General features: G+C 32.6%; 1 protein-coding gene across 2 annotated transcripts; it reads right to left on the reverse strand.

Annotated features, from left to right (window-relative positions):
- Positions 1-24,668: 24,668 nt before the first annotated feature.
- On the reverse strand, positions 24,669-121,490 carry LOC106642049 (tetraspanin-33). 2 transcript variants are annotated; one of them, XM_089589203.1, is made up of 6 exons: positions 121,477-121,490; positions 116,460-116,538; positions 115,742-115,945; positions 25,915-26,088; positions 25,695-25,826; positions 24,669-25,598 (listed from the first exon to the last, which is right to left on the reverse strand). In XM_089589203.1, exons 1-6 carry the CDS (start codon positions 121,488-121,490, stop codon positions 25,362-25,364), a joined length of 840 nt encoding a protein of 279 aa, XP_089445329.1. In that variant the 3' UTR covers positions 24,669-25,361. The 2 variants fall into 2 exon arrangements, with proteins under 2 accessions (XP_089445329.1, XP_014212169.1); XM_014356683.2 differs by lacking the exon at positions 121,477-121,490 and having other exon boundaries at positions 24,672-25,598; positions 116,460-116,770.
- Between the last annotated feature and the right edge of the window lie 406 nt (positions 121,491-121,896).

A 121,896-nucleotide genomic window follows, 5' to 3' on the forward strand; every position in this document is an offset into this window, starting at 1 on the left:
CTGTTTAATGTATCACAGTTATAGTAATTTTGTAACTGATTATTAATAAAATCTAATTTTTTTTCCAGAACGTTTTTCTCTTTTGTAAGCTCCTGCATAAACAATTTTCTACCACTTCTCTTACCTTTTTTATTACTCGAAAAATTATTAGTTGGCGGTTTCATGAAATATTATTTTATAAACAATCGTGGGTATATAAGTAAAATCATGAATTAAATTAAACCTTTACTCAGTTTTTTAAGAATTCTTCTTCTACTAACACTATTACGTGCAAATATGTCTGTGTGTATGTATTTGTTATTTTGATAGACCGCTTTAAGTAGCAGATCTAGGGTAAAGAGTGTCCGCTATTTCAGCAGGACTAATGGGGATGAACCACTCTGGTTAGCAGATTCAGGGTAGGAAGAGAAAGACCGCTCTGGTTAGCAGATTCAGGGTAGGAACAGTGTATTTGTTCTGTCTTGTAAGCGTGTAGTATAAGGGGTCACTATTTTCTTATTTTTATATTATCATTTAAAACACATTATTATCTTATTACTTATTTATTTTTTTGTTATTTTAACGACAGTTAACTCTTATTTATTTTTCCGTTCATTTATTGATGTAGTATTATATTTATTATTTACTTTATTTATTTATTTATTTATTTATTTATTATTATTTTTTTTAGTTATAGCGAAATATCGCATATACCATGCTATCCGCAAAAGCACAGCATATACGCGTCCGCGCACAGTATACTATATGGGGTATTACACGTCATTCATTAACATGCTTCATTAAATGGTGTTTGGTGTTTCTTAAGAGAAAGATAGTAATAAGAGAATATATAATAAATAAACAAATAGCTAGAGACCATTAACCACACTCTACTACCAATTTTGTTAAATAACGTTTAATGTCATTTAAGTTTGTTTTCAGCTTCAAATCAAAAACTAAAAACTGTGGACTACAGTCTCATGCTTCTTCACAGGCTGCGGGACAGCAGATAGTCCAACTATTTGCTTGTTTAAGAAAAATTAAAAGGAAGGAAGAAGTAGAGTGTTGAATATAATATCCAGATTAACTTACCTTTCTTTCCGCTAATTATTAATTCAGATGACCTGCACTTCCTCTTCCGTCGATTCATAGTTATTTATTTTTATATTTATTTATTTGCTATTTATTATTTTATAATAATTAAAATTCTTTTTCCAATTAGTTTTATATCACTTTTTTTTATATTACTAGTATACATATATAATAAAACAGAAAAGAAAAAAAATAGATGGAACGTCTGGTTAATCTTATAAAATTAGTTATTACGTCTGCACTTGATGCGCGGCAGCGGGCTACTAACTAAAACGCCGCGCAAAGAAATGCACCTTACACGAAGTCTTAGTTAAACCTTCTCTGTCTTACTTGCTATGGGGCCGGTACTTGCTGACTTCATGTGTTTAGGCTTCATGGCTCGCTTCGGTTGTCACTTGACACTTACAAGAGCCACGAAGTTCATAGTCAGCTTTGTTAGGCGACGACTCTCGTTGAGTATGACTCTGTAAAGAGTCTTAAAATTTTTCATTGGGAATGAAATATAACAGGATAAAATAGAATAAAAATAAAAATTTATTAATTTACGCAAGTCGTCACCTAACAGTTGATATAATGAGTGATTATGGGAATTTTTTGTACATTCTTTCTTGCAGATGTTGTACCTCAATCTACATCAACGGGCGGAATGAGAAAATTATTCAAGCGAAAGAAAAAGATGGTAAAGAAACAAAAATTCCTAACCAAAAAAAAGTCAAAACGTTCTATCAAAATGGCTTGATAATCAAGTAAAAAATGCTTGTGTGGAAGATGCAGAAAGCAGTGATCGCAAGTCTCAGCCTATTAAAGCCAGAATAATGAAATCAGGCTGCGATGCTGAATGTGACATTTTATGCAGTAAAAAAATATTGGCAGATGACCGACAAAAGCTTTTGTTCCATTTTGAGATCGTTAAGATAAAAAGAAGTAGAGGGATTGTTTAAGCAGTTTGATAATATGCGAGGAATCCAAAATGGATGAGGAGTTACTAGAAGTTGCGCAAGTCATGGACAAGGCCGTGCCCAAAACGTAAAGGCAGTTTAGTTTAACCACTGTAAGGGAATTAATGCCCGTCTGTCAAAAAATGTTCCTAGAAAACTTAGGTGAGTTCATAACAGCGGTGAGTAAAATGTATAAATCAATATTATTGAGTCTCAAATAAGTTTATACGAGTTTCCGAGTTCATCAAACGAAATTCGTTTAACTCGTTCGAAACAAATTTTATTTTGTTCATCTTAACTAGTTTGAATTTTGATAGGTAATTTATGACAATGTTAGATCGAATTTGCAAATGGTATCAAAAAAAAAACAGTTTTTTTTTAATTTTAAATGTTTTGCATATAATAAATTACAACTAATTTGATTTCTCAAAATATATGAGACTATTAAAGTACGTTTTTAAAATGTATTTTTTTAAACTAATTTCTAATTACATATCACCGAAAAATTTTATAACTGTATTACAATGTAAGAATATCAAATTTATAAATTTAAGTATTTTGACTGACATACATTATACCAGATGGTTATAACAGCACAGGAGAAGACAAAATATGCCGGTGAAACTATAGTCGTAAATAAGGATTTGAGAGGAACGCACTTAAACCGCCCATTTTGGTACCATGAAGAACTAAAAAAAACAAGGTTCGCCAACACATAAATCGTTTTCCAAATACTGATAGTCTTTGTTGTCGCGAAGGAACTAATTAACAATATCTAGAAAAAGGCCTAAGTATTGTTGAAATATATAGGCTGTATGAAAAGGAAAAACGCGAAAAAGGCCAAATCACTGAAAGAATGATAATACATAAATCTATGTACTATTTAATTTTTCATAACAAACTTAACATTGCATTCTTTCAACCAAAAAAAGATAGATAAGTAAAACACTCATACGTATGAGTAAAAAATTACTATTTTATTATGGAAACATTTTCAATTCTTGCAATTTCTATGTTATATGGCATTTGAAAAAAAGTTAATTTAAAAAGTAAATAAAAATAAAGCAAAACAAATATATTGTTGACAGCAATAAAGTTATTTTTTGTACATTTGCTGATGCCATGAATCAAAATAAAAATGTTTTTTAGATAGTATAGAATGCGAACTGAATAGTAGAAGATATAATTATCTATAAGTATAATAAAAAAAAGTTAAGATAATAAGTTCGATCACGTGAGGCGTGTCTAACGTGATTAGTTTTTCAAATACGTAAATTTGAATGAGTATAAACAAAAAATTTTTTTGTGAGGATAAGATAAATGCACTAAGTACACAGGAATTATTCAGAAATTATATTTTTCACACGCTTAAGCAAAATAAAATTTCAAATTCTTTTACTATAATAAGATGAATTTAATAATACATTATTAATCCAATATACAAAAATAGAAATTATATTAATTAAAAAATGCTCATTAGCTACGAGCAATGCGAAGTTTTTAAAAATTTTATAAAAGAAGATGAAGAATAACAAAAAAACACCTACTCCATATGCATGAACACTAAAACTGAAGTGAAACGACTGATGTGTGCAGATAATTAGCGAGCCGTTGAAGATAAGTAGTACGTTCTGTTGTACTTATTTCGATGTGCAGAAAGTATTGACGACTCTGCGATCGCCGATGATGTACTATGTGTCTAAGATAGCAGTATGGAGCTCTATCGTTTTTAACTTGGCGCTACGTAGGTAATTCTTTTCTTTTGAATAAGATCATTGGAAATAGGGGTTCCAATGAAATCTCATCATCCGTTTCGTATTTTATCAAATCGAAAGCTGTAAATGGAAAAAAAAATTTTATTTTTTAAATAGACAATTGCTTTAGTCAAAACAGGAGCAACATATAATTGCTATGTATTTTAAAATTTCCAACGATCTCAACTTAAAAATAATGCATAGGTAAAGAAATGCAGTTTTAAAATTGAAAAGTTCTTAGTGTGCAACAGAGCTACATTTTTTTTTTTATAAAAAGAGATGGTATTACAAGGACATACTTTTTTTATCTGACATAAACATTTCTTTTAAGGTTCACGGAAGTCGGTCATACTCAAGCCGAAGGAGATAGCATGCACGCACTGATTGAGAAGTCACTTGGCCAAAAATCCGTTTTTACCCAGTCAGAGTGGGTCTAGCATATTATATCCAGTAAGAAAGATTTTTTCAAGATTTGAAAAAAGTGAATGTGATGAAAAAATGTCAACTATCTGGCAATAATTTAATTAAACTTAATAATGTTTACAACAAAAACATCTCACTTACAGAAAAGAAAAGGATTTTGAGTCCATGTTAACGAGACAGGCATCGTACCTACAGAAAGTCAGGTAGATTAAAAAAAAAAGTCCTTAGTAAATTTATAAAAATAGATGTGTTAAGAGTTTATGGCTAGTTTGTACCTTAGCGTTTATCTGGAGAAATTTTAACATGTACTTACAGAGCTAAATTCACTACAATGCACTTTTAGACAAAAAAAAAGATCTTAAATATACTACAAAAATGAGGCCTTCTTCCTCAAGAAATTATTGTTGTATAGAAACATACTAAATAAGTTGATTAATACAAAGAACAATTTATTCTACCAAATGTATATTTTAAAGTTTTTCTTACTTCCTTCCTGACATCTATGAAAGTGTTGTGTATTTAATATTAAAATTATTTAAGAATGAATTTTATTTGTTAAAAAAGCTGTATTTTCACGATTTTTGGTGATAACTACATTAAACTGTAATTTTTACCAAAATGTACCAGATTTCTTGTACCACTTAAAATCCAATATACCGAAATTTCCATTCAAAACTCGACTTTTTTACTATGAAAAATTAGTTCAAGGGATAAAATAATGAAAAAAATCAGCAGCAGTAGCAGCAGTAGTAGCTAGAGCGGTTCATTTCCATTAGTCCTGTTGAAATAGCGAACACTCTTTACCGTCGATCTGCTACTTAAAGCGATCTACCAAAATAAATACATGTACACAAACATATTCAAACTTAATATTGTTAGTTGTAGAAGAATTTTTAAAGATGGAGTAAGGATTTAACATAATCTAATAATTTCACTTATGTACAGAGAATTAATTAATTTATTTTCATAAAACAATATTAAATAAAAACCCCCAAAACATAATTTTGCGAGTAATAAAAAAATAAGAGAAGTGGTAAAAAATTGTTTGTGCAGGAGCATATAAGAGAGGAAAATGTCCTAGAAAAAAGATTGGAATTAATTAATGATCAAATACAAAATTGCTCTAATTTGTACAACTACTAAATCATCGGAAAATAAAATCAATAATTTTAAAGCAGAAATCAATAAACAGTTCTTCGTGGAAAGGGAACTCTCAAAATTAAAGAAATAAAAAGTCGGGAAATTTACTCATTATTCGAAACGTACTATAATTTTCCCGTGCCTTATTCATAATTCATAGGCACATAAATTGCGCGTTGCGTATACAGGACACTCATACGGTTGTATCAATATTATCCACCGTATTAGGTCGCAGCGCATATGTTTTTAGGGATGTATAACCGTAGTAAATTAAAAAAAAGAAGGTACAGACAACTATACTTCAGGAAAGCCAGTGTTGGGCCCATCGGGTTACTTTCAGATACCTATAGATATAGGCGTGCTTCCGTATACAGTATCAGAGGAAAACTCTTACTCTTAAATCAAGTTAGAGAAACTCTAGCTGTAGAATTGGAGTTGTTGTATGCGACGGACTGCACAGAGCAGTGAATATAGTTGTAGTGTGCAGCATTCGTATTCTGCCCGGTATTCAAGCACATACTTTTGGCTATAACAGACTATCAAGTATATGTACTTCCATACATCATACACGAAATCCACGGCATCCGCATATTTACACATAAGAAATTCATAGAAGACCCAGGCAGAGTAAACAAATAGAACCAAACACCTTGTATGAGCAAGCTTATGAGTACTGTATTGATAGTATACATACATTGTAGTTGGCATTACGGCGTCAGTGCCTGCATTGTCACATACTCACATAAATGCGCAAAAATACGTATGCTAATCAGTGGCCGAGAGTATAGTTATACAGCGGTAGTGTATTTGAGTGCACTAGAAGGCGAATACTTTCATCCAACGCAGAAAGAGAGTTTTAAATCACTCCCTATTTCATGATGGCGTAGCAATTTAGATATATAGCTACACATGCCATATTAGAAATCCCTGCGCCGTATACTCCCTTGCTTAAAGCAGAAGGTATCATACAAGCGCGCTTGATTACACTCTCTTACTTGAGTTTCTGGGCATACACATAGTACACTTATCGTTTCGTCAGCAGGCGTATACCTATAAAAATTAAAGCAAACTCAGTGCACATGAATGTGCCAAACGAAAATTCACATGAAACACACACACACACACACACGCACGCGCACACACACACACATATATTGAATTATGTCCTTATTACTTATGTCTTCTGCGATAAATGTCAAGAATTTAATAGAATATTTTTCAGAAACAAGTAAACAAAACAAAATAATAGTATGATAATTTTTTTTTATTACACACACAGATAGAATATCGGATAAAAATAAGTAGAAAAAAAAGAAAAAATGCACACAAAGCAAATATATACAACTGAGAAAATGGTCAATAAAACGATGATGCCGATATGACAGTAGCTGAAGCGTTGATGGAGTCCCTCAATGCCAACTTTTTATTTCAGCATGCAATTAAATCCATTGCTGTATTCGATGGGAAAAATATTCCACTCAAGGACTACATTCAAGATGTTAGGAACGGAGAAAGCTGGGTCAGAGATGACCAAAAAGATTTACATAGGAGAGCAGTATTGCAGAATCTACGAGGTGCCGCACGCACAAGCGTAAGCGGCCGAGATTCCGAAAACCTTGAGGCATTTATCACTTATTTTTAAAAAACATACAGGAGGAAAAACCGTTGCTTACTATCAAACTCAGCTGCAGTAAGTGTGCCAACAATAAGGCCAATCAGTGGGCGAATATTATGATTATGTAAACCTACTGCTGAGCGGTGCTGAAAAGGCTTTGATGGAAGATAAGGCTAATGCGTACAACGTGCATATGATGGCGCCAATAACAGACACGGTGCTAGACATGTTTATAAGAGGACTAGCACCTATGATAAGCCAGCAGGTAGATGCAAAAAAACCTTCCTCCTCAGCCAATGCCTTTGAGTATGCGTTGAGATTGGAGAGCCGAATGAGAGCGGGTATTGGAGGTGAGACGCGACTACTAGTGCTGAACATCCTACACAAAAACAAAAGAATTGACCAAAGTTAAAATTAAAACTTGTCCTATTTGACTTGTTCGAAAAAAAGAGCGCCAATTTAGCGCCATTTTACAATTTGAAAAAGCATCATGTGGCAATAACGCATACTAAAACTTGTCCTACGAGTATCACTTCGAGTAATCCCGGACAGACAATACCATGGACTACCTCGCAGTGATTTTAGAAATAATATAAATAACTTATATCAACAACTTAATAGGTATCCTGACCAGCAATTATCATCGCATTAAATAGGATAAGTTAATGAATACCAAATCAAAAATCAAAATCAAAATCCTAATAGACAATTTAATAACAATCTAAATTTTCGAGGAAATTTTAGAAACAATGGAAAAAGTCAATATCATGGAAATCAACAAAGTAGTAATAACTATGGACAAAACAGTTTTAATCGATGTAACAACGAGAATCCTAACAGTTATTATGCACAACAAAATTCAAATTTAATTCTAGACATAACCAATCTGGTCATCAAGGCCAGACAAATAATTATAATAGATACCCCTAAAATAATAATCATGGTAACTACAATAATTGCAACCAACAAAATTTTAATTCTTATTGTCAGAGTCAAAATTTTCAGAATTATCAACAGCCAAGAGACCATTATACAGGACCACAAAAAAATGAGTGGAAGGGTCCCTTTCAGCAACAATGCATTTCTTATGTATTTTGAGGCGCTGACTTCATTCCCATTGTCTAAATTGCTCTGTCACATCACAATTTTTAACACTTGTTGACATGGGGACTACTTTAATTACTGAGTTAAAAGCATTGCCACTTATGGACACGTTTTTCGTTAGTAAAAAAGAATTGTGATGTGATAGAGCAATTTAGACGATGGGAATGAAGTCAGCGCTTCAAAATACATAAGAAATGCATTGTTGCTGAAAGGGACCCTTCCACTTATTTTTTTTTGTGGTCCTGTGTTATTCACCACATGATTTAAACTCGCAGGTGGCTTACCCCCAACGTCGTACGGAGGTAAGCCCCCAACGTTTCAATTAGAACCAAACACCGAGTACTACATCTCAGGTGCTGAATTTTGTAACAGAATCGAAACTTTCCACATCGGTACGTGCCAAGGACTTGGCGTATACGACGAGCCTTCAAGCATAAGGTTGTCAGCCCCAGAAAGATAAAATCATTTTATCACACTCATGCTTAATAATGGTGGCGCCACAAACCTAATCGAATTAGACCAATTACACCCATATTCACGCGTAGAGACTAGTGAAATTATTATCGTATCCCCACCCAGTTTTAACTAAAGAACAACATATATAACTAAACAAGGAAAATCTACAATTTTTCATGTGATTCCTAACAATTTTTCTATCAAAGATGGCGGTCTATTAGGTCGAAACTTTTGTAAAGCACATGAACCAACTGAACTTTATGTCGAAATCAGAGAAAAACAAAAAATACCTAAATCATCTAAAACTAGACCTATCATGAAGACACAAAGTCTGATACTCCCATGCCATTCACCCCAAAAGTTGTAAATGGACTCATAAATCAATCGTAATTTAATACTTTTTTCCTTACAGGCTGCACGATGAGCCTAGACTACGAAATAACAATAAAGACTAGAGTCAACGTAAATCATCCTTTATATGAAGTTGTTGAACATTTAGAGAATAAAGGAAGCATCGAGGAAATGCACAAACTCTAAAATTTACATAGTTATACACATCGGACTATAACCACTATTTACAACAGTGATTCATTTTATAAAAAAAACCTGATGAAACATTAAAAAAGGAGAGAAATCTCAGACATTTCCTACTTTTAAAATGAAATCCACTTATTGTCAAGCAGACAGGATTTCTTCACCAACATCACCAAAAAGCGACAATGATGTTCCAAACATCGATCTAAAAAGACTTATATTTTTTTTACCGTAAGATATAGAAGAAACGAAGTGGAAAGAGATTTCTTTAACTATTTATCTCAATTTGGTATCCTAGAATATTCTTATGCCGTTAGAGACCGGCGGGGAAGATTATCCCAAGGATATGTGAAATACATGGATCCTGAGAGCGCTATTCTAGCATCACATAACGATGAACCCAAGTATCGCACGAGATACGCCGAACCAATTAAAAGGAGTGCAAAACACAAATTGAACAAGAAGTTGACTCACTCTTTATGTCAACAGAAAGTTGAAATAATGACATACTAAAGACATTACATGCAGAAGACAACGATGTACAAAAATTTCAGAAACAAAGTCAACCTTTGCCACAATCATCGATTTACGAAAAAAAATCAAAAGTAGCAGAAAATGAACCCAATAGTTGAATCCTACCATTCAACTAGCTACTTCCTCGAAAAAATACATCACTTAGTTCTGAGATTTTAATTTTAAGCTTTACAAAACCAATGTGCAAATTTATATTTAGTTAATTATTACCGCCACATATTCCTACAATATTGGTAGACACAAAAAAGTGTGATGTGACACAAGAAAAAAGTGAAATGAGCGATTTTCACTTTATAAATAGTGAATAAATGATTTTTTACTTTTTGAAATAGTGAAAATATCTTCCACCTTAAAAAATAGTTAATATTCACTTTTTTAAGAGTCAAGATCTCATTTCGTAAATACTGAAATTTTCAGTATTTCAAATTTAGAGAGTACGAATGCGATTCTTCGAGAAAATCTTAATTTCTCGTCAACGCAACTGGTTTACTATAAACGAAGCATAATGTGTGACTAATTTACTTTAGAGCTTCAATGGCTTAGTGCTTACCTTGCTAGCCTCCTAGCCGGAGATACTTGAGGGGTTGTGGGTTCGAATCCCGTCGAAAATTGTCGAGATTTTTTTCTCGGTCTTTTCCGATGGGATGAGTATCTAGGATGCCGAAATACTACTTATGCAAGTTTTAAAACGAGTAGTGGATTTTTCTGATGATGTCTAGACCTCCAGGGGTTTCCTTTTTGAAGAAAAGCCAACACCTGGCTAACCTATCAGCTAAAGTCACTGTTGGTTATAAAAAGGTTGGTACAGCGAGTTAGATGGTTTATTGGAAAATATATTTCCATTAAACTTGACGATAGCTGGGGTGTGACTGAAATAATCGCTGCACCCTGTAAATAGTACCCGGAAGGATGGATGACCGAATCGTCTGAGAGGAACTTTGCAAAAAGCCCGCACGAAAGACTCTTATGCGTAGGGAAACGGATGGCAATTACGGAATGACTGATATGCTTTAAATAAAAGATTTAGATAGTAACATGCTTTAGAAAAGAAACATAACAAATCGTGAAAGATCTCTCAATTACTATTTTGAGACTTCGAAAAAATGTTGTACTCCTAAAACTCCCTTTTTCCGTCATTTCAGCAGTTGTATTATAAACAGTACATTTTTTACAATTTATGCGCCTCAAACGAAGTAATTTTATGATGTACAGCTCATCAGCTAGCTTTAGCTGCAGTCTTTCGGTGCTTGTAGCGCAATAAAAAAAAAACAGCAGGAAATAAATGTATTGTAAGAAACTGCGTTGCAATATCAAACAGTGACAAAGCATATCTTTAAATGTATGTTTTCAAAAATTTCTCAATAATTAATTTCTCCGAACATTGAAAAAGAATGACGAAACTATCAGACTTTCGATTTTATTCAAGTATAACAAAAAATTATTGAGAAGCTAGTTATCAAGTACACGGAGGTAAATTTTGTACCACAGGTGTACGAGTGGTTGTGATGCTGAAGTTTAAAACATCACTAAACTCCTACAGTATGAGCGATGTGTGCCGTCTAACCCAAATTATGTACGCTTATAGTACAGCGTAACATTGAACGGTGCAAGTTTGAGAGGGGGGGGGCTGTCTGAGTTTATACGTTTGGACTCTGCGAGTCCAAACGCTTGAGCTCGCAATCATGAATGTAAGATATATCTGAATACATGATGCATACACCCATTCAACCACCTCATGTTTACACTTGAATTACAAAAATGTGTGTTTACATATATATATATATATATATATATATCTGCCTATAATATATAGTTATCTCGGTGGGGCATTCCACACAACCCCCATTCACCCCCCACAAAATAAGGTAAAAACCTGTCATTTTTCCCTTATTTTGACATATCGCAGTTTTTTCCAAAACCCCCCACTGCCCCCCACAGCCCCCCGCTCATTTGACCCCTCAACGCCCCCCACCGTCTGCCACACTTCTTTTGGAGACCGGGGATCATATCGTATTTATCGTATTTCTTGGACCTTGATGTGTATACAGACGTGTGCGTATCGTATGTGGATTAGTCTATTATTATTGATCTACTTCAATGTTAAAATACTTTAAGACAAAACTGTCTTATGGCCACAATTTATTTCATCGCCAAGATAAATTTAAAGTCATAATTGAGTTATAGGGGGTCATTGCGCAAAGCATCATTATTATTATATATTGAATTATAAAGTTAACTGTTGTATTATGTTAGTTAAATGTGTGGGTGATGTCAGTAGCAATCGTTCTTTTAAGCGTAAAGCAGCATATTTTTGCAAGCTTTATGATATAGCTTGATAACAATTGGAAACTTATAGTTCGTCTATTAAACACATATTTTGAAGTGATTAAAAATTTCGGATTGGAGCGAATTCAAATTGACGTTTACAGATATTGAGAAGTAGTTTACTACGGACAATAGTACTTTGCAGGGCATAAAAATTCATGACTCGAATAGATCTTTGAAGTTTACTGTGAATTGTAACGATAAGGCGATTGAGCTTTAAGAAGTACCAAAACGAAGTGAAAGTGGGCGTGAAGCACTATCGCCGTTGTTTAGGAAGTACTGAAAAACATAACTGTTATCATTTAAGTGCGTTGATTGTTAACTGCATTGACTGTTATTTAACATGTATTGAGTGAGTTTTTGGATTTCATCCCTGTTATGCAGAAATTTGTAGACTATATTTTAGAAAAATATAGTAGTCAGTTTAAAGTGAAATCGATTTTATAGCCCTAATAGCATAAAGTAAATTATAAGAGATATGAATTATACTAACTTAAAAATTGTGTATAAAAAACCGTGTCTATACATTCTGTGAAGCATTAATAGTTAATAAAAGAATATGGGTGCGATTTCGTATATAATTTTGCATCATTTTATAAAATGCATTTGTAGAACCTTTGAATTCGAAAATAAATTAATAAATGTGTTAACCCTTATTGGTATTGGAAGGAGAAGTTATCAGTGGTGGTGAATCCCCCCCCCCCGCATGCCTCACGTTTGCTCGTGTTACGTCGTGGCTGTTTGACGTGACTTTTGCGCGCAAGTATTTGAATGTAGCGTGCAGGGCGCGAACAGCTAATGTGTTTGTGTTTAGCAGTGTTTCAATGCAATTAAAATATTTTAAGTAATTTACCAGTACCTTTACGAATAATGGACGATTTCACGTCGATAGTTGTCCTGCGATGGCTGTATTTTTTCTTAGGTATTTCGTTGAATTTGTACGCAAGAAGAAAAGCTCAATTGAATAATTAGCGAAACTTGATTTTATTTAGTCACAAATATTACAAATATTGCAAAGGTAATAAAAACAGTTAGATGGATGCTTATAAATATGTCTCGCTAAATTAATACCAGCTACTTGCTTACTGGTCGGCTGCTTCTCTAGGAAAGAAGATGAGCCCGCAAGGCGCAGTCCTATTCAAACCCTAAATCGGAACAACAATCGGGGGTTGGACTGGGGTGAATCAAGGAGTTGAGATAAATTTAACATATTTCTGAAAAAATGGTGAAGCTGCAGGCCTAGATCACATGTTGAATTGGGTGGGGATGGAGTTAGGGAGCGGGAATTGTTGGTGAGCAGGCAACCGATCAATCTTGCGTTAGCATTAATCCATGGGTGCGGCTGCTAGGCAAGGGATGTCATATGGTATTTGTTACCGACGGTGAGTAGACGTTATTAGACGTGACGATCGTTATCGAAATCTTATATTAAGGGGATGAGGGTTCGTTCTGACAAGCTCAAGTGTTGCAACAATAACTAATGTGGTATCAAATCAATAATTAGCTTTGTATAATTTTTAAGTAATTAAAGGTTTACATTAATAGGTAACAATAAGATGCTTAGCTAGAGCTGTGCCAATACCCTCGCTACTTAATGTATCTGTCAAATTTTTTAGGTAAATTAATGATTGTATTTATAATAATTTCAGGAAATGTAAGATAGCGTCACAAGGTGCTTAGAACCATCTCTCTCATAATGGACAAAAAAGATTTTAAAAAATAATTAAGTGGATTAATGCGAATGACAAAAGAGACTTAAGAGCTTTTTCTTTCTCGAACGTGATGATAAAAACATTTCATTTACTTTTCCGTACTAGCACAAATTTTATTGTGCATTACGTATGCTAAAAATAATTAAAAACTAAAGCTTCACGCACTTTAAAGTATGCGACTCAAGGAGTTCAAATTGAATTCTTCAATAGCATTGTAATGTGATTGATGGTACTTAGTAGAAAATAACTTTTTGTTCTGACTAGAATCGTAGCTTCTAAAAATACCTTAAGTTATGTATTCAGAGACACTAAAACGACTGTTTATTTTTCAAATTTTGAAAAAATAAAATTTTAGTAGTGATGTATTAGTTGTAGATAAAAGTTGAAATATTTAATTTTTAAAATCAAAAATACTCAAGCACCCGTGATCAAACACAATCTTTTGGGGCTTACATTTAAACATAATTTCTAAATTGCTTCGTGTTTCATGAAAGAGACTGCTAGTCTGGATATTTATTTCATAATTTATAGATAGCGAAATTCTCGAGCGCCTAAAGGTTCATATCTAATGTCACGGACGTGGCTTGGTTCCAGTGATGCCAGATGGGACGTTATTCCCCTCAAAGTAGAGTTCAGCACTCTAGAGGCTCGCAAGCTATAGGCTGGCGTAAGTATAGTACAGCTCGAAAGAGTCTCTACCCCAGTTCCCCTACTCCTACTTTCCCTCTCTCTGTGCTATATATATGGTTAACCCAAGCCTGCTTCACAGCTTATATATAACATCCATACCTCCTCCACCGTAAAGCGCGGTAGCCGAGTGGGCTGCATAGTTTATGTTTTGACTGATCATACCTTCGAATCGCAGGTGCGATAATTTTTTTTTTCTTTTTCTTTTTTTTTTTTTTCTTTACGGTTACTACATTAAAATATTTATTACAATGAATTGATGGTTACGAAAATTGCGTCGACAATTAATTTTGAACGTATTAATTTATATTTACGTTTTACAAATTTCAGCCATAGTTACTGCCTACAAATGACTACAAAGCTTCCTGAATCATAAGGGTTGCTATAAATTCGAAATAAAAAACATTTGAAGCCCTTGATTATTAAAATCTGTCAAGGTGCATCTAAAATATATAATTATTATACAATTTAGTATTATTTAACTGGTTTTTCGTAACTACCTTAAATAATTAATGATGTATCTTTTTTTTAAAGGATTTTATTTATTGCAAGTAGGGTAACAATTTTTTTTACGTTTATTAAAAAGAAAAAAATTGAGTGCAGCGTTTAATTATGTGTTTACATTTTATAAAGCACGAATATAAATATTTGACAATGCATACCACAAATTGTCACAAAATAAAACACTTCTATAGGGTGAAAAATTAATTGTATTACCATAGCTACAAAATGTATTTGCCACTTTGCGTACTTAAAACAACTTTGTGCATGGGCAGAAAATGGGCTCACGGGCGAAAAATAGCACTTTACCTTCTCTGTAAAAAATACATGACTTCCACGCAAACTGGAGTAACGTACGTAGTAATATAGTAACGTAGGAATGTAGTAAAAAGAAAAAAAAAAATTACCGCACCTGCGATTCGATTGATCAGTCAAAACATAAACTGTGTAGCCCACTCGGCTACCGCGCTTTACGGTGGAGGAAGTATAGATGTTATATATAAGCTGTGAAGCGGGCTTGGGTTAACCATATATATAGCACAGAGAGAGGGAAAGTTGGAGTAGGGGAACTGGGGTAGAGACTCTTTCGAGCTGTACTATACTTGCGCCAGCCTATAGCTTGCGAGCCTCTAGAGTGCTGAACTCTACTTTGAGGGGAATACCGTCCCATCTGGCATCACTGCTTGGTTCAGTCAAACCAGCGCCCGTGTGTTGGCACACCGGCACGGCTGCGTAAAACTGACGACACCATAGCACTTCTGAGAGTGCAATTAATACAGTCGCGCCTGGCGGTGGTCGTGGCTGAGTGATCAGTATAAAGTTTTGCGAATCCTTAGTTGACAGGTTCAAGCTCCTGCTTCGCTTTTTTGGCGGAACATTTCACTATAATATTTCGACTCTTTAATCCATTTATTTAATAAATCGGAATTACCAGCTCCCCATCTACACGAGAATTCCCTAAGCTGTTCCGTAACACTAAATATTAATCTTATTGAATGATAAAATAAAAGCTCTTAGGCGCATTGGATGAAGTAATAAAACTGTATGTCTAACTGTTCATCTTACTGTTAAATATTATATAATCTCTTATGCATATCAACTGACATGAAAAAGGAGCTCTTTTTGTCATTTATCTTACCGTAACTAAATAAGAGAAGCTCTTGACCATCTAGAAATATAGAAAAACTTAAGCTTTATCACGTATCTTATTACTGATTATCAAAGTAAGTTCTTAAGCACCACGAAATACGTTAAAAATGGCGGTAATTCAACTATTTACATTATTAATAATTAATAAATGTTGCTTTTAACTATAATTACAATGAGTTACGCTGTTAAAAGCACTAAGTTCGAAGGTTCTACTTGAATTCATCAACAAGAGAACCTCTAAAGCACTTTGACGTACGTGGCAGAAGGTGTTTCTTACTACATTCATGTTTAATGTGATGTTATTAGCTCTTTTCATTCATTATAGCAACTATTATAGTGAATTGTAGTAGTAACAGTAACTATTAGAACTACAATAATATATCAAGCCATAAGTATGAAGATAATGTTTTTCGCTGGACATTGAGCCAACAAGTAATGTGTTTATGATAAGTTACATTTATTACTTGTAAACAAGAAAAAAAACAAAGAGGTTATAAAACTTGCTTTTCCAATAGTTTGTATAAATCCACGTAGCTCAAAAGAATGTTGCTCGATCTGAATGAAGTACAGTAATAAGAAGCTCTCCCAAGATTTAAAACATTAGTGTATACTTTGGACTTATATTACTTATTTCCTCCTTTAATATCAGTCACTCGGCAACTTAGCAGTGTTGAAGTATTATTTTCAAAACGTGAGTCAAAAACGTAAGAAAATTAAGAGAAAAGCGTTGCCCATACATAGTTAGTTGAATATAATAAAAGCAGTAAGTGAAGATAGAAAAAATGGTGATGTACTAAAATAATTAGGATTACCTTGCGCACCAGTGATAATTCCATCATATTTTTTAAAGATAAAAATTTTACAAGCATCACAAACCTTATAGTTACTTCAAAAACACAGATACTAAAGGTATTAACTTATCAAGATAATGATAATGTGCTATTAAGTTCAAACGACTAATAGCATTCAATGTACCGATTAGCGGCCCAAAATGAAGGGAAAAGGCAAACGATTTTGCTTAGTGCAGCAATTTGAAACAACGCCACCTGCAGGGGAAAAGTTGTCGATGCTAACTAACAAGAATACACAGAATCTCATGGGCAGTGATCTTTGACAAGCATTTATTTCAACAGTAATGTATATTTAACAACTGACATAATTTGTTTGGGTGTTGAGTATACTTTTAAGCCGAAAAATACCTATTAAATGGTACCTTTATAAAAAAAATATTTATTTTTCTTTGATGGTTTTATTTTGTAAGAAAGTATTGCGATTTTTCTTGAAAATAAGTTTATTTTGTGAAGTACTTTTAAGTCAGAAAATTAAAAAATAATATTTGTTATGCTCACTTATACATCATACCCACTTCATACTAGAAATTTATTTTTTTTCCATGAAATTAAAAAAAAAATATTATTTGCTAGTAATATGCTACTTGGGACTGAAAAATTTTAGTTGTTAAATATTAGTTATTGTTGAAATAAACACTTGTAATCCATCATTGTCTATCTGATGCTGTGTATTCTTGTTAGTTAGCATCAACATCATTTTCCCTGTAAGTGGCGTTGTTTCAAATTGCTGCACGAAGCGAATTACCTGATAATGTATTTACTTGCATCAATGGATGGCTTGTATCATTTAAATTATGTAGCAGAATAAAAATTTGTAAAGTGACACGAAAAACTCTATAATGTTGATGCAGTAATCATCGAAAAATTTGCAAAACTTTAGGATGATGTTTCATAAAAACAATAAAAACCAGTTTTATTTAATTTGATTTGATATAGAAAAATTCTTGTGTTGCTTCTCAAGTTGAGATCTCGTCAGTTTGAAGTGAATTAATAGATTATTATTTTATTTTAAAAGCATATACAACATCAGAAAAATATTTGGGCGACACAAATGGGTTGGTTGCAAAAGAGAAGTTCTAAAAATGATGATGAGGACGATAGGAAATAACAGTATAATCTTAATTCATTGTCTTAAGCTACATAACATATAAAAAACTTGGCTATTATTTGTTATTTTCGGATGATATTTATTATGTTATTTATAATGTGTTAGAAATCTTATAGGAAATAAAAATATTAATTCATCCAAACTAAAAAATACATGTCAGAACAACTTTTACTTTTCCAAAAAATATTTTAATAAATAGAATCTTATAGTAAAAAAATAATCAAATTGTTTCTTTAATTACTCCCTTAGTAATTATAACTGCATTTAGAATGAAGAGTTAGAAATATTCAAACAACTTTCTAGTATGAAATTATCAAATGCTTCGTTTCAAATGACTAGGATACAATACCGTAGTTTTTATAAAATAATCCAGTAACATTTATTTTTACTGATTTTTATTAAATTCCAGCTTTCTGTTGTCAATTTTTAACTAGTTAACAATATGATTGCATTTTACTGTGATTCAAATATTTTTAACTCTTTTAGATTTTACTCTCGGTGTCAGCGAAGATAAACTTTCGTGCAATCAGCACACGGACTCTTTATAACTCAATTATTTGGTGATTGCATTTCTCTTATCTATTTTTTTTTAGTATCCTCAACCGATGCGTGGTGCTATAGGGATAAAAATATAATTAGATTTGTTTTCTATGTAAATAAGTATTTTTTATTAAAACTTTATAAAACACAAGACTTACATCAAATGAAAATACAGTATGGCATAAATAAAATAATTGTACTTATACTTTTTTTTTCAATGATACAGGAATGCATGGAAATATTTTCTTAAGAAGAAAAGTTTTATTGTCTCACTTACGAATTATAAAATAGTAACAGTTTGGCATCAAAACACTGTACATTAAAAGAAGATTCTGTTTACTAAAGAGACTAACTTATAATAGATTGTATTCATTACGTTATTTCACATTTCCTAAATTTTATAATTCATACGTACTATTTATAAATTACAATAATAATATTTAAGGGAGTTTGTGCTACAATTACTTTTTTTAACAAATTTTACAAATTCGAATCGTTACATATTCTATATGAAACTTTAAAACCTGCCATTCTTTAAACTTTTAGAATTGTATTACAATTTTATTACATTTAGAAAATTGGGCAAAGCAAAGGTTGTTTAGGAAATTTGTGGTATAGAATTATGATGGTAGTATACGATTATTGGGAAAACTAATAACAGAGAGGGATGTTGGATGAATTCATTAAGCCCGTTGAGCGTATTATTAAAAAATATAAGAAATGCATTTTTTCAAGCACTTTAGGTTATAAACTTACGTTCATTTAAATGCTATCGCAAAATCGTAGAAATTATTTTGATGCTGCAGTTTAAGAAAAATATTTCCTGCTTATGTAGTTACGTTCAACAAATTTTGATATAATACATACAGTACTTTATATATGTTATTTTTCTTTATACATAAACTTTGTAAGCGTTTCCGGTTTAGTCTAAAGCATACTAATAAAATGTGGCAGTGTTATTCAGTTGTTAACAATAAATAACATAATAACGCATAACAAAAATATTAAGCTGAAATGTAATTATGATTTGTGTGAATTTGATATAAAATGTAGTCAAATAACTTTTTTCCATTGCCACATTAGTATTTATGTGCCTAAAGACATACATTTATGTAGTTATACTTGATATCATTATTTAGGATTATTTACTGTACCAATAAACGTTTTCTGATTTTTCAAATAGTAAAAAATGAAGTTTTTAAACCTCCTTGATCTAATTTTAAAAATATTTCAGAAATTCCATTTCAATTATACATGCATACTTAAAGTATTTATTAATAATCACATAACTTTTAGTTCTTTTTAAACATTATTAGTTCAAAGCCTAATTAGTTAAAATAAATAGAATGAATGAGTACTTATAATTATCGGTCTACGGCGAAATATTATTGAAAATTAAACAAAAAATTATTTAAACGCAAGCATTCTGAACAAAATCATCACATCACAACAAAGCATCACATCAGTGATGCTAACAACCAAAAGTTCTAGCACAAGCGCACAACGACTTTACTCTCTCTTTTTAACTAGGCAGGCAGTAGAGGGAGAGCTTCCTCTAAACGTAAGTCCCAATTACTCTAACAGCTTAAAGAAAATTTGATACTATACGGAGAGGTAGTCGCTTTTGGCTAACTCGAGAAGATTCTTTGCCCGTGTGACAAATCTGACTAATCAAGGTTCAAAAACTACCAGGAAAGTTCACCGTTTGATAAAAAAAATCTATTTCACTATTTTCTCAAGCCGTTATGGATAAGTTTTTTTATAGTTTAAAATTTGAAAATAATATATGCTATAAAAAATTTATACGGGTGATTCTACCGCAAGTGGCTCATTTCGTATCCAGGGTTCATACTACTACGTGAAACTTAAGCTGAATATTCTAATCATATGAAGTTATGTCAAAAGTGTTAAACTTTCTTGAAAAAAAACTTTCAAGCTGACATATTGACTCCTCAATAACATAGTCAAGAAAATATAGTCAAAATGCCACTCTCGTACCCTGTCCCAATCTCAATTTTGCACCTAAAAGTTCCTGCTAGGAAAAAAATGAGCTTCTTTACCATATCCTCGCACACACATTGTCAAGTATAGATGTTGTGTGTTACATTCATGCCATAATAACATTAATTTTTAATCTATAAGCTAGAGTTTTTATCAAATACTAAATATCCCACGATTTTCACTGAAATGTCGGTGATAACAGAAATTCCTTTAAAAACCACACTGCTGTAATTCGTAACACCTTTTAGTGATCCCTTTTTTAATCTCACATCATAACAAGACAAACGCACAAGCCAAAGGTGTCAAAAATTTCAATCTCTTTAATCAATACATATTTTCGCCATACTGCGCCGAAAGTAAAAACTTGTGAAAAATAGTATACGCACCATGTTCAGAGGTTAAGAAATGCGTTTAATTTTACGTTAATCACCGTCGGCTTCGTCTTGAGGGTTTATGTACATGAAATCTAAGACATTCTTAACCTCACTCACTAGGTGCATGCGTGTGTACAAAAATGTTGGTGCCTTCCTCCCCCCCCCCCCCCTAGACTAACACTCGATTACTCATATAGGCAAGGACAATTTTATTTCTTGTTTTATTTACTAAAGACAGATGTTTTGTAAGCGAAAAATCGTTGATATCAAGTCTACGAATCTCTAATGCTCGAAGTATCACTTCCGTACCTGTCACCTCCGTACCCGTAATGGTAAAAGTGCCTTTTTTTCTAGCTTTCGTGCATCAGAAATTTACAAAAAAAATTTTACAGTATTGTTGGGCTAAAACATGAGATACGTGTCTCTGCGTTTGGTCTAATTGGCCTTTTTTCATAAGATACATCGATGAATATTGATTCTATTTCTAACAATAATTAGTGAAGAAGTCAACTATTTTAGGTGGTCCAAAATAGGCTCAATGACTGCTGAAGCGGAGCTTTATCAATTTAATATTGCAGAATCGCCCACATATGGCATTTCACAAAACTGCAATGTTTTAAACGCCTTAACTTAGATTTTTTATACTGAACATTTAGAATTTATGGATCTTTTTTTTTTTAAGTTATGTGAGGTTCAAATTAGTTAGAAACTTTTTGGTCCGACTCTACGATCATTTTTTTAAAACCTACGTTTATACACATGCAACTTTTTTAAAAATTTCAAAACAGCGTTACCTTTTTTTCGGTTGTGGAGCCCTAAGTTGGAATTTTCCAACGAAATTTGGTTGTCACACATGCTCTCCAAATTTCTTTATGCACTCAGATCCTCTAATTGATAATTGTAATCTCTTTGAAATAAGGGGCGTTACAATAATGACCGCTTATTTTACCAAGAAAAATGCTCTTTATTTGTGATGACACTACAAATAGCCACATTCAAAGTAGGGGCTGAAAATAAAATTGACAGTGTGCTGGTACACTTTAGAATACGAAATGTTCAATTTCCAGTTTCTAAAAAAATTTATCACTTATTCAAATAAAATCATATGTGCTCACAGTTCGAAGGGTCTAAAGTAGGCTTCACAAATAAAAATTCCCGTACTATTAAAAAAATTTTTTTCAATATTGTTTGAACTAAAAAAAAAAAGGTTCTCGACACCTCAAAATAAAAAAAATCAACGTTTAGGCACCAGAAACCGTAAAGAATGAAATTTTTAAATGCTTCACGTTACGCTAATGACATTTTGGCCTATTTTTTCAATCGCAGGGGCACGAAAAAAAGTTTTTTTTTTACTTGATTTTCAATAAGTATTAAAAAAATTGGTTTAAGCCGTTAAAACAATGTTCCGACTCAAAATAATTTCATCCGTCGTTTTCAAAGATAGGTTTCATAGAATATCGTAGTTTTTATGAAATGACCCATATAAGAATAAAAAAATTATTATTATACAACTATAAACGACTTACATATTACTACACCATTTCACGGTGAGACTTTTTTAAAATTATTTTATTACAACTGTAATCCCTTCAAGTATAAAATTTTTCTCACGCTTTTGCGGAGCTATATAGTTTTTTATAATGCTATCAACAATGTAAGTTTTCTGTTTTTGTAAACAATTGATTTAACCAAACGAATAATCATAAAAAGAAAATATTTGAACGAAAATGAAAAAAATGTATACAACGAACGTTGTGCAATTGATTGGAACCATATGTGTAGCGTTACCTGAACTTATAATAAGATAACTTTTTTGTCAAGCTAGTTCTTCGACAATGATCAATAAAATTTATCACTTTTACTCTGTATCATTTGAAAATCATATATCAACAATTTAACGCATTGCATAATAAATCTGTCGTTTCTTTTAATATTATAATTTTGTACGTCGACTATTTACTAGTGGTGATAAAATAATTTTTTGCAATAGTGTGCGGAAAATAGGTGTTTTCCGCACACTTATTGCGAAAAAACTTGTACGCAACTCGTGCCGGACGATTTCCCGCACTCGTGTGATGGACTCGCACTCATGGCCGGTGACGGTAACTCGTGCTGTGCGATCACACTCGTAGTACGCACTCGTGTGCTTAACTGGCACTCGTTCCCGTCAACTCCGGCCACTCGTGCGAGTCAATCACGACTCGTGCGGGAAATCGTCTTTTCCGCACTTGTTACATAAATAACTATTTAAAAAAGTCTCACCGCAAAGTGGCGCAGGAACAGTATAAGTCGTTGGCAGTTGATTATTTATAATTTACTTATTCTTATAATGTATACTACTTATAGTATAGAATATTTTTAAATTGTGAATTATAAAAAACTTAACCATAACGGCTCGGAGTAAACAGTTAAGTATTTTTTTTGTATCAAATCGTGAACAAAGAAAGTCCATTATAATAATTAAACGTAAATAAAAATTAATCAAATTATTTAAAAAACACATGTATACAAAAAAAATTTTCCTCATAGTGTCTTCTACCTAGTATTAAATAGTCAAATTTGTCGCATGGGCAAAAGATCTGCTCCAGTTAGCCAAAAGCGACTACATCTCCGTTTAGTATTAGAATTGTATACAAACAGTATGGTAGAGTTAGTTTTACGGCCCATTAAATTCTGACTAGCTCGAAAAAATAGGGTAGTAGTTTTAATATGTTTTCATAAATTGGAACAGAATTTAACAAGTAGAAATGTCAGCAAAAGCCCCAAAAAAATGGCAAAATGGCCAAAACATGTTTTTCGCATCTAGAAGAAAACCGAAGAATTGTACATAAAAAAAATGTGCAGCCTTAAGATGAACAAAATGAGCCATGTTAAGTTCAGATCGGTTCAGTCGTTTTTTTGAAAATCGCTAAAAACTGCCATTTTAATCCATTTTTTCGAAATTCAATAACTTGCATTCTATACAATATTTAGAGCTAAAATCTTAACACAAGACATATTATATAGCCCTTATCCTACACACAAAATTTTAGCTTCATTGGTTCGAAACTTTTCGCGAACTGCAGCAAAAACCGAAAAAAGGTCCTTCCAAAAAATAGCCATAAAAAAGTTGTTAGCCAACATAGGTACCTTTTAAAGGTATTTCGCTTCGTCTATATTTACTCTACAAGTACCTAAAATGCCATTCATTTTTACTTATTAGAATTATATTAAAAATTGATTGCAAAAAAAGCACATTTCGTTTTGAACGCGCTAGAGGAAAAAATGCATGCCGAAATTGGGCGAGGCCTCTAGCGGCGGCTAGTCGAGCCACCGATTCCACTGACCGGGGAGCAAAAAGCCATTTTTTGCAACTAATTTGTAAGATACTTTTAATTCGTTAAAATGATTGGCACTGACAGAGTAAATATGGACGAAGCAAAATACGTTCGAAAAATGTACCTATGTTGGCTAACAACTTTTTTATGGCCATTTTTTGGAAGGACCTTTTTTCGGTTTTTGCTACGGTTCGCTAAAAGTTTCGAACCGATTAAGCTGAAATTTTGAGTGTATGATAAGGGCTATGATATATGTCTTGTGTAAAAATTTTAGCTCTAATTGTTGTATAGAATGCGAGTTATTGAATTTCGAAAAAATGGGTCAGAATGGCAGTTTTTTGCGATTTGCGAAAAAACGGCTGAACCGATCTGAACCCACTACGGCTCATTTTGTTCGTCTTAAAATTGCACATTTTTTTTATGTACAATTCTTTGGTTTTCTTCTAGACGCGAAAAACATGTTTTGGCCGTTTTTGCCTTTTTTTGGGGGGCTCTTGCTGACAATTCAACTTGTTAAAATTTGTTTCAATCTGTTATAATACATTGAAACTACTACCCTATTTTATTTTCAAGCTAGTCAGAATTTTGGAGATATTGTTATGATTTTTAGCTAATTCTACCACACTAAGACTATTAGAGTGGGCGGAGCCTGCTTCATCGAGGAGAAAGTGAAATCGTTGTGCGTTTGCGCGAGAAATCTTGGTTGACAGCATCAGGGCATCACATAATAATTTTATAGTAGTTGTTACTACCGTTTTTATTAATTTGCATCAACTTTCTAATCGATATAAAAAATACTCCGAAAGTCTAGTTTCAATAAGTATTGAATAGAAATACTAGAAGTGTCATAAAAATTGGCTCATGCCAATTTCATATTTCATTACATTTATAAATCAAGTACAATAAAATTGGTTTGTAAAAACAAGTACGAAGATAGTTAGTGTGTCGATCGTAATATTCGTTGACGAAATATTTTCATTTTTTATTAATTGGTGATTATTTAATCTGTCGCGAAATATGCTGATAAAAATGATTTTTAAAGTAGAGAATAAGTCTTATTAGTGACAGAATACAAAAAATGTATAGTGACATAGCAAAGAGCACGAGTAGGATCATTCTTGCATTTACACTAGCCTCAATTTCTTGATTGTGTAAACTTCGATTGCTGGCCACCTGTCTGCTATTGGAAGATGAAATTCGATAGCGATAGGAAGCCTGAGGTCAAGCTCAAGAATGCCATCTAGATTTTTGCAACTCTATCTGACCTTCTAAGGTTTTGGCTAGATAAATGACAAACAGTTGGCTCAAGGCGATTCCTAATGCAATTCCAGCAACTGTGTATAAATTACGCTCAGCCCAAGCTCTGATAATTTCTATACAACCACTCGTCCAAACTTTCTTACTGGCTTCTGATACGGGAGTTTTTTGCACCTCATTTCCACACATTTTATTGACCAGTCCACTCTAGAATGTTTCATATTATTAAAAATGTAAATTATTTTAGGGCTTATGATGTTTACATGATTAGACTTATCGATGCGTATAATTATGGTTACTAACTGCAATATTAGTAGCATTGATGCAACAGGAAAATGGAACACCACAACCTTCACTGCTAGGACTGGAACAGTTAAAATATTCATTTTTACCCCAATCTAAGTATCCTACTTGACTTAAGCCACAGCATTTGAACTAGAATGAATGAAAGAAACACAATTTATTAACTTTAATTAAGAAATTAATGAAAAAAAGGAATTATAACTGTAAGAATAAAAATTACCTCTTTTTGACCAAAGTCAATAAAGTTTTGCAAATCTGGATCTTCGCGATAGGTTTGAATTATCTTATCAGTAAAAGATTCTTCCAAAAGAGATTGCAGTGAATGAGGAAACACAAAGCCCACAACCGCCACACCCATCTCCAAAAGAAAGAAAATTAACAGGCACATTGAATACTGTAAAAAAATATAAATGTTAGGTTAATTTACATATTTTATCTTACTGATACATATTATGTATATTATATAGTTGAAATAAATAAAGAAGTAGTAAATATGCTACAGAACTTCAGTTAAAAGTATGTGCAAGACTGAGAATTTTCATTGAAAATGACCAAGTTTAATCCTATTTTCTGTTGCCTGCTACTATATATTTTTTTAACTTTGAAATGATGTGGGAAAAAGTTGTTTTTATTAAAATATAAGGTGCATTTAAGTTGAACAAAATGGGAGTTACGGTATAAAAACGTACGGCTCAGATCAGAGGTATGTGTATTTGACAGCAGGGTTATTATTTTATTTAATACACAAACGTATCCCACAGAGACAATTCTCTCGTTTTTGTGAAATTTTAAAATCATACTGAAACTGTTAATGATGATCACATGTTAATAATGATCATCACGACTTAAAATTCTTATTTTCATCTAATTTATTTTATTATATTACATTCACCATTTCTGTATTAAAAATTTTATAGTATATTTACAATCAGCAATCCTAAAGATTCTTATACGAATAAAATTAATTTATAAACTATCTAACAGTATTAATGAGAAAAATTCCACGAGTTTGAGGTTAGGAACATATTGCCGATTCGATTCATCATACACAATTGACGAGTGTTTATGTAATAACTCAGCAAGCATCATTTAGCTTTTAGAATTTCTTAGTTTACCATAAAGCACTTATTTATACAATTTGTTTGTATGTATTGTAACTTGGGGGAAGCCGAGAACCGACTCTAGGAGGCAGGCGCTACAGTAGATGGCCGAAAGGCTTGATTTCGTCGTCATGAACTCTAGAAGTTCAGCAATGTTCAGGCGTCTTGACGGACCAGGGTACGATCATTAACCTTACATTGGCGTCGTCACAAATGGTGGCACTGGTACTGGCAGGTTCTGTAGGACTATACGGCTAGTTAATACCAGTATATTACCTGCGTGGTACACGAGGGACATGGTGTGGGGTAACCACAAATAATTCGAAGGCATGCTACCGGGTGGAACGTGGCGAAGCACAATCAAGATTCGTTAGGGAATGCCATGGTGAGCGTGCCTCCTCCTGTTGATCTGAATAAGTTTACAAATGAAGCAAAGGTCAAGGCTCTTATGAGCGGCTCCATGAGATGTGTCACAGATTGGTGTGATGCGTGTATGTCGAAAGGATTCGCAAAAGTCATGAGTACGCGGAAGTGGCTGTTGCCGCGTACAGGAAAGCAAAGAAAACCTTAGTGAGGGCGATCAAGGTGAGTGAGAGCCGATGCTGGCACGAACTCATAGCTGAGCTGAACAGGGACACGTGGGACTTGGGCTACCAGATCGCGCTTGAAAGACTGCGCGGCTCAGACCCAATGGCGCCGACGGAGTGTTTCTTCTTAATGAGGGTGTTGTTATCTTGCCTCTTTTCGCAGCATCCTGAGAGGAAGTGCGGGGACATAAGTGTACGCCAAATTCATCTCTTTAGCCTTGATAAACTGATGACATCAGTTATAGGTAGAGGTCAGTGTTCTCGGAGACGCCGAGTTGCAGGGCCCTTGGTCTGGACGAGGTATCGTCCGAAGTTTTAAAGCTAATAGCTGCGGAGAAGCCACATCTTTTTCTGGACATGTTAAATGTGAGCCTGCACGTTAGACTGTTCAGTATGCACTGGAAGATCCAAAGACTCGTCCTTTTGGACAAGGGCTTTCACGGTTAATACTGAACATTGGGGGTCCACGAGAAGCCAAAATACGGCTCCTTGCGTCGGTTTTCAACTTAATACTATTATATGGTGTGGAGGTATGGGCAGATGCGCTAGCAAAACAGGACGTCTGAGAGCGCCTCACTTCAGTACAGCGCATCGGATCCCTTAGGATTGATTAAACGATGACGACGTGGCAATAGGAATGAGCCCAGGCTGGTGAGGATAGGTAGACGCACTGGGTAATACTGAACCTGCAACCATGGGAGGAGAGGGGACACGGAGAGGTTAATTACTACCGTACGCATATCCTCTCTGGGCATGGACAGTTTAATATTTATTTCTATCGCATGGCGGTAATAGCATTACCCAGATGCGCTTACTGCCCAGCATTAGATGATACCGTTGAAAATACGTGTTTTGAGTGCGAGAGATGGCATCGTGAGTGCTAGCAGCTGAAAAAGAGACTCAGATCGACATCCACTCCCGAAAACATTATTTTTAAGATGCTTCGCTCCAAAGAGGGGTGAAGAGCTGTAGATGGCTACATCGAGTCTATTGTCTGTCGTAAAAAAAAGGAACTAACCACCGCACAGAGTGTGGGGTCACCAAGTAGGCCATCTGAGGTGACAAGGTTTTGAGGGTAGCTAAAATTTAATGCAGACCCAGGCTGCACCAACAATTAGTACATTAACTTATCAGCTAGGGAAAGCATTAAGCATATAGTGGCATTTGCAAAAAGTGCAGCCTACAAAGAAGCGCTAGACAACGGGTGCCGGGTTATAATTACGAATGATAATTATGTGAAACATATAAAGTAAAATATATAGAAGAGATAAGTGTGGATATCCTTATTTAAGATTGCTCTTTGAGCTAACGGAAGACAGTCATTTTATATTTTCTTAATATAAAGTTAGTGTACTTGAACTCATTTAAGATATCATAAATAACAGTCAACCTATATAGTTTATCTGAAAAATTGTACTACAACGTCTGACAGCAGACTTGACTTTACAGATATCTGATTAAAAACTTACATTTGTGATTATTTATTTAGGCTTAATAGAATCATGTACCTCAAAAACTTTTAATCTATGTCCAGTGAGTGATCGCCCCGTTTGCGATAAGTTTAGGCCCGATTCTCCGTGGAATAAATCCTTCTACTTTTTAAATTACTCATTTACAGTCTTAAGTAGTTGCATAAACCAAGTTTGTCAATTACAGATAATGATGATCATAAACATTTTAGGGTTACATTGATATTTTTTTTTTTATTTTATCAAATAAAATGTCATATAAATTTATGAATAATAAGTGTACAACATTGCTTGTAAGCTCAAATTTTCTAATCAAAGCCTTAAAACTAACTAAGTACTTGTTAGAATCCTCAATAAGTCATATTAAAACTTTCTTTAAACAAGGCGAGCAAATAAATTCTTATATCTAGACTAAGTGATAGATTAAATGAAAAAAGCACCATTCGTAGTTAGAGAGTTCCAGAAAAAGTTATCATAGTTTTATAAGACTGCTCAGTTAACTAAAGATTCTGAAAAGTCACCAAAAAAGATTTTTTCAACATCCCTGCGGTAAAATCATGTTACAGCTCCTATTTCGAAGTAGAAATAAGCTCATTAATAACCTACAAAACATGCTCACAACTCTGAGCGTGTTACATCCGAACTTCTATAAGTGACGGGCGGAGCTCGTAGATTCGTTGGACAAACAAATAAATTTAATTTTTGTTCGTCAGGAACCAGCCATCGGCCCAAAGGCCTTATTTGCTTTTACTTACAGTATGCTTTTCTTTCCAATCGTTTACTCGACGTTGTGGTGTTAGGTTTCACCGAGCAATATGTATGGAGTGGTGTACGCCAAGCTGGTGTTGACCTACTGTTTGAGTTTATGTCTTATGTCATACGGTAGTAGCGTATCTTATTTGTTTTTTTTATCTAACGTCCTCGTAAATGTCTTTGTCATACGTTGTCTATTTAATTTTTCCTCGATATTCAATTTATTTATCAAGGTAAGAATTGTGTCAATGAATTAGAATATTGAATCTTGAAATGTTTTATATAATTTAGATATTGGGATATTTTTGATTTAAGAAAGTTATTTATTTAACAACCAAGTTATGTCTTATCTGATGATTTAATAAATTTAGAAAAACCGGAAATAGTTGTTTTTACAAATAGTATAAATAATAAAGTTTCAGATTCGCATTTACAATGTTTATACAATTTATAGTTTTTCTTGACTTAACTTACTTGTATGATCGTTGGTAAGCCGCTGCTTGCGTGCACGCAGTCACAAAATCCTACAAGATTGACCGCAACAATGATCCTAATCCTATACAAGAGGACTCGTAGCGACGACAATAATTAGGCTGCTGCTTTAAACGTCGGAACCCAAGTCGACGGTCCTTTCTTTCTTGTTCCTCCTTGATTTACTTTTTAGGTGAATTTACAGTGGCCTGGTTTGCTCGAGCTTTTCTTACACAGCTTAGTCATCGAACTAAGTCTTGCATTTGCTTGAAATACACGCTTCCAACACGTAGCTTAATCACCGAACTAAGTCTTACATCCTCTTAAAAGACGCAAAAGAACTCACTCTCCAACCTTTATAGTTACTTTGGAGCACTTGATGAAAGAGAAATGGCGAATATTGTTAAGTGCGAGGAGTTTTTATATTCTCGTATGTAAGGAGAACACGCCAGGTTGGGGATCCGAACGACCAGAGCTTAACCTAATTACTCTTGATTTTCACCAGCACAGTTGAGGTGCAATAAAGATACAGTAATTGATAATTATAACTGTTGATCTCTCAGATTTTATATTAAGTACAAGTTGCTGTCGAAATTGTGTATATTTCTTGGGTACATTCGCAGTAAAGAATGTTGAAATTGTTGATTAATCACATTATTTGGTGTACTTGTACGAATTGATTTTGTAAGATGAGCGTTTTATAACATTGTTTGAGGTTGCATGCATAGTTAGTGTGTGGAGAGAGAGCCCACATCGGTCCACCCATCACTGCTTAGGCGAACAACTTGTTATGTATCTATTGCTTATGTGCCACGAGCACTAAATTCGGGATGCAAAATTCGCAAGGTCTCTATCTATTGTAGGTCACACATTCGAGGTCACGCTATAATGGTTCTCGACTTCCCTATTAGTGTGTGTGCGCACGCACGCATACATGTTTTTGTTGTTTGCTGTTTATACGCTGTAAATTATTTAATAAATTTTTTATTTTTAACTTATTTGTATACATATCTCGTTTTTACTTGCGCTGCTACCTCCATTATATTTTTTTTCACCCCATATGAAAGCTTATTTTTACGCTGTATGTTTTCTTAATTATTTCATTTTGTTATTCATATTTTGAGGCACTTTCTTTTTAACGTATGTATACTGTTACTATGATAAAAAGAAATTTTTTTGCGTTGATTTGTTACGGTTGAATTTGAGTTTTTACTTAATTTTTTTTTTATTTTTTATGACGTCCTCTTTCTTCTTTATCGTATTATGTTATCGCTCCGGACTACTGTTACTGCTTTCTGAATATTGTTCAAGATGGTCGAGTCTTAGTGGTGAACTAAACCAATTGTCTTTTGTTTTTTTTATTAAACCTGCTCACCCAGCAGAACTATTGCTTCTTGTTGATTAGTTAACGTTTCCTACACTGGAAAGTCTTGAAACACTATGTTAATATGTCTCAGGTTACTCTTCTATATACAGAAAAATATAAGGGAGAGCAGGGCTGCAAAGAGTGGCACCTTTATAAGATTAATGTTCATGCATTTTTAAAATAAGAATTTTATAGAAATTTAATGAAAAAGGCCTTTACTATTATCCTCTGAGTTTTTAATGTCATAAAATAATGTTTTCTATTTATTTTATAATTTTTAAATGTAGTGTACTGAAAAAAGGTTTCCTTCATTTTTCAATGGCTTGAAGTAGGTCTAAAGTATTATATTTTGTAAACAAAAATAAGTCAATTTGGTAGCTTAGGTCCTTAACTTTCTCGTCCAACGATTTTTTTCATATTAAAGTTTATATAAGTACCACAATAAACAATATAAAATTGTATTAGAATAGGGCAGGCGTGGTACCTCAGGTAGGGCAGGCGTAGCACGGTGAAAAGCCATAAGGCTCGTAAGTCGGCTGCGTGGATCGTCTGCTGATTTTATACCCAATCTTATCAGTATGTAAACAATACAAGATGCTTTGAGTGCTGACTTGCAATTTTTAGTGATTTACGTAGTTGATTACACTTGGTAAATTCTATCAAGTATGTCTATAAAAATTATAAAATGTTGATAGATGACAGTTTTATAATATATGTGTATACATATGTATATACATAAATATATATGTACACACACATACATATATATACACATATACTAAATACATTGCGTAATTATATTTGTTTATTCGAAAAAATTAAAAAAAAGTATGTGAACTTTATTCTGTGTAATAGTCCACTAACAGAAAAAAATACAAAGGTGACTAATCTAAAAATTTTCAATTATTTTAATTTGTTAAAAATAACATTAGTTTTATCATGAAAATACTTACAACTAAACTATACAACTATACACTTAGCGCTTTATAACCACCGTGCTATGCGTACTATACTATATGCCATCTTGTGCCCTCCGTAGGGGTAAGTGGAGCAGATTTTAAACTTATTTTGAGCAATTTTTTGCCGTTGACAATGAACAAAACAAAAATTTTTTTTTTGTCTACTAATTTTAAAAAATTGCTTTCATTCATTTCTATTTTTTAAAAGTTGCATATTTATAGTCTCTGAATGCAATTTGCAACTAAAGTTAGGGTGCCATACCTGCCCTCCCTCCCTCCCGTACTTAAATCATTAAGTATTGTTAGAACTCTCTACTTTAGAAATCTAAATGGCCCTGCTGCCATCTGAAGGTCACGCTCGCTATACTACGCGTCTCATTACTTGTTATATTTAAATTATTGTTAATAGTATTTTGCTTTATGTTTCTTGATTGCCTATGAATGATCGCCTAAATTATGCTACCATGCAATCAGTTGTTTATTTTCTTCTCATCTGCTACTGGGTTTTAATAATAAATGCTTTTTTAATTTTGTCTGTATGAGTAACTCTTATTTTGCTTCCATGTTTTAGTTTGATGTTGTTATTTTTATAACTAATCACTGTCATTCCGTACGGATGGCTGCTCGAAAGCATATAATATTTCCCTTCCAAGTAAAGTCTTGTCTTTAACTTTTTATCATAATACTTAGATCAGTACTTTGCCAGCAGTTGATTCATGACTGTAATTGTTCTCAGCCACATCATTGTTTTATTAATTCTTCTAATTAAATACTCGTCATGTGTTTGTTCAGGCATTTTTTTCATGGAGCTTGACTAAGTTCTATGGAGATAACCAGTCTCGTAACTAAGTGCGTCATGTTGTACGCGAACGTCCATATTCCCAGATTCTTACTCCAATGGTCACTCTCCTTTCTGTACACCTTTATACATTATTTTAAAGTGTGGTGAACTCGTTGTACTGCGCCATTACTCTGTAGGAGAAAGGCTGTAGTGTCTATTTTTTATATTATAAAAAACCTCGCGAATTCTTCCAATAACTTATTTTCAGAATGTGCGACTTCATCGGAGGACATTCTTTCTGGTGCACCAAAGTATACTATTACTCTGTCCAAAATTTCCTTTGCTGTTCCCAAAGCCATCACTCTTTTTACTAGTACGAGGATTATATGTTTTTTAAGCTAATTTGGAATTAAAAATAGGCGGCTGTTGTTATATACTGACGGTTTGTTTATAGGACACAAATCAATTCATATTCTATCGAACGGTTTACTTGGGCTATCTGTTAAAATAAGCACTGATTTTGTTTTTAATCTCACTATCTTCTTCGAATGGAATGAATCACAACCCAACACAAACTGAGGCACATCCAGTCATATTTTCCTCCAGTTACAATCCCTGGAAATTTTATTGTAATTATGATGTATGCCTCTGTGGCCATCCACAGATGACTAGTAATATTTTTTTAGTACACTGAAGTACTGTGCCATTGGTGGGACTACTTAATTATTTAAGCATAAGGCTGTCAATATTTTAATGTGTGTATACATTTTTTCGAGCTGCTTTGCATAATAATCCTACTGTGCTGCACTAAATATTGCTAGGTTCCGTATTACACCCACTGGCTATTTTGCTAAATAAAATAAGCTGTTATAGTAATAGTATATACTTTTAGTATCCACCTTCAATCCTACACTGTCAATGTGTTCTTTCATTTAAAATTACATTACTGACACTTTTCTTGCCTTCAACAGAGTAAAATCTCCAATATTTTTATTTTTTCTGTTCATCGCTGCTGGATGGTTAGTTGCGTCCTGCATGCTTTATACGTACTAAGGCCTGGCATAGTTATTTTAACATTATCATAATCCATACTTTCAGCACTATAATCTGATTCCAAATTATTATTTAGTAGTTCCTTGCTTAAACCAACAGACTTGACTCATCCATTGGTTCCGGAGAGGGTGACGTTGGATTATTCCATTTCTCTAGAATTTGTTTTTTTTCTTATTCAAAATCTGATTCATCGATCGTCTTGTAATTGGTATTATTCTGTTGCATCATTTTCTTGTTGATCCATTATTTTCTGCTTAGTATTTGAAGATATATATTTCCTTTCTTGTATTTAAGGTCACCCTTTTTGCTTCTTGAGCTTTCTCACTGTCTTTACCACTTGTATTTTCAGGAAATTTATTATTTAGCTCATAGCGATTTTTTCCTTTTTCGAAGAACACTTAATAGCGTTCTAATTTATATAGTATGTGTTCAAACTCTACCCCCCCCCCATGTAATGTTGACACATCGAGGGACCATCTCTGTATATTGAGTGCCCTCAGATATTCTTTTTGAGTTTCTGAGAAAACACAAATAAACACTCTTTATACACTGACTCGTAGTCTTCACTTAAAATTTTTTAAGTGCTTTCTGGATCCAAGTAGTTTTGATATGCATCGAACTTACCAGGGTTTGCCTTAACTGCGTTGCTGTTAAATCAATTTGAACAACACAATTAGGCTTTAAAATAGGCACCTTTTCATAATTCCTTACTGCTGTTATCACTCAATGTACTAGGAGTTTCGTCGTGCTTCAAAGATAATTTCTCTCCTCAATCACCCTTTCATTAGTTGACTCTATTATTGTTGGTCTTACTTTCTAGTTTTTTTCGATTTTCTCCTTTACCTCCATATCTTCTCAATTTCCTTATTTTGTTGTTATTGTTTCACACAGTATTTTCACTTCTATTTTTCATCACCTATGCGTTGATCCTAACTCTGGGTTCGCTACTCACCTCTCTATTCCGTACGCCAACATAAACACGTGTTTTGAGTCTATCTGTCTTGCTCTCCAGCGTACTTGTAAGGTTGTTTGATCTTTTTGGACCTTGGCTTTTCTACTTTTGTTTCTTCTCTAGTTGTTCAATTTTAGGAACACTGAGTGCATATCTATACAGCCCTTTTTTTGCGGTTGGGCCACTTCGGATATTATTTAATAACCTTCAATTGCTTGTATTTCTATTATAGCTAACTGATATTGTTTCTTTGTTCTGCATGTTTGTTTTGGAAATATGGTATAAAACTCTGCTTTAATTCAGTTTAGTGAATCTAGCTTTCATTATCTTTTCTTTCTTATTTCAATGATTTAAATCTTATTTGTTGAGCTATGGCTTCGAAAGGCAAATTCGTTTTAAACTCTAATTATATAGATCTTTTTTATATGATCCGATTTTTTCTTGTTTGGTCCTTGCATCAAGGTTTCTAATCATAATTGTTATTTTCTACTTATTTCTTCCTTTTCTTCCAAATAATGTTCTTTCTTATATTTTTCTCGTCTGAAGAACCTGAATAACAATATATTTTCTCCTTTAATTAATCGTCAATTCATTTTCTTGATTTTTTTCAGATTTTAAATACTTGAGCCAAAGGGCCATCATACTTTAGCCTCTCTTCTTTTTCTTGTTCATCTGCCATTTGTCATAGTTTTGCATGTGATACTTCTGGGTTCTTTCTCTCTCTGTACTATTGGCTTATGAAAGAGTGAACATGTTTCAATGGTTCATAATCTGTTACTACTGTAAACTTCCTGCCACGTAAGTAAGACCTAAACTGCTCTTTTACAAACACCGATACTAGTAGTTCTTTATCGTAAGTTGGGTATTTGAGGTCAAAACTCTTTTGGCATCGTGAGGGGCTTTTCTTATCTATTTTTCCCTGACTGAGTCATACCAGTAACGTTATCCAATGGGTTCGTTGTTACGATAAAACGTCTACTTTAGTCCGGCACTGCCAATAAGGGTTCTGAGTGTAATGCGTCAACAAGTGTTTGAAGGCCTTTTCTTATTCTTCAACCTTCTTAAACTGTATATTTTTTTTTCATTAATGCAGATAGTGAACACGCCTTATTTGCGTAATTTTTTATGAATTTCCTGTAGTTTGATGAATACACAAAAACTGCATTTTTTGCATTAGTTGGAATCGAATATTTTCTTGTCATTTTGATCTTTTTTGGGCCAGTCCTAATCTCGCCATTTTCAACTAGATGACTAATAACTTTTGCTTCTTTCTTCAAAAATTCGCCCTTCTTTAGCCTCATAGTCATGTCTACCATCGTCAGTCTTTTACTGATTTTTTGAAGTGGTTTTTGTGCTCTTTGATGGTTATTGCGAACACTATGATACCGTTTATCTACACGTCAATCTCTTTTCCTTGTAAATCAGTTAGAGTGAGCGTTACGGCCCTCAAAAAGGTATTAGACAATTTCTAGCAGCCTATTGGTATAAGTTTTTACTATTGACGGACGTCAGGTTCTTAGAATGCTGTTTTGTGTGCGTCCTGTTCCCGAATTTTAATTTGGTAAAAACCGCTCTTGAAGTTGACTATTGTAATGTACTTAGCAGCCGTATGTCAGTTTAAAAGGGTTACGAGTAGCACCGTCCTACTATTATTTTATTCAACTCCTTAAATTCTGTAACAAGTCGCCAACTCTTCTCGACATTTCATCCCGGAGGTTCAGATACTATCCATATATTTTAATTATACAGTAAGATCAATATTTTAATCACGTCCAAATCTTTTCATTTTTGGATTTCTCTCTTAATGTTTTCTTTCACCGCGAGTGGGTATCTATATTTTTTTACTACGATTGGCTTATCTGTTAAGATCTTAATTTTGTGTTAAACCATGTATGGTTTTTAGTTTTCTCAGAATCTAAATCAAATTTTCTCACATGTTGCAATTTTTCTTCACTACAGCACATGGTGTCCACCAATGTCACTATTTTCTTACTTCTTTTGTCGACACTTTTTCAGTTGTCTTTTTTTTTGCAGATGTAAATTTCTTTGTTTTTATGAACACTTTTATGTTTTGGTCTATACATTCTTTGCCTTTTTTTTTTCGTTACATTCATTTTCTTCGAGTAAGCTTACAAATCTATTTTTTCTTGTCTGACACCGTCCTTTATATCACTTGTCATTTCTAATTCATTCTGTGTGTGTCACATTTTAAAATGCAAGTTTTTTTCTACAGTTCGATGTCGCACATATCTGACTTGTATATTTTTGTATTCTTCCCTGACCCTTGAATAAATAATCTGTCTGGATCTCGCTACTATCTCAAAATATTCTGCCTCCTTTCGTAAGATTTCTAGACCACCTGAATTTAATTGATTTTTTATTGCACTTATTTTACCATTGTGTTCTTTCAAAATGTGTGACTCCAATATTCTGCCTACTTCTATCAAAAAATCCTGCGGGACTGTGCACTTCATTCCGTAAATAATAGCATTTGTAGTTGCCTTCATTTCACGTTCCCTCAGATATATTCACCCTAGCATTTTTTTGAAATAACGTACTTAATTTAAATAATTTTCTTTTGGCAGCGAGATTTCATCCTCCATATATGTGTAGTAGGCCACTTTTATAAGTTGGAAATCAGTACTGTCTAATATTACTATTAGTGGTGTGCATCCTATTGCTGCTTTATTTATTAACATCGTTGGGGGATCCATCGGAAGACCCATCATTTTCTCTTCATTTGGCGACTTCTCTTTTTTCATATTTGATATTTCTACATTTACATCAACCTGTTTACACTCTACGATCTTGCACATAGTATTCTCTTTTCCATAAGACTCGATTTATATAGTTACTTACTACTATTTTTTGCGTCTTTTCGTTGAATGTGACCGCTTTTTTTTGATGCTTGAAGTTGGGGTATTGCTTTGAGCATCGTTATAAAAATCCAGCCACTACGAACAACGCAACCTTTTATGCCGTTTGTCAGCAGCTCTTTTTACTTACGTTTTCCTGTGCTTTTTGGTTCGTATCGCTCATTTCCTTTACTATAATCACCTTAGACGTTACATCCACAGTGATCCTTTTGTCCGTAGTAACTGTAATTTGGGTCGGCATGTACGTTATAGTCGTTTTCTTAATAAGCATGTCCTTTTTCTAAACCTCTTTCGTACCTACCTTGATTATTCTTTTTTGTGCTTCATTTTGCCAGCATTACTGTTGTTGCTTTAGTTCCACGCTTGCTCCTGCTTTGATTTTCATTCATGGGTAATTCTTTTACAAACGAACGGATTTCAAGGAATGTCTAAATTTAATCAAGGTGAAACTCCGTAATCATACAGGGGCTTGGGTACTCATATATATTATATTATAACCTCTTTTTATAATTTTTTTAACTGTTGTTGCAGTGCTTCTGCAACTTTTAGGTCCGTGTTTTGCAACCCCATTGTCCTATTCAAAAATATCTGTATTGTATCCAAGTTTGTTTCACTGTCTCGCCATATGCTTTCTACTTCATTCAAACTTTGGCTATAACTGTTTTTGCACCACTAATGGCCACATACTTTTGTAAGTTTTTCTAAGAACTCTTCTACTGACTCGTATTGAGTCATCCTGTTGCTTAAATGAGCGGTTACATGACCTAATGTTTAATTCCCCTCTCCTATTCTTTCTGATAATTTGTGCATTTATTCAGGCAAGCATCATGTCTCTAGTTTCCTTACCCCGTCTAACCTGTTTATCTTATCTTTGCGCTCTGTAATTGGCACATCTTCTATCCCCTTACCCATTATTTAATGTGTCTCAGAGCTCACAGCTCTCTGCAACCTTTTTTCTCCTTTATTTCTATTGTATGATTTTCTTTTGTCTAATCTAATCCTAATCTTTCTTTACATTCTTTTCTTTTTCACTTATATATATATATATATATATACTAGTGGGGCTTCCCCCTCTGCGCGCATTGCACGCCAACCCCCCAATACGCTATCCCGAAATAAGAACTGTGCGATTTTATATAACTACTTCATTTTATTTATTAAATTATGAGCCCTGTGGGCCAAGTAAAGTGCCAAGCTGCGGCCAAGGTAGGCGGCATGACAGCCAAGCTTAGCCCCAGTTTACGTCCACTTTTAATTTCCATTCCAGAGTAGGTCTTGTACTCTTATGGCATGGGGGGCGCTACTACAACGAGATTCGTTTATCCATGTCACAAGCAAGTTTTACTGAGAACGTCGTTTGTATACTTGCGAATCTTACGATTGGAACAAGCAGTCTATCTTTACTTTTTCACGATACTCACAACTGCAACATGCTAATGGCTACAGACTATATATGTAGTATTAGGAAGTGTGGTATTTAGTATTTTACTTATTTAAATAAATTTTCACATTTCGTTGAACCCATGGTTTTTCCATTACTGTTTTCACTTAGTGATTTAGGATGGAGTACTAATTATTTTTCAAAATGTTTAGATAAAAATACAAATGTCACTCTTTTACAATACTACTTATATAGATTATCCTTCAGAACCGACGATAAAAATTTCAGTCCTTTATTAAATACAGGAAGGTTGACACAACCATTTTTTATACACGCATACATAATGATAGAGCATAATCGTTTGAATTATTTGAGAAAGAATCAAAATACCATGTCACCTGTTTAAAATAAGGATTTTGTCTATTTCTATTTTCAGAAAGAAAAACTCGCAGTTTTACTCTTTTAAGACGAAAAATTCAGGCATTTCGGCTTTTCCCTTTTTTTTTATCAGAGTAATTCTACGTTTTCACTCGTTTGAAAAGAGGAATTCCAAGTTTCCTGTTTTCAAAATAGTAATTTCGGCTTTTTAGAACGAAGTTCTTAATTGCGAGTTAAGATGAGATCTTTACTTCCAGCGTATGAAGAAGGTTGTTCCAATTTTTTTCTTAATTTTCTTAGCAATCCCATCTCTAAAAATTTTATATTTAAGAGATGAAATTTTTAATCCATATTTATCTATTAAAGTACTAGGTCATTAATGATATTGATATTATGAGTATTCAGATTTTAAAGATTTTATACTTGATTCTTTTATAATTTCTAATATTAAAAATTTTAATTTTCGATTATTAGATGTCGATAATTTATTAGCAGTACCAATAAATTTAAATTTACGATTTATAATTAGATCAATAAAAGTTATCCATTCATTCACAGTTTTAACTTAAGAAATAAAAGTTGATGCTATCCCAGGACGATCAAATCAAATTAGAATAAATTTTAATCGACCAGGATTATTTTATGGACAATGTTCTGAAATTTGTTGAGTTAGCCATAGATTTATACCTATTGTATTAGAATTTAATACATTTAAAAATTTTATAAATTGAATTTATACTAATTAGTATTTATTTGAAGTAATGTTCATTATTTATGATTTAAAAAATCATTACTTCAAAGTTAAAATACCAAATGAATAAAAGTTTAGTAAATTTGTAACATAAATTTGTCAAATTTAAATAATTAATTTATTCAATCATTTTCAATACCTCAAATAAGGCCCATAATACGATTATCATTAAATTTATATTTTTCAATTTTATTTACCATAATAATAATAATAATTTTTTTTATTAAAAAATTAAATTTTATTAGGAAAAAAAAATATTATTTTAAGATTATTTTTTAAGAAAATGATTAACAATTTATTTTCAATTTTCGATCCTTCTTTATCTATAAATTACTCAATAAATTGATTTAGAAGAATTTACATTTTTTTTATTTATACCAATAATTTATTGATTTATTCCTTTAGAAATGAATTAAATTCAAATCGATATTATCAATATTTAAATTTTAAAATATTACTAAATAAAAAATTAAATTTTATAAATTTGTTAATTTTGATTAGATGATTTTTAATAATTTTATTAAATAATTTTATAACGATATTTCCTTATATTTTCACTAGATCTAAGCATTTAGTCATAAGATTATCTCTATCATTACGATTATGACTGTCTTTTATATTATTTGGATGAATTAAAAATACCAATTATATATTTATTGATTTAGTTCCTAAAGGAACACCAAATATTCTAATACCGTCTATAGTTATTGTTGAATCTTTAAGGATTATTATTCGATTTGGGACATTAAGGGTTTATTTATCAGCAAATATAATTGCAGGTCACTTATTAAAAACTTTAATTTATTAAACTGGATCTCCATGAAGTTTAATATTATTAATTATTATATGACTAAGACAAAGAGTACTAATTATTTTAGAATTGAGTGTTTCAATAATTCAAGCTTATGTTTTTTTAGTTTTGAGGGTTTTATATAGAGGAGAATCAAATTGTGAAAAAAATGTTATTTCAACCTTTTCATTTAGTAATTTTAAGACCATGACCTATTTTAATATCATTTAGGATTTTTAACTTATTAATTAGATACATTTATTGATTTAATTTTATAGATTTTAAATTAATTTTTTTAGGGTTAAGTTTATGAATGACTATTTTTCACCAGTGATGACGAGATGTGGTTTGAGAAAGTTAAAACCAAGGTTAACACACATTCAAAGTTTTAAAAGGATTAAAATTAGGAATAACTTCATTTATTATTTCTGAGATTTTTTTTTTCATTAGAATTTTTTGATGTTATTTTCACATATTTTTATCCCCTAAAATTGAAATTGGAGAAAATTGGCCTCCCAAGAATGGTATTATACTTAATCCTCACAGAACTCCTTTATTAAATACTGTGATTCTTTTATCCTCAGGGATTTTAATAACATGTCATTCATTAATTAACATAAATTTTAAGCGAAGAAAATTAAGCCTTATAATTACTATTGTTTAAGGTCTTATTTTTTCTTTATTCTTATTAAAAGAATAAATATCTGCTTATTTTACTTTTAAAGATTCAGTTTATGGTTCTATTTTTTTATATCTATTGGATTTTATAGATTTCATGTTTTAGTAGGAACAATTTTTTTATTGATCAATTTTTTCGGATAAATATTAAAAATTTCTCAAAATCCATCATTTTGGATTTGGAGCTGCTGCATGATACTGACATTTATTTGATGTAGTTTGATTATATTTCAGTTTACTTTTGATCTTATTAAATCAATTTACATAATATATCAATAACTTTATCAATAAATTTACAATTTATTAGAATTAATTAGCTACATTATAAGTTGGAAATTAGATTTCAATAAAATTATTAACAAAGTTAATAACTTAATAAGCTTGTATGTTATGCTATTAAAATAATACTTTATTCAGGCTTTCCATTGTATTTTTAGAAATTATTATTTTTAATATTATTTCTAATTGTTTAATTTTTTTCTCTAAATCATCTTTTTTTATATGAATAGTAATAGAATTAAACTTATTATGCTTTGTTACATCAATTTATATATTTAATCAAATAAAACGAGAAATTTAAATGAATTAGTTTTTAATTTAATCATTTAATTCATATTTAATTTCATTTTCATCATTATTTATAATGAATTTAAATTTTTATTATGAAGAAATATTGTTATTTTTAATATTAAGAATAAGAATTGAAATATGTCTACTTTACTTTCATATATGATATATTAAAATAAATAAATATTTAAACTGTTTTTTACTTGAACTTTTTATTGCAAAAAATTTATTCCTTTAATTATTCTATTTATTTGTATGAAAAAATTTTATGTTTTTATAACTATGAGTAATTCAACTTGAATTCCTTTAATAAGAATTAATAGATATTTACTTAAAATTATTGTTTTTTTTTTTAATAATCCAGATATTTTGAATTTCAATATTAATATATTTAAACGAAAAAATTTAAATAACTTTTTTCTTATTTTATAATTCTATTAATTTCAATATTTATATATATTTTTATAGCTTGAATTTAAATTTTACCTTTGAAATAAAAAGAATAAAATTTTCTCATTTAGTATTTTATTTTTTGTTATTTCTAATCTCATCATTAGCAATAATTCCTCCTTTTCCCGGATTTATTGATAAATGACTGTTTGTAAATAATTATTAGGATATTGGATCGATCTATTTATTAACATTTTTATTAATTATTTACTTACTGAATTTATTTTTTTACAGATGAATTATTTATTATTTTTTTATGATACATTCATACTCAATAAACTTTAATTTTAAATTCATTAGTTTTGAAATTTTTTACATAAGGAACTTAAATTAAATACTTTCATTTATATCAATCTTTAGTTTTATTTATAAAATTATCTAAAAATTTTAAGTTAAGTTAAACTTAAAACCTTAAAAGTTTTAAATATGTTTATTAAAATACAAATTTTATTTATAAATATTTTAAATTATAACTTTTATTTTTAAAATATGAAGTTAAAAACTTGAAATTCATTTGTTTATAAATTTTTATCTAATAATTTTATTGAAATACATTCTCGTTCCGAATTAATTACGTTCAGATAAGAATCCTGCCCTAGTGGTATTTACCTGTCGATATTTAATACGGAAGAATTGATGACTCGTTACCAAATTAATTACGTTTAGATAGGAATCCTGCCCAAATGGTACCTACCTGTCGATATTTAATACGGAAGTAGTTACGACGTACTCTGTAAGAGAAATACTGATGATTTTTACTTTTACTTTTTACTTTTTTAATATTATCCCATTAAATTTTTATTACTGACAACGATTTATTGAAAAAATTGAACAGTATAAAATGAATAACTCAATAATCATCTTTTTCAAGCCTCTAGTAACTACAATATTACCTTTATTTCAACAATACTTTCATGCTTTTTTCCAAAATTATTCTTATGATAAAACTTTGTTAGTGTTTTATGAATTTGAATTTTGGGGTTAGAATTTCTGAAATAATATGTCTTCGATTCTGCTGATCACTTGTATAATATCACTAGTGACATTTTAAATTTTCCGGTATTCATTGATTAAAGAATTTCTGTAGTTTACAGCACAAAATCCAGTCATGATTCAGTAAAAAAAGGTATAAGCTTTTGCTCAAGGCGAATAAAACAAACATTTGACATAACCAAAAGTCTTGCTAGGAGTAGAACATAGGAGCAGAGACCGCAGTACCACACTCTGCTTAACTCTCTGATGACTAATACAGTCTAGTTGTCATCGAAGATATATATATATATATATATATATATATATATATATAAAAGATAATACAGATAATTTTGAGACAAACAGATCATTAATCAATCAGCACGGACTTCTGCTAATCACTTTTTCAATGTTACTAGATATCACTACTCATGACAATCTTCCACTTCCTTATTTACCATGCACATCCTTTAGAAAACATAACACCATTCTAGCACCCCCAGAACATCAGGAGAAACGCTATAGATTTTTCTCCATAGAGGTATAAGAATAGAGTATGCGAGAGAACAGCTGTGGCGTGATGAAAGTAGAGAGAGAATGCCTCTGTCTAAAGGCCCCATCTGTCTTTGTCTAGCCAACTCACGTAATTGGCCAATATCGGATATCCTGCACTAGACCTCCGTTCACACTTACTAATGGCGCAAAAATATAAAAATGCTTCTTTGACAAATAGCGGAGTAAATAAGCCGGAAAATACTGTAAAATGTGGAAAACCTGCAAAACAGCACTGATTTTCAAAATTCTTGTTTCTACGTGTTCCTTATACCCTCAGGAATATTCATTGGCACTGACCCCGATCCCGCGGGCAAAATTGAGGGAGGAGTGGATGTCAGAACCCCCTCCCCCCAACCACCCCTCAATATGAAAAAAACAACAGCGGTGTTTGTCTTATATTTGTCCCAAAAAGCCATTTTTTCGGCGTAAAAAATTAAAAATCGATATTTTTACCCAGAAATACCCTCTAGTAGATATTTTTGGCCGCTGATCACGAGTTTAAGGTCAAATTTAAAAAATAATATACTTCACTACGCTAAAAATATTTATTCAATATTGTTTTGAAAGAGTTGGTCAAAAAATATAAAAATATTTTTATAATAATAACCGCGAGACATCTGAAACAAATAACGATGAACTGATTTGTCCCGATGAAATACCAGACGAGGAGACCAGTGACGCCGAAGAAGAAGCCACACATAGTACATTCCCAGTTTTAGAAAATGATACAGATTAAGAGTAAATTGCCCTTTCGTATTTTCTATAGATTTAACTTTTAATTTTTTAATAAAGATTGTCTTATCCTTCATTATTGTATAAATACGTGCTGTATTGTAATTATTTATCGTTATAATTTTCTTCCTTTTCCCACCCAATATAGTAAGATTAAAATATAATAAGTGTTGAAATTATCATTATATACTAATATCTTTAGTGCTTGATTAATATTTGTCTCGTGGCACTTTATTCTAAAAATACGGCTGTAAGATGCACTTTATTCAAAATTGGACCTCAGATTCATGATGAGCGGCCGAAAATACCTACTAGATGGTATTTCTGGGTCTTAATATCGATTTTGATCTTTTTCGCCGAAAAAATGGCTATTTGGGACAAATACGAAAAAATACCGCTGTTAGATGCACTATTCTTAAAATTTGACCTCGGATTCGTGATCAGCGGTCAAAAGTACCTACTAGAGGGCATTTTTGGGGCGAAATGTTACTTTAGTAATTTTTTTTTTATATTGGGAGGTGATTGGGGGGGGGGGGGTCCAACATCCACCCATCCCGTAATTTCGCACGCAGGACCGGGGTCAGTGCCGATAAATGTTTCTTGGAGTATAAGGAACACGTAGAAACAAGAAATTTTAAAATCGGTGCTGTTTCGCAGGTTTTTAACACTTTCTGGCTTATTTACTCCGCTAAAAAGTTACTAATCATACACCTTTTTAAGTTTCAGGGGATTATCTGATTGATTTTATACGTATGTTTGGAATCTTTATATGTGTATGAATATATATGAAAATATTATAAAACAACTTGAACATTTTTATTCAACTGAGTATTTAAAACAATTTTCTTTTAAATTTTATACATATTTTCAGACTTACGGTAATAACGGTGTTACGTCTTACACCACATGCCATCAATAATCTAATATGTCATTATTATAATAAGAGCAATTTAGTGCTTTTCATAAACAGTACTTATTGACCAGAAAATATAGTGACCTTATTTTTTTTCATTCTTATTCTTGTATTATTATCATTTAGTAAAGTACTTTCGTGATGCATTCTGATATCTAAATATTTTTTTATAATTAAAGTGATAATCTCATTACGATGATTTAGTAAAGAATCTTGTTCAACAAAATTATCGTCGTTGAATAAGTGAGAGGGTACACTGTGTATTGTCTTGATAACCATTGCAGGATAAATGTTTTTTTTTTAATTTTTAGTTTCACGTATTACTTTTTTATTACATTTACAAATAGTTATGACGCTGTTAGACGCAAAATTTAAGCCTCCCTTGTTTCGTAACATGATAAGTGCCAAATCGGTATCTGAATGAGAACCACTTATAATGTTTAAAAATTCTTGACAATGTATGTGTTTTATGTACTTAACGATTGAACCTGCAATGTTAGCAATAATTTGGTTGGAGTACTCGTTTCTATACCACTGGGGTGATATTTATTCGCAGTAATCATGTTCTAAATAGTGTTGATTAACTTGGTCTGAAAGAGTATTATTGATTACAACTATTTTACTCGAATCTTTACTGTCAACTTTTTTTTGTACGTAGACCTCAGTGCTACCTAATACTTCCTTTGGTTTTTCATCAACTTCATTTTCCAAACTTACAATTAAAGTCGTATTCAAAAGGCGAACAATTGGCTGAGGCAGAAACACTAACATTCAATTGATTGCTTAGTAATTTTTTAATTGCTAAAAGAGGTCTTAATTGCTGCAGAGTCCGTATAATCGAAAAAAGGTTGAAAGTTACGTTCATAATCTAGACAGGTTCCGAGACACTCACACGCAGTTTTGTGAGTACTGTCTCCATCAAAAGTGACGCTTACTTCATTCATCTCTGACAAACAAAGTCTTTGCAAGAAATTTAATTGTCCCCCATAAACAACTAATCCCTTCCAAGTATTACTACGACTGTCCCACTCTTTGTGATGCTTAATACTTATCTCATCAAACATAATACTGAATATTAAATGATTGCCTTTAGCATGTTCGTCTTCTACTACTCTTACAATTTTATTAACCATCCATTCAGAGATACCAGGCTGGTAATCAAATGTCTTCAGCCACTTGTTTAGAATACAAGCTGCTGGCAAGCATTTTAAAAAACTACTTCTCACCATCTCGTATGCAGCTGGAGAGTGAAAATGCAGACTTCTTGCGAAGTTTTTCAAAGCAGGAGGAAAAGTTTCCGTTGGTGTTTTGCTCTTTATGTGGTGTAACAACTCCAGTACGTACGGTAGGAAATTTTACAAAAATAAATTAACCATGACAATGTTAATTTTTTAGGGAGCTAATGGATTTTAAAAAAGAGACAAGTAGATTTTTAAAATTTTGTTATTTATTACACAAGTAAAAAAAATATTGTTAATGAAAATTGTTAATCTGTAAAAATCATAAAAAAGCAGTTCATTATCATGTGTATTACTGTGATAAAAAATACTACAACTATCAAACAAAATTTGTATGTACATGATTATGATTGTAAAATACTACCGATCTGTTTAAATGTATAAGAAAATCAGCCTAAAATCTATCCTGTTAATGAGCAGTATGTGGTAAAACTGCATACAATAAATTTACAAAACATTTGATATGGTCGTAACATTTTCATTAAATTTTCTATTCAAAGCTAATTAACAAAACAAATTCTCCACAAATTTCTACTGAACCCTTAAAAACTTAGCAGCACTGAACTTCTTCTTCTTCTCTAAGTCACAAATTACACTAGTCAGAGACTTGATTTTTTTTTCTCTTTTGAAAGCCCAGTTTTTCCATAATTTCTTGCACTATAAAGAGCCGTAATACTAGTCATATCAACACTAGGATTTATATTTTCACGTATTCTGGCAGTATCACCGTTGGTGTCAAGTTCGTCTTCACTGCAGCAGCTGTCATTCATGTTAGGATTGCTGGATTTATTTTTCTCGGTAGTGTCAACATTTGATGTTACTTGTGTGTAACTTACACTTCATCATCTGCTCTCTCTTTTCTGGAGAGATAACCATCTTTTCATTTCTAGATCCTTTACTATCGTGCTTCAGTAAATTAGTTTGGACTGACTCCTCACATTCTAATACTGCAGGAACTGACCCAGCCAACAATCTACGACGTTGCAGTAGCCCAACACTTACAAAAAAAAAACTTTTTGTCGAAGTGGTGACTACATATGTAAGCAGTGTTATAATTTGGTTCAGATTTCAGCTTTAAAGCTTTCATCCATTGTTGTCGAGATACCTCTCTTTTCGGAAAACTGTAAACGAAACGGTATTTTTCCACATCAAGAATTTCATTTAAGGTTATATGAATGTATACATACGCACGATAAAATATATATTCTAATACTTACGCATAAAAACTACGATCACATGCTGGACTTGCTTCAATTCGACAAATCAAACATTTTTTTGTCATCGCAACTACTTCTTTTTACTTAAATCGTGTAAACATAACGCTGTTTACGTAGTACCGTGTCAACGAGTCAATGTACATTGTACTTATTTATACAGTAAAGACTATAGCAGACCATTAGCAGACAGAAATCTGATCACGTGGGTCGGCTAGACTAAGATAGACGGAGCCTTTAAACAGAGGCGTTCTCTCTCTACTCTGATCATGCTCCCGCTTACACGCCAGCATAGCGCTAGTGTACTCTATTCTTGCAATATTTAACTGTTTATATGAGTCATTCGTATTATGGATATTTGATTCTCAAAGTTTAAGAGCTCAAATCACATTTGACTAATATTCAACAGTCACAATTAAAACGTATGCCTCAGGTCGAATTCTTGAGGGAGGACTATTTAAAAAAGAGATATACTCATGGTCAGACGAAAGCTGCTCGATTTTTAGAGCAAGTACCGAAACTGAGGGAGAGGATAATGTAATTGAGTGGTTATGGATGAGATAAAAAAAACGTATTTTAGATAATATAGTGAAAAAAGTTATTGTAATAAAGGTAAGGAAAATTGGTTATAGGAAATGGTGGGACAGGGAGTGTAAGAATAAGAAGAGAAAGGCAAAAAGAGAGCTGCGGCGTTGAAAGTTAGGTAAATGTGATAGATATTTATATGACGGCTAGAAAAGAATGGATAATAATTTGCCGAGTGAAAGAAGCAGAATTTAAATAATCGCAAAAGGAAGCTCTAAAGCGTATAAGAAATGAACCGGCTATATGAAGATTTTTAAATAAGTATAAAAAGAAAGAAGAACGTGTAGAAAAAATTATAAGTTTAAATGCATGGAAAGAACACTTTAGAAACCTATTGGAAGGGAGAAATAAAATAATTCAGGGGGAGGAGGTATTAAAAGGGCGATGAAAGGTTAGAGGAGGTTGAACTAAGTGAGGCTGAAATAGCACTAGCGATTGAAAAACTAAAAAAGAAAAAAAGCTGCCCGGTACGATGGGATATAAAATGAAGCGTGGTTGTTTGCAGGGATGGATGTAATGAGGTAGCTAGAGGAACTATGAATAAAGTTTTGGAAGGCTGAAAAAATATCTGAAGATTGAAAAACGGTGGTTATTATACCATTGTTTAAAAAAGGAGACAGAAACAAGCCAAATAATTAGAGGAGAATAGACTTGTTACATACTAGCTACAAAATATACACAGAGGTACTTAGAGAGAAATTAGTAAAGGAAATTAATGATAAAAATATACTACCAGACAGTCAAGCAGGATTTAGAAAAAATAGGGTGATAATGGATAACATTTAGAGTTTAAACTATGTAGTTCAAAAGATTAGAGCCAAAATGGGAAGGACAAAGCCCATACGTTGTTCGTAGACTTTAAGGCAGTGTTTAATACTGTGAATAGAAATACTGTGGAAAATTATGGAGAAGTATGGCATAAGTAAGGAACTTACATATAAAATTAGAGAACTTTACAGAGAAACAAAAATTAGGATAAAGGGAAATGAAGGATTATCTGAGGAATTTTGGGTTGCTCAAGAGTTAAGGAAAGGGTTCTTATTAAGTTCGGCATTGTTTTGTATATGTATTGTGAATGACTTAATAAAGAGAAATGTAGGGGGGGGGGTAATGATTGATGAAGTAAGAATATGGTCTTTAGCATACGCAAATGACTTGGTTTTGCTGGCATTGAATAGAGTGAGTGAGTGAGTGAAAACGAGTTTATTATGCCATGGTCAGATTGACCGCATAACAACAAAGTTTAACAAGGTTTAAATTACAAAAGGTATGGTTTTATATGAGTAAAAATTATTCGTAGTATTTATAAATTTCTTTGTTCGGGAGCAGTTTTGTAGAAAATAATCTATACATCGAACCTATACATAAATTTTGCGCAAATATTTAAAGTAAAGGTAAATATATTACACAGCGCTTTGTACAAGATAACAGTATACATGACATAATAGAAAACAAAGATAAAATGTGATTCGCTGCTGCAGACAGGCAATATGGGACACGATTGAAACATTGAGGAGATTTTCGAAAGAAAGAGAATTGTGTATAAGTTATAAGAAAACGAAAATGTTAATCCTCAATACCAAAGGTAAGCTTAATAAAACAGGTTGGAAATCAAGGGAAGATGGTATAGAGAAAGTTAATATTTTTAAGTACTTGGGGTTTACTTTTAATAGAAAGAGAAATTTCTCTGATCATATAAAGGAACTAAAAAGAAAAGGTATTTTGGCAGCAAAAAAAAGTGAGGATTGAATGAAATGGTTTGTAAGGATGATTTTATGAGAAGGTTGATTTTTTTAACTATCTAGTCAGAAAGACGATGAGTTATGGAGCTGAGATTTTTGGATGGATAGACATCAAAGAATTAGAAAAAGTACAGTTGGATTATTTTAGACGGGTATAAAGGTTAGATTTTTGCACACTAAAATATTTGATAATGAAAGAAGTAGGTATAGAAAAGCTAAGGGTTCACTCGCGTATGAGAACGATTAATTTTGATCAGAAAATCTTCAACTAGGGAGAGGAAGAGACTTTTAAGAAAGAGTACAAAGTAAAAACAAGAGCAGATAGGAATGAATTTTCAAACAATTTAGGTTTTAGTGAGCGCTTAATAGAGATCTGGAGAAAAAAAAAAGTAAATTTTAAAGGTAAAATAAAAGAGCGTATGAATGGCAATGATAATCAAAATGCTGAAGTCCAAATAAAGGAATCGCCATATAATACGAGATATCAAGATTTTATGAGCCTAGACAGCGCTAATAACCTAAATGTACATCATGAAGGCGTAAAGATTAGTCGTGTAGCTAGGGCGAGATGTGAAAACTTAGAAGCAAGTAGCAAATTTTGATTAAAGGACAAGGAAAGAGTTTGCGCGTCGTGTAAAGACGAGGTGGGAAGCGTTGAACACATATTCATGAGATGAGAAAAAATAAAGGAATGTAAAATTTGTGATGAAAGTATACGGCAGGATGATATTATAAATATGTTGAAAGATGTAAACCCATGTAAAACTGCGAAAATTTGGGATGGATTAGATGTAATATTAGAAAAACTTAAGACTAAGGAAGGAGAGTAGTATACTCTATTTGCACCTTGGTCTATTTAGAATCTAGGTATAGATCTATGTAAGTAAAGGAAAAAAAAATTATTGAAAATATTAGGCTCATTTAATGGTATGTATATTAAGAAGAACGAGTAATGTACTTTATGGTTTATGTTTGTACATTTATCACTTTGGTATTTGTATTAGAAATTATTGTTGTATTCTGTTGTAATGGCGTTTTGTATTTGATATATTTGATAAGGAATGTTATACATAACACTAAAAGTTGTTATGATCACTGTACTGAGTTTGTTTTCTGGGCAAATTTTGGTTAAAACTAGTGAAGAATTATATTAAAACGTGTGCCTTATTTTAATTTCAAGTTGTGATCTTAAACTCATGACATTTTTTGAAAATTGTGTGTCTAATTAAGGAGTTTTTGCTTAATTTTCCAATTTTGTGGGTTTCGGTATTGTTTTGTAAAAGTAAGTGTCAGTAATACCCTGAAGTCTGTTATCTTAGAAGTGTATATTACAAATAATGGTAGCGGTACGTAAAAATTGTGATACAGGCAGATTTTTAAACAAAAAGAATTATTTTCTCCCTGTGTGCGCCGAAAAAACATCTATTATTTTTAAACTCTCTATGAGAGAAATAAATTAATTTAATAGTTAAGTTTTATAAAAAAAAATTTTTCTTTCTCATTAATATACAGAGATTATTAAATATGTCAATTATTTAGAAAATAAGTTTTCACGCAAATTTTGATCACTGACAGGTTTTGGTGCGTTATATTTTTGAAACTATTATTGTCATTATACAAGTATGTAAAAATTGTACAAACATGTTTAAAATGACATTTTAAAAACACAATGTGATCAAATTATGACATTTCGATGAAATCATAATAAACGTTGTTGTCACCACTAGTGGCTCTACACAACCACCAAAAAAGTAACTTTTCTGTCCCCAACTTTAAACAAAACAATCAAAATGATATTTAAATTACTGTTTTTGTAGATAAATTCGTTAAATTAGCATGGGCAGTTGGTATGATACCTATAAGTATCTACCATATAGGTTAAGGTGACATAAGGGCCCCTAAAAAATCAACGCTTTTCGACGGTAAATATTTCAATAACAATAGTTATTTCGATAAAACCAAAGTACAAGATAAAAAATTGCCAGAAAAGTACCGTGAAATGATAATTGTAAAAATTGGGACATATTGCAAGGCAAGCCAGATTAATATTTAACACTTTTCTTCTGACTTTCTATAAAGTCGTTGACCCTATATTCTAAGGAACATATTAGATTCTTTGTAAAAAAAATACACAATAACTATTATCTATTTTTTGGGTTAATCAAAGATTTCTAAAGATAAAGTTGATTTTGTGACCACTGTCATATGAGCAGGTGTTGAATTGGTGAACTTTGAGTAGCGATTTGTTCGTCATTGACCACAGCATTTTCTTATCGCAAATGAATTTAGCATACTTTATTTGCATGAATCCAGAATTTCAGAGGTTTTAATCAAGCCGATAAAAATCGCCCAAGCCACTTTAAACGATTTTTGCATTGGACATTTAATTAACAACAAATATTTTTTTACGTAAGTCTTACAAAAAATGTTTTTTTACACAAATTTTATGATTTTTTGTTCACTATTGTCTTCGATTTGTATAAATGTGCCATTTGTAGTTTTGCATCGTGATAACGCTACATAAAGATGTTCATAGGCAAGTGAAGGTTTTTCTAAAATACGAACCAACATCAAAACTTTGTTTTTGTGATTGAACAATTGTCATGGTGAATACTAAAACTAATAAAAATTGCTTTCAGTACAGTTTAAAAGATAACAATAATAAACTACTTGTATTTTAAGTTATTTTTGGTAAAAAAACTTCATTTTCTTGTTTTTCTTCAGTTATTGTATCTGCTTTAATATTATACATAAATAATTTTGACATTACTATCCTGTATCATTGCACAAATTGACTTATATACTTAAATTTTTAAATAACAAAACTATTGCTCCAACTTTGAAACTAAGTTTATAGGGTGGGAGACATTCACGATTACTATTTAAAACTTCGATAAAAAAAATTTAACAAAAGTTACTGTCATAAATATCCTGATCATTATAAGTTGCATAATTTATACTAGTATAATAAGTTAATATGATTTAGTAAAGTTAATTAAAAAGGGCCTAGCCGTATAAGAAAGCAAAAAGTGCATTGGCTCCAAAAATTCTAAAAAAATTAATGTCGTTAAAGTTTAGAAATACAAATTGTTAAAATTTTTTTCAGACCTCAAAACCGTTGTGAGATCAGTGGGGGCCACAAAACGTGTTTTTCGAGTTTTCTCAATTTTCTCGGTAATGGAAGCATGAAAAAATCTAAAAAATTCGTCAAGGTGTATTTTTGTGATTGAAATATGCATGATTTTTTTTTTTTAATTTAAGCGCCAAATTTAAATTGTGGGGGACGTTCGAAATTTTGAAAAGGACGGTTTTCAAAAACCTGCCTGGGTGCAGCGCTGAAAACAATTTCTGTTTTATATCGAATTTTTTTATCATCATGAATTTTTAAAGATTTTTTCAAGCTTGGATACATATAGAAAAATAATAAAAACGCTTTTTGGACATTTTTCTCGATTTTTCCGATATAACGACTTCAGTATGGCACGAATAGTTGATAAAATAACACTGTAGTCATCATTAGTCTTGAAACCATTTATCTTTCTTTTCCAGATACATTTTTCTATAAAGATGTATGGTAAAAAAGTTTGTACGATTGATAAAATAAATACAAAAAAAAAAAAAAGAGAAAATGAAATTTTTTTTTCTGATGATCTTAATTCCAGTTTGATAATTATCATTCAAATTGAATTCATTCATAAAATTTAGAAAAAAATAAAATTGAATTAATTTTAAAATCTGGAGCAGAATTCTTAAATTTTTTGTCAGTGAATGAAAAAAATGTACAGAACAACGAAAAATCACCTATTTTTAACTTTCAAGTAACGTTGTATAATGCAAATTTTTCTAGTTTCTTCATAATGTTATTAATAAAAAAAACTAAATACAATCATTGTCGCATATTTTTCATAACATTATTAATCCTTTGTTGATTACACCCTTTTAATGTAATCTTGATGATTGTCTCCATTGATCACAGGAATAATATAATTATTGATAAAAAATTCTGAAAGCTCTTCAGCTGATTTTATGATTCTTGACTGGTATCTTGCAAATGATAAATAATAAATAATCACAGCTACGTATGATCAGCAACCGATAGTTCTCTTTCCGTTCGCGCACTCACAGCAATACCTTCCTATTCAACTGCATCGTATTGTTTGTGGGCTATACTCAATAAAACAAATATATACTTTGTTCGAAATGTGCCTGGACTGAACTTTGAACTTTATGGTCATAGGAGTCTCTTTTAAAAACTCTATAATCAAATTGTTTTTCTAATTTATTACTTCTGCTAAATAAAAAACAGCTTAGCGTAGCTGATACGATCCTGTAAATAATATTATTAGTTCTTTTTCAATCAGGTCAGGAAAATCCTCCAAGTCCTGAGATATCAGTTTACTAAATTTACTCTTTCTACGGCTTTATTGTCCTGACTCTACTTCTTCAGCCAAAGTATTTTGCTCATTTTTATGTTTTTTTACTTGAGATAACATGTCAACGAATATGTACTTATTTGCATCAAACCTTTTACCGAATAAGTTATGTGAAAATCTAGCTATAAAACAATAAGTTGAGGCTTCAGGAAGCATTTTGTTATCCAATAAACCCCCCCCCCCTTTTTTCGTTTTCTCTCTCTCTTTCACTCTGTTCTACCTAGCCTTTCCTACCTATCTTACTTCATCGACTGCTTTCACCATCTTTCTTTAACGACAGGTGAACCAAGAACAGAATTAAATGGCATATTTCAAATGCACACGGTATAAAGAAGTACTTCTTTTTTATAACATACGAATGTATAGTTTTTTGACGGAATCTGACTAACTGTTAGTTTCCTCGTGTTTCCCGTCATTAAGTACGTCATTTTCTTGAATAAAATGAGAAAAAAATACCCTCAGTGTGAGGGAAATGCGATTGAAGCTTGCTTCATTTTGATGTGAACTGAATCCCTTTTCTTACTTTTTTTTTTATTAATTTTTTTTATTTTTATTTTTTAAATTTTCATGCATTTTATCAATTGTATACACTTTTTTATCATACATCTTTAAAGAAAATTGTATCTGGAAAAGAACGATAAATGGTTTCAAGACTAAAGATGACTACAGTGTTATTTTATCAACTATTGGTGCCATACTGAAGTCGTTATATCGGAAAAATCGAGAAAAATGTCCAAAAAGCGTTTTTATTATTTTTCTATATGTATCCAAGCTTGAAAAAATCTTTAAAAATTCATGATGATAAAAAAATTCGATATAAAACAGAAATTGTTTTCAGCGCTGCACCCAGGCAGGTTTTTGAAAACCGTCCTTTTCAAAATTTCGAACGTCCCCCACAATTTAAATTTGGCGCTTAAATTAAAAAAAAAAAATCATGCATATTTCAATCACAAAAATACACCTTGACGAATTTTTCAGATTTTTTCATGCTTCCATTACCGAGAAAATTGAGAAAACTCGAAAAACACGTTTTGTGGCCCTCACTGATCTCACAACGGTTTTGAGGTCTGAAAAAAATTTTAACAATTTGTTTTTCCAAACTTTAACGACATTAATTTTTTTAGAATTTTTGGAGCCAAGGCACTTTTAACCTTCTTATACAGCTAGGCTCTTTTGTTATTTAGTTTATAAGTATATCCATTATCAGAAATCAGCATGCTTTTCTTAATCGAACAATTGTTACATTTACTAAATATTTTCAACAAGGATCATTGGTTTATTTGTGTCTGGAAAATTTAAATGTTAATTTTTTGAAATCATGTTTTCTTCTTTAATGTATTTTATTAGTTTAAAACGAATTATACTTATTACTAATTTTGTAATGTAAAAAAATTTTCATAGAAATAACGATTTTAAAGTCTTTGCTATTATTATTGTTATGAATAACAAAAGGTAGTGTTAAACGTTTATTATGCATACAATAGTAAAAAATAAGCTTATTGTCTATTATACATCGTAACGTTAATGACTAAAGAGCGACTGCTTAAAAAAAAGCTAGTCGTTAACTGACTGTATCGCTTGGTGCTGCGCGTACAATTCGTGGTTGTAGTATACATGTCGATGTGCGCTCGGACTCGACTGACGAATTTACTTACATTACAACAATTATACTTTTATTACTAATTTTTTTAACAACAAGATTTTTACAAAAATCTTGCTCTTAAACTCTTAATTTGTCTCTAAAGTGTATGTTTGTATTACATACATCACGCAAAGTCATGTCTTCTTTTTAAAAAAAATAAACTCTCTATATTGTATAAGTCCAACCGTAAACGAAACGTTCTATGACTGGTCACTCTTTTTTAGAAGCAATGCCGATACGATTTCAGTTTCAGACAGTAATAAAATTTTCTTTACTTGAGAAATAAAGTAATTAAATAATGTATACAAAAAATTTTCTTGGTCCTCCAGAATCACAAAAAAATTCTATTAGTCTGCCTATATATAATTTAAAAAGTATTTATTTAATCATCATTTGACTTAAATTATAAAAAAACCAGTGGGCAGTGGGTGCTTGAGTAACCAAGTTTGATGTTATAATAATATAAAATTATATGGCTGACAGTATAATTGTAAGTATAAAAATACCTTCTATGAAACAATATTGTGTACGAAAGTGGTGCAATTATCGTGGGAATGAGTGAACCTACGTTGATTAGGTATGATTTAAATTAATATTTAATGAGTAACGATTATAAACAATATATTACAGCACAATACAATAAAAATAATATGTAGGCTGGACAGTATAAGACTGCAATTTCATTAATTTCAAATTTTCCAGTGATTTTAGAACAACATTCTACTGCCTACGCTGATTACATCAGTAACATCACGCTAACATCTATGACATACGCTCCCACACTTATTCTAGTCCATATTTAATACCCAAAATATGATTGAACCAGAAAATTAAGAAAACCCATCCTGTAGTATCGCTTTCTTCAATAGGGTACACGGAGAAATTCAGTCACAGCTAAAGGCGGTGCAGTGCTGCTGGCGAAAACAGCGTGCGTGGTGAGAGCGCAAAACAACGTGCGCAGACAGCAAAAAAATGGTGCGAACGCGCACGTGACTTCGAGCTGCAGATGCACGCTCTTTTCCCGTGCAAGCCACTGGAACTTCGACTGAGCGGCTCCAGTATAGTTTGACACTTATTTATTAATGCCTAACTATGTAACTTATATGCATGTATGCGTATAAGTTACATAGATAAATTAGCATTTAAAATAAAAAAGTATTAATAAATAAGTGTCAAACTATACTGGAGCAGCTCAGTCGAAGTTCCAGTGTATAGTCGAAATATCAAAAGTATATTAAAATAGCATAAAATATACCCACAAAAATTGCAGCTTGTTTGACTGTACCATTATTTTATATATGTTTAATTTAAAAAAATCGATATTTAACATGTAACTTTATGAAAAAATCACGTTAAATGACATTTGTATGATTTGTAGGACTCTCGCAATTTTTCGGGTACCAAAGATAACTTTTAGATCAACCTATCGAATTTTCGAATAGACTCACATGTATGTGACTACATCCACATGAGACAAACAATTGCTAGCTTGACTGCACACATTAGCATTCCTCTCCCTTCTCTGAACTTTTCCCCGACTATGTGAAGAACGTCCTTAAGTAAAAAAATCACTTTAATTACGAATAAAAAAATTGTGATAGAATTATTGGAAAAACAATTATTGTATTTGTACAGTACAAAAAAATTTTTTTTAATTTTTGAAAATTTTCTTAAAATATGGAAAATGGTATAGACAATTATTTATTTATTGTAAAAGTAACAAATTAACTATAGAGGAAGTAGTCGTGGTGGCACAACGGTAGAGTTGCAGTTCCGTTGATCTCCGAGGTTAAGCTGCATTCGGCGCGGTTTTTACTTGAATGGGTGACCGTCTGGTGACCATGCAGGTCTCGCCGTTTCACCTGTGCTCTTGTATCTCGAGGGTCGATTAACTGTTTCTCAATCATCGTGATCATAGGTGTGACTATAAGTTTTCCAAATGTTTATATGCGTATAAACATCTGGTCATAACTTAGTTGCACCGATGGCTGAAAAACACTATTTTTGTGTAAAAAAAGCCATATCTGAGCCTACGGGCGATGATGAATGATAAAGAAAAAAAAATATATAGGAATAAATATTTATTGATACATTGGCAAGCTGCTCCACTTAAATATACTAACTTCCAAGTTTTCTAGAACAACATTTTAAAAAAAAAATTATGTTATGAAATAAATTATTAATAAATTTAATTTATAATTAAGCCAAATGAATTAATATACATTAAATAAAAATTTACATAGAAATAAGTTACAAACTACACCATAAGATGCAGTAATCGAGATTTTTATGTCGGGGCCGCTCAGGGCCTTGACTAGTGAGTTTAATATCAGGGGTTCAAATCTCAATGGAAATGGTTTGGCGCCGTGCAGTGCAGTGCGGTATGGCGCACTATGGGTCAAATGGGTTTTTTTTTGTTCAAAACCTAATAACTTGAGAAGGAAAAAAGATTAATCAAAACTTTTTTTTGGAGCTTCAAGCTGAGATAACAGAGAATAGAGGAAAACTATAGAGAATGTCTCGTCGTTGAAACCTAACCTCAAAATTAGTGAGAAAACTCGAAAAAACAGTATTTTTAGCCAAAAAATCACTCAAATCACTTCATAACAACACTGTCACTTTTATTCTTCAAACAATTCTAACTTTTATCACTAGAGTTTGAGTTTTATACTTCCAACATAACCTTAAAATTCGAGATTGCAGGTAACAGTGTCAGAAACCTGATATTATGTTAAGAATAAGGAATACTTCGAAAATTCTATTTAGAGCTTTTAAATAAAGTAATAGAAAATAGAGAAGTAGTATGAAAAATATCATATTGTTTAACCCTAACCTCTTATTTGATTAAAATACAAGAAAAAAATATTCTGAGCCAATAAATCTTAAAAATGACTTAATTTTTACTTCATAACATCATTACTTTCATGGATAGTAAAAACTATTACTAGAATTACATTTTTGTACTCCTAACATAACCTCAAAAGTCGAGATTACAGTTTACAGTGTAAGAAACTTTATATTGTAATAAGAATGAGGAATAATTCGAGAACCCCATTTAGAGCTTCAAACTAAAGTAATAGAGAATAGAGGGATAGTATCAAAAATATCATATTGTTAAACCCTAACCACTGAATTGATTAGAAAACATAAAAAAATTTTCTGAGCCGAAAAAACATTGAAATGACTTCATTTCCACTCTATAACATTTCTATTTCACGTGATCTTAACTACTATCACTAGAATTTAATTTTTGTACTTCCAACGTAACTTTAAAATTGGAGATTATAGGCGTGTAGTGTCAGAAATCTGATGTAATGAGAAGGAAAAGGAATAATGGGAGAATTATTTTTTGAGCTCAAAGATGAGATGATAAAGAAAAGAGAAAAAATATTAAGAATCTTTGATCGTTAAGCACTTACTTAAAAAAAAATCAAAATAGTGTTCTCACTAAAAAATTTGTAAAATAACTTGATCAACTTTTTTTTTTTTTTTCAAATGGTAATAACTATATCCACGGAATTTTCAATTAAATTCCCCTAACCTTACCTTATAAGATTTAGGGTTGATATAGATTAATGTTGTGCATCTTTGAAGTCAACAATAATTAACTTGTATGATTAACTACCTTGCTGTAATGAAACATTACACTCATACTGGACATTATATCGTGTAACTATTACTAAAATGAAGTTTAATATTGTAAGTTTTCAAGAAATTTTTCTTCTTGTTGAAGGAAACTGTTATTGCTCATTAAAAAGGATTTAACTACACGAGACTATTCTAATACACTTAACATTTAACAGTAGTTTATATATATACATAGTACTGTGCAGCTCGACATGGCTTGTTAGTTTTGATACAATAGCATATATACCCACCATAACGGCAAAAAATGTACATAACGAATGTATTATATAAATACCATATCTCTATATATTACATGCATAAGACAGAGTGATTATCGTAGTTGTTTTTCTCAAAAGTGGCCGCTTGGTATATGTAATCTCAAATGATAGAGATCACGGTTTGTCATTTAAATATAACAGTTTACTTTATAAAAATTAAGCCGTAAAAGTTGAAGAATAATATTTGATGCATTACGTATGTCGCAGTTATGATAAATTTAAAGAGAGCAATAAAAATATGTTTTTCCCGAATAAACGATGTCAATTATGTTAGTATGTCATACAATCTGTCCTCGATTTATAACATCCATCTATTATTTTTATTGGATTACGTTTCATGCATGTCAATTATGTTAGTATGTCATACAATCTGTCCTCGATTTATAACATCCATCTATTATTTTTATTGGATTACGTTTCATGCATAATTACGTTTCATGCACAGGACCACAAAAAAAAGTTTTGACACACAAAGACGCCATATCATGTACCATGTGTTCTTGGGGTCGCTGAACATAAATCTGATGTCCAAATTGCTCCATCATGTCACATTTTTTTTCTAACCTAAAAAATAAGTATAAATTAATGGATGTGAAATACACTGTCCTGTAAACGTAAATAATGTCGATTACCGTGTGAGATTTCCTATATTTTTTTAAGTTCTCGTCCCAATATTGTATGGTTTTATTATAAGTTTGCATTCCTAACCTCAAAAAAACAACAAAAATAGCCATTTTTCAGTCTGACAAAAATTTTACCAATTTAGACGCATGTATCTAACTTTCTTAAGAAGGACAGTTCAAGATTATTTATTTTTCTTTTTTCGACTACATTTTGTTCAATATCTAACCTAAAAAATACACAATTCCACAGTTTTCCAGTCAATTTTTGAGTTTGAACAATTTATAATTGTTTTATTACATATTTATCCGAACACTAATGTAGATTTTGAAGTTTAATGATTATATTTGTTTAAAGACCTACATCTATGCTCAACCTTGAAGAGAATTTAAAAATTTGCTGGCTAGTGTTTAAGTGTAACTTCAAATGTGATAAATATTGGAAAGAGGAAAATTTTTTTTGTCAATACTCACAAATACAATATTAAATGTATTCAGTAAATAAATAAAACAAGTTCATAAAAAAAAAAGTTAGAATAAACTTTTCAACCATGTACAAAAACTGACACCACGCTAGAGGTATAGTATTAAGTCACCAATCCATATAATGATGTTGCATACATAGCTCGAGCTGATCTTTCAGTTGAGAAAGCCTTCCACTTCATAAAAATTTAAGCAACTGTCAACAAGAGTTATTTTTATTCAATTTAATTTATTTAGTAATGTTAAAGCTTACTAATATTCTTTCCGTGGTGTAAAAATCGTGAAATAAAAGTACGTATTGTAACATTTAAGTATTAGTCACAAGGAGACCTCTACCCAGGTAAGACGAACATTCTGGATAAAACTGGTCACTATATTTTAAATATAAACTATAGCTATAAATATTACATTTTTCTGGTACATCGTGTAATATAGTATGCAATATTTTGCTAACTTTTCCTTCAGATATCCATTTTGCTCTTGTCTTTCCTAAACTGCGTTTAATTTAAATGAAAATGATACATCACTAGCAATCAAAGAAAACATTTAAGAAATTGTATTTTAAGACCACGTCATTTATTCATGAGCCATTAATTTACTTTATTCATGTAGTTCAACTCTTTCGTATGACTAATTTTTTTTTACGTAAAATATAAATATTTTTATTTACTGAAGCTGGACCTGACAGAATAAACTAATGGACTAAGTCCATTGAATATTTAATTGTATGAGCTACATGAGCTAATAATGGGCAAAAAACAAAACCAACTGCTGCATACTCACGTAGTACACAGATTTCTATACTATCGTAGTGTCAGAGTTCTCTCCGTGTAAGAACGTTATGTAGATTTTTTTTTAAGGTTAGTACTTAAGGATCTGAGATTCTCAATATTTCTTCTCCATTTTTTATCGTCTGATCTCGGAGCTCAAAAAATAATTCTCCAATTATTCTTTTTCCTCCTCATAACGTCAGATTTCTGACACTACAAGCTTGTAATCTCTAATATTAAAGTTATATTAAAAGTACAAAAATTAAAATCTCATGATAGTAGCTACGATCATTCAAAATAATAATGTTATAAAGTTAAAATTAAGTCGTTTTTAAGATTTATTGGCTCAGAATATTTTTTTCTTGTATTTTAATCAAATAAGAGGTTAGGGTTTAACAATATGATATTTTTTCATACTACTTCTCTATTCTCTATTACTTTATTTAAAAGCTCTAAATAGAATTTTTGAAGTATTCCTTATTCTTAACATAATATCAGGTTTCTGACACTGTTACCTGCAATCTCGAATTTTAAGGTTATGTTGGAAGTATAAAACTCAAACTCTAGTGATAAAAGTTAGAATTGTTTGAAGAATAAAAGTGACAGTGTTGTTATGAAGTGATTTGAGTGATTTTTTGGCTAAAAATACTGTTTTTTCGAGTTTTCTCACTAATTTTGAGGTTAGGTTTCAACGACGAGACATTCTCTATAGTTTTCCTCTATTCTCTGTTATCTCAGCTTCAAGCTTCAAAAAAAAGTTTTGATTAATCTTTTTTCCTTCTCAAGTTATTAGGTTTTAAACAAAAAAAAAAAACCCATTTGACCCATAGTGTGGCGTGACAGAGACCGGAAGCACGTCACGAGGAGTAGGGTGAAAGGGGAGTTACACGCAAAATCCACTTCAGTCACACTTTTTCTCAAGGTCAGAATCTGAAATCGTTGATTACCCTCGCGCATAACGCGCCTATAGAAGTAGAACTTCAAAAATTTTCTGTGGAACAACTTTTATATATTCTTAATATATTATCACCTCATATTTTTTTTAAATTCAAAACCATGCAAAAAATTGTCGGAGTTTAAAAGCAAGCATAATTGTGTTATCTCTAAAAAAAAATTCTATAAATTTGAGTATCATGATGAAGTAAATCTAAAGCAATTGCAGTATCCTTAAACGTTTTATACTTAATATTGCGAGTGTTTTTAAATTTTCGAATAAGGTATATGCTTTTAATTCAATAATATTTTTGAGAAAATCATTTATGATAGTTAGGAGATTTTATGTTTAATCTGCCTATTGCTTTATTTTTTTACGTTCGTACAAATTTTAAGATTATTACTAAAAAAATTGTATTTAAAACTTGCACGTACTATAATAATTTCGCAGCATCATCGATTTTATTTATTGTAAACAAAGATGTGAAGGGTGTCTGCTATTTTACATTTTATCTTCAATTTTATTTTGCACAAATATGAACTTTTTCTTATTTTCAAGATGTACCGCTAAAATTATCACTAAGTAACTTTTACCAGAGAAAATTACAGCGTATTATCAGTGAATGTAAAGTTTTTAAATACACACTCACATCTACTATTGGATGTTCACTCCCATGGTTGTCTTTTGTCTTTGTATTTGTGGTTGGCCTTGTATATACACAAGGCGTGTACCCTCTCAGGTATGAATCGCGTGTACTGATTAGTAGAAAAACTTTTTTGGCTTTCTCTGCGAGGAAACTACCAAGACACGCAGAGTATAGCAAAGTACTTTTCTTGTAAGCACCACATGCGATTCTCTACCTGGTAGGAATGTTTCATTTAACTCTCTGTATAAAAGGAACGATGGTACATAATGTCACTAGGGCACAAAGTACAAATATAAACACCCAAAGAATGCGGTTGTTGTATGTGTTTTTCTAACCGAGGGCGTACGGTGCAATTTTGTGCCCGTCGGCACACTTTGAGCTCAAGGGCAAAAAGCCTATGGGTCTAAAGTGATAACAAGGGCGCAAAGTATGGCCCAAAAGCGCAAAGCGGCAATTGCACTTTGTGCTCATAATAAGAATAGTCGTTTTTTTGGCGGGGATATAAGAGAGAAGTTATTTTTTACTTATGCGCACGTTTTTATCAGTTTCATTATTCAGAGTCTCAGTATGGATTGATTCCTACTTCTCTGGTTTAACACTTTTTAACTATTCAAAGTTTTCATTATTATTTAAGAAATTAAAATGCCAAACATTCAAAACCATACCTATACGAAATAAAATTTTAATGAAAATTTTGCAGAAAACAATTGCTACATTTTTTATACACAGAAATCTTTATTTATTATTACGACTTTTATGTCGGAGATGAGTAGAGAGATTGCTAACGCCAATGCTACGAAGTGAGACGACTTTTTGGCACTGATCGGGGCGACCCGCCGCGGCCAGCCGTCGAACCAAGGCGCACATTTTTCTAGAGTGCGAGATGCGTATCGAACAGCGTGCGCCTACGAGAAGAGTTCATAATTTCTTAGGAGTTTCAAAATGCATAAATTATGTTTAAATCCTTAACAGTTATTTGAGTATTATAAATTTATAGAATAGCTTTGCTAACAAGAAGTATCAAAGTAACAATATTCATTTTAATGAATCCGAAAAAATGTTGACGACACATATATTTTTAAATAAAACATTAATAAAAGAAATAAAATTAAAGTGATAAATTGAATACAAAAAAAAAAAATCTACCATGATGAGGATTAGAACCCTTAAGTGGAAAACGATCCACGAAGCGGCATTACCCTTATCCATCTCAGATTTTCGAAGGACAAGTGAATCCTCCTTCGAAGTCACATACGTTCATGGATATCCGGACAGTTTACAGCAGTTAGCATGTGTAAAATTTTATAAATTAGTGGTTAAAGTTGTACTAAAAACCTTAAAAAATAATTGAAGCTGTATATGTTTTAAAAATATTAATGGATTTGCGAATGCTAAAAGTACGGAAGAATTAAGAAATAATTTATTGAAATCAAAAGTCTGTGCATATAATTAATGACCATTTAGTCCTACGATTTAATTAAATCAGATTAATAAATAACATTGAAGCAAGAGCGAGAGAGCAAGAATTAGTTAAATATACATATATATAACATATACTCGGTTGCAGTCAAAAGAGAAAAACTCGTGTCATCGCTTGCTTTGGCTGTGCGCTCAGCTATATAGCTATAGTTGAAATTTCCGCTCCTTTCCTCCTAGGCACACATGCAGTATACCCCTTTTACATGTTTCCAAAATGTGCGCCTATGTGCTCATTTACACGCGAATCCACTTCTCTCTTAGTAGGCAGACATGCGGTTTACCCCTTCCACATGTTTCCAAAATGTGTGCCTTTATGCTCATTTCCACGCGAATTTTGTAGGGGACGCCCTCTTCTCGTAGGCGCACGCTGTTCGATACGAATCTCGCACTCTCGAAAAGTGTGCGCCTTGGTTCGACAGCTGACCTTGGCGGATCGCCCCGATTAATGCCAAAAAGTCGTCTCACTTCGTAGCATTGGCGTTAGCAATCTCTCTACTCAACTCTGTTTATGTTACATTATCGACATATTGCATTCTTGCACACGGAGATGACAGTAACGGCGGCAAAATAACTTAATGTATTTATATACACAAGTCTCGCCAATAATTTAATAACACCCCTTGCAACCTCCTCCTTATTCACCCCTTTCTCCCTACACTCCTCCCTTTTTGCCCACTATGTTGCCAATTCTTGTACACGGAGATGAAATAACTTCATAATGTAGAAAGATATACACATATGGTATCCACGAGCTAATTCTTTGATAGATATTGAGGTTTACAATACGAAATAACTGATTAATTTATTTTAAAAAGTGTATACAGAAAAGTAAGGTTGAGTTGATATTAATAATGTTGGATTTTTTAAGATTATTGCTACCTTATTTTACTACAACGACGGGCTATTAAACTCTTTAGAGTCGACATGCAGCGCTCAGAACATATAGTAGTGCGCACTACAAACTACACTATTTCTATTTGTGCCAATTACTTTTTAAATATATAAATTATTTACTTAAGTTGACTTCGGAAAAAAATTGTGTAATTAGTGTCAACATAAATGTTGTTGGGGTAAGATTTAAAGTGTCGACTTATAGGTTTAAAAAACAAGATAAATAATATTCTCTTGTTGTAGTATGGTGCGCTAATTAAATAATAAAACTGAGTAAAAAAATAGTCATTATAAGTCAGATTGTGCGAAGCGTGTTCAACGTAACTAGTTATTATTGAAAATAAAGGATGAAAGTGTAAAATTATTCTTTGTTCCACAACAATTATTACCAGATAATGTATTATATTAAGAATATGGAGTAATAAATCAGATTAATATTTGAACAGAGCAATTTTTATAACGCACACATTTTTGAAATAATAAATTTTGGCATTTCATTAGGGGAGGAACTGGCAATTTTTATAGTGTTAATAAAGCAACATATGAAAACTGTGATATATTTTATGATTCTATTTGTATTTATTTTTTACCACAAGTTTTGAATAATATTCGTTAATTCTTACACTTCATGAATTGAATTTCAACATTACAGCAGTAGTCATGTGAATTAGAAATTTGACTTGAGTAAATAGGTTATGTAATGGAACAAAATTGAAAACAAAAAAAATAGATAAATAATAGTATTGAAGACAAATGATTAGTGTAAAATTTGAAAGAAAGTCTTAATCTGACGTAAATAACGAAACGAAGTAACAAAAACGTTATAATCATCGGTCTTTGATTTAGCTATATTTTCAAAAGATATTATAGATTGGCATAAATCACCCACCGGTTCTCCTTTTAATATTCTTAAAAGATTCTTTCTTCCCATCCCTTCACTATTCTCTAAACCTATACTCCTGACCAAATTTATTATTTCCTTTCCAATCTTTTTCCCTGCCTTTTAACACAGCTACATATGCACAGTCGAGCACTTTATAACCTTTTTCTCTCACCCTTCCAATATATTTCTACATCCAAGCCTAAACTACTGCTCTTTCAAATCCCCTGCCATATTTTCTTTTTCCCATTCCTTTCTCTCCAGTTGTTCCTACAATTCTTTGTAGTGTTTACAGTAATTAAAATTTTTAATTTCCCTTTCAGTTTTTTTTAATTTCTTGAAAGTGGATCGTGGTATGATGGCAGACAGAGGAGCTGAGGAGACACGCAACCAAAAAAAAGCGAACTCAAAAAAAAATCTTATTTAATTCTCGGTGTTTATTCAAATTTCTCAATTGACAAGCCAAAAAAAAGATCTTTAATACCAATCAAATAAAATCATAAGAAATTAAAGAACTGAAATCGATTATCTTACACGTTAAGTCTTTTTTTATGATTGAAAACAAACAAAAAAAAAAAAGAATTTTATATATAATTCTTAGCACTTTTGCAAAATCTGACTTAATTACAGAACGTGATTGTTTACAAAATTAATAGAAATCAAATAAAAAATATCGACGAGATTCTGTCAAATCACCCGATAACATGTAAAAAATGCTTACATTATCGCAGAACACTCGTTTTTGTAGAATCCCCCTTATATCTCCCCATCACAAATATTGCACCTTTGTACATCAGATTTGTTTACCTTAACTATGTTATGATAACTCAAAATACGACTCTTCAACAGGAGAGTTCTAAAGTTCAAACAATAATAGTCAGAAGTATATGTATAAGATCGCTACATATTTAAAAAAAAAATCATCACAGGTAAAATCAAAACGTACCACGATTGAATACCTCCAATTCTTTATGAATGTAAAAATCAAAAATCAAAAATCAAAAATTAACCAAGAGAGAGGCACAGAATTCGAGCACACATACAATCAATACTACTGTGCGGATCGTTACACGAAAGCGTCGCCGATTCAATCAAAAACTTATAATAGAAAATAAATAAAAACCCTTAAAGATGACACAAAAAGCAGTCAGAAGGTCACCTCTCGGTTGATTTAACAATTGGGAATTTTTTACCGACCAACTAAATGATCCCACGAAGTGAGATCAACGCTTGTCATCTAGCTTAAAAAACAAACAAATTCGATTCTTCCTTAAACACAATAAACACTCTGTTAAAAGAAAATAATGGCTTCCAAGGCAAAGGAAACACCGGAGAAAAACTCCTCCAAACTAAATCACGCACACCGGGAGACTTAGCACACACAAAAAAAATCTCCTTCGTATCCGATCACCGACCTAAGGCCACCACTTGGTTGATCAATGAAGCAACCAGGGATTTCCGCCTTTTTTGGTCTAAACTCATCAACTAAAGTTGATGAGAAGACGATACCGGGAATCGAAGGGAACACTTACTCTTTTTACTGTGCAGCAATCTGTAATAACGTCAACGTAGCCAAACGATTCCCAGCGACAATCAAACGCACGAGTGGATTCCGCAGGGGCCCCTTGTACTGCTGCCTACGTCGTCTCCTCGGAGGCGAGCCAATCTAACTACTCTCACGAGCTCTCTTTTCCGAGCTCCTCTCCAGCGAAACCCTACTCTCGGACCCCGTCAAGTGCCGCCGTCCCAGTGCGCGTCCCTTACAAATTCGATTCTTGCGCAGTCCCATTCTAATTTTACCCCCCGACGCTCTAGTGCACACACACACACAAGGTACCCCTATATGTGTACTCTCAAAATCTACCCTCTATCTTTTTTCATTTGGTCCTTTCTTCTCCATCCTCAGGTCTCTACATCTTATAAACGTCCTGCTTTAATTATTGAATCTGCGACAAATAATTTTCGATTCAGGCTACTCACATGGGCTCTTTTACTCAAGCCCCTAACTGCATAAGTTGCCCTTTGCATTCTACCTGCCATTTTTTTCCGTGTCTTGTAAAACTAATTTTGAAGTGAAACTTCTATAGCCGCGTATTGGAAGTCTAGAGACGAGTAAAACCGGCTGATGCAACGCAAAAGTGTCCATCCGGTTCTTGGTGGCGAGGGGGGAGCGGAGAGCGGGGAGCGGGGCATGGGAGAGAGTAGCACGCACGCGCATCAGAAGAAGCAGTCAGGAACTATAACTATATATACCGTATACCGTTGAGTAGATGTGCGGGGGGAGAGGATACGCTACGATTACGTACGACAACAGTCGACAGTTGACAGAGAGAGAGAGAGAGAGAGAAAGAGAAAGCACGCGCGTGTATAGAAATATATATAGAAACGAATATATATATCTCCGAAGCCGGAACGTGTGTGTGTGTGTGCGTGCACGTATGAGAAGGTAATAAGGTATAGAAGAGTAGAGGTCTGGCACTAGAAAGTACTGATGTAACGTATAGAAACCGTTTATTGTAGCCGTAGTCAGTATAGAGGTAAGCAGACTACGAGAGTGTGCGTTTACTGTGTAGAGTACACACGTGCTGATTGTATATGTATATATATATAAATATATATATAAAATTCTTTTTTTTTTATTCGTTAAGAAATCAGTGACTTTAGAATTATTTACAAGGTGTTTTTGAGTTAAATTTTAGAGAATTAAAATACGTACGTAAAAACACGCGAGTCCAAAAATACCTGGTAAAAGGTTAGCTCTTATGTCATCGTAAATAAAACCATACATGTAATAAATATACACATGATAAATGGGAAAAAAATTAAAAGAAATAGTAATTAATAGCAATAAAAAAAAAAAATTCAAAGCAGCTCTTGGAAAAAATATATACGTTCTAATCCGCAATATAAAATTATTTCTCGTTTCGTTTGCAACAAAGTTTTTAATGTATAAGCAAGACAGCAAGAGTATCATGTGTTCTCTCTCGCACTCATACGGTCTCATAACCAATCTTAAAATTAATAAGACCTATCTAAACGCACCTTTAGGCTGCTGCGTATTTATGGAATTTTGAACTTACAGGACTATAGCCATATAAGCCAATGTGAGTGCGAGTGGACAGAAAGTACATTCTTGCTTCTGTGTCTTGCTTTGTTCCCGACAGAAGCTGATGACTTAAAATTCGAATTCGAAATCGATTTTGCCATCCTCTTAACACTTATGGATTATTCCTAAAAAATTGTGGTAAACTTTTATTCTGCATTTCAATCGTTAATTTTTATATTCATATTTTTAAAAAATAAATTTTAACAAATTTTTTATAAATTTTAAATTGAAATATTTATGGAAAATTTTTTTATAATACTTTTTTTTATCTCAATGACGCGAGTTTTCAAGTCGTAATTGAAAATAGTATTTTGTTTTTTGCACGAAAAAAAAAAAATTTACATATTAAACATGTTTTCAGACTTTTAATCTTATTTTTGGGATCCAACATTTTAAACTACAAATCACAATGAGTAAAGCTGACGGGGATGATAAAAGAAGAATAGTACTTCGAAAAAAGAGAGATATTGGGTTAAAATCATCGATGTCTGAAGAGCAATTATTAAAAATGAAACAAGAAGAATCTACAAATAGAAAACAACGTCTTCATTCACAAATGCTTAAATTAACTCCAGAGGAAATAGAAGAGATGAAAAAAAGAAAAGCTCAACAGAAACGAGAAAGTAGAGCTCGTCAAAAAGCGTCGGCACCGTCAACACAACGTTCTTTTTCACAACCTATTACGTCTTCTGATCGATCTCGACTCTTCAGAGCTCGAAAAAAAGCTGAAAGACAAGAAAGCATGGATTCTCATCGCCCCCTACTTGCTGATTCATCTAAAGATTCTTTACTTTCACATACATCTACAGAACAAGGAGAAAACAAAGACAAAAATCGTATGAGTATAGTTTTATAAGAAATACCGTCGATGAACATCTACATTTTTATTTATTTATTATGATCAACTTTTGTCTTACTACCTACATCTACAAAAATAAATCCACCAACGAATTCACCGCAATTTGAAGTTCCTTCAGAATCGGAAAATAATATAACACCTAGACAGCAAGTACCTCGTGTAAATAATCAAGCTGAAGAGACTCAAACAACACAAGGAGAAGATTCGGATGATTCTAGTGATAAGGACAACGAATGGATAACAGAGCATGAAGCAAACAGCGGTGAGGTACAGAGTGATACAGAATCCGAAAGAGAAATTGAAAGTAGAGGTATACAGTGTGAAAGAGTCCGAGGTATGGCATCAAACGTTCGTATTCGTCGTAGAACTCTTATTACAGATAACTTTGATGACGTTCCATTAAGTGATAGGTGCAGTGATCATCTTAGGCACAAATCCGCTCATTTACAGTTTTATAAAGAATTCAAGTCAAATCCATTCGGTTATGCTTGCTCAATTTGTGATCGTTTGTGGTTTCAATCAGATGTAAAGTCACCAAAAAGTCAACATGAAAGTATTTTACGTTCAATTAATATTACTTTTGATAATATTCAAGAACTTACTATATGTTCTACATGCAAAAGGGCTATGGATAAAGAAAAAATTCCTACTTTGGCTACATTCAATGATTTTAAATATCCTCCAATGCTCACACATTTACCACCGTTAGACTTATTATCAGAAAGATTCGTTTCTCCACGTATTCCATTCATGCAAATTAGACGACTTAGACACGTCCACGGACAGTACGGTATTTATGGACAAGTTATAAATACTCCCGTAGAAATTAATAATATGGTTCGTGTATTACCACGTAATATTAATAATAATCATTGCATTAATGTCCATATAAAGAAAAAATTAATTCACAAATCAAGTTATTTGCAAGGTCTGATTAACAAAAAAACAATCAAATGTTGGCTCCAATATTTAATTAAAAAACCGCTGTATGCATATTTTAATATCACTGTCGATGAATCTTTCTTCAGAAACCAAGAAGATATTTAAGACACTCAAATCGATGATTTCAGTGAAAACGTATTAATAGAAGATAGTTTAAGAGCGCTACAACATACTCTTTTTTGGAATGACGAAAAATTTTTATCAATTGCGCCGGGAGAAAACCAATCACTTTTAAGTTTACTTTTTGATGAATATGCTGAAGAATTATCATTTCCATCTATTTATCTAGGTGAATTTAGAAAATTTAACGAAAATGTTATAGTAACTCCTTATATGATGGCAACCAGTGAGTTGAGACGGTCGGATCGACGGGGTGTTACTCCGAATCATTTATTATATATTGCAATGAAAATCATGGGAATGAGAGTTCGTGGTTCTCTAACAGTAGCTTTTAAATTCGTCAGAAAAGATACCCGTATTACTCGACAGCAAATTGAGTCTGAAAGTTATATTAACGATTGTATCGAAACAAACTTAGCCTTTTTAAAATCCATTCCTAATTCTGCGGCTTATTGGAAAGATCGTAAAAATGATCTGTTTGCTATAATACGCCAATTAGGTAAACCAACAGTTTTCATGACATTTAGTGCCAATGAGATTGGATGGACGAGTTTACTTAAAGTAATTTATACATTTAAGAATGGAGGAGCACACATCTCATCAGATGACGTCGCTGCATTGAATTTCATTGAAAAAAGTAAGCTTATAAATGAAGATGCCGTCATATGTGCTATTTATTTTAATAAATTAGTTAATGTTCTGATAAATATTTTACATTAAAAAAAAAATAGTCCATTTGGAAAATATAGAACACTAGAATACTTTAAACGAATCGAGTTTCAACATAGAGGTAGCCCTCATGCTCATATTTTAGCTTGGCTTGATAATGCTCCGAATGACATTTTAGGTAATGATTACAATAAAGCTATTGATTTAGTTGACTCTTTAATATCAGTTTCATCATCAGAGGCATCGGGAAACGTAAAGTTACAAACACATAAGCATACGTTTACTTGCTACAAGAAAATTTCTGTACGCGCAAAGCAAGTTTGTAGATTTGAGGCACCATTTATGTCATCGCCACGAACTGTAATATTAATACCTATGGAAAGAACTGATCCTCGACTCACGGACTATAAAAAACGATATACAAGTATCTGGATGAATTTGGAAAATAATGATGATAATTATATAGATATACATTGATTATACCAACAAAATGGAATCAATAATAATGATGAATACTTTAATATATTGCGAGCTGGAATAAAACGGCCAAGAGTTTTCATTAAACGAGAACCACGTAAAAGATGGAACAATCAGTTTAATCCCTTTACATGCCATACACTTAATTCTAACAGCGATTTCCAAATTATTTTAGAAGAATACTCTTGTGCGCAGTATGTCGTTGATTACGTAAATAAAACAAACAGAGGAGTTAGTAATTTGCAGCGTGCGATAATTGAAATCGTGGATGAGCATCCAGAATTCGACGTAGTGGAAATCACTAGAAAAATCGGTATTGACATTCTAAATAACGTTGAGATCACAAGTCAAGAAGCAGCTTGGTATTTGCTACGTGAGTCCATGTCAAAAACATCGACAGTCGTTGTTTATATTCCAACTGTTTGGCCTGAAGAACGCCAAAGAATTAAAAAAACACAAAAACAATTGGAGCAAATGAATTTTGATGCAGATTCAATGGATATCTGGAAAGAAAATTACTTTGATCAGTATGAAAGGAGACCAGAAGATCTACAAAACGTTTCCCTCGCCGAGTTTGTTTCCAAGTATCGTCGAAATTTTCAAAAAAATTATGTTTTAAGAAAACAGCCACGAATAATTAGATACAGAAATTATGATATAACACAAGACTATAACGAATACAGACGAGAGATGGTTACATTACATTTACCTTTCAGGAATGAAGATAACGATATTTTGGCAGACAGTAAATACATAAACTTGTACGAAGATAATGAAGCAATTATTCTAGAAAAACGACTACAATTTGAATCGAATTTAGATATTAATAAAACAATTGATATTTGTCGTCAATTATGCCGTGATAATGATGGTGATAATGATACAGAAAATGTGGCTAATTTACACAATGAAATTTCAGATGCTTTTCAATGCATTTATGATAATCCTTATTCTGAAGTTAATGCAGATATTCGTAAGGCTACTCTTAATAAACTTGGTGCCATTGCAAAAAAAAAGAAAATCCAATGGACAATGATGTATTTTATGATTTAATGCGCAAAGCTAACAAAAAACAGAAATCTTTACTTCTTCATGTTATTCATCATCTTTTCTCAGATTCATCGCCCCTGCAGATATTTTTCACTGGACCAGATCGATGCGGTAAGACTTTTGTCATTAAACTTCTCATAAAAATTTATAATAGATTTACGAATAACGATGGTTTTTGTAACGCATACATAACATGTGCCTCAACTGGTAAAGCTGCAGTGGCGATTGATGGCACTACAGTACACACAGCCTTAAAAATAATGCTTTCAAAACTATTTCCATTATCGATGGAATTAGTTCAATTATATAGAACTCTATTTACATATGTTCGCGTTTTAATAATTGATAAAGTCAGTATGGTGAGCGCTGAATTATTACAAAAGATTGATTGTAGATTAAAACAAATTACTGGGAATTTCAATGAACCGTTTGGAGAATTAGATATTATTTTGATTGGTGATTTAAGGCAATTACCTCCAGTAAGAGCAACTTCTATTTATAAGTCAGTCAAACAACAAATCGCTGGCCCATCATTGTGGCGTGGAATTTAGTTTTATGAATTGACTGAAGATGAGACAGTCTAATCAAATGTTTTCGTCGTTATTGACTAAGATTGGAAATGGCAAGGTATTGGATGAAAATGAGTTTACTTTGATTGAATCTCGATTTTACACGAAAGAAGAAGCTGATAGGCTTTGTCCAAATGGAATTCGTTTATTTCTTGAAAATAAAAAAGTAGACGATTACAATAATTTAGTTCTAAATAATGACGAAAATAAGGTTATTGTTGCAGCTACAGATGAATTCATTGGTTATCATACTGCTGAGCAATTAACTATTGTCACACAAAAGTTCCATAAAATATCCGTTATCGATACTGGTGGATTACTGTATCAAATAACTTTCGTATTAGGCAAACCTTATATGATAACTTCTAATATTGATGTATCAGATGGATTAGCCAATGGAGCAGTAGGTTCCTTAAATTATGTTGAATACAATAATAATCAACAAGTTACTCGTGTTTGGCTACTTTTTCACGATTCTCCAAAAACCGGTGAAAAAATAAGAAAAAAGTCTGCAAATTACGCTCAAAAACTAAACATTAACCAACAAGCAGTACCAATACATCAGCGAACATCATCAACACCATTAAATAATAATAAAACTATAATTTCCCGCTTCAGCAATGACAGTACATAAATCTCAAGGAGGTGCATCCAATGAAATTGTATACGAATATGATAAAAAACATAATCTATTATTACTGTATGTGGCTTTTTCACGGGTAACTCAAATTGAAGGGTTGTATATTGTTCCAAGTAATTATAATGATTATAAATTTTATCATCTACGTTGGCCAATAACTACAGTGGTAGATTTACAAAGAGGATTTCAAAGATTATCATTAAATGCATTGAGTACCGTCGGTAATTCATTGTTTAAGTTCATAAGTAATGAACGTGGATTATCTATTTTGTTTTCCAACTGTTAAAGTCTGCGTGCACATTACAACGACTTAACTGATGAGGTTATTTCAAAATGTAATATTCTTCTCCTTTCTGAAACATGGGTGAAAAATGATGAAATAATTGAGATACCAAATTTTAATCACGTTGTTCAATTTAAACGACCCGAAAACAGGAGTGGAGGAGTTGCAATTTATCAAAATACTAATAATACAACAAATATTGTTTCTCCTTGTTTGGATATAAATGCTCGTCGGATGGGATAAATGATTTACAGTCAATCTAAAATTGGCGATTTGTGTGCTATTGAATATACTTTACAGACCGGGATGACAATTATAATAGTTTCCACATATATTTCTATAAATCAGACTGTTCAAAAAATCATTGAGATCATCCATGAATCATTACTAAAGTATACTGTTAGAGGTGCTGTATTACTTAGTAAAAATTCATACAATTCCTATTATTCTTGCTGGAGATTTCAACATAAATTTTGCATTAAACGATTCATTGCCATTAATTAATTTTCTACGAGACGAATTCGAATCAAACATGGTTAATAATCGTAATCAAGCCACAACTAGACATGGGACCACTATAGATGCCATTTTTTCCCGATAAATTGAAAAAATAGAATCAAAATTATTTATTTCATATTTTAGTTACCATAGACCGATTGTTTCTGTTATGGAATTCTCACAGGAAGACTCAACACAAAATGAAATAATTTAATATGAATTTTTATATTATTTTATATGTTTAAATCTTTTAAAATTTCAACATTTGCAATGTTTTCCTATTTGTGTATGATAAAATGAAAAATCATGAATACAAAACTATACAATACTACTTTGTACTTGAAAATATTTTCCGAACTGTAATTATGACACCGTGACTACATATAACATGAATTAAATAAATACAATTGATCTACTTATCAAATTTTTTTTTTCGTACATACAATAATTCAATTTTAAAATTTGTAAAAAGTGTACATAACACCATACGATTTCTATTACACCGAGTTCAATAACTTACTAGTTGGAAGTTTCACTTCTGCCGGGGGTCCCGATACCCACACCTTTATTTTTAAAGCACACTCCTAGATATTTGTCTTGATTAACCACCTCCAGCAATTCCCCTTTAAATTCAAATCCTATTCTCCTTCCATTTCTAAAAATTAAGACTTTCGATTTATCCATGTTCACTTCCAGTTCATTTTAGTACCATATTTCTTCAAGTCATTTGTCATTTGTTTTGTGTCCTTTGGATGTTCGCACATAGTCCTATTATATCCACAAATTAAAAGCAGTGGATTTTTGATTTCTTATCCTAATTGCTCCTGTACTTTTTTTAATACACTTATTATCCATATCCTCTATAAATGAACTAAAAAGAACCTGGCTCAAAATGAACCCTTGCGTTACTCCTTTAATCGTTTCGAATACGTTTGTTAGCTCTTGTCTGGTAATTACCTGATTTTTTGTGCATTCGTAAATTCTTTTCAACATATCTAGCGTTTTTCACCAAGCTCAATTCTCCCTAATTTAATTCGTAAAATTTATCTACCTACTGTATCTTGAAGTTTACGACACCAGCGTAATGTTTATTACCCTTTTCTTCAAGATTATTCTCAATTAGACTATTTAGTACAAACATATAGTTCCTTGTCCCTCTTTTTTTCCAAATACAAGCCCGATTCCCTATTTATACTTAACACTCCTTTTGTTTTTTGAGCCATTACGTACGCTAATATTTTGTTTTACAGCGAGTAACGCAACCCCCTATAGTTTTTCACCTCGTTAGCTTCCCCTGCCTTATGAAATGGATGAATTCTTACTATTTTCCACCCTTCAATAATTTGAGTTGGCGTCCATAGCCCATTCAGAATATTTGTTAGTTCAATTGCCTAAATATTTGGTAGATTATTGGAAAATTTTCCTACGACCCATCCTCCCTGCTACTTTTCCATTTTTCTTAGGACCTTCTGTACTTCAATGACCGATATATCTTTGTCAAAGCCTTCCTAAATTTCAACGTTGTTTTCTACATCCCTCATTTTTTATTCTGTGTAACTTGCACCATTGTTTCCTACTAACAAATTTTCAAAGTGCCTCTCTTACGTTTCTATATTTATTCTCAACGCCTTGTTTTTCTTCTTTAATTTCAGTTTTTTAATCACTTTCCAAAACTTATTCAAATTTTTTTCTTTTCTCTACCTTGCTTAATTTTTTAACACCTTTTTTAACTGTTACTTCTTTAATGATTTCTTTTAACCTTTTTTCTCATTCTTTAAGCAAATTTTTGTCTCCTCCTATTTCTTGACCATTCTTTGAGTTTACCTTTAATCTTCCTTTTTAGTTCAACTATTCTTAAATCCTGCTTTTTAATTCTGCGACCTTTTCTCTCATTAGATCTCATTATTTTTAATTCTTCAGGTACCTGTCTGATTATTCCAATTAACCTGTCCCATCTTTCTGAGTTACAAATTCTATCCGTGCAAATTATTTCATTCCAATGCTTTTTCCCTATCTCTTCCAATCTGCTTCTATACTTAATCATTTTATTTTATTTCTATATAAGTATTTTTTCCTGACCCCTCCTTCTGCAGATTTCTCTCTTGCTTGTATATTAACAACAATGTCAAAGGTTACCGGTAGATAATCCGACTCACTTCTGGTTACCACTTTTAAAGCTTCAACAGCATTGTAGCTTCCCGTTTCTAATTCAAGTACCAAATCAACGATTGGTCCCTCCCCGCCCCCTACATAAGTTATCTTCCTGTCCCAGTCTCCCCTTGTACATCCATTTCTTATTACTGATCCTAAATATTCGCATAATTATAACAATCTTTCCTCTCCCTATTTATCACTTTATCCTCTGACCTTCTATCTAGTCCTCTCATATTCCAACGTTTAAATCGCCCACTTCTATACATCTATCCCTTTTTTCAGCTCTAGTTTAATTTGATTATTTAATTTTCCGTTCATTCCCTTCATCTTCTTAAAGTCTTTGTCGTTGTTGTACACCGTAATTATGCTCAAGTTACCAACTGTGTTGAAATTTTCACCGTTACTTCCATTTCTGATGCTTAAGCCATACTCCTATTTATTAATTTGTAATATGCCTAACTTTTTACTGATTTCTCCACTTTTTATTTTCTTTAATATCAGCTTTTTCTTTCCATACGAAATTTTACCTAATTTGTTGAAATAATTGTTTTTGTTTCTTTTCCTGGACCCAAGTATCTTGGCTAAGTACTAAATCGAATTCCTCTATAAAATTCCCTGCTAAAATTACATTTTTTAAGCCTGCCATATTCCAAGAAACAATTTTGATCGTACCCCCCCCCTACTACCTTATATCTACATCTCACGCATGGTCTTCCTGCTGATGTCGTTCCTCGTTCTGTTCGTCTACTTCTCTGCTTGTGTTTGCCCCTGCACTCGCGCCAGTTGTACCACAATCCTCCCACTCAGACTCTGATACATCCTAAATTCACTGTTAGTCCATTTCTTACTTTCCCATCATGCAAGCTTCTAAGCCAGTCCATTACTTCCTTTACTCTATTAGTTAAATCATTTTCGATACTAATAATCATACTTTGTGTGTTTGATAACTCAAGCATTTGATCCGAACTAAAATTTTAAAAAAACAATTTTTGTTTTTGTTATCAATAACGCAATAAAACGAAAGTAAAAAGTTTATTGTGACGTGAAATAATGTTAAAATTGCCTTAAAATAAGTTTCAACGCAAATGACTTCAATAAAAGTAACATACATAAAAAAATAAAATCAAGCATTAAAGATTTCAGTAATATTCAGCAACTGTATTGTAGTTAAATGCTTAGATAGATTCCACTTTTCGTATATGGTCGTACAATGTCTATTCAACCATTATGGGCTCTACAAACATAACCTCTTTTGCTTATGTACTACAACAATTAGAAAAAAAAGTAAAAAATAAGACATGATTCTGTAAAATAGAACCATTAAGTACTGTTATTGTTGCAAAATATAATTAAATACGTAAAAAAAAAAAAAAAAAAATAAGTAAATAACAATTTATAGAAACAACAACAACAAACTGTGAAATGTTTTCATTTTTTCTCACTAAGTAAACGTTTAACGCACTGTACATTAGCATTAAATCGGTTGCCAACATATATTTTGTCATTTTCAGCGGGAACTCCGTTCTAGATTTTAAAATGCAGATCCTGTTTGTTAAAATTTCTGAAAATCCAGCGGTGCCAATAATATAACAAGCGGTTAAATTCGTGCAAAAACTGCGTTTTCGCATTTGAGGCATGACCAATATGAGGGAGTATATTGTCACTACCATACTGGATCAAGTAGGTACTTTTCAGTGCAGGGTTGATAAAAATAATGTATACATCCCACGGGACATATAAAAATAAGTCTCAGAACGCAATTTTTATTACCATTGGCTTTACTTCAAGCGTCAATTGCATGTATTCCGATAAAGCTAATGTTTAAAATATTTTTTGCAATTCATGGCGTTAATTGTATCTTACGCGCAAAAATATTGTATAAAATATAGTTATCTTTTTTCAGATCCATAAGTTTTACATTGATTTTGTAATCTAAAATTTAATATCATAACTAAATATGTTGACTACAACAAACTTACATTTTAATGAGATCTACAACACTCAGATTTAATTTATCATCTAAAATGCAAAACAAAAAAGTTGGATAGAAAAAAACAAATTTTTATTCATTTTACGAACTCGTTTTGGCTCTTAGAACGAGTGGGTTACATCCTAGGTCAAAATGTTTTAAACGAAAAAGTTATTTCAATGAAATCTATAACTTTTACATTTAATATTATAATTCAAAATATAAAAAAAAAATAATTTTAATATGTCAAAGCTATATTTTTGCAGTTTTTTAGTACTTTTTGGCTCACAGTACATTAAGATTACATTTTGGACAAAAATTTTAAAGAAAAAAAAGTTATTCTTAAATCATATCTACAACTTTGATCTTCACAAAAAAACTCCAAAATATCACGTAATAAAGTTGTAGCCGAAAAACTAGGTTTTTTTTTTTTACTGAAAGTACCATCTTAAAATGACTGCTTTTTTTTTTTTCTAAAACAGGAAATCTTACCAATTCCGAACCATTACATAAGACATTAAAGACGAAGCTCTCTGTCAATTTTCAGCCTAATTCGATAAGAGCTGCATGAGTTAGTCAAAAAACTTTACTCTGACAATACATGAATACATACACCTCTGATGCCGAGGTCCACGATTGCGATTTTTCTCTTACCAAAAATTTTTTTTCACAAAAACATGACAATTAATAATGAATATTATTTTCAGCGGGGCTTTCGGTGTGGATTTTGTGTTATAAAATGCAGAAGTCAAAACTTGGGTGTTGTTGTGTTACGCGAATTGTAGAAAATTTCCATTGAATTTCCTACCCCATCGTTTTTCTTTGGATATTTCAATTTTTGTATATTGTTTATTTAATAATAAATAATGTGTACCATCTTCAGCAGGGCTCTTCATTCAAAAATTTAAATTATGAAGAATAGAAGTCAAAAGTAGTTCGAACGCTAGCATAGGTGCACATAGAATTTGAGGTTAGGGTATAATCATGGTTCATGAACCTTTTGTTTACTTATATGTATTGTTGCAAGTTATTAAAACTATGTTTATTCATTTTCTGACAAATTTGGCGTGTTTTAAAATTATTTCAATTTTGAAATTTCATTTCCACAACGTTGTAAACTTTAGTGGCTGTGTTCGCGAAAGGCTCTTCAAATTAATAGATAGACGCAGTGTGATACAAATACTTTAGAAAAAATTGTTGGGACTATCGAGGGTCATCTTTTGACTTATTATTAATAAAAGTGAGATCCCAGGTGATATCGTTAGAACTCTTATCGTGTTGCGAAACAAGGTTGGATTTTTTAAGTCTAAAAAAAATAAAAGTAGTTGATTTAAGTGCCTCAAATATATTCAATTATGTTTCGTAGCAATAACAGCACCTAATAAATTTATTTTACAGAAAAACGTCTTATTTTATTATTTCTTTCTAATTTGACGCCCACGCATATATATGTATATATATATATATATACATATATATATGTATATTATATAGTTGTATTAACGAAAGATAGTCCCAGCACCCCCCGCTCCCCCTCAGCTCACCCTCCATTCACATAGTTATTTACTTGTTTTACCGTTATTTTTGATCAAATTGTATTAGAGTAACCTCCCCCCCGCTCTCCCACCCCGTCCCCATCTACTTCCCCCCCAAAAAAAAACTTATTTATTTAACGTTTTACCATCATAAATTTTAAAAAATATACGCAATTTAGTACCTAAGTCATACCTTGTTTTTAGGATTTTCCAAGTCACGATCATAGATCTCCCTCTGTCTATTCGCTCTCCCTTACTTGCTATATGTCTTTGAAGGACCATTGTTTGTTTAACTTAATTGAACTTTTACATATCAAATCTCTTTCTGGTCCATGTGTACTTCACCCAAATATAAAATTCTTGACTACCTGAGGACTTTATTTACAAAAAGACAGAATTCAGGAGAAGGTATAATTAAATAGACAAACACAATTAAGCTTTTGAAACAATAATTTATTCTGTTAGCTTAATAATGTGAAATTTTATGTGTCGTTTTAACCCATCTGTACTTTTAAAACCCTTTCCACATCTTTCACATATTTGTTTTTCATAGTTTTTACGAATTAACATACGTCTGTTTAAATGTAATGATCTTTAAAGTTACATATTTTTAAATTACTGAAAAATTTCTTCGCTTAACAATATTTTTAATTTCTGATTTATTCTCTTATTCTCGGATTTAATTAAAATAAAAATTCTTTTTACATTCTTACATCTTAATAAAGCAACGTATAATTGTCTGTAAAAGAATAAAGGTTTTTTAATATACAATTCTAAGAAATCAAAACTCTGTCCTCGTGATTTGTTGATAAACATAAAACATGCTAATACTAAGGGAAACTATTTTCTATAGAAGACAAAATGTAATAATGATAAGGTGCCAGTATTCAATGTTATTCTAGGAATATAAACTTTTCTTTCTTTTTTTCTCCCGTTATTATTTCTGCTTCTATATTATACTTAAATAATTTTGTTATTTTTAATCTTGTGCCTCTACAAAGACCGTCTGATAAACTTAAAGTTCTTTTTAACACTACTATAGCATTTATTTTTAATTTTAATTCGTGTGGTTGAAGACCTTCTCTGATATTATTTACAAATTCTATTGAAAAATTAATATTTATGTTATCATATGTTTTATCAACTCCTTTTTGAGTCACGTTTCTTGCTGTTGTGAAGTAATTATCAGCCTGCATTGATAAATACACGAGTAATGTTGTTATTTTTTCTACTCATTTTGGTAGTGGCGGGTTGGCGCACGGAGCGCGCAGGGGGGCATCAGCGCCACTAGTATACGAATCCCTATTTTATATAGTTATTTGTGTAAAGCATTCCACATATCCCCCCACAGCCCCTTCACAGCCCCACCACAGCCCCCCCCCCCCAATAAATTTTGAATGTCCCTCCACAGACCCCCCACAGGCCACAAACACCATTTTTTACACATCATGTCATGTATACTTGTTAAATGATGAAATATTATTAAGTGACTTTCAATTTATTACCATAAATATTGCCAATTTATCTATGAAAATCATCAAGTTAAGTCAAAAAATTATGTAAAAATCTCTTTTCAAAAAATATTTTCTATTTCTGAATTTTTTTTGCCTTTCTACTTGAATATTTAATATATTTTTATCTTTGCATCTTGATAAAGCCACATACAATTGAACATGCAAATATAAGTGTTTTTTAAAATACAAACCTACATTATCGAAACTTTAACCTTGGGATTTGTTTATTGTCATAGCAAATGCCACAACGATTGGAAATTGTTTACGACACAAAATAAAAGGTAATGTTGAGAAGTTTCCTGTGTCTAAGGTTATTCTTTGAATGAAAACTCTATTTCCAATTTTTACTCCAGTTATTATTTCTCTTTTTATATTTTACTGTAATAATTTTATGATTCGTAAACGTGTTCAATGACAGAGTCCATCTGATATACTTGAATTTCTCAGTAACATCCCAATTGTACCAATTTTTAGATTAAGTTCATCAGGTGGTAATCTTTCACGAATATTGTTCAATATTTTCACCGGAAAATTTACATAAATATCATCGTCTGATTTATCAACTCCTTTATGAGTTGCGTTATCTATACTATAGTAAATTTTAATTTCTCCAGTTAATTTTTTAAGAATTTCATAATTCAAATAAGAGGTGTTCTCGTCATGCAATGTAAGTATAACACTATTCATGGAACAATTGTAGATATTAAAAAATATTTGAGAACATTCATCATTTAAGATCCAATTTTTAAGAATGTTGAAAGTTTTATTTCCCCTTCCCTAACTTTAAATGATAATTTTAGAAATCTTGTATCGTTGGAACGAATATTGATTTCTAATTTTAAAATTTGAAATGAGTTCCATAAAAATAAAGATTTAATAGTTTGTTCAAGTATAATTTTTCTATTACCATTTTTTGTTACTGGGAGGATCTGACGAAAATCACCTCTTAAAATACTTAATTTATTTTTGAAATATTTTTCAGTATTACATTAATCTTTTAACGTTCTGTCTACAATTTCCAATGCTTTTTTTCATTGCTTCATTTCATGCTTCATTCCAAATAATGAAGTCAACTTCTCTTAGTTTTTTTTATCTGACTCGAATTCTAAAAACGCACTCTTCATATTATTAAGATCTAAAGGAAGTCTAGAAGTTCTATGACTGGTCATCCCCTTTGGAAGCAAAATTGATGCTATGCCAGTCCATGCCATTGAAACGATTTTTTTTATTTTAAGAAATTAAAAAATTAATTTACGTTTGATATAAATAAGTTTTTCCTGACCCTCCAGGATCATCTATAAAGAAAATATTATTTTTTTGTTCGCATATAATATGAATTATATTTTTCTGGTCATTATTCAAACTTTTATACATCGAGTTGAACATTTCTTTACTGAAACGTATTTTATCATCCATATGTTCTTTTTTACTCTTCATTTTTTTTGGTGTAGGTGAATTAAAGCATCTACATGATTTATCTTCTGATTCTAAAATTTGGTTAATATGAAAAAAAACTAAATTATCTCTATTATTAGGCAAACCCTTCGTAAAAAATTCTTTGTATTTATTCCATATTTAATCACCTTGAACGTTTTTTGAAATTAAAAACCAAGCAAAAAATTGTCTTAATTGATATCAAAACATAACAGCAATTGCTTCATTAAAAATATCATCGACTTTTTCATCATTGTCTATTAAACCCATTGCAATTGTAGTATCTTTCAGAGTTTCATAAGTTATTTTTTTATGTGTTCTAATGTCTTTGAACGATGTCGAACCAGTTACTTTATTTGATACAAGCTTAAAAAAATCTTCTCAGATCTGTTGGAGATACAAAGTTTAATCGACCAATTGCATAATTTTTTATTATATTTTTCCTTTAAGATTAATCTTTAGTTTAAGATTACTATTTGAATTTCCATATGTTTGAATATCGTTGTTTGAGAAATTAACTATAACGTGAACATTAAATAAATCTGAGAAGCTTTTAATTTTAATACTAGTACCATAAGTCCCATTTTTTGACATTATGTTAATACATTTATCACTACTTTTCACATTTTGATAATAATCGTTTCCTATTATAAATTTATAATAATTTTGCCATTTATATACAACATTAGTGACTACCAAAGAAAGAGCTCTTATGTGGAAATCTTCGTCACTATACGGAAAATAAGAAAAAGTTCTAAGTAAACAATTTCCATCCCCTCGTACGCTAACTTTTATATTGTTTATTTTAAAAAATTTTAAAAATATTTAGTTTGATTTTAAATTAAATTTTAATAGTACAAAGTACAGACGATATTTCTAATTTACAGTGTGGAATACTGTGAAAAAATTATTTCTGTATTTGTCATTGGATCTGAAAATGAAAAATTTTTTTTAACCACTTATATCAATTAATAAAATATAGAATGCATAATAGTAACAAAAATAGTATAAAGTACATATTATATGAAATTTAAATAATTTACATGTGATTAAAGTAATTAAAACTTTTCGTTGTTTAAGATTTAATCAATAAAAAAATAATGTATACCTTTTTTCTCTAAACATAACGGAGATTTCTAAAAAAAACTCTCAACGTACCACAATAGTACTTTCTGGGTGATGTTAAAAATTTACTGATTAATATATAACTAATGCTTAACGATGTAGATTAAAAACTCTTCTTCCTCACAAAATTTTGGGCACCAACCTCTCCCCACTAACAGGTGAAATTTAAAGACTCTCTTCTTTTAAGTTAGAATAGTAGGGGGTTGGCGCGCGGATATATATAAATCGCGCAGAGGGGCGAAGCCCCACTAGTATATATATATATATATATGACGTAATGTAGCTAAGAGAAAAATGGCGTCACATTGACACAAATGTAGTATTCATGATCTCCTAACGTCAGCGTGACGGATATGTTGTCACATAAGTAAGTCCACATTACCGTACACCGTCGTCACTAATAGCCGTAGTGTGTCAGTGACGCTATTTTCTCTTAGCTACAGCACGCCATCTATGCTAAGTTTGCTGATTGTAGGGACCTCATAGGGCACTTTACACAATCCCCTACAGACCTCTACTAGTACTGGTAATCCACAAAACCTTCACTCACCTTCAAATAATAAGATAAAATTCCATTTTTTCCCCCTTCGTTTGATTTAACACAATTTTTGTCTGAACCTTCTATAGTCCCTCATGAAACATCTATATGCAACTAATAGCCCCCCATAAATCCCCTACACATTTTTTCTGGACCCTTACCACCTTTCACAGTCCCCCACCTTATTTTTCGGGAACCTCACTGTGATTTTTTCTTCTTTGCGTAAATTTAACATGTAGGTTGAAATTTGACTGCCAATTCTGAACTGTGGGGAGTGCTTGAGGTACCTACTCAGGCAGGGTTGTTAATGTATCTTGGAAAGGCCTCCCTGAATGGCGAAAAGTCGACAATTTTTTATTGAAATAAGGTCATACACTTCGCATATGGCTTTTTAATTGTTTTTTTATTGCAGAATCTCACTCGGACGCTAATAATCTTTAAGGGCCACAACACGCGTAAGTACACATGGTAGTTTTAAAAAAAATTACTTTATTGTACATAAATATATAAAAATACTTTTTATTTTCAAATAAATAATAACTCCTACAAATTTTTTCTTATAATTATTCTATACTTCTAGAAAAGTATTTTATTATGCATCATTCATCAATTTGTATGAAAACTGAGCTTTAGAGGCCTTTTTTTTGTAATGAGATACTACGTACAAAAGAATACACAGCACTTGTATCTCGTGATTCTAAATCCCACGGACTACAAGAGATTATTCATTGTAAGCTCAAGATTTTTGAGATAAAATTGCTAAGGTCCACTAGATGATGAATATCTGATGAGGGTTAGTAACTAGCTGTGGATGTATAAGTGATTAATAAATATTTATACGGTCAATGAAATGTCTGCAGTCTGCACACTCTGCACTAGAGCTGTAGTTATAGACTAAGAGCTGGGGTTGGATGAGTGGGTAAATTTCGAAATCGCTAATTTGTCAAATATTGGAAAAACTTATGATTTGTGGATATCCGAAGTACTTTTGCGATGCCTACATTATTGATAACGATTTATGTTGTTTTGAAAAAAATCCCAGGGTGTCAAACAGCAAAATAGCCACCACCTGGTCCAATGGATAGAGGATAAAAAATTGGCACAAGAAAGTGACATCGGCGAAAAAATTAGACTTACAGTACTAGCAGAAAATTGACAGCCAAGCTAGGGCACCTACCATACAAACGCCGAAACAGCTGCCATTTACTAAACGTTTTTTTACAGTAACGTATGCTTGGAAACAGAGTTGCTGCAATTTTTTGCATACATAAGAAGGGAAAAATACCTTTTTTGCGTCAGTCAGTTGGTATGATAAGCGTTATGCATTAATAAAACAGCACTCCTTTATATGCCAAAAATTGCCGCAACTCTGTTTTAGCTAGTACTGTGAGTCTAATTTTGCCACCAATGTCACTCTCTTGTGAGAACTTTTTATTCTCTATCCATCGGACCAGGTGGCGGCTACTTTGCTGTTTGATACCCTGGGACTTTTTTCAACACAATCTAACTCGTTATCAATAATATAGATATCGCAAAAATATTTCGGATCTCCATGAATCTTGAGTTTTACCAGTAATATTTGACAAATTAGCGGCGATTCCAAAATTTACCTACCCACCCGACCCGACCCTACACAGGAAAAAAAAAATGAAACAGTTCAAGCATGAGATTCTTCACTGCGTTAGTATAACTCTCGAGTTACACGTGCAATGCTTGGATTTCAAGGGTATGTTGCATGAGATTCGCCGAGACTAATAAAGTACTGTCTGTGTTAAATACTTAATTGTAATTATTTAATTAGAACAACGTCTAATAGTGGTACTGTCAAATTTTGTATTTATTAAAAAACAAAACGACGTTTCGGCCGTTTGGACAATGTCCCGGCCCTTATCAGGTACAAAAATCTATGAGTAATGAAAAGTTCTTTACAATACAAGTTTTGATAAATACAATAAACGTAAATTAAGTAAAGTGTATAATATACCTCTGACTCTTACGAAGGGGATGTAAAATCATCATGCAGTCAGAGTTTCAAGTTTTGTTTCTTTTATACTCTGCACATGTACAAATAACGCAATATACGCACACAATACAATTAAATAAGAATCGCAAGCAGTTCCTTGTGAGACATACGTAAACAGATCATATTTTCCTAATACCATGAATGAAAGGGGCCCTCAAATCATGTACGTAGAGTTAGCCTCCTTTCTTAATTAATTTAACGAGAGACTTGTAACAATCTATTAATTTCTCTGTATCTTGTTGTCTATTAATATTATTATTAAAATAATGTAAACTTAACATTTCGGAAAACAGGCGCTTTTTATAATTTTGTTCCGCGTCTTAAATTTTTATTTTATCAAAATTAAGGTTGTGTGTATATTCAATGCTATGTTCTGATAGTACAGATGTATCCTTTTTTTTTCTCTATGTCTCTTTTATGTTCTGCCATTCTTAATTTTAAAGCTTTCGATAATTGACTGATATAACAGTAGATGTTTGACAGACATAATACCATCCAATTGTTTAGTCGAAACGACTAAAATTCGTAGACCGCCTCGTGAGCGGTGGAGGATCGACCTCGCAGCACGCCGAAGGTGGCAGCACACCGAGTTCATACAAAATTCATCACATATTCACATATGCAAGCGCCGGTCAATTTCTCTCTTACCTTCATCCTTTTTCTCTTTTTGTTTCAGTCGGTACAATTAATCGCTCTCGCGTCAACTCTTATTATGTCTCTCTCTCTATACTCTCATTAGCTAGACATTTTCTCTCCTTCTCTATCATGCGCCTACATCTCCATCTCCTTTGCTCTTATTAAGTGTCCTCGGGTCATAGGTCTCTCCTCCTCTCTTAATTGCTTACATCATTCTTTCTCTCTCCTTTCCTGGCTTTCCACATAAGGTGTAAGGGATTGATGGGTCCTGACGACTGCAGTGGGTGGGAGAATTAAAAAGGGGAAGGGGGGTCTTGCGACTACTTTGGGTGGGCGCGCCGGGTCAGTTCCGAACTATCTGTCTATACAGAGCGGTCTACAGTTGTCAACTGCGATCTCGAGTATCTGGCATAGTTGGGTATTATATTCGTCTTACTGGTTTCTACATCTTTCCTCATCATCATCACGCACACGTGTATCTGGGGGTCACCTTTTTGGGGTTAATTTCTCTCACGCTTTCTTTTTTTTATCATCATCGTCATCTGCATCATCTTCGAGAAGCTCGGCGTGCTGCGAGTAAAGCACGGCGAAAATCCGCTTCACGGACCGTGCGACGTTTGTCGATTCGTGAGTTTTTCGAGACACGTGCGGACGCGCACGTATACGTTTTCTACACACAATACACAAGTACACACTCTTCATTGCAGGAAGTTTATCTTAAATTTATTGCTCAACCTCACTCGTTTGTATTTTCATTAATTTTTCTTCTCTTGGGTTTTTCTCTTCTGAGTTTTTCCCTTGAGCCACGAAATATATCTTCGTTCGTGGCTCATAATCAGTGCATTTTAAATTTATTTCACCTAGTTCATTCCCATCCTCCGTTCCGATAAATTCAGCAAAATTGTCTTTTTTTTAGGTGGATTTTAATTAATTATTTGTAAATTGAGTAGTATTTTTGTGCCGCGATCCCTCCTACATTTTAAGTAACAAATTAGTTGATTTCGTCAAAATAGACGCAGCCAACAGGGCAGCAACACTCTTGCTACAATTCAACAACATAAAATAGGTATCATTTAAACATTAGTAGACTTTTCCATTAAGTTAGCAGACACTCCATTTCATAACGATAATTCAAAATTAATCAATAAATTTTTACTAGCTAACAACTATTCTCAAAAATTTATTGATAAATTTTTAAACAAGAGAATAAATACCTTAAAAACATGAACATTATTGACATTTGCAAAAGAAATAATAATAATTATAAAGTAATCTTATCATTACCGTATATTCCTCACTTGCACAGTCCTACTAAATATACTTCATGTGTTTAGGCTTCGTGGCTCGCTTCGGTTGTCACTTGACACTTCCGAGAGCCACGAAATACACAGTCAGCTTTGTTAGGTGACCACTTTCATCAAGTGTGACTCTTTTAAGAGTCTTAAAATTTTATCATTGGGAAGGAAAATTTGTTTGTTTACAGAAGTCGTCACTTAACAGCCTCCTCTTCTTGAAACTATCGCCGTCCTCGGTGAATACACATATATTAACATACTCTGATTTAAGGTAAGAAGTGGATCATGGTGAACTGAATACTTGGAAGAAAAATTTCCGCTTTTCACCTTTTTCCTAAAAATTATTCTAACCTTTAAATAAAAATTTATTAGCAATAATCTTAGCATTTTTGTATAAAAGAAGGTGATTTTTTTTCTCTTTTTGCAACTTTTATATCGTATTACACTCAAATGGTAATATATTCTATTATTTTACAGAATTATTACAGTTCCTGGGAAGCGTGCAATTTGGAAGGATAATAGGATCTAGTATTATTAGACATAAATCGTTTATTAATTGTGTTGAATCAACAGGAACTAGGTTTCAAGGGTGGTGGTAAGTCCCACACTCGAATTTCACGGTCTACATCAAGTAATGAATCTGTTGCTGTTTTATCATTAATGTCTATCCTTGAACTATGGTTATTAATAGTTTCTGTTTGAATGCACCTTTGTTGATGTTTATCATATTTTGTATTTGGAATGTGACTACTGCATTCTTTACAAGTGATCAAGATTTTACTTTGTATGTTACAAAGTGTAATGTGTTTTTTTAAATCTGTTTTGTAAATTTTTTTGCCACATTTCTTATGTAATATTATATTACTTTTTATTTGTGTTGGAGTAACAGGTTTATGGGCATATCTTACACCATATTGTTGCAATCTTTTCAAAGCTTTTTGTATTGACGGCTCATTGCAGTGAGTGTGAAACGTCATATACATGGTTTTATTATTTGCCCGTTGTTTTGGTAGACTCATGTATGTTATCTCGTTTAGAGGGCCGAAGTTCATTAGACATTCGTCCCATTCATTTATTGATTTGTTTACTGGCATTATTGACATCAATCGTGGTTGTAAAATACGATTGTCATTTTTTTTTGTTGTTGTAAGTTTGGATTCAGTACTTTGAATTTTAATGTAGTGTACTACTATTTGTCGCATTTCTTCGGCTTCCTGTTTATTTTCATAGTATATTTGTATTGGTGTTACGTCATTATTTTGTTTCCTGTTTGAAAAGTAGATGTCTTCAATTCCAAGTCTGCTTTCGAAGAATCTAGTCACATTAACTGTGCTAAAAAGTTCTTTTAACAACACGTGTTAAAACCTTACCATTACGGTTAATTCTGACAAACTGTAGTGAAAAGGTGTCTGAGTCATTCTCAGCTGTTTTGTTACTGAGGTGGCTGGATTTTATAGATGTTGGCATTCCTATAATTTCATGCATGGAAATCGACCGGTCTTTCAAAGGTGTATATTCACTTTTAAGGGCTATTTCCACTGATTTGAAGGCTGTAGCCACTGCTTGAGTTATTGGTATCAGATCGGGGTCCTTAATCACTTTGTTTGAATATTTTACATGAATGGTCATGTTGATTTCCGGCCTTGGTAATAATGATCGGTTACCCCCTTCTGGTTGGATGATTGGGGTTCCATTTAGAGTTGCTGCCGCAACTGCAGCATCACACAGTTGGTAATACACGGCCTTGTATCCAGTGTAGGGTGTGATAGCTGGCTGTTCTTTCAAGAATTCCAATGGGCAAAACTTATTTAGGATCGTCTCTAATTAATGTGTATTTATTGGTCCTTCGATCGTTATATCTATTCGTCTTCCATTTTCCGAGATATAATGTAATCGGGTTACTTCTATGATTGTCAGGTATGCGGCTGCCGTTGCAGCCTCTGAAGGTTGATAGTATATGGCTTCATAGCTTGTGTATGGAGCAACACAGGGCTGCTCTTGTAAGGCTTAAACCATGCCACATCGTTGTAGCAATTTTTTTAGTTCTAGTTTGTTTATGGGGCCCTTTATCATAAGGCTTAAGCAACGTCCACTGGCGATTGTATCTATCATCTTTGCCATTCTACGTAATCTGTAAGTGTAAGTATATTGGGTGTAATAATGATTGTTGATTTATACCGTATATGTATGAATACTGTTGTAGAGTATTTCGTGCTGTTATTAATTGTAAGGATTCGTAAGTTGTATGTGAAATGTAAGTATGAAAATAAAACTAGTTTTATGAAACTATTGGATGATGGGTAAAAACATGGATTGATACAATCATTACTTATCATGCTATGCCAAAATATTCACAGATTTACAATACAATAGAATAAGTAATTTTAATACATGCTAAAGCGTAATATTAGAAGAAAAAGAGAAAAGAAAAAGAAAAAAACAAAAAATTTCAATAGAGTATCATGCAACTGTTATAAAATACGTCTTTTTTAAATTCAAAGCCTGATATTAATTATTTCTATTAGTTATTATAATTTTTTTTAATTAAAAAAAAATTTTTTTTTTTTTTTGATTATGTAAAATCCTAGACCAAACGTACTTTGTATAAATCTTAAAGATAAAACTAAACAATAAAGTGCAATTAAAAAAAAAGAAAAAAGATTACGCAATATCTGTACTTATTAATATAGTTTGCAAATGAGACGGTAATAATTAACTAAATATAATTCGCTCATTGATTCTACAAAGCTTAAAATTAAAATCTTAAAACTAAGTGATGTATTTTTCGACATAGAACTTGGCTAGTAAAATAGTAGGGTTCAATTATTGGGTTCATTTTCTGCTACTTTTGATTTTTTCTTGTAGATCGGTGATTTTGGCAAGGGTTGACTTTGATTCTAAAGTTTGTGTACAGCGTTGTCTTCTGCATGTAATCACATGTCTTTGATAAGTCATTAACTCAACTTGTTGTTGATATAATGAGTGGGTTCATTTTTTAATCATTTTGTATTTTGCACTCCATAGTGTTCATAGTGTTATGTTTCATAGTCTTCTTGAAACAGCTTATTGTATTGCTGATGAGTATTGCTATTACAACAATAATAATAGCTTCAATGATGTTACGTATTAAAATAAAAAGAAAAGTTTGTTTCTCCTCTAACTTTCGGGTTCGTATTTTTTCCATTTGATTGGTTATGTTTTGTACGTTTAATTCTTTATCTGTCCATGCTTGTTCATTAAGGTTTAGTCCTCGAATGGATTTTATAGCATCATGTAAGTCATTAGTGCCTTTTAAGGGTTTATGAAGTACAGTTAAGTTCAAGTTCACTTCTACTTGATAGGTATATTGCATCTGAGTGATAATCTTATGTTCACTCGTTAAGGTTAGTATGTGTGTTTTTCCCGTACATCCATCATTCATTCGTAAAAGACCTTTACCTTTAACTCTTTCTTGTCGATCCATTTTATCAAGACAGATAATAGTTAATTGATCCTCATTAGGTGTCGAGAATAACTATGAACTATCAGCTGGTACGTAAATCCATTAGCTTTTGGTTTTCAGTGTTAACATAATTTCACAGTGTTAAAATACTTCTGTTCCAGGTCATAATTTTGACCAGGTTGAGGTATCATGACTGGATGTAGTCTATAAAGATTGTAAGGGGTTCGATCTACAAGTGGCAAATGCAATATTACCATAGTTCTATTTTCTTGATGCACAATATCTAATTTGCTTAGAGTGCTCATTTTACCAGCATAAAGATTCTCTATTGGTGCTACACGTTCTAGATTTCCTGCTAGGTTTTTTACATCCTGGGCTACAGTTCTAAAAATATTTGGAGAAAATAGCTTTAGATGTGCTTGACCTCTTTGTTGAATATGCAAGATGTCGACCAGATCCTCATGAGAACAAATGATGTGATCTAAAGTAGCCTTAGTTCTTCTGATATGAATGAAACATGTCTGTCTAATCAAAGTGCTCAAGGCGCACTAAAAACTAATACTAAATTATTTACAACGGCACCGGTGAGCGTGCTTGATCTTAGGTCTAGTACTGGGACTAATACAATGTAGTGAGTCAACTTACACTGTATGATTAGCAAGTGGCAATTGTTGTTTGGTGTTATTCTTAATTTACCGACGGTACCAATGAAAACTTTATCAGAAGCTTTACCAGGTGTATATATAAGCACCACGGGTACTCCTGTTTTTATTCGCTCAGTTTTTATTTTTTAACGTTTGCTGCATTTACGAACATAATTAAGAACAACATTTCTCATTAGAGACCAATAAGATCGATCTCTTATTTTCCGGTAAGTTTGGTTTATTCTCTAATGTCCTCCGACAGGGCTGTCATGTAATGTATGTATCATTTCATTACGTTCTTGAATTTTTCGAAAATCGACCTGACCATAACAAACAGTAATTTATATAGGTGTTTTATCAAAAATTGTTAATCACATTTCTTTTATCTATCCAGGTTCAAATTTGTCTGTAAGATCTCCCCTTTTTGAAGTTCGGAAAGTTTTAAGATTTCGTCTCAATAGTATTTTCCTAAATGATTTAGAAGCTTTTGCAAGATTTTCTGAAGTTACTGAATCGGTAGAAGTTTCATTAATAATGATTGACAGTATATTATGTACTCCGTAAGGTGTTATTAGTATTGGGCCAACCTTTGATTTTTTTGATTTCAAATAACTTAAGTCCAGTGCACCTTTTGATCTCAACAGTCTTGAGACAGATGTGACTGGTTGACAATCTTCGACAATAAAATAAACTATATTGTCTCTTCTGTATGTAAGACAATATCTGGTGGTAATAACATTGTTTATTAGCTTGGCTCTATTTGCGTTCTCATAATTGTCAGTACTACTGCTACTATCACTTAGACTTACATACACCTTTCCACACTGTTGTTTGCATCGATTGATCGGTGAGAAAGGGTATAAGTCCGATAAAAGCATGAAATCAGGTGCAATACTTCGACTTATTGATTTGTTTGTATTGCAATTTATTTGTTTGTCGTTTTCACTCAAGTTATCTGGGGTTTCTTCAGTTATTTGTTTCAAGTCCGGTGCTTTAGACCGTATGTTTTTTTCAATAATAGAAGTACTCGTGTTCGTCGGTGTACTAGAACTTAAGGGTATATTTTTCTGAATGGGAGGGGTAATTGATAATTTTCCACTCGTCGTACATTTTCTTAAAATTTCATCTTCATCAAATAGGGGTTCAAAGTCCGTTGTACGTCTTGATAAATCTGCAATTTTTTTATCTAATACAGAGTCATCAAAATTATCAGGACCATAGGTGTCCATTTCAGTTAATATGTCTTGAATTTCGGGGTCCGGCTTATCTCTGATCAGAAAATCTACTTACTGATAAGAAATCCGTATCAGCTTGTCAGTTTCATCATCGTTGCTAGATTGGTCCAAAAATTCTTGAAGGCTTCGGTTGAATTTCTTTGTTAACTTTTGTATTTCTTGATGAGTAACCTCATCAATATTACTGGTCGCAGTTTTAGATTGGTCTTCAAAGACGTCGTCATTTGAACCTTCACTGAGTGAAATGGGTGTAACGGAGATTTCAGTATTTGTCGCGTCTGAGTCTGAGTCAGTATCTGTATTTGAGTCTGCTTCCGTTTCAGTTAATTCTTGCCGTAATCCACTTCATCTAGAGCCATGTATTGGTGGTTGTGGATTTTTTTCTGACGATTTTTCAGTATCACTTGAATCATTTTCGGTAAACATACTTTTCCTTGACGATGCACCAAGGTTAATTATATCTCTGACTGGTAACTGTGGCATTTTCTTATTTGTGGAACTACTAGATTTTATTCCCGTGGTTTCTGCATTTGTATCACTAACGTGTGATGTCAAGGCTATTAATTTCGAAAAATTCACTTTTAATGAGGTATTTTTAGTGAAACTTCCTAATATACTCGGCCAAGATGCAGATGATGTCTGTGGTTGTGGAAATGTTTTGTTCGAGTCCTTTGAGCAATCACACTATGACTGTTCCTTGTTTGTTTTTGAGCCAAGGGGTCGTCGAAGACCTCTGGCCTATTTAGGTACATCCGTTTCTGATTTGGCCACTCTCCTAGGTTTTGTTGTTTCCACCGTATTTTTCAAGGTTCTTGGTAGTCGTTTAGGTTTCATCGTCGTAAATTAGATGTTCTGACTGTTCCTTTTCTCTGATTTTGTAACTCTGTTTTTCTCTTTTCCTCTATTTTTTTCCGACCTATCATCATAACTCTTAGTAATGGTAATCCGTTGTTTATACTGTTTTTCGCATAAAGAAATGGTCCTACTGGATTTCTAGATAGTGCATCAGCATTGGTATTAAGTTATTCTGGCTTGTACTCGAAAGTATAGTCATAATCGGTGAACTTAAACATCCAGCGCATTAAACGCTGACCCGGATCTTTTCTTGTATGCATCCAATTTAATGGCTCATGATCAGCTACAAGAACGAATTCATTTCCTAATAAATATCAATGAAAATGGTGCATTGCATATAGTGCAGCTAAGCATTCTTTTTTAGTTGTAGAATAATTTATTTCAGCTTTATTTAGGGTTCTTGAAAGATAGGCGACAGAATGGTCAAACCCATCTTTCTCTTGATTTAATACTGCTCCAATAGCGTAGTCAGATACATCTGTTGTTAACTTGAATTACTGAAGTCGGGAAATGTAAAATTGGCTCTTGACATAGATGGTCTTTTAGTATTTGTAAACTCTTTTCTTACACTTCCGTCCATTCAAATTTTTCTCCCTTTTTTAATAAATCTGATAATGGCTTAGCTATTTTTGAAAAATCTTAATAAAGCGTCTATAGTATCCTGCTAGTCCTAAGAGTTGTCTTATAATTTTCATAGTTTTTGGTTGGGAATATTCTCTAACGGCCTGTATTTTTTTGGGGTCTGGTTCAATTCCTCGTTGACTCACTCTATGCCCAAGAAAAATTACTTCTTTCCGCAGAAATTCAACCTTATCAGGCTGGAGTACCATATTCGCTGATCTTAACCGGTCAAAAAAAACCTAACTTTACGGTCATGATCCTAGATCTTTTGCGTAAATAATAATATCATCTAAATACATTAACATCTCAACATTTAAAAACCTCTTAATATGAGATCCATTAGTCGTTGGGATGTGGCAGGTGTATTTTTCAAACATTCGGGCATCCGTCTGTATTGGTAATGTTCATGGGGTGTCGCGAATGCTGTTTTATACTTATTATGTTCAACCATAGGAATTGGTTGAAATCCACTAGCTAAATTAAAAACTGAAAAATATATAGATCCTCCTAACTGATCCATAATATCTGCGATGTTAGGCAATGGACATGCATCACTAATGGTCTTTTTATTAAGTTCTCGGAAATCGATCACCACCCTATATTTTGGATTTCCATGGCCATCAGGTTTTTTATGAACAATCCAGAGGGGTCAAATACACGGTGATGACGAGGGCACAATTACTTCATCATTGAAATTTTTTCCTACGTGCTCGGCCAAAAATTTTTTATGTACCGGTGGGTAACGATATTATATAGTGTTAATATAAATATTATTTTTCGTCGGGATTTCATGCGCAACAAGATAAGTACAAGGTAAGGGGTCTCCTGGTAACAAGAAGATGTCTGGAAATTCGGATATCAGTCGATAAATTCGGTCTCGTTTTTCCAGGTTTAGATGACCGGTACGCACAAGTTCTTTAAGGTTTTTTATTATATCTTGTTTGTTTTAGATAAGTGGTCTTTCATATTCGCTACTAGTTTCATGATCAAATTCAGGTGCAATATATTCGAAGGGTAAAATTTTTCTTGGATCTATTTCAATCGTGATATTATTTTCATTAGTATTTATCGCCATACTTGTTACATTCACCATTCTCATTTTTTACTATTCCTTCGCCTAAATATACGTCATCACGCCCTACGTCGACTCGTGGTAAGTATCCCTCAGTCAAATTAGTATTAATTGAATTAATTCTTACTATTTGACGTGTTCGAGCCTTGATACTATATTTAGTTGGTTCATTAAAATTTTTTTTTATTCCTTATTAGGGCAAGGTTGTTCCACACTAAAAGTATTCTTACTATATTCAATGGCATGAGGTTGGAGTGTATCTGGGTCGTTTATTTCATTATTTTTACTGTGTGTCTCACTTTCATCAGTTTCATTATCAGTAGGCTTCATAAAATTATCACCCTTTTCTGATAAAATCAATTTGTCAAATTCATCTCGAAAATGAGAATTAGCTTTGATGTCTCCGAATTTTTCATATTTGGGTATATGTGATGTCTTGGGCCAGCCTACGATGTATTTATCATGAAATTTTAGTTGGTTAATTTTATCCCTAAGGCACGCTATCTTTTGGTTCGTATTAAGGGTGGTAGATAAAATTTGACTTTCTTGTGCTTGTTTCTTAAGTTTTATTGCTTTTTGTTTTTTTTCATCCCTTTCTAATCGTTCTATTTCTTCAAGAGTATTAAAAAAGGAATGGGGTTTATTACATCATCATCTTATACGTCACAAATACTTATACATCAAATGATCGCATGCTGGAATAAGAAGTTGGCGTTAAGAGACTCCATCAGCGCTTCAGCTACTGTCATATCAGCGTCATTGTTTTCATTGACCATTTTCTCGTCTTATAGTTTGCTTTATGTTTTTTTTTTCCTTTTTTTTTTATTTATTTTTATCTTATATTGTAAGTGTCTGTAAGAAAAAGAATTAATATACTGTTATTTTGTTTTGTTTATTTGTTTCTGAAAAATATTCCATTCAAACCTTGACATTTATTGCAGAGAACATAAGTAATAAATAAATAATTGACTATATATATGTATTTATATATATATATATATATATATATATATATATATATATATATATATATATATATGTACACATGTTAATAAGCAGTGACTTATGCGGACTTTACGTGTGTACAAATATGTGGCCTTGTAATGGACTGTATGATTTTAGGGGGGCCGGACTTGTAGGGACGAACTCGATCGGAAATTTCTGGCACTTAAAAAAAGTTATTACACACTTGTTAAATTTGTTCAATTTTATTTTACATAAAACGCTAGCTTAATAATCAGACTTGTTACAGTTTTTCTTTATTTCTTACCACGATTGTCCGATAAGGTTTTAGCTTGAAGAAACAAACGTAAATTTTAATGGTAGTGCGATTTTTTTTATTACAGTTATCTAAATTTTCTTTTACTCAGAAAAATTAGTTTGTTCTCAACAATCGCAATTCTGCCTTTCTCGGCCGTTGCGCGAGAACTAACAAGAACAAAAATTAACAAACTTATCAGACTAGCGATATGATTATGTTTAATCCACTTTAATTTTTGTTTCACTGTTCACTTTCGCATTTTCTTTAACAATATTTTAATAAGGTTAAAGTTAATAACAATTTGGCACTCATCTTCGTGACAGCTATTTTATTAAACCGTGGTTAATTTATTCACACACCACAGATTCGGTTGCTGCGCGAAATGATCAAAGAGAAAAGAAAAAAAGATGGCGATTTCTTGTACGTCGTAGTAAGGCATGGAACATTGAAGGTGAAGCTTCTGATAGTTGGTTTAACTAAGACGGGATGCTCCAAAGTCATCGAACAGCATCTACTCCAAGATGCGCCAAAATGTGCAGTTACAACGTTGCGAACAGCATCTACTCCGAGATGCGCCAAAATCAAAAGGACCATAGAGCCACTGCTCTGTTAAACCAAGTCGCGGTACTTTTCGCAAGTGCAAATGGCGCCCAGACCTCGTCTTTATACTAGATCTCGGTCGGCTCAACCGAGTTAGTACACAGCCGGTTGCAGACTAACGTCGCGCAGCAAACGACTCTCACTCCACCTCTACGCTCGGCGCGTCGGCCATATTGGTCGATGACGCAATCGACACCTTTCTCCTCTCGCTCACCAAACCCATATTTAAACATACTCCCCCCTTGGCTTATGAGGATTTATAACGAAAAAGCCAACAAAATTTAATCACGCTCCACGTTTTGATACAGACTACTCGAACAAGGTCGTCACTTCCGGCGAATACCTTTACGACTCGGCCTAAAGGCCATTTACCAGGAGGAGTGTTTTCGGACTTGATCAAGACCATGACTCCAAGGAGGAGGGAGCGAGATGGTCGAGACCATTTTTCTTTGGACTGTAAAGAGCTAAGGTACTCAACTGACCATCTCTTCCAAAATTGTTGAGCGAGCTGAGAAATGAATTGCCAACGTCGAAAGGGAGGTATTTGAGAATCGTATAAGGAAACTTCGGGAATGATGAAAGGCTCCTTTAAGTTCAAAAGATAGCCTGGAGTGATCGTGGTTAAACTTTCAGGATCACTAGTCAATGGGACTAGAGGTCGTGAGTTTAACAAGGCTTCAATTCTGCAAAGCAACGTGAAGTAACCTACGAAAGTAAGAGTTTGATCACCGATGACTCGTTTTAGGTGGTACTTAGCCGATTTCACAGCAGCTTCCCAAAGGCCCCCAAAATGGAGGGCAGCAGGAGGATTAAATTTCCAGGTAGTACCCATCGAGGTTAATTTTTCTTTAGGGTAAGATTTATTCAATTCATCGACCATTAGACTTAATTTTTTATCCACCCCAACAAAGTTTGTACCTTGATCACTGTATAATTCTAAGCAGGCGCCTTGACGTGAAGTAAACCTAATAAAGGCTGCGATAAAGGATTCGGAAGAGTAATCTTCTACGATCTCTAGATGAACTGCACGAGTACTCGTGCAAACGAAGATAGCTATCCAACCTTTAGTAGTGATTCGACCTCGAGTTTTAGTCAGACAAACCTTGACAGGCCCAGCATAATCAAGACCTGTTTTGGTAAACGCAGGCATAGGCACAACTCGAGGAACGGGAAGGGGACTCATTAATTGATTCTGAGTACGACCTGCATATCTTCTACACGTAGAGCAGCGAAAAGTAATTGTACTAACCGTCTGAAGACCACCCACAATCCAAAACTCCTGGCAAAAATTTACTATGGTTAAACGAAGACCTTCATGCAGGCATTTAAGATGCATGTTACGAATGATCATGGACGTCAGAAGCTCATCGAGGAACAAGATCAAGGGGTGTCGAGTACAATGATTAAGTTGTGACTCTTGTAATCTCCAGCTTACTCGGATTAAACCTTGATCAATAAAGGAAGCAAGCTTTAATAATTTGCTATTCAAGGGTAAACTCTTTTGTTTCTCGATAGATAATTTTGAGTTACCTTGTAAAATCCTGAATTCAGATGAAAAGAAGTCTCTATGGTAAGTGGCTACCCAGTAAAATTGCGCTTGACGAATTTCGTCGCAACCGATGATGCAGTCATGCGCTTGATCAAAAACGTCCAATTGAAAGAACGGAAAACTCCGAAAAAGTAAAGCTCTCTCTTGGTTTAATCTCCTTTTACTACGGTAGTATGATTTAACTATGAAACGCAAACAATAAGCAGTAACCTTGGATAATCTAGTGTAATGGGAATAATGAAGTAAAAGAATCCAACTAGGGTACTTTCCCAAGGAGATGTGAGAGGCAGCTTTAATTTCTATAGCGTCTACGAATTTCGGGTCGACAGGATTACGCTCAAGTAACAGGTCAGGTCCTTGGTGCCAACGTTCTAACAATGCGATTTGATCGGGATGAATACCACAAGAAGCTATGTCAGCTGGATTTGACTTACCAGAGACATGATGCCAATCAGCTTGGGGAACGACATTTTGAATTTCTGCACAGCGATTAGCAATAAAAACTGGCCACTTGGATGGTAGATCATTAATCCAATGCAGGACATCTTTGGAGTTAGTCTACAAATGAATAGCGTCGATTGGATGTTTTACTTGTTGGATATTATGGTGGACTAACTTAGCTAGAAGGTGAGTTGCACATAGTTCGAGCTTCGGGATGCTAAGAGTCTTGATATGAGCGACCTTAGTTTTAGCTATCTGCAATGAAACGAAAACTCGATCTTCTTTAACTACACGTAAATACAGTACAGCGGCGTAAGCCAACTAAGACGCATCTGAGTAAGCATAAATCTCTAAATGTTCTCGGCTGGGAGTGAAATCAGTCCACCGCTGAATTCTCAGAAGATTTACTTGTGAAAGTCCTTTAACCAACGTAACCAGGGTTCATTGTGAGAAGTTGGAAGGGGGTCGTCCCAATCAAGCTTTAATATCCACAAAGTCTGAATTATAATCTTTACTGTTATAATTAACGGAGACAGCCAACATAGAGGGTCAAAAAGCTTAGCGATTCAAGACAGCAGTATGAGTTTAGACCAGACTTTAGGGAATTCTTCAAGTTCTACCTTGTAACAAAAAATATCAGATTCTGGCTGCCAGACAAGACCTAATACTAAGATAGAATCTTTATTGTCTGAGATCGAGATATCTTTGGACCCGACGGGATGCGGGTTTAAACCGTTAGTTAAACGTTGATTGTTCGAGGCCCATTTTCTTAACGAAAATCTACCTGTTTGAGTGAGAGCTTGTAATTCGGCTACCTTAACCGTCACCTCTTCCTCAGAATGTGCTCCTAATAGGACATCATCCATGTAAATGTCGTGATCGAGAATTTCGGCACCTCTGGGAAATTCGTCAGCTCCTTCAATAGCTAATTGTTTAAGCACTCGAACGTTATACGATAGTTTGGCCATTTTATCAGAAGATCAAATAAACAGGGTAGTAGATTCGGACCCGAGTAAAAAATGTCATTTAGAGATATGTAGTTCTTAGATTTAGACGATCCGTTGAAAACAACGCGTAACTTAGTAGTAGTACTGGATTCTCGAATTACGCCGTAATGAGGAAGCAACCAGTAATGATCGCTGACAGTAGTTGAGTATTCTTTCATCTGATGTAAATCGATGTACTCCTTCATAAAATCAGAATAGGCTCCTTTTAGTTTACCGTCCTTTTCGAACCTTTTCTCCATGGCAAGTAACATGGCTTTAGTAGAGCTTCTGTTTCGAGCTTCGTGATTAAAGAGAACAGTAGGGAAACATTTGAAAGGGAGACTTACTTGAAATCTCCCGGATTCAGTTCTAGTGCAATTTTTTACGAAATGCTCTTCATATTCTTGTTCCTTCGGAGTTGATTCAACTGTAATAACACAGCATATATGAGTGCATATACATGCTTCTATTTGTGCGGAGCTTGAGAAACACAAGTACTGCTTACATTTATCTATTCCTTACAACACAGTTTAGAATAAACGTCAGCACTAATGACAGGTAAGGTTAACTTTTACACATTTATATTACGTTTCCGTAGATTACTTGTATCCTTTAAGCTTTAGATAAGTGTAAGCATATATATGCACTCATATGTGCTGTGTTATTACAGTCGCAATCCATGTTTTTATTCATTCCAATGTTGTAGTACACATGACAACACCAAAAAAAAATTTTTACTGTACACTAACATAATACACACTTAAATCACTGATTTATTTGGTCAGATCACTGTTAATAACCTTTTTTCTAAATTTATTGAAAAAATTTCCTATAAGGCACTCATGCATTTTGGCGATCGTAGCAAGGGACAATTTCTCTTAGTAAGCTTCGAGGGAGTGGGGAGACAATGTCCGCCATTTCAGACTCATGCGGAAAGATGTGAGCTTAAAAATGCAGCATTTAGCATATATATAAGTCCTGATATACATGTATCTGTATTGATGTATACATGTATAGTTTTTTTTTTTTATATTATAGTGCTCTACGTCCGGCTCCTTTAATAAGGGCACTACTATGGGCATTTAGCAATTGAAAAAGGGACAAGGAAAAGGATGGGAGGCCTCCCATTACTGGGAGGGAGGTAGGGGGAAATTAGGAATTTTTTGCTGCGAGAATGTCGCCTAAACCCTTCTCGAGGAGCAGTGCGTGATAAAAAAGCACGTATGAAACAGTACAGAGATACTTGTCCGAAAGTCGCACTAGCCTGGAATCGAACCACGGTCTCCCATGTGCCAATCCACAACCTAGCCGACAGAGCCACCACGCGCTTATGTACATGTATAAAAGTATATGACTGAAGTCTCCAGGAGCCTCAAATGGTGGCTGATCAATCAGCAGCACTTCCATCGCTGTCTCTTTACTCCCTCGAAGTTCACTAATTTCTCTCACTCGACGGTACCACCTGACATAGGCGCATAGCGAATAAAAAAGTGCACATGTCTTGTAGAAAAAATCTCAGCTTTGAGGTTGTACATTAAAATATATTAGTTTCCGTAGAAAACTTTGAGATGCTTATTCGACTAAAATTAATCGTGTAATCTTATTTTCCCAGGCTGGCTTATGTTCCCTTGCGATAGCGATGCCAACTATTTCTAAGTTTGTGAGAAAATTGGTGACCTACATAGTGTGTTAGCATCTCTGCACGAGAGAGCCTCGTTAAGCCCGTAAGTACGAGAGAAGAGTTTGATGTACTTTTTCTCACTTACACTTATGGGCCCAAATGGATTGGGCCTTTTCTGCCTATGTGATTAGGGTGAACTGTGTCCGAGCAGAAAAGAAAATCGCATGCAACAGCTCTGATTCGTTGGCTCTATTGCGCAGAGTTTATTTTGCAACTTTATCACATACCATGGGACTGCGCCCTAAAAAATGTACTTCGTGCTCTTGCGAAATATAATTTAACTAGGCTGCCTCGGTAGTTAGAGGGGGCCTAGGGAGGCTCAAGGTAGGTTTTGTAATGGTGGGATTGATAGAGCCTAGGTAGACAGCCTAGCTAAGTATCTTACATCTCACTCTTTCTTATGCTGTAGCTGTAACTACAATGTATAGGTACAACTGATGCAAATGAGAGCCATTTCAGAGCAGTGTGTGTGTGTGTGTGTGTGTGATAATTAACTGACACGTTAAGGGCTCTCTGCATTTTTTATTGAATAGTTTAAAATATTTTTTTTTTTGTAAAATGAGTGCAATTGCAGAGGAGGAAAAAAAAATACATGGCTTCAATATTCGTGCAAATTACGACGGGTTATTGAGTTATTGGGTCAAAATGAAAATGCTGAGGACTGAAAAATTTAAAATATTTTCACAGTTTTCTTAAATTGACACTATTTTTTTCCTACTGTATTTTTTTACATTGTAAAAATAATTAATTTTTTTAATCAAACAGTTACCATTGTTGTAAGACATCATACTATTTTTTATTCTTCTAGTCTAAGGATTCATTTCTTGAAGTACAATATATTACGCACACCTAATGAGTGAGGTTAAGGAGCAAAGCAGAACATATACTTAAAGCATTTTTGTTGAGGGTATGCAGAAAATACTACCATTGGCAATATGCGAGAAAGACCTATGCTTTGTCTCTTTTTACTTGTGCTTCAGGCACGACTCGTCGGCGTCGTGCCACACGAGCAGTCTATACTTCTTAAATACCTATGGTGTTACTAGTTCATATGATCTCATGCTAAATATAGTTTTTTTCGAAATTCCTTTGGCCCTTTGCGAGCAAATGCGATATAAACAATAAATAAGAAAATAAGAGGATTAAGAAAAATAAAAACGGAATAAAGCAAAGTAAGGAGTATGAAGTAAAATATAACATTTGTTATAAAACATTAGTCAGGCTGTCAGCTAGACATTATCAATAAATTATAGTACATAAATACGTTATTTTTCATATTCCATTGATTTCCAATGTTATCCCTTTTATTTTCTTCTTCCTTGATCTTATCGCATTTGGATACAAAGAGCCCTTCGATACTTTTTTGCCTTTGGTCGCAAACGGCCGATTGGTCGTTAGACCGTGATCACACGCCTGCAGAAAAGAGCTAGGGATTGCGGATTGCATCAAAGAAATTTCTCCCACTACCTCCACTCTATTCGTCTTCCAGAAGAGCGTTGAGTGCTTCGTTCACGCGTAGATGGATAGAGGTGCTGCGTAAGCAAAACAATATGATAACTGACATGGCACCTGATATGTCAGCTGGTATGTGGAAATACGTCACTGCTCTAAACTGAGCCAATCTGTGCCAAACTGTTCTAAACTAAACCTAACTGAGCCAAATCTATCCTTATGGTGTCAAACCGAGTCGGACAGCGCTGCTTTAGAATCATTTCGAACATATGGTTTCAACAAGTATCGTTAAAAACCAATTACGATCAGTTAGAATCAGTTTGGCTCAATTTAGCTCAGTTTTGCTCATTTTGGCACATTTGTGCTCAGTTAATCTCTGAATGGCTAACTTTGGTTATAGAGTACATAATACATATTTCTAGAGTGTTTTTATTATTTTGTTGTATTTTAGTGTTTAAGAAATATTAGCAGTAATACGTTATAAAGCTATTATATATTTATAAATTATACAAGCATATTAAAGTTCACATATGAGGCATTTCACGTCAAATCGCACAGGCTGCGCGCGAGACCACTTTTCATGCTTTGATTACAGTATCAAATTAATGAGGAAGATAAATCGGAGTAAGCATTTCCGACGTATTTTTACCTTAGCTTTTCAATGAAATTATTAAAATTACAAAAAAAAGTCAACATAACCTCAAAAAAATATAAAACATGTTATATCTTCAAAAAGGTGTCTCGAATCTTTTTTTGTATTATCTAAAACGAAAGAGGAGGTTTTTTTACGTTGGTATAGTGATTTTCAGAGTGTCAACTATTATATTATTCGAGAAATCTAACGTCAAAGTCTATGCTCTCGTGCCGCCACGACGGACGGCCTGGCCGGTGGGGCGCGGTGCGGCGCTGCATGCGTGCTATATTATAGCAATTTGTGACCCACCGAACCGAGAAGTCTGCTTCTTTAGCCTTTAATTATTAGTTTATGTTAATACAGTATTATTTTTTACAATAATTATTTAGACATATCAATAATAGTGTTGATATCAGGCGCGGTTCTCCTCCTTTGAGTTCATTTACAGCAGCAAAATTTTATTACTCTATTAATCGTGATAAAGGTTACGGCATCAAATAATTCTGAGATTTGTTTGCTTGAATAATGTATTTTGTGAATTTGCTATTCTTTGTGGAGTTCATTGAATTTTGAAAAAATTTGGTAAGTACAACTGAAGGTTCAAAAGTTGTCTTTTTAATAAAAAGTAACTTATTTAATTTTTAGGTTAGTTTGTTTGTTTACATTATAAACTATTAGAATGGATACAGTTTTCAAGTCACAGTGTATCAATCCTTTAAATTTAAGCAAACACACAAAACAGTTGGTTAAATTTCCATCAACTAAAAGAGCTGAATATTCAGCAATTCCAGAATCAGCAAGAATCTGTACTGGTTGTAAATCTCAAATGTATAAACGTAAATTAACAGATGACGAAAATTTCCAATCCAAAAATTAAAAAATCTACTTTCAAGAAAACTGCAAAGGTAAAGAAAAATATTTAATTGTTTTTATACGATACAATAATGTATTGCATAGTGTACAGTATTAAAGTTTAAATTAAAGTTTAAATAAATACAAATTGTTTGTTATTATGTAAACATGTCAATACTTTATTTTATTATAAAACATTTATTAGGAATATTGCGTTGTTTTCAAACGTAAGATATGGTACGAATGCGGCGCTACGTCCGCCGCCAGGCCGTCCGTCGCGGCGGCACGAGAGCATAGACTTTGACGTTAGATTTCTCGAATAATATAATAGTGGACACTCTGAAAATCACTATACCAACGTAAAAAAACCTCCTCTTTCGTTTTAGATAATAAAAAAAAGATTCGAGACACCCTTTTGAAGATATAACATGTTTTATATTTTTTTGAGGTTATGTTGACTTTTTTTGTAATTTTAATAATTTCGTTGAAAAGCTGAGGTTAAAATACGTCGGAAATGCTTACTCCGATTTATCTTCCTCATTAATTTGATACTGTAATCAAAGCATGAAAAGTGGTCTCGCGCGCAGCCTGTGCGATTTGACGTGAAATGCCTCATATATGACTAATTACAATAACACCCTAACGCACTTCGTAGAATCGTTACAATAAAAATGTCATCCTTTGTTTTACCTAATATAATTGAATATTTATATCAATAGTATCTTTAGCAGTCTCGTATTCTGAATTAGTAAGAAACTTTTTTTTCCTTTACTAATTAATAAACAGTCATCGACTACTCTCAGACTGAGCTTTCATTGTACCAAACTTAGTTATACTATATATATATATATATATATATATATATATTAGAGTGCTATACGTCCGGCTCTTTTAAAAAGAGCATTACTATGGGCACTTAGCACTTGGGAAAGGAACAAGGAAAGGGATGGGAGGCCTTCCATTACTGGGAGGGGGGTAGGGGGAAATTAGGCAATTTTTGCTGCGAGAAGGTCGCATATACATGATTATGGATGTAAAAAAATCTATTTAGGCACTTAACCACAATCTGGTAGCTGAACTTTATTTTCCTATATATGTATATATTACATACTTTTATTGATGTCATTTGCGATTGGACTTATAATCGGTATTTACATTATTCCACGTCATAATAAGCCTTTGACCTTCGTTTGATTGGGTTATTGACAGCAAAAATAAAAATTTATTTTTCGGACTTTTGTTTGGATCTAACATGTAAAACTTTAAACATATTGATAGATGTGGATCTAAAAGCAAGAAAAAAAGAAAGGTCATAAAAATACAGCAGCATGTTTGATTGTAAATATATTTAGTTACTATTCAGTACTTTTTGTTTTGTTACGAATATAATAAAGTTGGTGTAGGGGCAGCATGACATGAAAGACCTGTGATGTGCAGTGCTCTCAAATACGTCTGACAAACTTTTGAGAAATTTAAGGACGTTGCCCTGAATCTTTTTGTCTTTTATTACATAAGTTACATTGATCATCGACATTTTTACTTTTTGATAAATAGTTAATTTTATTGTTTAATGCATTATAGCAGAGCAACATTGTAAAGTTATTTCCAAAATTTTTTTTTATAGTTGTATTAATGAATGTCCTTACAAAAGGCATTATATTATGAGTTAAAATTTTGAGGATTGAATGATTTAAAATTTTTTTTAGATCATTTTAATAGAATCAAGATCTGTTTTTTCTAAGAAGGTCTATAAGATTATTTTTGTTGCTGCTTCATATGACTAGTGTTAAACTACTTAATTGTTTACCTATCACTTTTTTTAGTGTTACAAAGTATTCCCGAAAGGCGTGTAAGTTCAGAATACTCTAATCTACCATACTCTTTTCAATTAGTTGTTATTATATACATAAACAGGGCAACGTCCTTAAGTGTCAAAGTTACTAGACTGAAATGACAGCACTGAGCTTGATAGGTCTTGCTTGTCATACTGTCCTCTCGTGGTTGAGGTTACACATTAATCATCCTCAACCGACCTTTATCTTACGAGCTCACTGTTCAAATTCATCAGTTTTCTGAATTTGTTTATCTAACAACCGTAAATACAATTTTTAAACTTTTGGATTTGTGGTAGTCTATATTTAAGTGTATCTTGTTAAAAATTTTAATAAAAATAATTGCAAAAACTATAAATTCTTTTTGTTTTGACTCCTGATTATCCTGGCACAGCTTTTTTTCATTTGACTTTTTTTTTAAGTTAGATTTTAAATACGTTTGAAGCATTTAACTAAAACAAAATTTCATCATTATAAACAACTTATATCGCTGTGAGATTCGTAATTAGCGTTTGGTAGTAATTTCGGTAATAATACAGTTTATGTGGCCTTGTGTAAGTTATGGCAACCATGTAAGTTAAATTATAAATAAAGTATGTTCCTTTACGTAGCCATTCGCACACACACATACAGCTGATAATCTGACAATTGCATATAAAGAATATTACATCCTGTCAGTCATTTTATGACGATTAATTAGTTCTTTATTTTCTAACTCTCTGTTTCTAGAAGCAGAGATAAACCCACAAAACTGAATAAAATTGAGCTTTACAAATGCTATTTTCTCGGATCCGAATTCCTGACGAAATTCTGCACTAGTAAGAATTTTTTCAGATTTCTTCATTTGGGTCTAGAAAAATACATTTTCTAAGCCTCAGATACCTGACTTAACAGGTAAAAACCAAAGCCAATGACTAGTAATTTTCCTAGTTTTTAAAATTTTTTTCTATTTTTAAAGGTGTATGTTGAACTTTAAAATTATTCTACTGTTCTGTACAACAGTACTCGTAATGAAAGTATATGAACTCAAGATTTTTTGTAATAGTTAATGCTACTAAGACAATTTTTTTATGTACTGAACGTAAACTTTTTTTTTCGTTAGTCTAGTTTGGTATCTTGATACTACTATTTGCAAGCACACCAACTTTCCTATAAATTTGAAGAACAACTGTATAAAAGAGTATATTTTCTTAAACTGTTTCAACTAATATTCGAGCTGCATAAAATAAAAGTACTTAAGACAATTATTCAGTTACAATTTATAATCTGACCACACGAAAAAATCAGAGGGAAGAGAGGGACAGGGGAAAGTGATAAAAAAGCGTCCACATGAAGTTTTGGAGTATGGAAATTATTTATTATTGCAAAATAACTAAGTTCATGCTATAAAATACAAATCCCTATTGGTATCTACAGTAAAATTTACCAACCGTACATTTACAAACTCCTTTTTTTCAAATTGAGTGAGGATCGGGAAGCACATCTTCTTTTAGTGTACTTTTGTCTAAACAAACTGTTGAAATGATTCGAATTACCAATTTCCTGTAATCGGCACGAAACCTAATCGATTAACTGCCATTTTCCTGGCCCAACCGATTACATAACTTTTGTCTTGGCCCAATCTAATAAGTGACATAAAAAAATCGTTTCTGCAGCAAAAATTAATGATTTTAAGGTGTGGAACTCATTGAAGAATATTGTATTTAGTAATTTTCACCCTTTAAAATAGTGGACAGAGGATGCTTGGGTACCCAAGTATGGAGTTATACTTCTATAAAATTACATGGCAAACAATATATTTTAAGTATAAAAATACCTTCTATGAAATTATACTGTGTACGAAGGTGGTGTAATCATCGTGAGAATGAGTATACCTACGTTGATTGGGTGTGATTTTAATTATTATTTAAGGAGTTAACGATTATAAACAATATATTACGGCACAATACAATAAAAATAATATACAGACTGGCCAGTCAAAGACTGTGCACTTTCATCGAATCTTCCGGTGATTTTAGAACATTCTACTGCCTATGCTGATTACATCTGTAATGTCACGCTCACATCTATCATGCACGATCCCACAATTATTTATCGTCCATACTTAATACCTCAAGTATAATTGTATTTACAAAATTTAAAAAAACCATTCTGTAGTATAGTTTTCTTCAGTAGGGTAGTATTACATGCCAGCGAATGTCCCTTTAGGACGTTTATCACACGTAGGTTTTTTTGACAGATATTATTCAAGCGTCAAACGTTTATTAAAATAGCATTAAAAATATCCACGAAAATTGCAGCTCGTTTGAATGTACCATTATTTTATACATAATACATTTAAAAAAATGTATATTTAACATGTAACCATATGAAAAAATTACATCAAATGGCATTCACATGATTTGTAGGAATCTCCTAAATTTTTGGGTACAAAAGATTCCTTTTAGAAAAATCTATCGAATTTTTAAATGGACCCACAAGTTAAATTTTAAATAAATTTAGAAAGAGAGGATAAGGTGTGCTTAAAATAATGTATATGAGTTCATTCACGTAATAAAAAGAATTGCTAGCTTTACTATACACATTGGCGTTCCTGTCATTTCTCTGAACTTTCCCCCCAAAAACTATGTGAAAAACGTCCTTAAGGAGGTTTGGGAGTATTATTCAGAGAGTCGCGGAGCGGGGAGTACCCCCTGCCCGCGTAGCTGGGCCCTCCTTACTGCGCACCTTCTCTTGCACTCTACAAACTTGAAACTGTACGACTGTAATTGTGTATATTTTTGAAAAATACTTGGCAAGGCTTGATTTTTATTGTCTAGCATCTTCTTTTTGTACCAAGGTATCTATGAAAACGTTTTTTTTTATTCCAACATATTTAGAATATACCTAATTTAGAATATGCTTAATTTAAGTTAAAAGGCAAACCTAACCTGGTTTTCTCATGAAAGACCGTGTTAAACTGTAAATATGTACTGATTTTTTTCTCGAAAATTTTTCCTGGTGAAAGATCTGAAAAAATTCATGTGCACTCCTAATATGCTCAAATATAACATACATTTTTTTTTGGGTACGTTTCTACATTTCGAACTTTACTCCCAAACCTTTTTTCAAAAAATTACTTTAATCACGAATGAAAAGTCTTTAAAATAATACAATACAATAAAAATCGATTGTAGTACTGGTAGAGTATACAAAAATTTTTTGTAACTTTTGAAAATTTTGAAAAAATATGAAAGAATTGTATGAAAAATTATCCATTTATTGCAAAAGTAACAAATTGAATACGTAGGAACAAATATTTATGAATGAATTAGAAGGGTTCTCTGCTAACATAAACTAACTGCCAAGTTTTTTGAAAAACATTTCAAAAAAAATTATTTTATCAAGTAAATTGTTTATTTAACTTATTTGTAATTAAACCAAATAAATTTAAGTACACTAAATAAAAATGTATATAAAAAATAAGTTACAAACTGTAAGATAATATGAGTAATTGATTTTCCACTGTTGGGCCTGCTCATAGCAGAGTAGGTAAGGGCTGTAGCCAGAAAGTAAGAGGTCGGGGGTTCTAATCTCTTCGGAAACTATTTTTTTTTTTTTTTTAAGAGTTGGTTAGAAGAAAAAGAAACAAAATTCATAAAATTCAAAATATGTGGCATGGTGATTTAATGTGGCATCATGTGGTGTAGAGGAAACCGGAAGTACGTCATAAGGGGCGGGGCGATGGGGGAGAATCCACTTAAGTGACACTTTTTCTCAAGGTCAAAATCTAAAATCGTTCATTTACCCCCGCGCATAACGCGCCTATAGAAGTATAACTTCAAAAAATTGTATGTAAATGTGTGGCTTTTCAAATAATTAATTAAAGTTCTTGTACAGAATACATACGGCACGATATATGCGAATTACGTCAAATTTTGGCTGTTATAAGAGAGCGAAACTAGTTGCCAGGCTTCAAATTTTCACTACAAAATGCAGGTATAAGGATAGTGTATTATTGAATTCTAATAGCACGATAACCACATATTTACAAAATTTTATTACTTTATTATAAGGGTAAATGGGCGCTAATGTCGGAACCATGTCGTAAAAAGCGTACTCCTCTCTTTTTTGCACAGGGGCCAAAATCCATTACCTAACATGAATTTACTTCGGCGATTGGCACTCCAAATTAGTTAAAATCCCTGCAATTGCAGCCCAAGCCTAGTTTCTGATAAGAGTAACTAGGTTAAAAATTGTCATTGTCGTTTTAAAAGGGAAACAACGAATCCCGATTGAAAGTGTCTAATAAAAACTGATAAAAATTGTTTTCTGTCTGTTTTAAGTCAGTTTTTGACTTTTGGTTTTTGACACTTGAAAAACCACATAAAACGCAATAACGTTCAAAATTTGACGCTTCTTATATTTATTTCGTTACTAACACAAAATTAAACATACGTAAATTGACTAGTTAGAACCTACCATCTGGATGGTAACAACAAAACAGGGGGGTTCAAGTATTTTACGTAGAATTGTAACAAAAAGTTTATTTACTTTTTTTTTTAATTCCATGTAAAATACTTGACCCCCCCCCTGTTTTGGTGCTGCCATCTGCATGATAGTACGTTATTAGTCAATTTACTTATGTTTGATCTTGTGTTAGTAAAGAAATAAATATAAGAAGCGTCAAATTTTGAACATTGTGTTTTATGTGGTTTTCCAAGTGCAAAAACTGAATAGAAACAGACAAAAAAATGTTTGATCAGTTTTTATTGGACACTTTCAATTGGAATCTGTTACTTTTCGTTAGGGCCATTGTTTTGTTGATAGAACTGTACAAAGTACCACAGTGCTATGTTTGAGTAATAACAATCTACTACTAAATTAGAACTAATTAGTAAGCAGGCACGGTGTATATCGTCGTGGTTAAAAATGTCTTTTAGTTAAATATTTAAAAATTTGAATGATCGAATAAGTTCTAGGTTCCCAGCCTAACCGAATACCTCCAAAAGCAACTTGTAGCAAGGAAGTCTATGGCAGTTTTTGATCACTCGTGTAAAATTATAAAATCTTGTCTTAGTACCTAACGTTAGCCACAGCAAGAAACGTGCAGTTGCTGCACTGCCAAAAAGTACCTTTGCAACTTTTAAAGCCGTTTTTCTCGAAAATCGTCAAAATAGAGTTAATTTGTGTCCAGGAAGCAATAGACACGGCATGCAGTACCTAATAAAGTGGCTCCCCTACAAAATTACCATATCCCAGTAAGTGTATAATGGAATTAACGACCCCATGTTTATTTTGCAATTTACAGGCATTTCCTGACTTGAAGACTTCATGGGTATACTCAAACAATCCTTCCCTCCTACTACAACTCTTTTTCAAGTCAAAAATTGTGTGGCCAGATAGTACCACTGAGACATTTGTTTTTGGGTAAATAATGCTTGTAACAAGTAAAAAGCGAATTTATAAAAAAACTTACAAACTTTAATAGACAGGTATTTTCTCTTAATGCACCAACACATCCTGCAAAACTGACAATAAAAACTACTGCACCAGAAATAATCATGACAAGGGAAATATTGAGAACAATATCATAAACGGTTTCAACTCTAACAGATCCAGTCATGTGCCACTTGTCAACAAAGGCATATAGTCCAACTCCAATAAGTAAGCCACCAAATAGCTGAAAAATTATTTGCATTAAGTCCAGGAGACCTGAATAGTATAGATAAGTTAAAAAGAATAACCCAACAGAGATAGAGCAGAAAGTCAAATGACAGTGGATAGTCATACAACACAATTTAAGTTTCAGTAACAGTAATAATAATAATGAAAGTAATTTAAAAAATACTAAAAATATTAATAATCAGAACAATAATTGTAATGGCTATAATAGGAGTGAAAGTAATGATAAATGTAGTAGTAGTAGTAGTAGTAGTAGTAGTAGTAGTAGTAGTAGTAGTAGTAGTAGTAGTAGTAGTAGTAGTAGTAGTAGTAGTATTAGTAGTAGTAGTAGTAGTAGTAGTAGTAGTAGTAGTAGTAGTAGTAGTAGTAGTAGTAGTAATAGTAGTAGTAGTAGTAGTAGTAGTAGTAGTAGTAGTAGTAGTAGTAGTAGTAGCAGTAGTAGTAGTAGTAGCAGCAGCAGTAGTGGTAGTAGTAGTAATAGAAGTATTTTAAGTGTAAGTTAAACATCTTACCCAAAAGACGAAATTGAGCATAAAAATCATATATTTTACACAGGGGCTAACATAAGTAAAATTATTTATTCGTCTACGGCTGTACATATCAGCAGTCAAAACTTGGTATTATCCTGGATTAAGTAATGGCGATAAGAAATTGACGAGCGATAGAAGTCGCCCAAGCAAGTCGAACTATGGCAGACGACTCTTGGGATTAACAAGAACGTTTAGCTCAACACATATCAATTGAGTGGTAGACAGGTAAAGTCAAAGACATTGTTCGCTTAATGGTACTCAACGAACATCAGTTATGCTTTTCTTAGGTAAGGCTAAGGGTCCTTTTTCATACTCAGATTAAAACGCTCGATGTCTTGTGAGGGGCTATTCAAGGTGTATTCCACATAGAGATAATATTATCTCTATGGTATTCCACAAACGCTGCAAGCAGTTAATCCGATTGGAAAAAAAATTGAGGTTTGGGAGTAATAATAAATTGCAGAGATCACAATAATATAGTTTTCTTGACAGTCTAGCTACGTAGAACTTATATGAATTTTTTCAATATTTGTTACAGGTCATTAAAAAAAAAAAATTATACAAACAAAAATCATGTGATTAACATGCTCTGGTGGAAAGTAATCTCTTTGTCTCGCTTAAATGGACATAACTTTTAAAAAAATGCAAAGGTATTGAAAAAAATCTACCTACGAGTTAATTATTGTTTAATTATTGTTTATTCAGTGAGCAAAATTTCGAGGCATGTTATAGTGCATTTTAAACAATGCAAACGTTAAACGTAAGGAAAATATTGAGTTTGTGGGGTGCAAGAGAGGGTGAGCGGTAAAGGGGGCCATGCACGCTGAGCGGGCAGAGGGGACTCCCCCTTCCACGTCCCTTTGAATGATATTTCTCGATCGGAAAGCTTAAGAGGGCTTCATATGTTGGGCCTACACTAAATTGGTTACCCAGTTATCTATGTAGGTCCAAACAGGGCAAATACGTAGAGGTAGATGGTGCAGTGTAATGGGGCATTATGTGGGGCCAATGTTGGCATCCCAATTAACCTATAAAGGACAGAGTTAGAAAAATAAAGAATTTAAAAATAAAATTTAATAATTAATGTAGGCAACGCATATAAGTCTAATTCTTGATGACATTCATTAGCATAATTTATTTTCAAATTACTCCCATTATTAAATACTCCCACTTCATTGATTAATTCCACGCTTCAAAATTTTATTAACTCACGAACTCTTTTTAAATGTAACAACAATAAACGCTATTCTTTGTCACCCGTAGTAATTTATTAAAATAATGAAACTTCAGTTAATCTTCGTATTTAATACTTAATATGAGTAATTATTGCTGCTTTACTTTATAATACACACATACAATCTGCAATATACAGAGTTATACAGCTGTCCCCAAATATATATATGTATATACCTCTCTGCTCTCAAATCTCTCGATGCTTACGAGGAAATTCTTGTCCCCAGTTAGCAACCACCCAGAGCCCCATTACAATCCTAGTTTGGTACCACCTAGGCAACTCACATAGGCCCCAGCTACCTAGCGTGGGAGCCCTGCTAACTTTCCGATCAGGATACTCCCGAACCTCCTTAAGCTGCCAATCTTAGTCGCTGGGGCAGCATCATGACTATGTCACTATTTTAGTGTATACCATGCTATAAAAGGTCGATTCAAGTCAATTCAAAAAATTTTAATCGGTTCCAACGGTGAATCTTGATACAAAAAAATTATATTGGAACCGATTAATTATATGAACGCCAATTCAAGTCGATTGTAATGTGTTACACGGCCAAAAAAAATCACGTTATTTATTGCGTGACGTTATCGAATTGTAACAAATCACGTAATAAATCACGCAAATAATCACCTGATGTGCAAAAATCACGCTATTTATCACATAATAATTAACGTGACATTCTCGATTTTTAGCCGGGTAATGAATAATTAATTGGAATGAGTCAAGTCCATTCAACCCGATTAGAGGGAATGCAAAAAATAAATATTATGAAAAAATTTTTTATCTCCGAATAATTGTACAACTATTTTGGACACATATAAGTCGTTTAAAATCCTGAATTTGTTGTTATGAATTTATTATATAAGTTTAAATGTTACAGTAGCGGGGATTTGAACCCGGGTCCTTCGGGTCGAGAGGCTAACACTAAGTCGACTAAGCTAAACGAGACTTTAACAACTAATGTAATTTTATCGTATATATACTGTAGTTTAATTTAAAAATTGATATTCATAGAATTTAAGTGAATTTTGTTAATCAGAACTGTATTTAAATCTATTTTTATTTATATTTAAGAAAAAAAACTCTTTTTCCATACGTACAACTATGTGGTTTGTTAATAAATCGACTTAAATAGTCGAAAGTAGCATTAAAATCAATCGACTTGAATCGGCATTTTGGACGGGAGCAATATAATTGGCTTTAATAACAGATTTTACAGTCTATTTTAATCTACTTTATATTATGTGACTTTTAATAATTTTAAGTTAGTTATTTTTGTTATGGACTTTATTTTTTCCGTTTTGCTATATTTTCGGACAAACTAGATTAAAACTCGCTAGTATATTGTATTTAAGTTATCAAACGTTATTTAACTAAATCGAAATACAAACACGATGAAAAATTTGTAGGTAAAATGTTCAAAGTTACTAAAAATTTAATTTAAAAAAAAGGGGAGACAGACTTTAAATAGTGAAAATTTCTACTAAAGCCGATTAAAATGAATAGTACATTGACAATGTTCTATTCATGTCAATGAAATAAAAGTAGGAAATTACTACAAAATGCGCAATCAAGTCAATTGACTTCAGTATCACTTTTGCCTATTGAAACCGATTGACTTGCCCAGATCCAAAATGCCTATTCAAGACGATTAACTTTAATGACACTAGTGACTATTAAAATCGATTAAAAACTAATATATCCCAAAGTCCTATTAAAGCCGATTCATTTCAATCGACCAAATAGTGTTAGCCGATTAGACCTATTCAAGTCGATTCAAGCCGATTAATTTTGAATCGACTTGAATCCGTCTTTTATGGCAGAGTAGGTATAGACCATAGAGATAAAAGAATGTAGTGCACCAAACCCACATGACCCTACTCCAGCAATGGGATATAGGTCCGGCAAGATTTGAGAATTCTCTAGGAACCAACCTCTCTGACGTGGGAAATCACTAAATCAAACAAAAAAAATTGTACCAAAGGTCACGCGCGAGATTCAAATAAGGTCTAATAACATAAGCATCCATCACCTGATGACCCGGTGTGCTTGCTGGCCACTCTTTTGAATAAATAATTATTAATAAACAACACAAGCGCCTATCACCCAATGACCCGAGGCGCTTACTGGCCTCTCTATTGAATAATAAAATGTTAAGCAATAATACAAGCGTATATTACTCGATGACCCGGGACGATTACTGGCTGCACTGTTGTATTATAAAATGTTAAGCATCAATACCAGCGCCTATTACCTGACGACCCGGGGCGCTTACTGGTCGCTTTATTAAACGATATATATTATTAATTAATAGCACATCGGTCGTCAGGTAATAGGTGCTTGTGCTGTGAATTAATATTTTATTATTTAATAAAGAGGCCAGTAAGCGCCCTGGGTCATGAGGTAACAGTAAGGCATAAGTTTTTAACAATAATTATAAATGTTTAATTAAATGTACTAATAAAGAAAAACTACAATGTAAAACAGGGGGACTTGATGTGCTGTGAATAAATTATTTTTAAAAAATCCAAATTGCTTGCATGTATATTATCTTATTTGAAAAAACACTTATAAAAAGTAAAAATCCTTAAAGCTATTCATGTTATTTCAACTTTTCAAAGCTTATACACTCCGTAAATATAATAACAGATAAAGTCGTTACTGGAAATTTTTTGATACAATTCATGTTTAGTGAGTTAAATGTAATTATTTTCCGAAAACGCAAAAAACGAGTGAAAAACTACAGTTTGGTATAAACAATTGTACCTAACTCATTACACACGTATTGTATCTCAAAATTTACAGTTATAATTACTCTATCTAAAATTCTTTAAGGAGTATAATAAGTTTGAAAAGTTAGAATAACATGCGAATAGCTTTAAGGATTTCCAAATTTTATAAGTGTTTTTTCAAAATAAGATAATATACACGCAAGTAATTTGGATTTTTTTAAAATAATTTATTCACAGCACATCAAGTCCCCCTGTTTTACGTTGTAGTTTTTCTTTATTAGTACATTTAATTAAACATTTATGATTATTATTAAAAACTTATGCCTTACTTGGATATAAAGCCCCCTCAAGAGTAACTTTAAGAGAGAAAATATTGTTTGTGAAGAAAATAATGTTCCTGAATATTATCTAGTTGGTTAACTATCAGAATTTTAAGATTGGGAAAAATTATATCTAATAATAATTGTATGATTCAGTTGTGAACAAGAAAAACAATAGCACATGGTACTTACACTTTATATAGACGTAAATTATCGCACTAGTATCATATCCACTTTGGCCAAGCGGTAAGATGCTTGCTTGATCAACTGGGGGCTCGAATTCGTGTCCCAAATTAGCTGACTTTTTTTTTTTCCTATAACTGTTGATATTTTAGGTAATCATTTTATTGATGTATAAATTATAATCGTTGCACAAAATTTTTGTATTTATTTTTCTTTCAGAAATCTCACCTGAGATCTCAGGTAAAAATTCACATGAGATATCAGATGAGATCTCAGGTGAGATTGGTCAAGAGGGAGAACTTGATAACAGGACATAGTAGGTTCAATTGATACAAATATAAGACATGTTTAAGGCACGAGCGCTGGAGTTCATCTGGCGAGCCCTGGCACGTTAGTGCCTAACCAAGTGACGGACTCACTACTTTCACTAGTCACTACACGGAGAGGGAATTTACACGTTTAACGCATGGAGGTTAGCTGGCTTTTAGCGCATGCGGCTTCCCTTGCGTTGAGAGCACGAAGTTGTGCTCAGCTGATGGTTATGCATATATACACAAGCTGAGCACCAATCAAACGCAACAGATTCCGAGCGTCAAACCCATCACGCTCCTTGCGTTTACCGCTCAGGTATACTCCAGGCTTTCAGTGCTACAACTTCATGCTTTCAACGCAAGGGAAGCCGCATGCGCTGAAAGCCAGCTAATCTCTATGCGTTCAACAAAATATAGGCAGCTATAGCAGAAGAGCAGGTAGTCACCAGTCAGGCAGACTCTTTGATGGTCTCACATAACCACAGTTGTTTTTTATTCATATGTTTGTTTTGTGGACTATGTTAAAACTAATGTTATAATCATGAGAACTTGTACTGTCTGTAAAAAGTTTTTAATAGCTGGTGATAACAGTCGTAGTTTTCACTAGTGAGTTGTATAAGTTTGAGAAAAATCGTATGTTTT

The sequence above is a fragment of the Copidosoma floridanum genome, unplaced genomic scaffold, assembly GCF_036245765.1.
Source record: "Copidosoma floridanum isolate Cflo_tuat_1 unplaced genomic scaffold, Cflo_Japanese_pri ptg000008l, whole genome shotgun sequence".
Taxonomy (NCBI): Eukaryota; Metazoa; Arthropoda; class Insecta; order Hymenoptera; family Encyrtidae; genus Copidosoma; species Copidosoma floridanum.

Excerpts from the sequence above, each read along its gene's own strand:
- LOC106642049 (XM_089589203.1), bottom strand. Across the intron at positions 115,946-116,459 it reads TGCTCAATTTCGTCTTTTGG|CTATTTGGTGGCTTACTTAT; the intron begins GTAAGATGTTTA and ends ATAATTTTTCAG. Across the intron at positions 25,599-25,694 it reads TCAATGCTACTAATATTGCA|AGTGGACTGGTCAATAAAAT; the intron begins GTTAGTAACCAT and ends GAAACATTCTAG.